The sequence below is a fragment of the Protomyctophum bolini genome (assembly GCF_963924005.1).
Source record: "Protomyctophum bolini genome assembly, chromosome: 9".
NCBI classification, from domain to species: domain Eukaryota; kingdom Metazoa; phylum Chordata; class Actinopteri; order Myctophiformes; family Myctophidae; genus Protomyctophum; species Protomyctophum bolini.
The window spans coordinates 29,548,947-29,691,951 of NC_137870.1; the positions used below are offsets into that span (position 1 = coordinate 29,548,947).

The 143,005-nt window shown below is 41.5% G+C and overlaps 10 protein-coding genes across 18 annotated transcripts in view; 7 read left to right on the forward strand and 3 right to left on the reverse strand.

The window, feature by feature from the left end:
* The first annotated feature begins 8,488 nt into the window (after positions 1-8,488).
* LOC308321978 (ATP-binding cassette sub-family G member 4-like) lies at positions 8,489-34,867 on the forward strand. 3 transcript variants are annotated; one of them, XM_080773134.1, is made up of 16 exons: positions 8,489-8,665; positions 9,104-9,154; positions 14,309-14,521; positions 18,404-18,521; positions 22,718-22,850; positions 24,479-24,529; positions 24,824-24,969; positions 25,345-25,468; positions 25,739-25,853; positions 26,587-26,729; positions 28,362-28,460; positions 28,902-29,070; positions 30,190-30,290; positions 30,459-30,617; positions 31,413-31,531; positions 32,106-34,867. In XM_080773134.1, exons 3-16 carry the CDS (start codon positions 14,314-14,316, stop codon positions 32,335-32,337), a joined length of 1,917 nt encoding a protein of 638 aa, XP_080629260.1. In that variant the 5' UTR covers positions 8,489-8,665; positions 9,104-9,154; positions 14,309-14,313; the 3' UTR covers positions 32,338-34,867. The 3 variants fall into 3 exon arrangements, with proteins under 3 accessions (XP_080629260.1, XP_080629259.1, XP_080629261.1); XM_080773133.1 differs by having other exon boundaries at positions 9,108-9,154; XM_080773135.1 differs by lacking the exon at positions 9,104-9,154.
* A 590-nt stretch (positions 34,868-35,457) lies between these two features.
* On the reverse strand, positions 35,458-39,607 carry LOC308321003 (arsenite methyltransferase). 2 transcript variants are annotated; one of them, XM_080771769.1, is made up of 10 exons: positions 39,494-39,607; positions 38,990-39,123; positions 38,410-38,560; positions 38,181-38,317; positions 37,995-38,064; positions 37,035-37,116; positions 36,765-36,896; positions 36,540-36,682; positions 36,292-36,417; positions 35,458-35,818 (listed from the first exon to the last, which is right to left on the reverse strand). In XM_080771769.1, the coding sequence occupies exons 1-10, from the start codon at positions 39,521-39,523 to the stop codon at positions 35,741-35,743; spliced, it is 1,083 nt and encodes a 360-aa protein (XP_080627895.1). In that variant the 5' UTR covers positions 39,524-39,607; the 3' UTR covers positions 35,458-35,740. The 2 variants fall into 2 exon arrangements, with proteins under 2 accessions (XP_080627895.1, XP_080627896.1); XM_080771770.1 differs by lacking the exons at positions 36,540-36,682; positions 36,765-36,896; positions 37,035-37,116.
* A 150-nt stretch (positions 39,608-39,757) lies between these two features.
* On the forward strand, positions 39,758-63,518 carry prpf8 (pre-mRNA processing factor 8). Its single transcript, XM_080772295.1, has 43 exons — positions 39,758-39,905; positions 40,576-40,699; positions 40,943-41,111; positions 41,245-41,409; positions 41,594-41,812; positions 41,932-42,144; positions 43,349-43,474; positions 43,817-43,922; positions 44,392-44,582; positions 45,454-45,573; positions 46,098-46,287; positions 46,583-46,702; positions 47,025-47,159; positions 47,298-47,427; positions 47,563-47,759; positions 47,859-48,065; positions 48,359-48,522; positions 48,645-48,771; positions 49,160-49,352; positions 49,752-49,939; positions 50,180-50,418; positions 50,581-50,727; positions 51,423-51,633; positions 51,816-51,932; positions 52,063-52,310; positions 52,802-52,981; positions 54,009-54,144; positions 54,481-54,650; positions 55,290-55,419; positions 55,598-55,744; positions 55,973-56,133; positions 56,352-56,543; positions 56,933-57,170; positions 57,531-57,659; positions 58,181-58,294; positions 58,413-58,586; positions 58,848-59,041; positions 59,228-59,467; positions 59,781-59,922; positions 60,260-60,400; positions 61,260-61,399; positions 62,461-62,663; positions 62,859-63,518. Exons 2-43 carry the CDS (start codon positions 40,588-40,590, stop codon positions 63,011-63,013), a joined length of 7,020 nt encoding a protein of 2,339 aa, XP_080628421.1. The 5' UTR covers positions 39,758-39,905; positions 40,576-40,587; the 3' UTR covers positions 63,014-63,518.
* A 2,252-nt stretch (positions 63,519-65,770) lies between these two features.
* Positions 65,771-78,727, forward strand: rilp (Rab interacting lysosomal protein). 4 transcript variants are annotated; one of them, XM_080773046.1, is made up of 9 exons: positions 65,771-66,530; positions 67,584-67,731; positions 70,494-70,615; positions 72,003-72,188; positions 72,532-72,683; positions 72,842-72,964; positions 75,038-75,124; positions 75,509-75,562; positions 77,034-78,727. In XM_080773046.1, the coding sequence occupies exons 1-8, from the start codon at positions 66,168-66,170 to the stop codon at positions 75,555-75,557; spliced, it is 1,230 nt and encodes a 409-aa protein (XP_080629172.1). In that variant the 5' UTR covers positions 65,771-66,167; the 3' UTR covers positions 75,558-75,562; positions 77,034-78,727. The 4 variants fall into 4 exon arrangements, with proteins under 4 accessions (XP_080629172.1, XP_080629169.1, XP_080629170.1 ...); XM_080773043.1 differs by lacking the exon at positions 75,509-75,562; XM_080773044.1 differs by lacking the exon at positions 75,509-75,562 and having other exon boundaries at positions 67,602-67,731.
* Positions 78,728-78,789: 62 nt separating this feature from the next.
* scarf1 (scavenger receptor class F, member 1) lies at positions 78,790-87,231 on the forward strand. Its single transcript, XM_080773042.1, has 11 exons — positions 78,790-79,771; positions 80,102-80,163; positions 80,496-80,597; positions 81,256-81,796; positions 82,109-82,321; positions 82,724-82,852; positions 83,771-83,877; positions 84,059-84,170; positions 84,360-84,478; positions 85,289-85,426; positions 85,676-87,231. The coding sequence occupies exons 1-11, from the start codon at positions 79,674-79,676 to the stop codon at positions 86,821-86,823; spliced, it is 2,769 nt and encodes a 922-aa protein (XP_080629168.1). The 5' UTR covers positions 78,790-79,673; the 3' UTR covers positions 86,824-87,231.
* A 2,216-nt stretch (positions 87,232-89,447) lies between these two features.
* Positions 89,448-93,597, reverse strand: vtna (vitronectin a; the record flags this gene model as incomplete). Its single annotated transcript, XM_080772905.1, has 8 exons — positions 89,448-89,566; positions 89,733-90,407; positions 90,888-91,040; positions 91,289-91,445; positions 91,712-91,851; positions 92,010-92,834; positions 93,058-93,177; positions 93,540-93,597. The coding sequence occupies 8 exons, from the start codon at positions 93,595-93,597 to the stop codon at positions 89,448-89,450; spliced, it is 2,247 nt and encodes a 748-aa protein (XP_080629031.1).
* Positions 93,598-94,511: 914 nt separating this feature from the next.
* sarm1 (sterile alpha and TIR motif containing 1) lies at positions 94,512-105,142 on the forward strand. Its single transcript, XM_080772627.1, has 8 exons — positions 94,512-95,626; positions 97,286-97,904; positions 99,488-99,700; positions 99,811-99,902; positions 100,014-100,340; positions 102,617-102,806; positions 103,434-103,555; positions 103,887-105,142. The coding sequence occupies exons 1-8, from the start codon at positions 95,160-95,162 to the stop codon at positions 103,993-103,995; spliced, it is 2,139 nt and encodes a 712-aa protein (XP_080628753.1). The 5' UTR covers positions 94,512-95,159; the 3' UTR covers positions 103,996-105,142.
* Positions 105,143-105,277: 135 nt separating this feature from the next.
* On the reverse strand, positions 105,278-116,535 carry slc46a1 (solute carrier family 46 member 1). 3 transcript variants are annotated; one of them, XR_013964638.1, is made up of 7 exons: positions 116,047-116,535; positions 114,405-114,796; positions 113,779-114,257; positions 111,874-111,957; positions 107,777-107,933; positions 107,164-107,286; positions 105,278-107,085 (listed from the first exon to the last, which is right to left on the reverse strand). XR_013964638.1 is itself a non-coding variant. In XM_080772628.1 (6 exons), exons 1-6 carry the CDS (start codon positions 116,380-116,382, stop codon positions 107,229-107,231), a joined length of 1,506 nt encoding a protein of 501 aa, XP_080628754.1. In that variant the 5' UTR covers positions 116,383-116,535; the 3' UTR covers positions 105,278-107,228. The 3 variants fall into 3 exon arrangements, 2 of the variants coding, with proteins under 2 accessions (XP_080628754.1, XP_080628755.1); XM_080772628.1 differs by having other exon boundaries at positions 105,278-107,286; XM_080772629.1 differs by lacking the exon at positions 111,874-111,957 and having other exon boundaries at positions 105,278-107,286.
* A 2,481-nt stretch (positions 116,536-119,016) lies between these two features.
* On the forward strand, positions 119,017-131,210 carry LOC308321086 (Na(+)/citrate cotransporter-like). The gene is made up of 13 exons (XM_080771876.1): positions 119,017-119,225; positions 121,110-121,238; positions 121,986-122,122; positions 122,257-122,483; positions 123,067-123,129; positions 123,818-123,986; positions 125,269-125,391; positions 125,528-125,737; positions 126,087-126,181; positions 127,243-127,349; positions 128,486-128,647; positions 129,917-130,054; positions 130,413-131,210. The coding sequence occupies exons 1-13, from the start codon at positions 119,124-119,126 to the stop codon at positions 130,539-130,541; spliced, it is 1,791 nt and encodes a 596-aa protein (XP_080628002.1). The 5' UTR covers positions 119,017-119,123; the 3' UTR covers positions 130,542-131,210.
* Positions 131,211-136,472: 5,262 nt separating this feature from the next.
* foxn1 (forkhead box N1) overlaps positions 136,473-143,005 on the forward strand; it is a 16,707-nt gene continuing 10,174 nt past the window's right edge. The window contains exons 1-5 of the mRNA XM_080772247.1: positions 136,473-136,559; positions 139,936-140,079; positions 141,342-141,656; positions 142,185-142,277; positions 142,940-143,005. The exon at positions 142,940-143,005 is cut by the window's right edge and continues 53 nt beyond it. Of these exons, the coding sequence (XP_080628373.1) occupies positions 141,363-141,656; positions 142,185-142,277; positions 142,940-143,005 (453 nt within the window). The 5' untranslated portion in view covers positions 136,473-136,559; positions 139,936-140,079; positions 141,342-141,362. The remainder of the gene's footprint in view (positions 136,560-139,935; positions 140,080-141,341; positions 141,657-142,184; positions 142,278-142,939) is intronic.

Sequence of the window (143,005 nt, forward strand, 5' to 3'; positions counted from 1 at the left end):
CGAACCCGTGGTGCACTGCCGAGCTTATCTCACTGAAGGGGACTCGAACCCGTGGTGCACTGCCAAGCTTATCTAACTGAATGGAGGTAGGTCTCCTTGAACCCGTGGTGCACTGCTGAGCTTATCTCACTGAAGGGAGGTAGGTCTCTGTCAATTGCCTTGCCCAAGGTTGGTTAATGAGATGAGATGTGTTAATGAGATGTGTTAATAATAATGGATCCTCATTTGGGTTTTTTGGTTTGTAAATCACTTTTTTCTCCAGGGATAATTTTTGGCTAGACTTTGAAAATGCTTTAAAATGTATTTAAAAAAAGACAAAACAAACTATTTGGATAAATTGGATTATTTTAAGCAAGCGACTCACACACAACATAGAAGATCCAGACCCAGGCCTGAGCTTTTTTTTTTAGAATAGAGTGATCTGATAATCTGAAGATCTGAAAGTGAGGACAGATTCTGACCAAGACCAGCTACTGCAGTACCTGTCTGATTGGTCTCTTCTTCTAATCTCTCTCTCTCTCTCTCTCTCTCTCTCTCTCTCTCTCTCTCTCTCTCTCTCTCTCTCTCTCTCTCTATCTATCTATCTATCTATCTATCTATCTATCTCTATCTATCTCTCTCTCTCTCTCTCTCTCTCTCTCTCTCTCTCTCTCTCTCTCTCTCTCTCTCTCTCTCTCTCTCTCTATCTATCTATCTCTTCCACCTGCTCGTGACCTTAACTCCAGCCTGTTGAACCTTGACCCAGACAATTAGAACCCACTAGCAACCTCTTGACCTCTGGAGAGTGAGATGGGTGACTGTTATTGTGTGTGTGTGTGTGTGTGTGTGTGTGTGTGTGTGTGTGTGTGCGTGTGTGTGCGTGTGTGTGTGTGTGTGTGTGTGTGTGTGTGTGTGTGTGTGTGTGTGTGTGTGTGTGTGTGTGATGAATCATGGATTCTCTGATGCAGACGAAATCTGGTGTTAACCATGAGATTCAGTTAACTAAATACAACAAAAAAAAACGATATATATAACTATACAGTATATATAACTATATATATAGAGAGAGAGAGAGAGAGAGAGAGAGAGAGAGAGAGAGAGAGAGAGAGAGAGAGAGAGAGAGATATATAGATATAGATATAGATATAGATATAGATATAGATATATATATATATAGATAATATTTGGAAGAAAGTATGATGCATACTAAACAACAATAATAATATATTATAATGAAAAACAATGTCATTCATCTGCCCCATAGAGCCTTAGATCCATTGTTTGGATCTGGCTCTATAGGAAAACAGAAAACTTAAATCAAATGAACAGCTGCAGTACCAATCCTGCCCCCTGGTGGCTGTATGTGGGACAGACAGAGGCATGTTGGCTCTGCTAAGTCTCTGAGCCTTCGGCCAAAAAGGGTCCTTGTTCCCCGGCAACCTGAGGCCCCTGAGAGGGGCAGGAGAAGGGAGCATGTTTGGCTGTCAGCTTCGACCGACCGGAGCTGTACTGACAGGACATTCAGACTAGTAATAATCAGTGTTAAAGAAAAAGAACAAGAAGAGGAAAAAAGGTACTGTGTGTGATGGGTGTTCATGAGTGTCATGATACTGTGCGTGCTAACTTCCTGACCATGACAGAGAAGGCTGTTTATCTATACTCCCCCCCCCCCCCCCCCCCCACACGCACACACATGCACGCGCGCACACACACACACACACACACACACACACACACACACACACACACACACACACACACACACACACACACGCACACGCACTCACACACACGCCATCCATCCCCATCTGCTGCCCCCCACCAGCCACTAACCACCCCCACCCAGGAGGCATCCTGTTTGCCTGAGCCGCTCAGTATTGGATCTGTAGCTGCATGGCACTGTTAGCTGATAAGAGCTGCATGTGGTCCATGCTGGAACAACTGGCCCCTGTCCTGAGGATGGACAGAGGGAAGAGACACATGGACGCAGGGAGGGAGGGACATTTCAAGCACAACTCAATACAAAACTGTTAACTGTGGACGACACCATAAAGCATTACACTTGTTTACAATAGGGCCCACCATGTTCAATTCATCATAACATTTAGAGACGTAAAAAATATACACTTCTATATAGCCAAAAACAGGAAATCATCATAGAGGAGGTAAAATGGGGGGGGGGGGAAACCATATACAGTGAGGGGGAAAAGGGGCGGGTGGGGGATTCAGATTTGACGGGGCCAGTTTTGAATTGCAGCCGTCCGTAGGTGACCTTTTAGAGCAGTTTTGAAGGAGTCAAGGGATTCGCATGTCTGTTGGTAAGGCGTTCCACATTTTTGTGGCACAGGAGCGAAAGGAATTTAGTTCCTTGTTTGTGCCGAATCTGGGTTGCACATGGTTTGTTGAACTCCCTCTGGTGTTGTGGGTGTGGACTTCATTGACAGTAAGGAACTAGTATTTGGGCGTATCTTGGTGGTGTATCGAATCTTGTGGACCACCAGACCCATTGCAAGATGCTGTACTCTGTCGTCAACCCTAAGCCTTCCAGCCTGTCAAGGTGGGCAGGGGTGAAGTGGGTTCTGAGGGGTGAGGCCCAGTAGTAGTGATGGACTGACTGCTGGTGGGAGAAGTAGACAGAGGATGAAACGTGGAGTCATGTAGTGTTACTATGGTACGGTGTGTGTAGACCACCACCAGACTGACATTAAACAGCATCAAAGTATTGTAAACATTGATGCCCTGTTCAAACCATATGTAGTTTGTTATTAGATATATACTCTAAGTGCGGATCGGTCAGTGCTAATACAGGTTCAAGCCCCAAAAGAATATGTTTGATATGTTCGTGAGGTTGGATTCTCAAAGTTGAAGGTCTTTAGTGTTTCTAACAGTGAATACTGAGTTATTAGTAGCCTGTACCAACATACTGCACTATTGTTGTTGCTTCCTCTAGCCTTGTCTTGTAAAGCGTCTGCAGGGTACTCAGAAAACGCCTAAATAAATTTGAGATTATTATGATTATGATTATTATTACTTGATTTAAAGCCATGCTGTCTGCTAGTGTCCACAAGAGAAACTCACCCTTCAATATTTGAAACACATAGGCCCTCTAGTGGCTGTAAATGGGATATACGTGTGTAAACTACAGTATAATAGCTGATCAGAATGGTTGAGTGTTTAAAATCCCTAAAGCCATACATCAAAAATGCAACAACAACAACAACAACAACAATATGCTCAATTTGTATAACAAATACAAAACGCTTTTCAGCAGAAAATGTGTGCTTCTGAATGCACCACGGTCATGTCTCATCATGTTTTTATTTCTTCTCGCTTAGACTACTGCAATTCACAATACTCGGGGCTCAGCAAAAAAGTTATCTCACGTCTTCAACTTGTACAAAACTCCGCAACTAGACTACTAACAAGGTCTCGGAGGCAGGACCACATTACGCCAATTCTGGCTGCTCTCCACTGGCTGTCAGTGACTTTTAGAGCTGATTTTAAAATTGTATTGATTACTTTTAAAGCCCTGCGAGGCCTGGCTCCCAGTTATATCTCAGATATGAAACCATACAGGCCAGCACGCACCCTTAGATCCTCAGGTCTGGCCCTCTTGGAAGTTCCCTCGACTCGCCTATAGTCACTATGGGCACCCAGACTCTGGAATGACCTACCTCTGGCTTTAAGGCTAGCTAACTCAGAGTCAACTTTCAAGTCACATCTGAAAACATATTTGTGCACTAATGACTTTCCTTAGATTTATCTTGTTGCTCATTTTCTCATGTTCATGTATGTATATGTTTTGGTTCTATTATTGTCTTATTCTGTCTATTTCATGCATTTCATTTGATTGTTGTTGGTTATCCCTTGACACTGTAAAGCACTTTGTAAACATTGTTTTTGAAAAGCGCTTTATAAATAAAGTTTATTACCAGTAAGACGCGCAAACGCGGGAAGTGAACGCAGCTGAGACCCTGCAGATCATGTCTGTCTGTCTGTCTGTCTGTCTGTGTGTCTGTCCCGCTGTTACTGTATGGCCCCTTTTGTGCCCATATATGGAGCTGAGTGGACCTGGCCCCTTTTGTGCCCATATATGGAGCTGAGTGATTGCTGATGCAACACACTCCATATTTGGATAGTGGGACAGACACACACACAGACAGACAGACAGACAGACAGACAGACATGATCTGCTAGGTCTCATTGCGAATGCAGTGAGCACTTACTATGAGACCTAGCAGATCATGTCTGTGTGTCTGTCTGTGTGTCTGTCCCGCTATCCAAATATGGAGTGTGTTGCATCAGCAATCACTCAGCTCCATATATGGGCACAAAAGGGGCCAGGTCCACTCAGCTCCATATATGGGCACAAAAGGGGCCAGGTCCACATATACAGTAACAGCGGGACAGACACACAGACAGACAGACAGACATGATCTGCAGGGTCTCAGCTGCGTTCGCTTCCCGCGTTTGCGCGTCTTACTGGTAGTAAGTGCTCACTGCGTTCGCAATCAAACACCTATGTCTGGTTTAATACTAATAACTACCAGTAAGACGCGCAAACGCGGGAAGCGAACGCAACTGTCTGTCCCGCTTTTGTGCCCATATATGGAGCTGAGTGATTTGTTTGTGATTACAGTTTACAAGCAGTTTGACTTCTGAGCAGTTCTAGTTGTTTCTAAAACCATGTACTTTTTAACTGTACAGCAAATGTTGTGACTCGTTTTCTTAATATCTCAGGACCATTGACAGTCCGTGGCGTGTAGATTAGAATAGATGATATTGACCTGCATAGGCTGTTCTCTAGGTAAGATCAATCAATCAGTGAAAGATTATTTACATTGCACATCTAATATTAAAATGTGGTGCAATACAAATGCAATACAATATCCACTTAGATGAAAAGTGGATACTGATACAATATTGAAACAAAATCAAACAAAAAGACTAAAAATTATTAAACTGAACAGGGAATAAACAATGGGAGAAGGACTGAAATACAGTGTTTACATTTTGTTTAATTAAGAACATTTGAAAATTGGAAATAAAATGCTTCATTAATAGAATTATAGCAATGGTATTTACTTGTCCTGATAACTCTATGCACTGTGCTAAAATGACCTATAATAACCTCAGTGGATGTTCTATTATTACCTCATCCACCCAGTGTTTGTTATAAATGAATGTGCCCAAGGATACAGTCACTCTCTTAATTGGTTTTAGTTTGTACTGTATGTAATATCAATCAGAGGAGGGCAGGATGCAAATCCTACAGTATATCCAAAGTGGTGGGGCACTGGGGCACAATTTGACAAAGTTCTTATTAGTTAGACATTAGGTCTCATAGTAAGTGCTCACTGAATTCGCAATAATAATGTAAAGATTTGTGAGGTAACCGTGGACAGACAGACAGACCCCATGGAATCCTCACCGTGAATAGACCTCTGTGTTTTCATAGACACAACTTCTTGTTAGTTCTTAGGTCAGCAGCCATGTTGGAGGTGTGGCTGTTATCAGCTCTTGAAACAACAACATAACATTCAGAGCCATTGTAGCATATACAGGTAGGTGTGGAGCCTGAGGGGTGATGCATAGCTTTGAATCTTATTTGTGATGGGTATTATTATCCCGCCTTCTCTATCCTCTCTTTCCTGTCTAAAACAATATGCCATTCTTACACTAACTATTGAAATGGTCATATGAACACCAATGTCTGATTTCCAAGTTCAGGGAATGGTCTTAATGTGTTTTAGTGTCATCATTGGACATCTCCGTCTCTTCATGGCTCCCAGTGGAATGCCTCTCAGCCGCCTCTGTGCTGTGAGTCCTATTGGGGGTGTTCTCTAGTCTAGGCCCCTAGGCTATTAATCACCAGAAGATCAATAGGGTAAGGACTACATCTGAAAATGACACAAGGAATTACAACAAAAGACTGCCCAGCAGCAACTAAAAACATGAATTAGCCTACTTTGTAAGAAATCCTGAGGCATACATACTTTCAGTGAGAATGCCAGGAATCAACAGCAGATCAGCTGGAGGGAGAGCAGAGTCAGAGAGCAGCACTGTGTGGTTTGGTTCCAATATGCGTACCGCCTACTACCTACTAATATAGAGGTATACCTCTTTGTGCTCATGCGTTTACATCAGATTTGTAATGGCAATGCTTACATACTGTAAAAGTGCTGACTGTATTTACATTTAAGCAACTACATTTTAACAACAGAACAATGTCTTCTGTGTGGTTGCAATATTAGCATCAGTTGAAATGTCCTTTCTATATGGTTATACAGAGAGGGAATGCAAATATACTTGACACATTTTAGCACATTATCTAATCAGTTGGCCCTATATCAAGGTAACTCAATGACACTGCAGGTGGTCAATATTTATGAGCCAGGCAGACTCTTTAATCTTCTAAATGAAGATTTTTGAAAAATGAACAGTGACAAATACTTGCATTGTAATCTAGCCTACAGTTTCATGGTGCCCTCAGATAAAGCCCTACGAATAAAAGGTATGCTGCTACAAACTTATTGCATATTGGTATATATTACATCATATTGGTAATCTAGTATGTTTCTTAGAGTTGCTCAACGTAATGTGAAGATTTGTCTTTGGATCCTTTAGTTTGCACCTCTGCTTCCTTTGAAACAAACAGCCAGTGTGTATCTTCTCTTTTGTCTTGTTGTCTTGTGACTCTTGCCACAAGGGGTCTCTCTACTCCTTCCTAAACTCATTGATGAATCAGTATGCAACAGTAGAATTGACTTGATCTCTGCTTCCACATTATCACTTCTACCCCATTACATGTTCCATGTTGTCATCAGTCGCAACAACTAACAATAAGTTAATAACAAATCTTGAACATATGGAATACTCTTGGGGTGCCCACTGGCCAAGTGGTCCAGGCGCATGCCACATATAGGCTTTATCTTTCACATAGACTTACAACACTACTGGTGGTCCCATTCTGGATCACACACATAGGCCTACACACTCTCTCTCTCTCTCTCTCTCTCTCTCTCTCTCTATTCTATTTACTTTGTTGTACACCGAATAGCATATTTGCCGATCTACAAGCTCACAACTTTTTGAGCAGTGCCTCCGCTCCATTACGCAGCTATGTGTGTGTGTATGTATGTATGTCCCTGTGTCTAGCTGTCCCCATGTGTATGTCCGAGCACAGAAAGCTATGACTGAGAAAGGAGAGAGGCCGCCCAGCTCGATACCATCAACATTTCTATTTTTCCAACGTTTTGGCAACAATTAAGTTGCCTAATTCAGGGAATGAGCACAGAAAGCTGCAACACGACAACTCTGTCATTTCTCGACCGTTTCTGACACGGGAAGGTTCGCCGGAATCGAGCCGGCCCCCTGGGCACGTTCCTGGGGGTCTGGATGTTTCCGGGACCCCCACACGGTAACCCTGTCATTTTTCCTGGGCGGATTGGACAATTGAGTACTATAGACAAATAACAGTTTAAGTCCAAATTTTATTCTGACCCCTCCACGAAAAGGCCTAGACCCCTTATCCATCATTTATACATTATGGATAATTAGTGTGGACTTAAACTGTTATTCTGAGTACTCACATTTTTGAATTGTTTTGTCTTGATTAGAGGACAGGTGGTCAGTCTGGTGTATGACATAGTTCCAGTTCCAGTGGTCACTCTGGTGTATGACATAGTTCCAGGACAGATAATGGAAGTAGGACTGATCTTGTGGGAGAGGTCATCTAATTCACCACTTCTTTTCAGTTGCCCTAAAGATGTATTCGCACTGAAGATTTCAGAGAGATAACCAAGGATCTAGCTGCCACAGGCCTGCCGGCTTGGTGGTGTGACACAGGGCAGGCTGCCATAGATACATCAGCAAGACTTTCTACAAATACAGCTTTGTTAAATTGTTCCACTAAAGACTCACTGGACAAGGTGTGTCCTTTGAATTCCTCTTCTGTGACGTCACGTGTGTGTGTGTGTGTGTGTGTGTGTGTGTGTGTGTGTGTGTGTGTGTGTGTGTGTGTGTGTGTGTGTGTGTGTGTGTGTGTGCGTGCGTGCGTGCGCGTGCGTGTGTGTGTTGTATTTTCGCGACATCTTCCAGTCTGAACGTGTCGGGTCTGTCTGCACAGCTGATTGTGTCTCAGAGAAATGCGGATCATGTCGACTTGTTCTGGCTTGTTGTTGCCGTCACCGTGTTTGTCGCATCCCCCCAAAAGTTTGAGAGGAATGCACCAGATCCAGGTGGCCTAGGCTATAGGCCACCTGACAAACAGTTTACTTTACACTGTTAATTATACAAAAGTGTGTTACAGGTTAAAACAAAGGCTGCGGCAAATGTCACTCAGGTAGGTTTAAGCCTATAAAATGCGCGACAGGATTGAGTCTCAAAAGCACAGGTAGGCCTATACTATAAGATTCGAAAAAGTGAGGGGCGTTAACATCTTTTCACAAAAAAGCCCTGCCACCTCTGGAGTCACATCACACAGAATATGGTGGTAGGCAATAACAGCTAGCAAGATAAGCAGCCGCCTGTTACGCCCTGTCCGATGCGATGCTACTCAGTGGATGCTGTGCAGTTTTCAAGACAAGGACCTGCCTGGTGCGTGTTGCACTTTACATGTCAGGATAACGTTTCGACTGTTGCCTCCGAGGGACCACGCAACTTATTGGAGAGCTACAAATCAAATGTAAGATCACGACATTAATATTAATTATCTTCTGGGAGGAGGTGGTGGCACCCGGAAAGTTAAATAGCCTCTTGGGTTTTTCTTCACCAAAATATAGAGCTGTTTATAGGCTCTGTAGCTATTTCTGTATAGGACTGCTAGCTAAAACTATATTTCTGACTGTCAATGGAAGCAATGAATTATACAGTCTACATATATTTATGTATTGCGTGACTGTGCATTGTGTGCAAGCTACTGCCATTCCTTGTGACTGTCCAATTTAGTCCATAGGGATTGAACTGGAGTTTATTATTTAATATTAAAACAAAATACAAAGCTGATTTGATTTTTGATGAAAGTTAGGCTATAGATGGGCTAGATAATTTGTTTATTAAATGTAAATCTGAATCTGACAATTTCAAAACACTATGAATTAATTATAATGGCTGTGTTCTTAAGACAGGACAAGAGACCAAATACATTCCATACTGACAGCAAGTTCAGTTTTGGGTAAGTTTTCTTCAACTTTTTCCCTTCAAAACTATAGCCTTGCCTGCTAATTTTAATCAGGCTATTGTGATTATTGATTTCAGTCAATTTTATGACAGTCAACTTATGCATTCTCTAAAGTAGAGTGAATGTTGTGACATGGTGAAATAAATCTGTAAACAGATTCACTGTTGTTTTCTGAAGCATGGGCCGCTCCAGGAAAGCCATAGGATATTGGTAAAGAGACGAATGGACACTTTACTGGGAACTAAAACTGGGCCCATTCATCGTTTTACATGTTAGAACCCATTTCTAATCACTCTTGAACAATTAGGTTCATTGTTAGCATTCAGTGTACAACATTTATATTTTGACTACAATGGTTTCTAAAACACAAGACTCGTCAGAAATACACAGACAGACAGACAGACAGATGACAGAACTTGCACAATTGCTCTGGCTCTGCTCAAAATACTTCTTGTGAAAAATAACTTATGCTTGATGACGTAATACATTTTATTAATACTTTTGCAAACGTAATGCTTAGTTCTCTTGTATTTGTTCACTTCTATTCTTTCATGTGGCTCATTAAAGTATTGTGAAATTCACCCTCTGCCTGGTAATAGCAGTGCTGTAGGTCTAAGGTTGTGTGTGCGCTTTGAGGTTTTTTTTTCCTCCTCTGCTTCAGTACAGTAAGTATTAGGTCTTATTGTTACATGTCATTGGAGACTAGCGTGTTAACCTACTTTGTTGGGGTTTGATCTGGTGGGAATGTAATTTACAGAGCAGATCCCGAGTTATGTAAAGTTTAAGAAGTCAGGCCTTGCTGTCTGAGCAGCGTGACTGAAACATTGAGTCAGGACCCAAAAGTGAGTCTAAACTCTCAAGATGCCCTGATGGTTACAGACAAAACGGTGTTTATGTGCTATTTAACCACTTAAACGCCCTGGTAACTGGAGTCCCTCAGGGCTCAATATGAGTGTATTTTCTGTTTTGGGTTGAAAACGACATGTTTCATGCTTGTTGATCTGCTATTTTCTGTGAAAGCCTTTCCCACAATAAGGATCAATGAGGTTCAATTTTGTCTGCTAATTTTTTGTGCCATCACTTCCAATGTCACTTGTTTATCCTGTATCCTATGAGTTCTCTCTCCTGATTGGATAAAATGGAATTCCTTTCTGTTTTTTAATGAGCGGGAGAGATGGCAACACCCCTGTTACTGAACAAACACTATAGAATATAGAGGTATTTAACACTTATTTTAACTAAAGAAAACCACGTACTGCGCACCTTTAAAGGACAACTTTCGTTTTTTTCAAACAAGGTTCATGTTTTAGGTTGTTATTAGAGAAACTAAAAGATGAGTGTTCATTTTATTTCATTTGCTGCTTTCTTTCGTTTTAGGGATTTTAGCTGTTTTTGACAGGGGGGCGGGGACATTCGAGCATGGGGCTAAATATGTATTTCTTTACTAAATGTTATAGCGATTTATTTTTTAATTATTTACTATAGTCCTACTAGACCCCAATAAATTACATCTGGCAACAAAAGATCATAGGATCTACTGAATGTGAAGGTAGCCTACTGGGGGGAAGCCACACTTGGCTGTATTTTGCGTGTCTTAAGTACCAGGTCTTATTCCCTAACTTGAGTAAACTAAAGACCTGGAGGCGTGATCAATGCTCTTTGGCCACTCAGAATAGCCAAATGGCATTGACCACGCCTCCAGGTCTTTAGTTTACTCAAGTTAGGGAATAAGACCTGGTACTTAAGACACACAAAATACAGCCCACTGTGTCATAGGCTCAATATGCCAGTTTGACACATTCAGTAGATCCCATGATCTTTTGTGGCCAAATGTAATTTCTTGGGGTCTAGTAGGACTATAGTAAAGAATAAAAAAGGAAATCGCTATAACATTTTGTAAAGAAATACATATTTAGCCCCATGCTCGAATGCCCCCGCCCCCCTGTCAAAAACAGCTAAAATCCCTAAAAAGAAAGAAAGCAGCAAATGAAAAGAAAATTACACTCACCGTTTACTTTCTCTAATAACAACCTAAAACATGAACCGTGGTTGAAAAAAACTAAAGTTGTCCTTTAAGCGACGGTCCCCTTCCTGAAGATATTAACACCTTCCACACAAATAATGTATCTATCTCTGATCTACAATCCCTGTTCTTTGGTTTGTTTTGTGAACGGCTTCACTTGTGCCTACAATCGGCTATTTAGTTTGGCCTCAGGCCATAGATAGATCTGTGCAGAGGAACATGGTTAATCATGTTTTGCAGCGCTTGGATTTAAATGTAGGCTACTTATTTGAATCGAGTCTGCAATGCAGATAACTTTGTTTAAACTGCATCATTCTCAGGTGGAGGACTGGGTATTATCGTGTGTATTCAGTTGTGATGATCACATGATGCTTGTGAGCATATATGATGCTTGTGGTTTGGCGTTTGAGTGAGGACAATTTCAAAGTGCTCAACAATTTATTTTTCAGAAAGAGAATAGAAGAGGCGGGGGGGGGGGGGGGGTTAGGAAGAGAAAAATTATATACACATTTGAGTGATCATTATAATCATGACGATCAGTCAATAAGGTTCACATTAACAGTCTAGACAAAAGTGCCTGGTTTGTGATGTTATCACTATGCAGCTGTTTGACTAACGATGAGGATGGCTTTGTGTGTGTTTGTACTTTTTCACTCTCCAAATCTCCCAGTGGTATTGGAGTTTACATATCATTTCGAGTTGAGAGTTCCTTGTTTGACTAACTCATTGTTAGGGACTTTAATTATCACAATGTCTCCACCAGGCCGAAGGCATGGGGAGAGAGTATGTTTTGCACTCCGTCCGTGTGTGTGCGTGTGTCCGTCCTTCCTTCCTTCCGTCCGTCCGTCCGTTACCAGCTAATCTCTGGCACCGTTGGCCCCATCCATGCCAAACTTTGCACACACACGCCGATTTAGGCAAAACACATTTCTGTAGATTACTCGTACATTTTATCCATACATCACACAATTCGGTATACACTATCGATAGTCATGTGATCAACACGAATCTGCACCATTTCCCATCTTCCATCCTGATTGGCTAAGATTGGCTTCCAAAGCTCACATGATTGGTCCGTTTCGAACAAAATGCCACAAATCACAAACACAGTGTGCAATTTCTGTGAAATTATGCACACACATTTCCACTAGGCCGAGGATGACATGCCACTAATATTTTTCCACATCAGCCTCACGGTGGCGCTATAACAGGCCAATTCCTGTTTTTAGCTATAACTGCATCATCTTTATACAACTTATGCCACCATGAGGCCGATTTCTGGAAAACACATTGTTTATGTTAGTCGCACAGATTTCATCCAAATCTCACGCAAATCGGTACACATGATCTCTGTAGTCATGTGATCAAGACGAGTGTTGGATTTCTCAGATTCTACACTGATTGGCTAAGATTGCCTTCCAAAGTTTTCAGGAGTGGCCCATTTTGTACATGTCTTGCTCATCCAGAATTCTATCCTCAGAGATGCTATGAGTGATCTGGTTCTGCATTTCCTCAACAAAATGAAGAAAATTGTTGCAAAAAGAAGTTGCACCACTCAGTTCACACGGGTGTGATTTTTTTAAATGTTCAAATATACATCATGTGAAATATATGATATTCTCATGTATTCTATGTGAATGCTGAGGCAGTGAGCTGTGTTCAGTGAGGTGTATCCCAGTTCGATAGCAGGGTACATGCTTTGAGTACAGTAGGCTACTCTCGCAGTGTCTACAAAGCCTTGATGAAAGAGATTTCTGTAATATTGTGAATGTAATTTGAGGCTGGATATTTGCTAGAATGATATTTAATTTAAACCATTGACAACTGGCATAAAAAGGTTTCATCCACAGGTCTGCAGTGAAGTTGGATTACCTTTGATAACCCCTATTTGCCGTTTCAATCCTGCTGCCTGACTTGATGCTAATTGACTAATCCTACTGTACTTGTGGCATGAAATTCTTGGAATCAGATGTTACTGTAAGACGCGTATTACTAATAAGTAATCTGAAGTGGTATGATGCCAGGTCAGTGAGTTCTCTCTGTCCTGCGTGAGAGAGAGAGTGCTTCTCAGCCTCTTGTCCCGATGACTCTTTCTTAGAATACATAACATGTTCAGACCTTTCTCTCTGACTTCTTCCCCGTCCCCTGGCCATAGAGGAATGTGCCTTGGTGTGATGTGGAGCTGTGATACAGAGAACAAGTGAAGAGCAATCTATTCCCATACATTGTCTCAGCTTGGTGCTTGGTAGCGGACCTGGGACTGCAGCTTGGCCCCTCCTGGTCCATTAGATCAAGGCTGGAAAATAAAGTTGACTTTAATCCCTCCGGGGGAGATTAAAACCGCATGAGTAATTAAATGAGCCTTCTGTCTCCAAAAGGGCAAATTACTGTACCACCTATACAGACTTGGGAACCTTGGTTTTTTGTGTGGTCGTCTGTCTCTGAAAAACAAAGTAGATCAGACATATCTCCATTTCAGGCCTTATAACAAGCCAATAATCACCTCACGATCACAGGATAGAATAGATCACATAGTTTTGCTGCTTAGTGTCCTGCCAGGACAATGGGAGTAGATTCTGTCTGATGTGGCCCAATAAAAAAGATTTCCCAGGAAGCATTAATACAAGTTCTCATCAAAGTCACATATCACCTCTTTCACTGCTAGACTTCTCAACTTAATTGTTGGACCTCCCAGACCTCGTTTATTCCATGTGTGGTTTATGACAGCTTTGACTGGAGTGGTCATACTGTGCATGACACTGTGACAGACGCACACACGTATGCATGCACGAACCCCCAACCACAGCCCCCATTATACTGTATATCTGCACTATAAAACACTAACTGGAGCCTCCCTTTTCTATCCCTTAAACATTAGCATTTTACATTTGACCTGCATGGCATGGTGATTATGCCCTCAGGTACCCAGGGCCTAAATGAGTCTGCTAGTATCTGTCTTTCTGTTCTAAGGAGTGAAATATGCAAATGTGCTAGGCCAATAAAATGATTCTAAAGTTCCACAGAGACTACATTAACAAATTAAGTTACAGATCAGCGTGCCTTTTTTTTTAGCAGACAGATATACAATGATGTGACCATACCATGCATTCATTCCCTCCTAACAGTTGGCATGGCTGATCAGACGCCTGATGCAGAGTCTGTGGTTATCCCCATGGAGGAGTCTCTTCTGTCTAACGGGGGAGGTCATTTAAAGAAGGTGGAGAACCACATCACAGACGCTCAGCGTTTCTCCCACCTTCCCAAGCGCTCAGCCGTGGACCTGGAGTTCACCGATCTCTCCTATACCATCAGAGAGGGACCTTGCTGGAAGAAGAAAGGTAACCCATAGTTATGCGCACATGCACGCTGATATTGTGAATTGTATTGAAGTGCTTTGTGGAAATATTGGTGTTTGGAGGTTGAATGTTGAGAATGTCACTCTATGGTTGTTTGTGTATAAAAGGTGATATGGGACCAGTACCAAGCAGCTTATTAAACATCACATGACACTTTATGTAATCTAAAAAACTCTTCATCTCAAGGCAGCAGACCAAACAGGAGCATTTGAACTGAATGAGAGAAAAAAGGAAAGGAAAAGGATGAGGAATAAAATACAGCCCAAACGTATTATAGGTGAACTGCTCAATGAATAGGTCTGTGCCTATCCCCTGCACGTAATACTGTACCTTGAAATATGGACACTTTATAATCCAGTGGTGCACTTTTCAGTATCTTTATACTGTCATCATATTGTAGTACAGGACAAGTCTGCATCAATTTGCAACATACGCCTACTGTGTATTAGGTGGACTAGAGCGGTGCCCGTTGGGCACTGGCCTACTTGGAACAATGCAAGTTGGAAATGGATACCCCACCCAGATATTATGTCTGTGTCCCTTTTCTGCCCATATATGGAGTTCTTTGTTAGGCATGTCCAAATATGGAGTCTATGCAGATGTCAGAACAACATTTTGATGTCAGAACAGGCCAGCTCCATATATGGAGATCTAGGGTGATCAGGTGTGGTTGGCTAATTTGGGCTGTGTATCTGACGGACTCGACACCGCGCACTGCACTCCCTGTGGTGGTGTGGAACGCGTGTGCCAAATTTGAAGTTACGTGGATTACAGATGTACGTATACGTACTGTAGTGTACACGTATATAAATCACCTAGTGATTTGGGGGTAATGTACCATACCTGCCCTCCAGGGGTTCGAATCCATCTGGCTTTGTTGAGCGTCTATATATGAAAATCACTGGCCCCTTTTGTGCCCATATATGGAGCTGGGGTACCTGGCCCCTTTTGTGCCCATATATGGAGCTGAGTGATTGCTGATGCAACACACTCCATATTTGGATAGCGGGACAGACACACGGACAGACAGACAGACACACACACAGACATGATCTGCTAGGTCTCATAGTAAGTGCTCACTGCGTTCGCAAAAACAATAGAGCACTGAAGTCTGACATCACTGCCTCTGTGTCTCTCTGGGTACAGAGTAACTGCTTCTATTGAAATTCCCCATAGAGAACATAACCAAGGACTGAATAATTACAAAAGCAATTGTTACCATGCATATGTCCGATTTTCCAGCTGAAGTGGTCATCTTTTATGCACAATATAATCATTGCCAGTTCCTTAAACTGTTCCAAGTCAAACAGGCGTTAGGATGGTCCTAAGAAGAGATAACACCCTGCATAATGTAGTGTTGTTCTTTCCTTGACTATCTGCTGCTTTCATCAGTACAGGGAGCTGATGGGAGGAACACTTTGTACTTTCACAAACTCAGCAATTGTACAAGAAGCAGGGCCTTATTGGTCAATGGTCTTGCATTTAAAACAAAGAAAACGTTGTATTGAAACAGTAACTTCTGATTAACTCTGTAACGATCTCGCATTTTTATAGGTAATGATGTACTCGCCAAGCTCTTATAAAGTAGATCATGAAAATAATGAACTGTTTCATTTAATTGAAGGAGCACTTCAATTCTCAGATGGGGGTCTGGTACAATTTCTTGCAGTGCAGCATAAGACAGTTTAGTTCATCAATACGTAATGTTGGTGAATGGGTGATCCGGAGAATATCATTAGATTTACCATATAAGCATTGATTCACAGATGACATTGGTCACAGATTTAATGCAAGGGCCAATAAAAAAATAGGACTCACAAAATTGGAGTTGAATTGGATCTGATCTGATTTGATTTTCTTAGATGTCATACAAGAAAAACACATGTTCATCAGAGAAACATCAAGGATGCAAACACATTTCCATTGTGGTCCTTGATCTGAGACAAACAATACATTACATCAAAATACAGACAGTACAGCAATAAATAAAACACTCTAAGCTACACTACTTACAGCATAAATAAAAACATTTTCTAAAAGTCATGCTTAGTCCTTTTAAATGGAGATGGCTGCTGATGCTCTTTATCATTGGGAGTAGAATAATGCAGTGTTGAATTCATTGACAATCTTGGATGGCTGAGTGGTCCGCATACAAGAACGAATTAACAAAACAACAGCAGGGCTAAGACAATAGCTTGCGGGACGCCACAAGACACAGGCAGAGCCTTTGAGAGATGGCCTGCATGGCTTGAAAGTCTGTGATTTGTTCCCTATCCGAAATATATGTGATTAACCGTGTACAGTGTCAAAAGCTTCAGAGATCAATTAGAATCATTCCATGCCGGCTTCAACTTCACATCTGCTAAAATCTATTAAGGTTAAAAGGTAGTCACTGGTGTACCCATAAAGTTGTTTGTGGATTACCTTGGAAGTGACACTGAGTATGGAGATGGGTTTGTAGTTTCCGGGGTCAGACAGTCTATGGGTCAGACCTATTTCCCTTCTTAAAAAAGGGATTGTCTTAGCATGTTTCATGTCCGAAGGGACAGTTCCTTGGTCTAATCATAGTTCTAATGTCTAATCTAATGAACACTGTATCATACAAACCGTCCTGCGTCCTGATCTGAACTGCTCTTCGTCTGTAAGCCTGTGAAAACGAACCGTTTTAGATATTATGTCCAATCAGGTCATTCTTCACTTGAGATCTTTGGCCTTTATGCTGTTTGCCAAAAGCTTGTCAAGTAATTAAGCTTCTGGTTATTTGGATTTGGGTTTAAATAGAACCCGTGATTGCTGCGTGGGGAGGAGTAATCTTGACAGACATGCATGGTTCTCTTCCTTCCGAACTTTGGTTGTCTGTGTTGCAACTCTCTCTGCACTTTGTTGCATTCTCTGTTTCTTTCAAGAAGGAAGTGAATTGGATTGTTGATGATGATGATGATGAACAGTGTGAGATGTGCATGGTGAGAGAGTTACATCATGCCTGTCAGTTTTCACAGTGTTACACCAGCACACTTTAAAGTCATCTTCTTACTGAGCGTAACAGCAAACAAAGTGCACAGGGCAAGTCAGAGCCTGGTGTGCATGATGCTTGTCAACAGCTCAGCTGTGGCCTTGTGGTTAGTGTCTGCGATGGGAAGTCAGGGTTTAATTTAATAATTCATTTAATATAGTCCACACTCACTTTCTCACTTTATATTTGCATAAACATGAGACATTTTGTAATAATTTTATGGATGGTATATGTGGTTTTGTGCTTTAAATACTGGTATAGAATATTGTCAAATCCATCATAGGCAAATTAGTTCATTGATGGTGTCATTGGTGCCAGCTAGGTCACTGCTCAGCTGACTCAGCACAGCATGTACAGTATACCGCCTTGTTGGGTGGAAACCTCAAGACTGTCACTTTTCAGATTAAAATTCAAAAGTAGCAGATCTACAACCTCGAAATGCGTTACTTCGTGCCACGTTTTGAGCTTGTGGATCTGCAATTTTTGATACTTTCCTGTTACACTTGGTCATTAATTTACAAAAGAAGTTAGAAATGCTGCCCGCAACCCGACAGAAATGATATTTTGCTATTTTCATTGTCTGAGGAAGAGCTACTTTTGCTTGAAACGTCACATACTATGGTGGAGAATACATTTTAAACTTTTGGAGTACAGTATGTACTCTAATCTGTTACTCTATTTACTTTACCACTTGCCCTGCTGGTTGACTAGAGTTCATGATCTTGCACTGTAAGTCTGGAGAGCATGTGCTAAATGCCAAAATATAAGTGTGAATTGTTTCGACAATGATGCATAGCTCCTGCTGTGTCTCACTTTTGGAGTTTAAAATGATATTATGATTATGATTTCAGGTTACAAAGCCTTGCTGAAGTGTCTTTCTGGAAAGTTCTGCAACAGGGAGCTTGTTGGAATCATGGGCCCTTCTGGGGCAGGGAAGTCCACCTTGATGAACATACTGGCTGGGTACAGGTAAGAGCTAAGATCTCTGCTGGTTCACCATGATGAAGTCTTGTTGTTCCGGCCAGACACAGGGCAACGTGTCTTGTAACTTGGCTTTCAAATTCATGTCATGTAATAGTTTGTAAACCATGATGATGTCAACTGGTTATGGACGTTTTCATCAATATTTTATTTTTGTTTAAAGAAATACACACACACGCACGCACGCATGCACACACGCACACACACACACACACACACACACACACACACACACACACACACACACACACACACACACCAGTCAAGTAGCGTATCGAGTGTCCTGCTGCGTGGCCAGCCAGCAGCAGTAAACCCTGATCGTCCCATAGCTTGCGGGGTGTAACCATGGTGACCGATTCTCCGGGGTTGACATAAAAACGCTAATAAGCAGCTTACATTGTGGGAAAGTGAAAAATATAATACCTCAGTGTCTGCACATGGTATGATGTAATGGGCATGTACAACTTCAGATCAATATACCTGAACCCAGAGGAGAAAAGGCGTTCAGACAGAAGGAGGGACAGACAGACAGAGGTTGATTGGTTTATTGCGACCGAAGGTCGCAGTAAACTGGAATCGTGCATTTCCCGTCAGTGTGTGTGTTGGTTGGTTGGTTGTTCGGGGTGAGAGAGCACGTGACATCATGTGACATCATCAGGGATGGAGCATGTGACATCACGTGACATCATCAGGGATGGAGCATGTGACATCATCAGGGATGAAGCACGTGACATCAAGTGACATCATCAGGGATGGAGTTCCATATGTCATCAATATTAAGCCCATATATGGAGATCCCTGATGTCATCAATATTGGCCAGGAACTCCACATCTGACCTCAAACTTCAAACCCTTAGATCTCCAGATATGGAGCTGACCTGTTCTGACCATAATGTTGATCCTTCATTTGACAGGCCTGACCCAAAGTTATTAGTGCAGCCGTGCCCGGCAGCCAGTAAAAACTAGAGTTATTAAAACACAATTGGTGCCGGAAGTGCATCAAAATAGAAGCTCCGGGGGTGCCAGAGTTGTCTGATCGCCTTTTACTCTGAAAGCCATGAACCGGAAACACTTTCTTAAAAAAGTTGACTTGACAAAGTGACCTCACAATCCCCGATCATCTTAATATATTTATATACGCTCCAAAAAGCGTTCATATTTTGCGGGAGAGACGGATGAGGAGCAGAAATGAAGCGCCAGCATATCGATCTATTCAACACCACGGAGAGCGCCCTGGATGAGGAGATACGAGTCATTCTGTCCGCCGCGCTAACATGGGAGTCAATGACAAGCTAATAGTTGCACAGAGCGTTAGCATACGGCAAGCGAAAAGCGAAATGCCAAAAAAAAATAGGAAAAAATCTGAATATTCTTATCTCGCCCCGTGTCGTTAGGACGTCGCTAGGACGTCCACAGACGTCGATGGCACCTCTCGGTTCGAATCCCTATGACGTTTCTAGGCGTCCTATGTACAGAAAGTGTTAACAGGTCAGAAAATTAAGATCTGATTCAAAAGCGCCAGCGCTCGCCCAGCAGTCTGCTGTCACCCAGGCGGATGCGTGCCCTCAGGCGTCTTACTGGTAGAAGGATTAGTCCAGTTCATAGGCCTAATGGCTGCACATGGAGTTGAAGAGCCTAATTGCTGTTGGGACAAAAGTGTTCTTAAAGCGTTTGATCTTGCAGGGCATCGAACGGAACAGATCCTTGCGACTGCTTTTCCGGCCTGCCAGGATGTTGTGGAGAGAATGACTCACATTGTTCATTATGGCTATTCACACTTCACAGTGCAGATAAGTAAGGTTTATTCATAGCTTAGATTTCTATGCCACATGACACAGAACAATGTATACAGTATACTGTACATCGTATACATTACATTAGCCACGGTAGCCCAACCCGCCGCCACGCCAACAACTACACGACCCGACCCGGCCACCCGGCCCGGCCCGGCTTACCGGCCAGCTTTTCAACAGAGAGAAAGAGAGAATATACTCTAACAATATAATATACTTCTGTGTAACATTTCAGGCATAATGTTCTGTGGCCCATTATTACTCACGCCACGGTCTTCCCAGAAGCATTGCAGGTCTAAAATCCAATTTCATGTTCAATGCCAACTCTTGCCAAGCCATAGTGTAGTAGGCTTTAGTCAATGGTAGGATTTAGGTTGCTAACAGTCTTACCGACATCCACTCTGATCAACCATTAAGCATAGTCAGCTGTCTGGTGTCACTATAATAGTATCTATCTAGCCTCCTCAATGACAGCAATTTGAGAGAGAGAGAGAGATGAGAGCGAACGGAACCAATATTCAGCACCATACACATGTTTTTTTTTAGCTCAGGATAGACAATTCATATTTTTCCTGTACTTTATAATTGTGTAGGCTAAATTAGAGAACAATAAACGATCACGTAGGTAGACTCAGTGAGTGTCATACTGCAACTATAAAGGGACATTAAAATATTAAGTTGACATGCAGCTGGGATATCGTTACAGGCATCTTACAGAAGTATAGAACACCAGAACATCAGATCTCACACACACACACACACACACACACACACACACACACACACACACACACACACACACACAGAAAATATTGGACAGACATACCCATGCTGAAACAGACCAGTGCAAGGTGTATGTTAGAAAACCTGAATTGGATTAGGGTTGTTAGGTGTGGTTGTGATTAAGGTTAGGGTTACACTGAGCCTAGTGTTGTGTAACAAGATGATCAGAGATCTCCGCCTACCGAAAGGTCTGGGCACATAGTTCTAGCCCCTGTTAGGTCCTTGCTAGCCTCGATACCCAGGCTTTCATTTCGTCTTCGCGAAAAATGAAAAGGTCCTTGCAGACTGGACGCGTTTTCGGTGAAACGGTGGAAAACGCAGCTAAAACTTGAGTGTGTGTGTGTGTGTGTGTGTGTGTGAGTCGAGTGTTCGCACATGATTGAGTGCGCACATGAGTGAGTGTATGCATGCATGCATACATGTGTGTTTACTGTAGTATGTGACCATACGCAGCCTTTTGTATTGTTATCCCTCCCTGCCAACTAATGCCGGAAGGCCGAAGGTGAAGGATGTCTGTCTATTTGTCCGTCCGTCCATCTGTCTGTCTATTCGTCCGACATCCGTCCGTCTGTCTGTAAACAGCTAATCTCACGGACTAATCAGCCTGAAACTTTGCACACAGACTCCCAGAAGTCAAATTGGCCCGAGATAGCGCCACCATCTCACATTGTTGCCTACCACTCCTACAGATTTTGTCCAAACCTCACACAAATCGGTGCACATCACTGTTGTCATGTGAACAAGACGTATCAGATAGCTCATATTCCATTCTGAATAGCAACAATTGGCTTCCAAGGTTGTTCCAAGGCTCCAAGGTTGCGGGAATGGCCGGTTTGCACAAAATGATACAAATCATGAATGCAGCATCTGATTGCCTTGAAACCTTTCACGCACACTCCCACTTTGGCTAGGCCAAGGAAGAACTGCCACCCTACATTTTTTTAATCAGCCTTGTGGTGCTGCTATATTGTTATTATTATCAAATTCTATTTTATCTAAATTCTTCCCCAACAATCTTATGTCTAAATCTGTGTGAAACTTTAAAATATAACAGCTGCTCTGCCTGTATCCCTAGAACAAGAATAGTAATCAAATGTAACAAAATATGTCTCATGCTCACTAATCCCCATTTGAACACCTGAGCGCAAGGTGAAAAAAACAACTCTCCCTTTGTTTGTAGGGGAGCATGCAGCCTTGAGATGGAGGGGTCACTCAGGGCTATATACTAGTGTCTTCTGTTTTTTCCCAGAATATGGATGCTGGCGTAAGTGGTTATGGGTCCTAGTTTGGGGGATGATCACGCTATATTTAATGTGTGTGTGTGTGTGTGTGTGTGTGTGTGTGTGTGTGTGTGTGTGTGTGTGTGTGTGTGTGTGTGTGTGTGTGTGTGTGTGTGTGTGTGTGTGTGTGTGTGTGTGTGTGTGTGTGTGTGTGTGTGTGTGTGTGTGTGTGTGTGTGTGTGTGTGTGTGTGTGTGTGTGTGTGTGTGTGTGTGTGTGTGTGTGTGTGTGTGTGTGTGTGTGTGTGTGTGTGTGTGTGTGTGTGTGTGTGTGTGTGTGTGTGTGTGTGTGTGTGTGTGTGTGTGTGTGTGTGTGTGTGTTCTCTACAGGGAAACAGGAATGAAGGGCCAAGTCCTTGTGAACGGGAAGCCCAGAGACCTTAGGACCTTCAGGAAGATGTCTTGTTACATCATGCAGGAGGACATGCTGCTACCACACTTCACTGCACGGGAGGCCATGATGGTGAGCTCAAGCTTTCATCCATGTCGTCCACATACATGGCCTGAACCCCAGGTTAACCAGGATTGCCCCTATTTCATGCTGTGTGTCTCAAACCCCCACAAATATCTCTTAACGACTTAAATCAATGGTTTTCAACCTTTTCCATATCAAGGTTCCCTATTTATTTGGCAATTGAGCCACGGACCACCAATTGATGAGATTTAGCCAAATCATTGTATAAGAATTTGTACACAATTCCATGCTGTATTGATGTCTCAATTAGGAGAGATAACAGGCAAACATTGATCAAAATAACAATTCTTCTTCATTCTCTAATTGTAAATAGTAATTGTTCATGTAAATTAAATAATGCAGATGTTTAGCAATAATGTAACTCTTGAGAGCGTAAATCTATAATGGTCCATTTGCTTACCAACTCTCCATCATTTAGCTGGGACCTTGTTTTGAGTGTTTACATAGATGTTTACCATGTTCTGTTCCATTGAAAGGTGCAGTCAGTACTAGGTTAAAGTTCAATGTAAACTTCCTGTAGAGTTAGGCATGTAGATTTAGGAATTTTCTCTGGAAGAAGGAAGGAGGAAGAAGTCACGACTGGATCCGCGGATCCGGATCTTCAAATACTAAAATCTACCTACATTTTACTTTGAAACTACTCCATGTTTTTGTGGTGTATTCTTATTATATATTGACAGAATCAACTTGTCTGTCTGTTTATGTGCTAAAAGGATTGGATTATTCCTTTCTAATCAACGGCGCGATGAAGCGTTCTATGTTGTTATACAACATTGTTTCGAGGAAGCAATCTGATTGGTTGAAACAGCCTTCTAGGCGTGCTTCAAACAAGCATGACACACCTAATCAAAAAAAATAATTCAGCTGCTCTGTTCTCCCAGAGCGCAGCAGACTGGGTTGCTATAGGCTAGCGAGTTTCTTGGGACATTTGTGGTTGTTGTGGCTACATCTGTCATAAAAAATATATGATTAGCGATTATCTTAGTTTTAAGAGTAACTGTGTATAATTGCAATATTACACTCGGGGGGGGGGTGCTTTAATGTCACTAATGCACTTCTGCGCTGCCTTTCGGAACAGCAGGCGAGTTCCTGCAGCATCGCAGGTGTCCATTAATGATGTTAAGCCATCCCTTCTCGTGTAATATTGCTTAATTAATTGGACTAGTTACATCTTGACTTCCAGGGCAGGCGGAAGTGACCTGTCTTGTAACCACAGTGCAGATTTGTTTGGCACTGGCGCCACGTTCTGGCTCATAGGGGAAGCACACATTGTATTAAGGGTCCCAGACAGTTTGGGTTTTTGAAAATATGGTCACCCTACCTCCACATCACAGTCAGTGAAGTTCAGTTGATATAATGTAGGTTCAACTGAAGCACAACCCATTAATAAGCCATAGTTTTGTGCTGCAAACATAGACAATCTATAAGCACACAGCTATAGCCTATGCCAAGCTCTAACCTCATATGACCTTATGTGAAGTATTGAAGTTGAGCAATTGCTTGCTTCAGGATAGAAGCCATTATTTGGGGAAGACTGACACCTAGTGGTTGCAGGAGTTTCTGAAAACACTTTCATACACAAGATTGTAATATGATACCATTTTTCATTGCTGCAGGTTTCAGCCAACTTGAAGCTCAATGAAACGATGGAAGTGAAGAAAAAACTGGTGAGCTTTAAGACATTTACTGTACGTTTGTATATTTCTTTGAAAGCACAGCAATAATACCTGCTCTGCAGTCAATGGATGATGCTAAATGTCTTTAACTTTTGCTATTGCTTTTCAAGATTTTAGCAATCAGTATTTCAAAGCCTCAACAGGAAGACAATGGTACCATATTATCATCTGCCTTAGTGAGGACCAATTATATGAAGATTGGTTGAAAATTGGCGAAGTCGTCCTTTAAGATGTACGTTCCTTTGCAAAAAATAAAAAAACCAAACAAATGTGTTTTCCTTGTAGGTGGATGAGATTCTGACTGCTCTGGGGCTCCTGGATTGTGCTCATACCCGCACCGGATCCCTGTCAGGAGGACAGTGTAAACGGCTGGCCATCGCTCTGGAACTGGTTAACAACCCTCCAGTCATGTTCTTTGACGAGCCCACCAGGTGAGCCTCATGTTACTGAGATTAATAAATATATATAAATTGCAGTGATGGAAAAAAGAAAGTTTGTTACAACACTACTGTTGGCTGTGGGGTGTGCCATTGCTCGGGAAAGGGTGGCTGTCCTTTAATCTTACTTGTTGGGCATTGAATTTAAGTCATTTATATATTTTCCACACAAAAGGCTTATTTATTTCATTCACATGAGGTGTTTTTAACATAGTCTCGTGACTTGTACACATATATGACTGTCAAACAAACAATGCTCAGGTAGATGTCCGGTCATTAGGCTAAACAAGAAAATATCTGTCTGTCTGTCTGTCTGTCTGTCTGTCTGTCCGTCCGTCCGTATGTCTGCCCATCCGTCCGTCCGTCCAGTGGTCTGGATAGCGCATCATCTTGTCAAGTGGTCTCTCTCATGCGATCTCTGGCTCTGGGAGGAAGAACGATCATCTGCACCATCCACCAACCCAGTGCCAGGCTGTTTGAGATGTTTAACAAGGTACACACCTCAATGCTGCTGTAAATTCAGTCAATGTGCCATGTAAAAGTCTGTAACCATTGCCAATCTAACCAAAAGGCTGAGCTACAGTATACTCAAAAAGCAAAATGCTATGTTTGGTGCATGACACTGGTGTGCAACTAAGCATAATTCAGAATGGAAGTGCATGCATGCATTTACAGTATAGTAAATATGGTTTATTTAGTCAGACAGACAGACAATAAAGTTTCTCTTCACTTTGATTTGACTTTGACTTCACTCTTTCCACAGCTGTACATCCTGAGCCAGGGTCAGTGCATCTACAAAGGCTCAGTGCCATACCTCATCCCCTACCTGAAGACCCTGGGTCTGCACTGTCCTACATACCACAACCCAGCAGACTTCAGTATGTCAATACAAATCTATCTTTTCTCTAGACTTTTCAAATCAACTGCATTAAAACACAATGACAAACTTTGACAATCATTATAGGCAGCCTAAGATTTTAATATTATGCTGAAATGGTGTAGAGATAAAACATGGGGTTGGGTATTCCCAACAAAAACAGTTGCTAGTGTTCAGGGGGGGAATGTCTATATGGGATTGGGTCCTTGTTGCTGCACTAGTGTAACCTGACTTTGCCAGCTGGGGGCGGTATTGGGTAGAAAGCTTCTTGGATCTGGCAGCGTCAGGTTAGCACTAGTGACAACTGCTGGTTGATTGGGGTGCATGTTCAGCTGGGAGAGGATCTGACTGATAGAATGAATCTCAACACACAATGTTTTGCCATTGAAAGTTCTGTGAGGGGACTAAATTGGGGAAGATTAAGGGCTGGAAAATGTACAGTAGTAGGAGAAAGGCAATACAAATCTAAAAACTATGATATGGTAATAGTATTCACTATAGACTATACATTAATGTAATGCAAGGTAAATGGGCTAAAACGTGCACAAATAGTAGGGGTTTAAACTAAAGAAGATACACTGGATATTGTTCATTATTAGCCCCTGAGCTTCAGGTAACCGACTCATATCGTTTTACACTGCACTACATTACAACAAAAAGAGTGTTGAGGAGGGCTGACAACAAAAAAGTGTTCTCACACACTTCTCATATCTGTGGTGTATCCATCTCTTCAGTCATCGAGGTGGCATCAGGAGAGTATGGCGACATGAACCCAGTGCTGTTTGAGGCGGTCCAGGGAGGAATGTGTGGCTTGGATGAGAAGAAGAAGCTCTGCGAGCAGAAAGACGATTCAGTCTGTGTGATAAGCAGCCCGAAGGTGGGTCCTCATCAATACACTCATCAACAATTTACAATTTACAATTTAGGCATTTAGCAGACGCTCTTAATCCAGAGCGACTTACATTAAGCAAGAACAAAAGCATGGGAATACATCACATAAAGACATTTATCATGAAACATGCGTAGCTAAGAAAGTAACAGTGGATTATCTATAATGAAACTATACATATAAGCTATACATCTATACTACTATGCTACACATATGTACTATGACGTGCTATGACTACTAGAATTGCTATCTAAGGGGGTGGGGTAAGTGCTATGGGCCATGATGGAGTCTGAAAAGGTGGGTTTTCAGACTACGGCGGAAGATTGGGAGTGATGCTGCAGTTCTGACTGCAATGGGAAGTGCATTCCACAGTTTTGGAGCCAGGAGGGAGAAGAGTTTGGGACGTGTGGAGCGTTGTCCCGGCGTTTTTAGTGAGGGTACTTCCAGCTTCCCTGCGTTGGCTGATCTGAGTGAGCGGGAGGGTTTGTAGGGTTCGATCATACTTGCAAGATATGGGGGAGCCATACCTTTGGTTGCTTTGAATGCCAGCATCAGGGTTTTGTATTCTGTGCGGGCAGCGACCGGGAGCCAGTGGAGGGAGCGGAGCAGGGGGGAGACATGTGAGAATTTTGGCTGGTTGAAGACCAAGCGAGCTGCAGCATTTTGGATCAGCTGGAGAGGCTTAAGTGCACATGCTGGTAGGCCAGTAAGGAGGGAGTTACAATAGTCAAGTTTTGACAAGACTGTTGTCTGGATTAGGAGCTGGGCTGATTCCTGGGTACAATACACACCGTGGATATGTACCGTGGATATGTACAGGTGACGTGTGTACAAACACCTGTGGTATCTAACGTTACAATAATTGGATGTGTGTGGATATATGTTTATTTAGACAGGACTATGCATATTAATGAACAAAAATAAATAAATGCAATGTAAATAAACCAAATTTAGCAAAATAAATCTCATCCACAGTCCCCACATAAAAACATAAAACAAAACAAAACAAGCAAACAGTACCTTACATTAGGAAACAAAGCATTAAAAACATACATACATACACGAAAGTACAAAGGTGTAAAGTGCATCTATATAATTTTGGCAGTGTTTTTTAAGAGTGATGTGGATTTATAGCTAAAGTAACTGTGCATAAGGTGCAGTATTGCTTTCAAATAATACAGGATTCAAGTAATATGTAGGACAATACAGGGTTTGGTTGTCGAGTAACCATTTTTTTAGATTGTACTTAAAGGATGGAAATGACGGACAATCTCTTATTGTCAGAGGTAGGTAATTCCAGATTGAACAGCCCTGAACTGAAACTATGTTTTTACCAAAAGCGGTTTGCCGGTACGGCACTTCGCAGTCCCCTCTAGCGGTTGCCCTAGTGCTGATCAGGCTTCCTTGTTATGAATTCACTTAGGGGAGGCGGTCTAATTATTTCTTTGATCATACTTTATCTTTAGCTACTACAGTATAACTTGCTTGTCTGCCAAACCACCAGAGTTCCCCTCAGGGAGCAATACAGTTTTGTGTTGTCATGTCGTGTCGTATCATATCTTTAATTTATCTCTTCTAATCTCTGACTGACATTAATTTAACCTCTTTCCATTTCTCCAGGACGCCGGCCATGTAGAGAGACATACATTTGCCACAAGCACCGGGACACAGTTCTGTATCCTCTTCAAGAGAACACTCATAACAATATGCCGAGATCAGGTGTGACTAAATCACTTGGACAATTGTGGGATTAATAATAATCACTTCATAAAACAAGCTTTAATGCCAAGCATGTAAAACAGAACAGAGCCAAACTAAAATGGTTTGCTCAGTCGAGCATAAATCTCCACCAGGAGGCATGCCCTAATAATAATAGTAGATCGTATGCGCATGCATAAAGTGAATGGAAAATCGAGTGGCAAAGTGAGTTTAATGTCGTTTCACGTTGTTTAAAGCAATCAGATTTATCTGTTTGGATGTATGGGCTGTCAAGGCCAGAAAGTATTTTTTTGACACTCAGTAGGCAAAAAATAGACAAATTGGTCTTAACCCGTACACTACACATGCATGAATTTTACGTTAACCCCCGTCCCATCCTGTCCTGGAATACTGGTAACTTTAACTCATGAGTAATCTTGTCTTTTTCCTTTACATTCTCAGGTATTGACACATCTCAGACTAATGTCACACATCTCCATAGGTGTGTTGATAGGACTGCTTTACCTGAACATCGGCAATGATGCCAGCAAGGTCTTCAACAACACTGGCTTTCTTTTCTTCTCATCTCTCTTCATCATGTTTGGAGCGCTCATGCCAACTGTGCTGACTTGTGAGTCTTTTCAACCCAGACAATACAATAATCCTTCTAATATTAGAACACCTTCTACATTTGATGTTAACCCAATACCTGCTTTGGTATATTAGATTTTCTTTAGGCATGTTTGACTAATTGACTGACTGACTGACTGACTGACTGACTGACTGACTGACTGACTGACTGACTGACTGACTGACATTTTTCAGGAAATTAAAAATATAGATTTTTCAGGCAATCAAAGAAAACCTTTTATTTTTCAAGCAAATCAATACTGCCTCATAAAAGTTGGTATTGTGAGTGTGACTTTATATATTGTCAAATATATAAAGAGAGCGGGATAGGGTTGAGTTAGCTGCTCTATAAAATAGTTTGAGGCCTTGAGGGTCCATTGGAGTTATCTGGTTTTGTCAGAAGCACCTTTTAATACTTTTCATTGGTTCAATATTTTTTTAACCAACACACAGACATAAAGGGTGTTCAATAACATTGATTTAAGAAGAAACTAAAACATAGCTGGTTTCTGCCGGACAGCGACGTTATAATTTGTGCCTGCATGGCCTATTGCGTTTCTCACTGGCTGTGCCCCATATGTTTCATCTGTTTGACTGTTCCTCTATGCCTATGGTGTAATGTCTTGCACGCTGTACTCCACCATGGCTTGCCTGGCTAACTGTGGCCAAAGATCTGCGTCTTCTGTTTCTGTCATGCAAGAAGTTCCTTTTTGCATCTATTTTTCTGCACTTTGCATGATTTATCATAACTGAGCTCAGCTAGTCTGTTTGACTGTGTATGCTTGACATGAAAACATCAATAACTAATTAACTATCAACTATGTCATACATTTGGCCATAACTGCAATTATGTTTTTTGAAAGTTAAATATTTTAAAAAGTATAAAAAGTGGTGGGGTGGGGGAGTGGAGGTACTAAGTTAGACTACTGGCACTCTTTCAGAGTAAGGCAGTAAATTGTTATATTGATGACTGTAGTAGAGTGCTATTCTTACAGACTAATGAGACTATCGAAGATAAGGGAGTCTGACAGACAAGTGCACGGCAGTATACATTAAACAAACCACTTGCAATGTATTGATGTATCTTGGAAACCATATTCCATGTCCGATCCACCCTTAGTTCCTCTGGAGATGTCTGTGTTCCTGAGAGAACATCTCAACTACTGGTACAGCCTGAAGGCTTACTACCTGGCCAAGACCATGGCTGATATTCCATTCCAGGTCAGTACTGAGAACAACAGAACATATATTTACAGTGTTATACTTTGTCGCAAACCCATTCATTCATATGTGTGTAAGTTTAGGTCTCAGGGAGACGCCAAATGTATCTTTTGGGCATTGAACTGAAAACGTTTGTATAATATAGTAAAGGAGCGTTGTGTTTTCCAGGTGATCTGTCCCATCATGTACTGCAGCATAGTGTACTGGATGAGTGAGCAGCCTCCTGAAGCTAATCGCTTCTTGCTATTCGTAGCTCTCTCCACCTGCACTGCCCTCGTAGCCCAGTCCCTGGGGCTGCTGGTTGGGGCAGCCGCCACCTCACTACAGGTACTGCACTGTGCTCCATGTGACTAGCAGCCTGGTCTGTTCACTTCAACATTCAATACATGTACTACTTGATATTGTCATATTTTCTCTTGACATCCTTAATTACGAAGTTAAACAGTGTAACGCAAGTTAAAATGGAATGATAGAGGATTTGGATTAATTATTCTTCCTTACGCGATTGAATGTGACAATAAGCAAGTTTTTGATATCACATTTTTATATTAAAACATAGTAGTGATTGTTTTTTCCCCCCTTTCCATCTTGTAAACTCCCCTTTTTAAATGATTGTGCTCCCATAAAATAGAAATGTTGCCAATAGAGCGCAGCAGTCCCGCCCCCTCTCAGAAAAGCGAGTGGCCCAGGAAATGAAACCCCAATGCATTCTTTCATCGGCACTTCGAATATAATTTATTTAAAGACGGTTACGCCGCGGACAAAGCCAATTCGGATCATGACAAATCATGACAATGAACACAATGTTTTGGGACGATCAAATAATTTATAAGACGAAAAACAAAACAAATAGTGTTGTCTCCTGCCTTTATTTTCTTCTTTCTAATGATTTGATCGTCCCAAAACATTGTGTTCATTGTCATGATTTGTCATGATCCGAATTGGCTTTGTCCGCGGCGTAACCGTCTTTAAATAAATTATATTCGAAGTGCCGATGAAAGAATGCATTGGGGTTTCATTTCCTGGGCCACTCGCTTTTCTGAGAGGGGGCGGGACTGCTGCGCTCTATTGCTAGTTAGTATAAAGAACGGATAACATCAGATATGTTGTGTCTGCTCACAGGTGGCGACCTTTGTGGGTCCCGTCACTGCTATCCCAGTTCTTCTCTTCTCTGGATTCTTTGTCAACTTTGACACCATCCCCGGTTACCTGCAATGGATCTCCTATGTGTCCTATGTCAGGTTAGTTTCTCTCCTTGTCTGACCTCCTTGTCTCTCAGAAGTGAGACAACATTACTAATAGGATCTGTGCATATTGGTACAGGTTTGCAGAAGGTGGCATACAAGTTTCCAAATTCTATCCTTTCTTTTGATTGGTGCATTTATTGTGTCTTTTCTGTGATTTTTTTTTTTTTTTTACAATATTTTTTATCCCACGATTTTGTAACCCATTTTTCACCCCTGTGTCAATCATCTACTGTGATCCTGGGCTCTACACACCCTCCGCCAAACTGGGGAGAGCAACAGACTTAACTCATGCTTCCTTCATGCTTGAGTGTCCAAGTTGCTCCTTTACACCTGACAGGGGGGAGTTTCCCTGGTTGGACGTAGCGCGTGGAATGAACACGTTATTCCAACCAGTTCCTTTCCCCTCCATCAGGCGCCCCGGCCGGCCAGGGGGAGGCAGTTTAGAGACCAGGATTACTGCATGTTTTTGTGAGGGTACCTACCCTAGGGGACACGGGGAGAACATGCAAACTCCACACAGAATCTGTGAATCTAAAAGAAACTCTTGTCTATTGTCTATTGTATTCAGGTATAGCTTTGAAGGAGTGATCCTGTCCATATATGGGATGAACCGCACTGAGTTGGACTGTCCGGAGCCGGGCACGGTGTGCAGGTTCCAACAGCCTGTGGAGGTTCTTCAGCTTCTGGATGTAGAGGATGGCGTAATCTACATGGATTTTATTGTTCTGGGCATCTTCTTTGTCATTCTGCGTCTGGCTACCTACCTCGTCCTCCGCTACAAGATCAAGGCTGAAAGATAGGTTAAAACACAAGGCTCTCCCTCACTTCATTCATTGGGACTCTTTTCTGTGCACAGAAAACAAGCTCTTTTCATGTTCAAGTTCATCCTGTTTGTTCAGTGTCATACTACTATGCAGTGGTGCTAAAGGAATCTAGCAACAATCTGACCTGCTCCACAGCCAAGGACCATGGACCATGGAATCTATCTGGTTTAGCTGTATAACCAGATTCAGGTAATAGTTTGATTACTAACTTCATATCCCCCAGTTACACAGGTTTACATGGATGTATGTCACTGTAATGATAGATGGGTGATTTTGAGACTTGGATATCAAGTGAAAAGTGCTGAAATGTTCTCCCAATTTTTTTGATATTCTTTGTCAAGAATGTTGATGTAAAAGGGTTCAGTAGGAGGAATAGGAATTAGATGACTGCAAAATTTTTAGAGGCAGAGCTTTGGCTGACTTGCTACTGTCTGACAGACTGTGCCTGATTAAACTATGCATACTATCAGCCAATCTGAGCTTTAATTAAAACCTATGGGAAACTGACAGCAGTTACACCACGAAGTAGATTGGCGTTCTAAATCTGTTGAGAACCAGAGGGGGGGGTTTTCAAATAGCATTTGTCTCTACACTGTTATCAGATTGAACGAACATGTCCTTAAATTTGACCTCAAAACTGTCATTGCACTGACTGGACCTTTACAAATATGGTGTACATGGCGTAATGAATCCAAAGATGACGTAGATATCTAGGAGTTAACAGAGTTATGCTTTTAACTGAATCAAGTTGTAAACATGATTACAGATTAGATTATTGGTGGGCATGTAAATGTATCTTGCTGTGCAGCCATCTTATGAACACCGTTTCTTACCTCAGACAACTAGACTTCATTACTAACAGTTGTGGCAACTTGTGGGCCGACAGGCTTCAGGTAGGCCATAGTTTATCCAGTGGTTCCCAACCTTTTCAGGATCAGGGCCCACTTGAATAGCTCAAAGGCGTTTACCTTGCGGCCCACCATTCTGACTTCCAAATATGACTCATGGAGGCATGCATGTTTATTCCATAGACAGAGCATCTGTCTCTTTACACTTCCACTGGCTTCAATTGAAACCCACTTATCTATTTCCGTGATCATTATTGAGGACATGATGCTGTTTTGGTAGAGAAGGTATACTGTGCTTGAGAGAATGATGAGAGAATGACTACTGATAATCACAGAGGCATTATATTGTATATACGTATAACTTTGAAAGCCTTTTTTTTATGTTTACCGTATGTTTATATTTATAAAGTAAGCTTTTCCCTGGTTGGTGATTACCTTCAGATGGGTATGTTTTCTACTTCTATGATCAAATTGTAATGCTTACCCACATTTTTACTTAGTTGAAATACTGTCTTGATAATGTTTTATACAGCCTACTTCCTGTATTATTTTATTTATGGTACTGAATGCATATTAGCACATTTAATGTCAGATTGATTACTTTTGTGTCACAGAACAGAGAATATACATAACAGACTGCATAGCATAGGAACCACAGCCAACTGTTATGTCACTAGTCCAACTGTGCCTTCACGCTGAAACAATCAAAAGAGCTGATGTTATTTTGAATTGCTGGACACCTCATACATCTGGACTGCATCTACGTTCCCCACAAATTATTGTCTTTTGTGTTCATTGCACATCAGATCAGAACATATACTGGGACCAACATGCAAATGTTGTTTACCAGCCTAGAGACAGACTGTACGTGGGAAGTGGATGGAATATGGAATGAAGTTATGAGGCTGCATTCACTTTCAACCATTGTATTTCTAGATGGTTTTATGGAGTTTTTTTGTATTTTTTCTGCATCTTTGTAGTAGACACTGCCAGAACGAGCCTGATATTAATTACATGGCTAGTTATAGACTTGCTTTTCACGACCATATTGTCTTTAGTTACAAATATTTCTTAGTCACTCAATCATACCCAAAGATAACCAAAGCCCTGTGGTAGACTTTTTACAGACATGTAGCCATGGCAGAATGACCAAAGAACCGTAAATAATATGGAATATTATGGAAATAATATTCTGTAATTTTTTTCATTCCAATCTTAGTTTTAACGGAGTCAGCTAAATTTATTTTAACTGAGTCACAAAAAAGATTTACCCTAACTTCACTCTGACATTGTCTCTCCGGATAAGGGTGCTTCTAGCCAAAGCTAAAATACCAGAAGTAAAAGAATAAAAGAAAAATGCCTGGGGAAACACATCAGCACCATGGACAGTGCTAGTAAACTGATGGATGTTCCAATCAGTATATTAACTCAATATTTAGTTTTATTTTTTGTATTGAATCTTCATGACTGTATCATCCTATACTGTATCACCCAGATAGTTAGTTTCTGATATTTATTTTTGATTTATTGTAGAATACATACCACTACTGCTGGAACTGCCCTATGAAAGAAAATAAATATCAGAATGGAACCTGATGCTTGCCTCTCCTCCTCCTGCGTATTCATTACTCACGTCAGTGCATTCCAGTAGTCCTGAAACATGCATGTTTCTGCTATTCTTAGAAAGACATTACAATTCTTTTTAATTTGTTTTAATCCAATCCTTTAATGACTACCAGTTACCTAAACAATGTGGAAAAACCCCACACCAGAGCTATTGAGTGAGTTACGATACTCCTATAGTAGTCTTCCGTAAACTATTGCCAAAAACAATGTATTTGGAATTTGTTTTGGTGCTCAGAGATAACAAGAAGACTGCGGAATTAACCTCATAATTGGTGTTAATGAATCATGCAAGACTCAATAGGTCTGACTGCCATTATCCATGAACCCCAGCGTCATTATTCTGGGCATGTCAAAATAGGGAAACATTGTGTCTTTTTATTGCAATTTTCAATAATATTATAAATCTCGAGAGAACTCAGGGCAGACAAATAATGAAAAGACTATGTTGTTTGAGCAAAACATGCCCCTCCCAGACAAAAGAAAAAACATTTTCTCCCCTTCAAGTCTTTTAGGGGGGTCCCCAGATTATAATTTTTTTGCAACTGATTGGTTGGAAAAGCTTTGGCCATGTCTCGCGACCCCTGCCAACCCCCCCCCCCCCCCCCTCAATACAAACTGACTGCAAAAATAAATAATAGAGAACATATTTCATAAATTAATACTGAAACCAGATATAATCAAGTTCATGCATGTACTATGTAAACTCTTTATTTCAATTTTTTCCAGAAATTCTGTTTTTTCTTTTTAATATAATTTGGCGACCCCCCCAGGGGTCGTCTCAACCCCCAACCGTACATCTACATTTCTCAATAGAAGAAGTTGTGTTGGTTAGTTATTGTATGAACATTGTGATTAGACAGTCACATGTTACATGTGTGGCCACGGTTCTGGTTTCAGAGATCTCTTCATTTTCTTATTTTGGAGCATTGCTTCACTGCGGTGCCCAGCTTGTCGGACAAAAGAAATGGGCTCAGGTGACAGTACTAAAGAGAAAGCAAAATGATATCCTTATATGTCATTCAATATATAAAAAGAATGTTGTATGTTATCGTATGATAACTTTATGTGCTATGGACTTCTGTCTGAAATAAAGATTATATATATATTCAGTCACACAAATCTTTAAAAAATATATACAAATAAAAACATATTTAAATATTCTGTTACAAAACCAATTGTCCAAATATTATTATTGTTATTATTATTATTATTTAATTAAGCATCCATCCATTGTTTTCATTGTTCTAGATTTCCTGATTAGTATGTTTGTTACATTACGTTATGTACACTTCAAGGTCTAGTGAGTCTAGTAGACCCCAGTAAGGATAACCGTTACTGTGGTAATAAGAAATAGGGATAAAAAAAGGTACTTGTTAGATATTCAAATTCGAAATTGCCCCAGAATGAGTCTGGCTGCGCGAGGTTATGTCTTGTTCTGTTGTTCAGAGCAATTTACCTGTCGCTGTGGTTTTGAGGAGCTTGCCTCTGGCTCATCAGACATCTGGATTTTGAAATCAGAAGAGAAACGAGAGGTCTGGAGAACAGATGCCATCTCCCCGTCAACTTCCACAGCTACATCTTTCTGCAAGGCACAACAGATACATGATTACATACCGGTAAGTATCTCTTTTATGTGAAGCTCGTTATGAGATTGTAGATTTGTTATTTTCAGGGCACACCACTGGAGTACAAATTAAGCATTACCTTAAAAGAGTGGGATGAATCAAATTCAAACTCCTCTGGGAAAGCTGTTATGGTCCCTTTATAGGTTACCATTGCCTTTGCCATGACAGCATTTTTAGGCAACTTAAACATCCTGTAAGTGCCAGATGCATATTTGATATCACCTGTTGAGGTAATAAGGCTGATGAATTTCAAAATGGAAGATTGATCACTAGAAGTAATCGAATGTAAAATGTGACTTTTTACCTGCTTTTTCCTTGAGCTCACTGTTATGGACCACAATGTGAATGGCAGAAACAAGGTAGGGAGTGCTGAAGCCCACCATTTGGGCCAATGAAATGAAGTCTTGCCAAAACAGAGAGCCACCCATTCCTTCACCTATCCAACAGACACCAATTAGCACCCCCCAAAAAAAATCACTATTGATGCTTTTGCACAAAACTCTAAACATCAACAAAGCACAAATAACTCTGTTTCAATACTATATTGGTATTCAATTGCATCAATATAATTTACCCCACAGAATTGGATCTTGCTTGAAGTGATCAGGAAGCATTTTGCTGGCATACATGTCACTGTAGTACATTTCTCCTCCCTCCTGAATTATAAATGTGTGCAGCAGAAGGAAAGTGATAGTTTAAGGAATTTAAGAAATTGCTCCAATATGACACATATAGATGTAGCATTGTTCCATCAAGAAAAAAATCATATTTTTGGATCAGAGGATGGCTGCTGTGTGGGGGGGTAATACCTGTACTATGACATATGCAGAGATTAAAATAGGGTGCATTTTGCATCCCAAAACGCAGTTTAGAGTTAAGGGGCGCAATAAAACGACCTCTGCATCCATGGGATGCACTACTCACTGTACTATAATTCTAGTTTATTTTGCTAGCTTTAGTTATAATAATAATTTCTTCATCTGATTTCTACATGAATATAACCACATTATAACCATATAAAATGAAATGAGAGTTAAACACTGCAATTTGTCAACGTCAACGTCGTTGGAAATGTCCCTGGAACTCATCTAAAAGACCATCCCTGCATCCTGGGACTCACTACATTGAAAACCTATTTACATCGCTGCATATGGTTCATCATTATAGGCAGATGAAAGTGAAATGACTTTTGGGGTTGCTCTATAAAAGGCCCCTCAACATGCCATTCCAAGTTGGGGTTGACAGACAGGATGTGTGCATGATTCTTTTTTGCATGAAATAATCCCCTCCCACTAATTTTGCAAGCCAATTACAGGTAAATAGTAACTGTATATGAATATGAAAAAGCTGTTTGACACAGTATCACATGGTGACTCCCCAGATCATGTGTACCTAATATGGTGGTGGGAAAAAACATATACAGACATATACAGTATGTGCATATTTGTGCGACTGTATGCCACCACAGACACCACCTGGCGCCGCCCCAAATTCAACTTTATATAGTAGTAGAGAAATTGTACAAGATTCTAACCTTTAGTACTCTGTGAGCTTCCTGTAGCACTGTATTTTTGTCAGGACACAAACAGATCACACAGTTGGATCTGAAAAGAAAACACAGATTTGGAATGGAACCAATCTGTCGTGCGATGACTGGTCATACGCTTCAGAGTAGCATCATATTAAACATGCATTTACCTTCTTAAGATAATAGACTTACACAACAATATCCATTGAGTCATTCTGGATGCCAGCCTCACCAAGCTTCTCCATATAACCTTGGATGAAGGAGGTGTTGGGCTTGTCATAACCAAACGTCTCTCTGTGGTACTCAATATATTTCTGAGATGCGAGGATCTAAAAAGAGACAGTCACCCCAATGTGAGGTGTAGAAAGGAATGTCCATTTGTGTACAGTATGTTCGTGTGTATGAATGAGCACATCATTACCAATTCCTCAGTCATATCAATCCCTGTGACATGCCCCCTCTGTCCAACCAGTTTGCTGAGAGCATAACAGTCTCTTCCTGAACCACTTCCCAGGTCCAGAATTCTGCAGCCCTCAAGCTTCTCTGGAACCGGAAGGCCACAGCCAAAGAATCTGCAAAGTACAACAGAAAAGCATCATACAAGTTGCAGCAAAAGGGTGATGAGGCGCACAGTGTAAAACCCTAGTATTTGTTGCTTAGCACTATAGCAGTATTGAGACTAAAATGTGCATGCTTTCAGCCTATCACAAATGCACGTCACAACAATGAACTTATCTAGACATCTAGCCAGATTGATCATTGAGCCCAATTAGCCCATGTGTAATGCCAGTGGACATATCATCCACTATGAGAAAATGGCAACTGTGTGGCACTGTTGTTAGGCTCAAGGGGATATGAAAAGTATAAAACTCTTAAAAGATGTGTATGTATGTCAAGGATCATTATTCCAAATCACATTCACATTCCAAATGTTCAATACAAATGCAATAAATAATAATGTGACATCTTGAAAGTCTTTAATAAAATCCAAGTCCTCCTACCTTTTAACTACTTCTGGGTGAACCAGGTTCAATGCATTCAGAGCATCTTTGGATGTCAGTCTGGCAGACAAACTGCAGGAAGCAGCACTTGTTTGCAGATCACAGGATGACTCCAGGCGGGAGCCATAGTATTTCTAGATGCACACACCAATTAAATACACACACAGACACACATAAATAAATAATAATAATACAACTGAATTATATATGGAAAAGGGATATCCTAAGATTTAGACTGTCATAGATGTATTTATCGATTCTGACATTTTCAATCTGTCAGAATCGATACATCGACGAGTCTAAATCTTGGGCTAGTAAAATGCTTGAGGCCCTGTCTCGTCTGCGTGACTGTGGTCAGTCCTAGGGTCAGTCAGGCAACAAAAACAAAGTAGCGTAATTGCCGTAATATGGCAGCCGCATAATGTCCCAATATAGATTACATTTTTACAACAATTATAATATATCAATTTAAATTATGAAATGCAAAACAAAACAAAACAATACCTTCACATTTTCATGCACTTCACCTTGCATTCTGTCACGACGGGTGCATAAAAAACAGATAAAGTTTGATCAAAGTCTAACTTTGAACTTTGAACTAAGATTTTCCGGTCTCTCTCTTCATCCGGGGAATTTGTCCTAGTACGTTTGCGTCGGGTCAGAGCCATTTGCGTATACTTCAGGCTTCAGCGTATCCGCTCTTTGTTTTCGTGGTAACGTAGACGTAAACGGCGTACTCGTTGTCTGTGGTTTCCACTGTGCGCTCCAGCACGCGTGCTGGTCGTTAGCTGTGCGTACTGCTGTTCAAGGAACGCACTGTTCCTCAAAGCGGGGAAAAGACAACTCTACTTTGTTCAAATAAATGACCAAGGACCGAGGCTACCGACGACATTAAGTAATTGCCGTGGAGGAGGAGGTAACTGGTTGCATTTAGGAGCTCTTATAACAGTCCCTACGTGGAGTTTATTTGTGCGTTTTTGTTCATGCTAACGTTAGCTTAGCAACTCCATTCAGACTCGGCCTGGCTGCTTAGAGCAACCACAGGCTAGCTAGATTAATTTAACCAAAACACAGTGTGTATAACGTGGACGAGAGGACGATATATGATGGACTAATTGTCCATGTGTGCAATATTAATGGACTTGGTGCTTTAGATTAACGTGTAGTGTCTTTTAAATTAGTTGTACGATAATGATCAGTCTTCTTTGTTGATGTGTGCACTGCACGCTTGTGAGTTGTGACTGACCAACTAGTATACATTGTTCATTCATCTCTTTGATTGATTTATTAACAGTTTGCAGAATTACAGTACATTTCAAGTACAACTCAATACAAAAACTGTTAACAGTGAGTGTACGACACCATAAAGCATTACACTTGTTTACAATAGGGCCCACCATTTTCAATTCATCAAAACATTTAGAGACGTACGAATATACACAACTAAGCTAATTAGGCTATATGGTGATAACACTGAGAGCATTTGGTTTTCATTGCATTAACATACATGATATTGACACTGGCACATCATTTACACAATTTTTATTGCAAATGCTGTGTTTGTGTTTTGCTCTGTTGCTTTTTAGTCGTGAGGCGCCATGGCATCTACCTTTCCCTATAATAGAGGGGTCCCTGGGGGGATGCCCCCAGGCATACCTCTTTCAGTACAGGCCCCAGATTACATGTCCGAAGAAAAGCTGCAAGAGAAAGGTATGTATGAGTTTTAGCCGCAAATATAGTTAGTTTAATAAAAATCCACTGTCAAGATGTTATGAGCTACTTTCTGTCAAGAAATTTCATGCAAGTCATTATCTTTCTAAGTGTTGGAGTTTGGAAGCGCTTGTTTCAATAATGATGATATGTGTATGAAAACGGTTTGCCGTTTTAACAGCAAATTTTGTAGCTTTAAATCGTACTATTTGACATGTCTGTCTATTGTTAATTGCTCTTTAGCAAGGAAATGGCAGCAGTTGCAGGCAAAGCGCTACTCTGAAAAGAGAAAGTTTGGCTTTGTGGATGCCCAGAAGGAGGACATGCCTCCAGAACATGTCCGGAAGATCATTAGGGACCATGGAGACATGACTAACAGGAAGTTTCGGCATGACAAGAGGGTCTACCTTGGGTGAGCATGAATGTCTTGCATCTGAGTGTGTCAAAACTAAAAGTATTCATGTTCCTTTTAAGATCAATGTGGTGTTGTTTTGTATGTCTTGGCTGTAAAGCTGCCCAAAATCAGTAAAAACTATTTTTTTCAGTGCGTTGAAGTACATGCCTCATGCGGTGCTGAAGCTGCTGGAGAACATGCCTATGCCCTGGGAGCAGATCCGAGATGTGCCTGTGCTCTACCACATTACAGGAGCCATCTCCTTTGTCAATGAAATCCCTTGGGTCATAGAGCCTGTCTACATTGCCCAGTGGGGGTAAGGCCGCCAGTTATAATAGTAATATCTTTGTGTAATTAGGCTTTTGCCTGTGATGGTTGAATTGTACAAAAAGTTATGAGAGAGGAGAAAAGGCTTCAAATATCTCTAGGAAAACATGACCGTCATACGTTTAAAACAAAGATTTCCATTGCTCTTTCTAATGTGCTTTTCCCTATCCCAGTGCCATGTGGATCATGATGCGTCGTGAAAAACGTGACCGCCGGCACTTCAAACGAATGCGCTTTCCCCCGTTCGACGATGAGGAGCCGCCACTCGACTACGCTGATAACATCCTGGATGTGGAGCCATTGGAGGCCATCCAGATGGAACTAGACAATGAGGAAGATATTTCGGTGTCTGAATGGTTCTATGAGCACCAGCCACTCAAAGACGCCACCAAGTAAATCCTGCTTTTACACTCTAGGAGCTAACTTATACATTGTTGCATGATTCAATTAAAAACCCCTGCAATGTGACAAAGTATAAATTTTTGTAACTTGTTCCAATCTCGCTCCTAAGGTATGTGAATGGCACCACCTACCGTCGCTGGCAGTTCACCCTACCTATGATGTCCACGTTGTACCGCCTGGCCAACCAGCTACTGACTGACCTGGTGGACTACAACTACTTCTACTTATTTGACCTCAAGGCCTTCTTCACCTCCAAGGCCCTCAACATGGCCATTCCCGGGGGACCAAAGTTTGAGCCCCTTGTCAGAGACGTCAACCTCCAGTAAGGAACATCTACCAGTAATGGAAGATGGCTTCATTATTAATGACCATAGCTGCAGCCATAGTATATCGTAGATAAATTGAGACTTTCTTTTAGACTTTGCATTGGTATTATAGTTTGTTCAAGTATATCAAATCCCTGAGCCAAGCTTAGGCTTGGCTCAGGGAAGAGGACGCCCCTGCCATGCATAGTCTTCCATGGCACTGTTGGAGGTGCAACAAAGAAAGCAGGAAGACCATCCTTCTGTATGAAATAATCATTGTTATCAGACATACTTGAATCATGCTAGTCATTGTTGGCCAAGCATCATTGCGCTATATGTTTGAATTGAATTGAATTAATCTTTTCTCAGGGGACTATTTTCTGCTAGATTTCTCAAATCATCACTAAAACAAATTAAAATGCAACACGCTACAAAACCGGCATGGTCCTTTTAGAAGATCTCTACTATGTTACATGCGCTGTCTGTCTGTTGCGTTGTATTACTATAAACAATTTTGAGGGCTTTTTTGTTTAATCTGATTCTGAATCGATTGTTCAATCAATAGTGTGGAAGTTGTTCTGACAACTTCCCAGTAGATTTTGTGTCTCGAGAGCTCGTCCTCAAAAGTTATGGGAAAATGTGGATGATGCATTTTATGCATGCTCATGTTTTTCTTGAGCCAATGAATAAGCACCTGGAACACAGAACATATTGAACAGGGTATACCCTATATTTTGTTCATGCAAATATATTTTAACAATCCTAAACCTTTTTTATTAGCAGTGTACGCCGTTTGTCCTCTTCTTACATTTGCAATTATATTTTTTCATTTATATGTAAACGGCATGTTATTAGTTCATTGAGCTTTCTACTTTGACCCTCTGATTAATCCCATCTCTCACAGACACTCTGTCAAAGTAAGCCTAGCTATATTGTGCAGCTGAATTTACTGTCCTCCTACAAAGGCGCATTTGCATTGGTCAGTTTGCCTATGCGTAAGAACTGGAGGAATATTATAATGAATGGTCTTTTTTTGTTGCGCCTATGCCTACGGCACAGTTTGCCTGTGAACATTCAGACATATTTTATTATCATTAATATACTTCCGTTTGGTGGTTGTGGGTGGAGCATACATTTGCAATTGTATATTTAATCTATCTGTTAACACCATGTTAGTAGTTACACTAAGTTCATTGACATCTTTTTTTAACCTTTCCACAGGGACGAAGATTGGAATGAGTTCAATGACATCAACAAGATCATCATCAGACAGCCTATTAGGACGGAGTACAAGATTGCCTTCCCGTACCTTTACAACAACCTGCCCCACCATGTCCACCTTACCTGGTCAGAGAAACTCCATTAGACTTTGTTGAATGAATGATTGTCCTGAATATGCACTATTTTGCTGGACCTATTTGTTTCTTGAGGCAGAATTAGTTTTTGATTATGATATTTTGAAGGTATCTGCACAAGTTGTTGTGAATGGGAAATGATACCTTGGTGTGAAGCCTCAATCTCAAGGCATGCTGTTGTAAAATGTGTTTTTGTGTATATGTAATGCTATTGCCAACCATTTAGTCTATAATAAACCATTACAGCCACACTGTTGCACCTCAAGGTTGGGATAAAACAACTGTATGCGAAATACCTGCAACTATTAACTGTAAGAAATGTGTGCCTCTGCAGGTACCATACACCCAACGTGGTGTTTATCAAGACGGAGGATCCAGATCTGCCAGCTTTCTACTTTGACCCTCTGATTAATCCCATCTCTCACAGACACTCTGTCAAAGTAAGCCTGCCTATATTGTGCATCTGAATTTACTGTCCTCCTACAAAGGCGCATTTGCATTGGTCAGTTTGCCTATGCGTAAGAACTGGAGGAATATTAAAATGAATGGTCTTTTTTGTTGCGCCTACAGCATTTGCAGTTGGCCTGTGAACATTCAGACATATTTAATCATTAATATACTTCTGTTAGTTGGTGGTTGTGGGAGGAGGACATAGCTATAACCTTTGGGGCGGCAGTGGCTCCCCCAGAGTTAGTGTCGAAGTGTCCTTGAGCAAGACTCTGAACCCCTAATTGCTCCCGATGTGCAGGTTGGCGCCTTGCATGGTTTCCCCCAGCATTGGTGTGTGAATGTAATGCACAATCTCTGTACAGTGCCTTGGATAATAAATGCACCATTTACCATTTTTGTTTGAACTAGAACCCATATCACCTCACCATAACCTTGCAAACTCCTGTTCCAACCACTCAGAGTCAGGAGCCCTTGCCTGAAGATGATGAGGAGTTTGAATTGCCAGAGTATGTGGAGCCCTTCCTCAAGGAGACTCCGCTCTACACAGACCATACTGCCAATGGCATCGCCCTGCTCTGGGCCCCACGTCCCTTCAACCTACGCTCTGGACGGACCAGGCGTGCCATTGACATCCCTCTCATCAAGAACTGGTGAGCATGTTGAACCAGATGTGATGCACAATCAAATGGTGCTTAACACATTGAGTACGCCAACGTGCATCAAAATAAAGGCCTGTATAGTGCCAGAGTAGTCTGATCGCTTTTACTCTGAAAGCCATGAACCGGAAATACCTTCTTAAAAAAATTGACTTGACAAAGTGAGCTCATAATCCCCGATCATCTTAATATATTTATATAAACTCCAAAAAGCGTTCATATTTTGCGGGAGAGACGGATGAGGAGCAGAAATGCAGCGCCAGCATATCGATCCATTCATCACCACGGAGAGCGCCCTGGATCAGGAGATACGAGTCATTCTTTCCGCCGCGCTAACATGGGAGTCAATGACAAGCTAATATTTGCACAGAGCGTTAGCATACGGCAAGCGAAAAGCGAAATGCCAAAAAAAAAATAGGAATAATTCTGAATATTATTATCTCGCCCCGCGTCGTTTGGACGTCGCTAGGACGTCCACAGACGTCCTATGTACCACTCGTTTCTGATCCTTATGACGTTTCCAGACGTGTTTTGTACAGAATGTGTTAAAACACAACCAGAAACATCTAGCAACAAAAACAAATGGTTAAACATGCTTAGTAATACCTTTTTTTTTTAAATGTTTTCTTTGTGACTTTTGCCTTTATTTTATATTTATTTATAGAGGTATAGACAGTAGGCTGACCGGAAATGGGGAGAGAGATAAGGGGGGGGGGTGACATACAGTAAAGGCCGTCGGGATCAGGAGTCGAACCCGCGGCACACTGCCAGACTGGACTACAAGGTGCCTGGACCGCAGCTAAGCCACGGCCTAGGCAGTAATTCCTATTTTTTAAATAAAAATGAACTGAATTTTACTTAACAGGTACCGTGAGCATTGTCCAGCTGGCCAGCCTGTGAAGGTGCGTGTGTCTTACCAGAAGTTGCTCAAGTACTACGTGCTCAATGCCCTGAAACATAGACCACCCAAAGCACAGAAGAAACGGTGAGTGTTTTATAGCATTTATATGTTAACAGCATTTTATTAGTTCATTGAGCTTTCTACTTTGACCCTCTGATTAATCCCATCTCTCACAGACACTCTGTCAAAGTAAGCCTGCCTATATTGTGCATCTGAATTTACTGTCCTCCTACAAAGGCGCATTTGCATTGGTCAGTTTGCCTATGCGTAAGAACTGGAGGAATATTATAATGAATGGTCTTTTTTGTTGTGCCTACGGCACTTGCAGTTGGCCTGTGAACATTCAGACATATTTTATTATCATTGATATACTTCTGTTAGTTAGTGGTATAAAATAAAAGATGCAAGACTGGCTCAGATGACATTTCTCATATTTTATTGAGAAGCACCATTGTTTCATAGGTGAAGTATTTATAAAGAGTGCTATTAACACAAAATTTGAGCGTCTTTGTTCCCAAACGGCATAATAATTTACTATCAACAGCTAAAGGTTGGACAGGGAGGCATTAAGAAGTATTATACTCTTTTTCTTCTTGATTTGTTTCCAGGTATCTTTTCCGTTCCTTCAAGGCCACCAAGTTCTTCCAGTCCACAAAGCTGGACTGGGTGGAAGTGGGTCTGCAGGTGTGCCGACAGGGCTACAACATGCTGAATCTGCTCATCCACAGAAAGAATCTCAACTACCTGCATCTCGACTACAACTTTAACCTGAAGCCAGTCAAGACGCTCACCACTAAGGTACATCTGCCATGGCAGTCTAGCCACACATTATAACGGAGGGCATTGCAGTAGTTAAATTCAAGTGACCGCTGATGATTGAGTTGAATGTAAAATTCCAGTGATGCCTTGACAGCTAATTGGCAATATACCTATGTTGCTCTGAATCTGACCTATTGTTTTGCATTACTTATCTGACAGACACTATGCACAAATACATCAAAGTGTTTTTTTATTGACATCGTTTAGCCTTTAGAGAATGATGTTCACGATATCATCTGCTTGAAAATGTTTTGTCTGTGTTCCTGGCCTCTAGGAGCGTAAGAAGTCCAGATTCGGTAATGCTTTCCACTTGTGCAGAGAGGTGCTACGTCTCAGCAAGCTGGTGGTTGACAGCCACGTGCAGTACAGACTGGGAAATGTTGACGCATTCCAGGTAGGAACTAGATCCTTATTATACAGTAGGACCAATCATCCTGTAGTGGACAGTGGACACCCACGCCTGCAAAGGACACTTGGCGTCTTATTTCTGCTGTTACAATCATGCAGCATTACAATCTGTGAATGAGTCTTATGCCAGCGTTTGTATTAAATTCAACGGTTCACTGCCAGTGTTAACTCGTTATATTACGTGCACTCTCCAATGGCGGTTAAATACCTCCAATAATGAATCATCAGAATGGCAAAATGTAACTGTTACGGTAGCCATGGTCATACACATTCTTTTAAATAACTTTGCCCATATCTGTATATTGTAGTTGTCTGATGGGCTGCAGTACATCTTTGCCCATGTGGGCCAGCTGACCGGCATGTACCGCTACAAGTACAAGCTGATGAGACAAATCCGCATGTGCAAAGACCTCAAGCACCTCATCTACTACCGCTTCAACACCGTGAGTACATTGACAGAATAGATGTTATAACATTTATAACTTCATAACAGCGAAGTTATAGAAAGGACACATTTTCCACCATTGAGAACATCTCATTATACTTAACACTAATTTAAGTGTGTATGTATTTTTGACTAGGGTCCTGTGGGTAAAGGTCCAGGCTGTGGCTTTTGGGCCCCTGGCTGGAGGGTGTGGCTGTTCTTCATGCGAGGCATCACTCCGCTGTTGGAAAGGTGGCTGGGCAATCTGCTGGCCAGGCAGTTTGAAGGTCTGCATACCACCATCCCTGCTATTCCCCCAGTGCTTTTGCACAATTCACAAATAGTTGAAATATAATTTCAGAGCCTTGCCAATGTAACCGATTTCTAACAACGATTTCTTCCGATATCTTTAACACTGACAGGGCGTCATTCAAAGGGTGTGGCCAAAACTGTGACCAAGCAGCGTGTGGAGTCCCACTTTGATCTGGAGCTGCGTGCGGCCGTGATGCACGACATCCTGGACATGATGCCTGAAGGCATCAAGCAGAACAAGGCCAGAACCATCCTGCAGCACCTGAGCGAGTCTTGGAGATGCTGGAAAGCAAACATCCCCTGGAAGGTCAGCCTTGTAGAACTCACTAAGCTTACAGTTTGATTTTATTTGCACTTAAAGAGCAGAGTCAGTGATGTACCTTCTTAATGGGATTTTCTATTGAAGGTGCCCGGCTTGCCCACCCCAATTGAGAACATGATTCTGCGCTACGTGAAGGCCAAGGCTGACTGGTGGACCAACACAGCCCACTACAACCGTGAACGAATCCGCCGTGGGGCCACTGTGGACAAGACCGTGTGCAAAAAGAACCTCGGGAGACTGACCCGTCTCTACCTAAAGGCAGAGCAGGAGAGACAGCACAACTACCTGAAGGTATTGCTATTGTCCACTAGAGGGCAGCTCCAATCCCCGCAATAACGGACAGGTGTTGCATGAAGATCGAATCTTAATTTATCCTCTGCACGTAATAGTATGTCTATTAATAAAATAGGCTTAGAAGGCCCAAGTAATGGCCTGCATCTAAATATTTGTATATTAATTCATTAACATTAATTATAAGCAGTGAAAATTGGTATCATTAAGTCCCAGATCCCAACTCTTCAGATCGGTGACCTATACTTTCTTTCTTTAAAAAAAACAAACATGTGATCTGTCTTTGTCAATAGGATGGTCCCTACATCACAGCTGAGGAGGCTGTTGCCATCTACACCACCACCGTGCACTGGCTGGAGAGCCGTCGCTTCTCACCCATCCCCTTTCCCCCACTCTCATACAAACATGACACCAAACTGCTCATCCTGGCCCTGGAGAGGCTCAAGGAGGCTTACAGGTAACAGCATTCAGTGCTACATTCATTCAAGATGAGAATGTGTCTGTTTTATCTGCTAACATCAAATAATTCCACATTGGGTGAAATTTCATTGTTTATTTCCTTGATTTTCTTTTGGTCAGTGTGAAGTCACGTCTGAACCAGTCTCAGAGAGAGGAGCTGGGTCTGATAGAGCAGGCCTACGACAACCCCCACGAGGCCCTGTCTAGGATCAAACGTCACCTGCTCACCCAGAGAGCTTTCAAAGAGGTCAGCAACACCCTAAAACACATCTTATTGACCCAAAGCCTATATGTTGTTTCACCTTTCAATGCTTTCAATGCTGCTAAATCATCACTTTAGATGTTGCTGCATATAGCAACATTTCTTTTTTATTGTTAATGTTGTTCAGAAAACTTAGGTTAGGCTTTGGACCTGACCTCAGGTCTAAATGGGTAAACTAAATTAACTGTCTTGGTTATAAAAGCATAGAAGTTGGGGGAAATGAATAGCAGTACATTAGTGACACTTCCTTTGCAACTAATTATCCTACCTCCTCCTACATTCAGTTCCAAGTAGGAACCAAATTTAGCTAACCAACCCTTTCTTTACACTGCCATCCATCTCAGTCGGTGTGCCCTATTCCTATTGTCTCCAGGTGGGTATTGAGTTCATGGACCTCTACAGCCACCTGGTCCCAGTGTACGACGTGGAGCCCCTGGAGAAAATTACAGACGCCTACCTCGACCAATACCTGTGGTACGAGGCGGACAAGAGGCGACTCTTTCCTCCCTGGATCAAACCTGCTGACACGGAGCCTCCACCACTGCTGGTCTATAAGTGGTGTCAAGGTGAGGCATCTGTCTGCGCTTCTCTTTCTTTTTTTTTTCAAAACTATATTTATTGCATTTTTCTTTTTTTGACAAACAGACAATACAACAAAACAATACATAATACATTTCTGCGCTTCTCATGAAGTCAGAGCTATAAATGAAGGTTACTGTCCTCCTACAAAGGCGCATTTGCATTGGTCAGCTTGCCTATGCGTAAGAACTGGAGGAATATTAAAATTAATGTAGGTTGTGCCTACAGCATTTGCAGGTGGCCTGTGAACATTCAGACATATTTTATGGGTATTTGTCTTGTCATCTGTGGTTTTGGGTGGAGGGCAGTGACAGTGAGATCAATAACTGATGAGCGAGTAACAAGTAGTAAAGTGAGTATTACCCAAATGACATTATATTTTCCAGGCATCAACAACTTGCAGGATGTGTGGGAGACGATGGAGGGCGAGTGTAACGTGATGTTGGAGTCCCGCTATGAGAAGATGTACGAGAAGATTGATCTGACGCTGCTTAACAGACTGCTGCGTCTCATTGTGGACCACAACATTGCTGACTACATGACTGCCAAGAACAACGTGGTCATCAATTACAAGGTCGGACAAAGCCATATATATTAAAGATGTGTTTTCAGTTTTCACTAGCATTAAGTTAGTTGGAACAAAAAGCATTTGCACGATAAAGAAATGTTGTATTGATTTGTTTAGCATTAGACCAAAAGTGATGGTTATTGATTTGAACTTCATCAACAAAACGGTATATAAACTCAAATTACAAATGAAGACGTTGCTTACTGTTTTTATAAATATATTGTTCTCTCTCTCCTCCACATCCAGGACATGAACCACACCAACTCCTATGGCATCATCCGAGGCCTTCAGTTTGCCTCGTTCATTGTACAGTACTATGGCCTGGTGATGGACCTGCTGGTGCTGGGCCTACACCGTGCCAGTGAGATGGCTGGCCCCCCTCAGATGCCCAATGACTTCCTCAGCTTCCAGGACACGGTGACGGAGAGCGCTCATCCCATTCGTTTATACTGCCGATACATCGACCGCATCCACATCTTCTTCAGGTGCTGAGTCACAAATAACATACAAATAAGTGTATCTTGCGGCCTGTTGACAAATTTGTCTCGCTTACAGTCTGTAGTTCTGCTTTATGACTAAAGAATGGATTTTAAAGAAAAATGTATATAATGTTCAAATGGTAAATGATGTGTTTTGTGTGTGTGCAGGTTCTCAGCTGATGAGGCCAGGGACTTGATTCAGAGGTACCTCACAGAGCACCCTGATCCCAACAATGAGAACATTGTGGGCTACAACAACAAGAAGTGCTGGCCACGTGACGCTCGCATGAGATTGATGAAGCACGATGTCAACCTGTGAGTTATGCCTCTGGATATTATCCGCTATATCTTTTTAATTTAGGCCATTTTAGCTTTATTTGTTGATGGAGAATGTAAAGAGTAGATAGACAGGAAACCAATGATAGAGCGAAGGCAGACATGAGATTCAAATTGAGGTTCTTGTAACTCTCAAGGAGCATATTGTCGCTGTAGGACCGAAGCCATGCAACTCTATATTTAAACTTTCTGTATGCCCTACTTTGATGTAAAGGTCCAGAGCCACGGTAGCAACTGTAGATCTGCTATTTTTGAAAGCATTTTTAAAAGGAAAGTGGTTAGGTCTGTCTGTGGCTTTTATAAATATTTAACCAGTGAAAAGAGCCTGTGACAAAAAACTACATTGGATGCTTTAGAATACATGGTTCTTGTTAAGACCCTGAGACGGATTTCAATTTCCTGAAAAGTAAGCTTTGGACATGCAAGGTTTCTGCCCAACAGCGACCATAATTAGAGTCTGCACTGACTGACTGCACCACCAGGCACTCCTCGACATGTTCAAACTCTTCTGCGTTACTGTTATACAGTACTTTTGTAATTACTGATCAAATGTGACTTTGACAGTCGAGCATGCTTTCCCATTCAAACACTGGTTTATTGGTCTGTTCTGTTGATCAGTCATAACTCATCAATGTGGAATAATAGTTGTCTGTTTTGCCTTCCATCCATCTCAGTGGTCGTGCTGTGTTCTGGGACATCAAGAATCGTCTACCCCGCTCAGTGACTACAATCCAGTGGGAGAACAGCTTTGTGTCGGTCTACAGCAAGGACAACCCCAACCTGCTCTTCAACATGTGTGGCTTCGAGTGCCGCATCCTTCCCAAGTGCCGCACCAGCTATGAAGAGTTTACCCACAAGGACGGCGTGTGGAACCTGCAAAATGAGGCAAGGATGCACTGAAGAAACCCAATTGGGTCAAAAAGATTGTGTTTCCACTTTCCAGACTAGTGGTGTTGTATAGCATTTCTGGCACAGTTGCACACACTTCCTTTTTTACTTAATGCAAAGAATGGATGTACTGGTTGTACAAGTCCTCATTCTGTTTTTGTTTTTTTCCTTCTGTATAGGTAACCAAAGAACGGACAGCTCAGTGTTTCCTGCGTGTGGATGATGAATCCATGCAGCGCTTCCACAACAGAGTGCGGCAGATCCTCATGGCTTCAGGATCCACTACATTTACAAAGGTCAGCTAGGAGCCTTTTGTGGACAAAACATAAGTCTTAAATAACCCTGCCACAATGGTGAAAATAATTTAATAACTGAAGTAATTTAGATAAATAACCAGTCGGCATAATGTCTAATCATGTTCTCCAGATTGTGAACAAGTGGAACACAGCACTGATTGGCCTGATGACATACTTCCGTGAGGCGGTGGTCAACACACAGGAGCTCCTAGATCTGCTGGTCAAGTGTGAGAACAAGATCCAGACTCGTATCAAGATTGGCCTCAACTCTAAAATGCCCAGTAGATTCCCCCCTGTGGTGTTTTACACCCCCAAAGAGCTGGGCGGTCTGGGCATGTTGTCCATGGGTCACGTGCTCATCCCCCAGTCTGACTTACGGTAAGACAAGAGTTGGAGATGGTGGTAGTCTTGTGCTTTACCCACAAGTGTGATACTAGGCTTTTCAGTTTCTATTGGCTGTTAATCGAATCTCAGACTTATGTTAATTTTAAGAGCTTTGAAAATTGGCCTTTAAACCAAGATGTTATGGAATAGTAAGCATACATATAAATAATTTAACCATTCAGTGTGTGTCATGTGGTTGAATGACAATACTACAGCTTTTGCACATATTGTTCAAGTATTGTCTTTACTACTATCTACTGTTTAGTATTTGTATTATAAAAGAGTAAGGTACACATACAAAAGTATTGTCAGTACTTTGTTTTCACTACATTTTAGAGATACGTGCTTAAATTATAATCTGCCACACGGTGGTGTGTGTGCACAATGTGTTGTGAACTGTAGAGTGTAGATGGGCGATTTCTGTTGTACAATCGAGTATAAATCAGGATGTCGTTATGAAATTCATTATCTTTCCTTCCTACCAGGTGGTCCAAACAGACGGATGTGGGCATCACTCACTTCCGTTCGGGTATGAGCCACGAGGAGGACCAGCTGATCCCTAACCTGTATCGTTACATTCAACCCTGGGAGAGTGAGTTCATTGACTCCCAGAGGGTGTGGGCAGAGTACGCCCTCAAGAGGCAGGAGGCCATTGCCCAGAACAGGTAATTCTTCAAACATCCAGTGGATTCCGTGTAAATCAGTGATTCCCAACCTTTTTTTAATCCCAAAATCACTTCTAAATCTAAGAGCCACACACAATCTACTCTTAACTTTTTCTCTTCTTTCTACGTTTATAATCTAAGCTAAAGGTGCTGTCTACGTACATGTTCTTAGACGACCCACATACTCCATATATGAAAGTGGCGACCGGCAATTTACCTTTTAGCATTGCTCCGGTTACTATGGAGAGCCTCCGTCCCAGCTATGGGATTTTTAAATCCAGCTCCAGCTTTCAACGCACTGTATCTCTAAAGCTTCGAGCACTGTCCATGGGGTGAGCCGCCACGCATCCCGACGATCGTCGATCGTCATTTGAGTTTGTATCGCATCGCTGAGCACATGTAACTGTTTGTAATGATAGCTAAGTTGTATGAGTTACGGCTAACGATGACTGTGCTCACAACAACAGCCCCCACCTCACTGAATAACCAGGAAATGAAACCAGGAGCGTAGAGTGAGAGCGGACGCGTTGGCATACGTTAAGTGTGCTTATGCTACCAGTACCACCTAGCACCAGTAATAAAGTTAAGGCGATTTTGACTTTACCACCCCCAAACGCACACTGACAACAGAATGCAGTCACACACACCCCTATTGTTAGTGTGATGCTGTGCTTGCATCTAGGAGTGCTGAGAAGTATGGGCTGTAGTTTCAGATATTTATTATTCATGATTTCTATTTGTGAAAAGGCCATCTCCGATGGTTATGTAGAAAAAAGTAGTCATCCGCTCTCAGTGTCAGCCGAGGCTGCTTATCTCTGTTTTTGAGCCACCAAAGACTTTGTCCAAATTTGCAGTTCATAACACTTTGCTTGGTGATGATTTATTTCCATGTCAGGTTCAAACAATGCCTACTGTACTTTTTTTTCTTTCTTCTTTTCTACCTTCCCTCATTTCTAATTCCCTTTGTCACTCAACCAGAACAGTTGATACTATAAAGTGTAATATCAGCGTGTCTTTTGTATCCCAGGCGTCTGACCCTGGAGGACTTGGAGGACTCATGGGACAGAGGGATCCCTCGTATCAACACTCTGTTCCAGAAGGACAGACACACACTGGCCTACGACAAGGGCTGGAGAGTCCGGACTGACTTCAAACAGTACCAGGTAAACACAGGCAGCGATTAGATGGTTGTTTAGTGAAATAGTTCTTTAATTTAACTTAAATGTTTAATTTTAAAAACAGACAGTCCTTCAGTGATGCTATGCAATTTCTACTTTTTAGTTCAATAACGATTGGGGTCAGTCAGCCCACCGAAATGTCATTAATTATTTTAGCAATCGTCATATTTTCAATATGTTGTGCCTCGTTCACTTATGTTCTGCTGCATTTACGTTCCATTTATCTGGGTTGAAGAACTCTCTCCAGCCATCTGCTGGCATGCCCTGTCACTTGTTTTTGTTTTATTATTGCAATGTATTAACGTGTGATTATTTGTACAGGTCCTGAAGCAAAATCCATTCTGGTGGACCCACCAAAGACACGACGGCAAGCTGTGGAACTTGAACAATTATCGTACAGACATGATCCAGGCCCTGGGTGGTGTGGAGGGCATCCTTGAACACACACTTTTCAAAGGCACTTACTTCCCAACCTGGGAGGGTCTTTTCTGGTGAGATGGCCTTTTTAACTGATCATGAGTAATTAAGTGATATAAAATGAAAAAAATAATAATAGTGACTGGTAGTGTAAATGTTCCAAATACAATACATAATATATAAAAAAGTTATATAAATGTGATAAACAAGAAAAACAGTTGACTGTTTTTAAACTGTGACAAATGTGAACAGACAAACAAAGACAACAGTACAGACACTCTTGCTCTCAAACTTTCCCAACATTAACTCAAACTTTTTGAGATAAGATGGGGAAATGTTTGAGGTTTTATTAGGGATTTTGCTGTATAATAACAAACTGGTTGGGCAGTATATCACATAATAAAATATGAAGGACATATTCTAATGAACAATTCTAAAATCTGTATTTAATTTCTTTCAAAAAGTCAAGGCAAAATATCTGTTGACCTCTGTAATTGAGAAGTCATATGAAGATATGGTTAAATAACACCTTTAAATTCAGGATAACACAGAGGCACACTGTCACATTAGATCATTGAAGAGAATTAAGACGTTTTTTAGAAAACATTACAGTATCACTTTTATCGACATTTCCCCCACAAATGTACAGATCAGTTTTGTATTGCTTGAACCAGAGTTACTGTAACCTCATCCTCTGACGCCCTGTTCTCCAGGGAGAAGGCCAGTGGATTTGAGGAATCCATGAAGTGGAAGAAGCTGACCAATGCCCAGAGGTCTGGTCTGAATCAGATCCCCAACCGTCGATTCACACTCTGGTGGTCTCCCACCATCAACAGAGCCAATGTAAGTACAGATATCACCCTACAAAGCTGATATCACCCTACAAGGCTGTCCGACTTCACAAATGGACGTGGAGTGACGGGAGCTTTATATGCAACCAGTAACACTAGTTGTGGGGTGGGGTGGAGCAGGGGGTCAAAAATGTCAGAAATGAAAATAACAGCTTAATTTCTCTTCCTAGGTGTACGTAGGCTTCCAGGTGCAGCTTGACCTGACGGGGATCTTCATGCACGGCAAGATCCCCACGCTGAAGATCTCCCTCATTCAGATCTTCAGGGCTCACTTGTGGCAGAAGATCCATGAGAGCATTGTTATGGATCTCTGTCAGGTATGCAGGTTTTCACCGACTACTATAGAGGTTTATCAGATAAGCCGGTTCCCACTATTGTACTGTCTTAAGTAGTAAAAAAAACCCAATTCATAATCCATTTGAAAGGGGCTAGTTTTAATTAGTAAAACATTGTACTTGCTTGGACAAGCAAGTACACATTATTTAAAGTATTTGAACTGTACCCATTCAGCTACATTATTAAAACCACTGTTATTGCGTGTTCAGGTCTTTGACCAAGAGTTGGATGCCCTGGAGATTGAGACGGTACAGAAGGAAACGATCCACCCCAGGAAGTCCTACAAGATGAACTCTTCCTGTGCTGACATCCTCCTCTTCGCTTCCTACAAGTGGAACGTCTCTCGGCCTTCACTGCTCGCCGATTCCAAGTATGTCTTCGGGAGATAATGTTACGTTTGACATTATAGATCAGTTAAAGAAGTGTCATTTGAAAGTGTCGTCTTGAGCCCTGGTCATGAATATGTTTGACATTGGTGTTTTTACACCAGGTGTTGGCACTGTAAAGTTTTGGTAGTAATTTTGAAAGCATTATATAATCTCTCCCACAATATTTGTGCTTATTTCAAACATAATGCTCTGCCTACAGGGACGTGATGGACAGCACCACCACACAGAAGTACTGGATTGACATCCAGCTGCGCTGGGGCGACTACGACTCGCACGACATCGAGCGTTATGCTCGGGCTAAGTTCCTGGACTACACCACAGACAACATGAGTATCTACCCTTCCCCCACTGGGGTGCTCATTGCCATCGACCTGGCTTACAACTTGCACAGGTTAGTGACGCTGCTCACATGGTTATGTAATCATAATCCCACTATTATTATTTCTTGTCTGACTGTTGTACTGTTGAGTTAATAACTGCCAATCTGATGCAAATTGGTTTCTTATTGTTGTGAATCTACCTTGCTATCACAAGTTTTTCTTGCTATGAGAACAGCATGTTAATTAACCTACGTATTAACACATCAGCATGTCAGAGTTCACACTTGCTGCTTTTTATTACATGAGTATGAACATCTGTCACACCATAGCTCAACTGTGAGAAGGTTTATTCCCTTAAAGTTTCACAAAATTCCCTTCTCTAGTTACTTTTCTGACAAATGACAGACACAAAACATAGCCAAAATGGATTATTGACGGTCTCTAATCTCTCCCTATTAAGTGCCTATGGTAATTGGTTTCCTGGAGGCAAGCCGCTGATCCAGCAGGCCATGGCCAAAATCATGAAGGCCAACCCTGCCCTGTACGTGCTAAGGGAACGCATCCGCAAGGGTCTCCAGCTGTACTCCTCAGAGCCCACTGAGCCCTACCTGTCCTCGCAGAACTATGGCGAGCTGTTCTCCAACCAGATCATCTGGTTCGTAGATGACACCAATGTCTACCGAGTCACCATCCACAAGGTGAGAAAACGCTTTCTAAATTCTGAAAATGTGTGTGTACCGTAATACAGTTTTTCTGGAATGCAGCCGTGGGAATGTTTGTTTATTAAACAAACTATAAGGCTGGCACAGCCACTAAAAACTAGGTGCTGGATTGAGGAGGTCAGAATCCCTAAAGAATAAAGTCTGCACACTGGGCTAAGCTCCAAAGCTTAAAAATGTAATGGTTCCTATACACCATCACTGGATGTGAGCATGTGATGTTTCGATGCTTCATCAGAATGTTTTATTTATTTACTACTTTATGAAGACAGTTTTAATGGTGGTTGATATGCTAAATAGTTTTGTTTAGTCATGCATTTTCTATCTCTCTCTTCTCAGACCTTTGAGGGTAACTTGACCACCAAGCCCATCAACGGTGCCATCTTCATCTTCAACCCCAGGACAGGCCAGCTCTTCCTCAAGATCATCCACACCTCTGTATGGGCTGGGCAGAAACGTCTGGGACAGGTACGTCATAGCCAGGGTGGATTATTGTCTTGCTTTAACGATATTACACTTATACTTATCAATTTGATTATCTCAATACCAAATATTATATTTGGCCAAACAATAAGCTTGTACAGTGAAACTTATTTTTTTGTTAGCTTTATATAAACAGTATATTCTTGATATTATTATTTTGTTTCAACAATGTTGAACATTTGCAGTATAACATCAGGAAAGGTTAGATATTGTTCCACAAAACAAATCTTTAAATACTTAATGGAAAAACATTACATAGCCTTATTTTTTTGCGTGGCATTAACAACTTCAGATATAACATCATTAGTGATTGTTTAGGAGGAACATAAAAAGTCTTACCCCCACAAAAACGGTTAACTAGAAGACAATTTCAGAATGAATAATGTATTGGTGAATAAAAGGTCATTCAGTCTGAATCAGGCTAGTTGTGGGGTTGTTTTGGCTGTAACCAACACCGTCATCCCTGACTCAGCTGAAGTACTTGAACTCCCTCTATGTCTCTGTAGCTGGCCAAATGGAAGACAGCTGAAGAGGTGGCTGCTCTGATTCGATCCCTCCCTGTGGAAGAGCAGCCCAAGCAGATCATTGTGACCAGGAAGGGCATGCTTGACCCACTTGAGGTGAGACTTGGACAAGTTGGACATGTTCTGTCCTGATTAGCAGCTCTGTATGCATTCATTATAGTCCAATCTGCATTAATTGATTGCATGTCTAATGCATTGTATGTTACCTCTCTAGGTCCACTTGCTGGATTTCCCCAACATTGTGATCAAAGGTTCAGAGCTGCAGCTGCCTTTCCAGGCCTGTCTGAAAGTGGAGAAGTTTGGAGACTTGATCCTGAAGGCTACTGAGCCCCAGATGGTACTCTTCAACCTCTACGATGACTGGCTCAAGACCATCTCCTCATACACCGTGAGTCACACTCACACTGCCCAGTGCCCATGCTAGATTAAGATTCATGTGGAGTTAAATGGGCTTCTGGTTATTGTGTATTTAAGTGACACAATGTAGATGTATATTCTGTTGACGGTACAAGAAGCAATTCAGAGCCAAAACAAATATAACCTCTTTTTTCTAACCCCAAGTCATAAATCCTCCCCAAACCTCGATTTTCAATTATTTATTTTCATCTTGTGTAATTAGTGTGTCTGCTGTGTTCTCCTTCGTGTGTAGGCCTTCTCCCGTCTCATCCTAATTCTGAGAGCCCTCCATGTCAACAACGATCGAGCCAAGGTGATCCTGAAGCCTGATAAAACCACCATCACCGAGCCCCACCACATCTGGCCCACGCTCACTGACGAGGAGTGGATCAAGGTGGAGGTGCAGCTCAAAGACCTGATCCTGGCTGACTACGGCAAGAAGAACAAGTGAGTAGTAGACCCACTGTAGGTTGAAGGTTTAGCGGAGCATGTGTATTTTAACTGCCTCTGACTGCCATGTCTGTCAGTGATAACTTGGACCATTTTAGAACTTGCACCAATTTAGGATTGATGGTCAAAGCACTAGCTCAAAGTTGAAACATATGCTTATACGTCACTCTCCTCTCTCTCCAGTGTGAATGTGGCCTCGCTCACCCAGTCGGAGATCCGTGACATCATCCTGGGTATGGAGATCTCTGCTCCGTCACAGCAGCGCCAGCAGATTGCTGAGATTGAGAAGCAGACAAAGGAGCAGTCACAGCTGACCGCCACACAGACGCGCACTGTCAACAAACACGGGGATGAGATCATCACCTCAACAACCTCCAACTATGAGACGCAGACCTTCTCCTCCAAGACCGAATGGAGGGTCAGGTATGCCACAGTAATTAGTTGAGCCATGAAGCAGTTGCAAAACTACTGTGATGAGGCCGTCTGTGTATCATGTGTGTGTAATGTATACTGGAATAATGGGGGGGTTCGAGCTTAAGTTAAGGCTGGTCTGGTGCGTCTCAAGAGCAGGACTTCTAAGGCATGAAGGAAGAAGGCACTGGAGCAAACTCCATTGAAGCCTTTATTTTATGAACCGGGTCCAAGCAGATAATCGTGATGTCGACAGATCTTTGTAAAATTCTATTTTACATGATCTGTTTCTGTCTAACTCAAGTGATTCTTGCGCCTCCCACAGAGCAATCTCAGCTGCCAATCTCCACCTGAGGACGAATCACATCTATGTGTCATCTGATGACATCAAGGAGACAGGATACACATACATTCTGCCCAAGAATGTCCTCAAGAAGTTCATCTGCATCTCAGATCTGCGAGCACAGGTGTTTATCTGAAATTATTTTATTGCATTGAAATGATCGTTATATTGAAATTATTACTACGTAATTATGTACTTTGCTCTGTCTTTGTATTCTACTACTGGTAGACAACTGCAGACTTTTCACATTTTTACAGAATCTTGTATGGAGTTGTATGGCTTTGTGCTCAGATGTTCCATGCATGGTTGCATAGACCACAATTGTGTCATATCGCCCTGTGGATACTGCACAGACCATGCATGCAGCATGAATCATGGCTCTTGATGCTAACAGTTGGTGACAGTTGTGAATGTGAAACCAATATGCTTGTATCGATGAGTGTGATCTTTTGTCCTTCCAGATTGCAGGCTACCTGTATGGCACAAGCCCACCAGACAACCCCCAGGTGAAGGAGATCCGCTGTATCGTCATGGTGCCCCAGTGGGGGACCCATCAGACTGTGCACCTGCCCAACCAGCTGCCTGGACATGAGTACCTAAAAGTAAGACTGAACGTATATATTTCCACATCACTTAAACATTTTTTATTTATAGTCCAGGCCTCCTCGTATGGGGCGTCTGTATCTTGGGCTCCATTACAGGGGAGGCAAGCTTCTGCGGACATTTGGTAGGCCAATCAGAGACGCTTTGTTTTCTCATGCCAATAAAGCTTTTTTGAATTGATAAGTCCCGGAAATGCCCTGCTGTGATTGGCCAGTAGTCATTTTGAGTGGCAGCGTGCATTTTCTGCACGTCCGTCTTCCCTGCGATGCAGGGCGCTCCAATGAACGGTGAATGAGGTATCTAGGTTATTAAGGGGTCTTACTGACCGTTGAGAGTTGAAAGCCTCCTATAACATATCAATGTTTTTGTTACACAATGTTGATGATGAAATTGTCTCTTCATTGTCAATGGGAATTTAATGTTTGTGTAGGACAAAGTTTGTGCACACACACTAAAAGCTGGACATAGGAGGGGCTAGCCTATAAACGACTATAGTGTTTAATGTTTGTGTTTGAACACAAACATTATATGCCATTGACAATGAATGGATAATTTATATCATGTGTGTCTGAGCAAATCGGCATATGTATGATCATGTCTGTCTGTCTGTCTGTGTGTCTGTGTGTCTGTCCCGCTGTTACGTCACCATGACTCAGCCATAACCATATAAGGAGTCCCCAAAGCAGCTATACGTCCAAAACCCAAATATGTACGAGCTGCGTTCGCTTCCCGCGTTTGCGCGTCTTACTTGTATCTATGTTTGAACTGGCTAGGGCAGTGTATCAAGCAACACTTGACAGATCAGGAAACACTGTTCACCCTGCAATGCCTCACGTTTCCCATCGTCCCCATTACCAGGAAATGGAGCCCCTTGGCTGGATCCACACTCAGCCCAACGAGTCCCCTCAGCTGTCACCACAGGACGTCACTTCACATGCCAAGATCATGGCTGACAACCCTGCCTGGGATGGAGAGAAGACCATCATCATTACCTGCAGGTAAGACCCCTTTGACCTCATCTGACCTCTTAAACTTGATATTCTTCACTTGCCTGCAAGAGAGGCTATTTTTATTTGCAGCAACTGGTGTTGGATTGATTGAAATATGTATTAACAGTTTGCAGAATTAGAGTAGGCTACATTTCAAGCACAAACTAAATACAAAGACTTAACTGTGAGTGGACGACCCAATTAAGCATTACACTGGTTTACAAGATGGTCCCCTGCATGTTCAATTCATCAAAAGTAATAAATCGATTACGAGTGTCCTCGATTAAATGACGCTTTATTTACGGCAAGAGGAGAAGAAATAATAAAGAGTTCATTCATGTTACGGTCGGGTGGTGTTTTTTTTCCGTGTTTTCACATCTGAGTTTCAATCTGAAGAGAAGCAAAATGCCTTTCGTTTACAATTTCTGGATTATATATATTTTTATTTGAGAGGTAATGCCTGTGTCAGGCAGTTTTATTTTATGTTGCCTTTTTACGGTCGGATGTTTTATTGTAAGCCTAATTATTTGTGCGTCACTGCTTTCATGAAGGCTGCTACAATTGGGCGAAAGCAATCGCATCGTGCATCGCACCCCCCCCCCCCCCCCACCCCCGTTGCGTTTCGAAGCGTCGACGATCGAAACAAATTTATTTCGAAGCGTCGATCATCAAAAGCGTGATCGAAGGTCAGCCCTAATTTCTACTGGTATGAAATGAAAGCACTCACTCTGGGCATTATCATAGTCTCTAAATGGCTATATTTACAATACATTACCACCCATATTGACAGAACATCTCTATTTAGGCTGTTCTCCCATGATGCATTTTGTGGGGGCTGGTCTGACCGCCATTACATCAGCTTAATATTTTATACAGTGAACAAGGACAATGTTACAGCTACTGAGGTAGTGGCTAAAAAACAGGAGATAGGGGTTCAAGATTTCACATTCAATCAATTGTCCTCCAGGAACTTTTCAGCACAGCTTTGATTACATTTCCTAGACACACAGAACACTCTGTATTAATGTCTGCTAAAGGAGCTAGCTTTAATGTGAACGCTGTTTTTTCAGCTTCACCCCCGGGTCCTGCACACTGACCGCCTACAAGCTGACACCCAGTGGTTATGAGTGGGGTCGGCAGAACACAGACAAGGGAAATAACCCGAAGGGCTACCTACCGTCCCATTACGAGAGGGTGCAGATGCTGCTCTCTGATCGCTTCCTGGGTTTCTTCATGGTTCCTGGCCAGGTCTCCTGGAACTACAACTTCATGGGTCAGTACAGTACCCACAGTTTCTGCTTACAGATGAATGAATTATGTTATGGTTTATAGCATAAATAAATTTTGTTTTTTACAGCATTGAGTCATGAGTAGACGTCAATTCACATGTTTCAGAATGTAACCAAAGTCAACAGCATATCATGTTGATTGCCCATTGCATTCCTAATATCTTTCCAACTGCCTACAGGTGTGCGCCATGACCCCAACATGAAGTATGACCTCCAGTTGTCCAACCCCAAGGAGTTCTACCATGAAGTTCACCGGCCATCACACTTCCTGAACTTTGCCTCACTGCAGGAGGGTGAAATCTACAACGCAGACCGTGAGGATATGTATGGCTGAGTCTTTTTTTTAAGAAAGGTCTATGTGAGTCATGTAGAGCCAGCCCAGTTCAGGCATTGTAATATTTCTACTGAGCAGATGTAAGTGCTACAGATATTGATGTTTGAAATTTGTATGTGAACACTTCAGGATCACCTTTTAAGATTGTTAAAATGCAGATGTTTTCTACTTTTTTTTTGTTTACCCCATGATTCCCCAGTCCATCCCTTAACTATTTGTCCATTAAGGTTTCTGCATGAAAACACATTCTGCAATTTATTTCTGTAGCTTCTGATGCATCACAGCTTACACGTATGTAGTGACTGAGTAGTCAAAGTATACAGTTGTTATCTGTAATGTTTGATTATTGAATTTATTTTCAAAAGATGAAATTCTGTTACCCCTTTAGGAATGAAAGTACAAGTCAAAATCCTTTTGTCATTCCAGCAGTCATCCCCACTTATTCTATTGTACTGTATCAAGAAACATTGTAGTTTGAGTTTGAATAAAGATCTTTTATAAATAACTTGTTTTGTGGTTATATTTGTTCTAGGCCACTTAAATAGCACTGCACAATGTTTTGACCCTGCCAAATCATGGATATAATCCGGAAAGCTGACAGTTAACGTAAGTATTGCTTGAATTTTATATATTTGTTCCTTTGAGAAACCTGCAAACGAGAAAAACAAGGCGAGGAGTGCCCGGTTTCGGGGGGTGGGGTACCATGGCGTGCCGAACGGGAAAGGATGAGGCCGGGGCAAGCGCGTGGGTGGCCCCAGTCTTCTTTTTTTTTTAAAAGAAGGCGAACCAGTGTCAGGCCGACCGGGGCCCGTAGACGGCTGGCAATTGCCACCCTGGCCCCTGACGACACGTTTAGTGTGCATGTTGGACCCTCTGACAGACTGTGTGGGGGGAAAACACTTCCATGGTTCATATGCATAGGTTATTTTATACCTGGAAGCAGCCCTGTAAAACCACAGTATGTTGTCCACTGAGCAGTATAGAGCGTCGCAGTCCCACACCCTTTCATGACGACGAGAGACCTGGAAAATAATTATTTTCAAAAAGTAGTTATTTAAAGACGTTTATGCCGCGGACAAATGCAACTCGAGTTGTGACAAATCATGACAAACAATGTTTTGGGCCGATCAAATAATTTGTTACAAAGTGTCTTTTTTTTTCTTGTGTGAAAAAAGTGTTGTCATGAAATGGGGTGGGACTGCGACGCTCTACACTGTCTACAGGGAGCATATCGATTAAATGTGGGTCAGTTCAAGAGCCTGGTCTGGTGGTGCTGCTAGTGGGGCTTTTAAACTATTATTATTGTTTATAGAAATTGTAGTCCTCAAGTTGTCTAAAGTCTTCATTGTCATAGTATTCGGTGCCATTTGTTTGCCCAGGTCATATAATACAGCATGTGTGTGTAAAATTAACAAAAACACTAATTCCAAAAAGCCTATCTTACTACTTTTCTACCATAGAAAAAACATATTTGTACCTCGAGTATAAAATAATCCCTTTGATTTTTCAGTAGAGGTATGTTAAAATGCCATGTCCCCCATCATGTTTATTCAGCTTCAGTTACAAATATAATCAAATTCAAAACAAATCTAAATTTTGATTTCTTGTTATAGTATAGTTATAATGCTTCTAACCACATATTAATTGTGATAAATGTATATTTTTAATGCTTTAAAATCTTGAAATTATTTTTGTCCCTTACTTTATACTGTCCCCCCTGTTAGGCTGATTCAAATCCACCTATAAATGTCCCCCGACTATTTCTTTAGCCACATGATTTCAGAAAGTAGCACATTTTTTATAGGAGACCAGAAGTATCACTGTTTGCGTTTTTTCTCAATGTTTTAGGTTGTGTATGGTGTATGTGGTAAAGCATTTAACATGTCCCCCCTGTACACTTAAATATAGAGGTAACTGATACATTTATATAATTCTGAAAATATGGTTGATAGTTGATACTATATATTAAAATCTTACTCTGTTCACAATGTGCTACCATATTCTTCATTACATGAGAAGTAATGGCCATCTTTAGCATAAAATGTCCCCCCTGTTATGTCTAAAATGTGTCTGCCCTGTTGGTGTTAAATGTATGTAAAATATGGAATAATGAATTAAGCTGGCCCTCTTTCAGAAAAACATTAATCCTGTAAAAACTATTTTGTTTTGAAAAGGTTACTAGGCTGAAATGGCACCAATAGTAGGAATGACCCAATTATGCTAGAGAATGGCAATGTAATCCCCTTTGTCAGCACTGCAGCAGCTTTGTGGACCTTATTGTTTTGGAGTTGAACTTAAATAACCTAACAGTGATTCAATGAATTTGAATACACAGGACCCCAATGGAAACAAGCCATAATGCTTGAGTTATACATGTATAGCCTTGTAATGTATTAAACTGTACTCTTCTGTACCTTTTGCAAACTGTTAATAACCTAATCAATCAAGCTGAGTCGGAGAGGAGCATCTGCTATGCTCTCAAATTTAGAGCATAGCAGCACTCCTCCTGTCATTTATGAGCAAGCCTATTTTATTCTATCCATCGGTGAAACACCCATTCTCTGAATGTTCGGCTGATTGATTTGCGTTGTCTTTAGAGGAAATGTAATTTGTATGCTCTCTCATGCATTACGATTAGAGTATGGTCGACCTGGCTGGCATGCGTTAACATGTAGTAGTACTCTTATTACATTGGTCAGAAAAGTAGGAGGAGTAGGCCTAGGAGGGACCAACATAGCAGGGCTGAGTGAGGCAACAGTTCTGTCTGCTACAGTGCAACTGCATTGCCTTGTACTCGATGTTCTTTTTATTATTGTGAGCTCTATATTTTTTATGGCTGCACAAAAAACAATACGGATGTGGAGAAAATGTCAGGTTCTAACGTTTTGCTGAGCGGGTGTAGCGGTTTTGTGGACCTTATTGCATTTTGGACAACAACTTACTGACTGCACATGGTGATCTCAGTTGTGTTTTTAATTCAAGTTCGTGTGTTGTAGGCTATTCATCACGAATCAGAATGTTGTCCGCTGTCATTTGAGACGCCTGCTTTTTAGATAACCTCGACGCGGTTGTGTAAATGTAGTCTCGGTTTCGACTTTCGAATGATAATAAAGTGCACTTGTCTGCCCTGCTGCTGAGCTGACTGGGCGCAGAAATGGAGATAACATGCGAGGCGAGCGACAGCACGCCTTTAATACCACAAGCGAAAAAGACAGACGGCTGCTTTGAAAGGTCGTTCTCGGCGCTGACCGTGGACGACGTCTACGACATAGCCAAGCTGGTCGGCTCCGAGGTGGAACGGCTCATCGACAGCTACGGCAACGAGAGCGCCGCGGGACTGGTGCCCAAGATCGTCAAGGTCCTGGAGCTGCTGGAGAGCTTCGCCTCCAGGAACCATGCCCACAAGCTGAGGGAAGAGGAGCTGCTCAAGACCTTCGAGACGCTGCAGCTGCAGCAGCAGAAGAAACAACGCACCGGGAAGGACGCGGAGGCCAACGACAAGACGCATGAAATACGGGTGAGGAAAGAAAGACATCCCGTTTATATTTACTAGTACGGTGTCGCTGGCCGAAAACATAGCCGATATGATAGGGTTCTGAGCTTGCCTTGCAGATCTGCAAACTTTCGCTTATGACGCATGGAAGCCTTTAATCCCCTCCCGTCTGGGTCTGCCGTTGGAATGAAAAACCTACAAATTGTACAACAACAAGCGTACGTGCTTGTTGCTTGACCCCAGTCAAGTCAAGTGCACTCTTATTATTTGTGTTTATGCAGCAAATGTCACTTTGACTGTGACATTGATTGATTGCTACCCAGGCCAAGTACTGAACAGGTCACCGCCAATGTACTGAAGGAAGACATGGCAGTGTATCCCAAGCCATGCATAAAGCTGTGCATGCCTATTCCCACTATAGGCTGAGGAAGAAATGCCACTTGACAGGTTGCGTCTCTCTCACACACACACACACACACACACACACACATTTCTATGTATATTGAGGTTCCTCAATATCATGATGCACCTGCTGATCAGTGCCATGCTTCTGCTATGCCTACAGTGCTACTGCTACAGACTACTGTTTTAGAGCAGAGGAAGTGGTGTGTGTGTGTGTGTGTGTGTGTGTGTGTGTGTGCGTGCGCGCGCGGGGGGATATTACTTCCTTTCACTCCTTTCACCGCTCACATGATGGTACTTTCAATCTGATTAAAGGCAGTGCAGCTGAGTGAGTCTCATCCCTCAATACACTGTAGCAGAGCTCTGTTCATTATTCTTCTGTTATTGTCTCCACCAGGCCAAAGGCATGGGGAGAAGTGTGTGTGTGTGTGTGTGTGTGTGTGTGTGTGTGTGTGTGTGTGAGAGAGAGAGCGTGTCCGTCGGGTCAGTCTGTCGTTACCAGCTAATCTCCGGCACCGTTAACCCGGTCGCTGCCAAATTTTGCGAAATACACGTATGTGTGTCTCAAACTCTCAAAGAATTGGGAGGTGTATGTATGCTTTGGGTTAAATTATCCCAGGTGTAAATTCAGGTACAGATATTGATATAGGGTATATCAATGCTTTCCACTGACAGTCAAGCTCCTTCCCTCAGCAGCAGGAGGCACAGCAGAAGGAGGAGCAGCTGAAGGGGAGGTGTGAAGACCTGCAGGCTCAGGTGCAGCAGCTCCGGGATGAGAGACAGGAGCTTCAGAGTAGGCTAAGGGGTAGCCATGCCCAGGAGGGTAGGTACCTGTTTATCACTCCCTCCATGAGTCGTTTCTGTTTTACTGATGATTTTATTGAGCTCTCACTCTCAATAGACCAACTTCTTCAAACCAACAGTCATAGTGAACCAGTCAAAACACAGAAAAATAAACAACGATCAGAAAAACCATAAACATGCATTGTTAACACTTGAAACACATGAGAAAACAAAAGCAAATACACTTGGAAATTACCGTACCTCACTGGCAGCATGCAGTGAAGGGAATGCTTGCAGTAGTACGTAGTACTAGGAGCCCAAAGAACAAAATAAACTAACAAAAACAAATCGCATGAATTAAACTCACTAATTACGATAATTACCTTTCCACAAATAAATATGTGTGGAAAACAAAATAAAAATGACAGAAATATAATTCTGGCAGCCAAACAGTTTATTAACCCTTTATATAGCTGATGCAAAAATCTAAAATGACAAATGCTTGCTTATGGCAAACATTGTGTTTTTTCTTTATGTTTTTGAGACCATCGCACCTGCAGTTAACCTGGAGCAAAGGTCAAACAGTTTCCCTGTATGCCTACTTTAGTGCTTAATGGTTTAAACATGTAGGAAGCGAACGGTGATGTTCAATTTATACTTTATATTTATAACTTTGCAGCTCCACAAAAACGACACATTTTCAACTGAAGAAAATGTATCTTCCCTTAGCCCTACAATTTTGAGGTTTAACAACATAAACCATTATACAGCCTTGGGAAATCCATGTTTAATGTTTTGACACAGGGACAGTGAGTGAGTCTGTTATATTAAGCCGGCAATGCTGCTTTAATGACTAATTTATTAGTAAATATGGTCAGCAATCACTTTCACTCCATCAATATTGTTTTATAATGGTGATGATGAACTGATTTAATTTAGTGAGCACATTATAACTACCAGACATTTGAGAACTGGAGTTATGATGACTTAACCTAAAGTTAACTTTAGTTAACTTAACCTAAAGTTCCCAAATACCTCCATCCTGCTACAGTTTCCAGTTCTGTTACAGGAGAAATAACCAGTGAATTAGATTAATTCCTTATAAATAATAGTCACTAACTCACTAACACTTAGCACTAAACAGAAACCATTCCAAAGTAATGTGAGCCACGAGAATGGAGTCGTTCTGCTGACTCATACAGTACTTGTTAGTGTGGTAACACTAAACAGCCAAATGCTGACATAATATACTGTGATTAATTTGTGAAGTGAGTGTCTTGCAATCCACAAGTGCATTTCAAATGTATTTCTGATGTTGACTAGATATATTTGGACAAGGTCTATCTATTTAGCTACATTATTTGTGCTCTGACATTTGTGACTTTCCTGCAATGGGAGTATTACCTTTCGTGTGGAAAGAGTTGTTCAGGTGCTACAGTTTCCAATAGCTGCACATTGACCCTGTTCTACAGTATGTTGGACAGTCAATGCTGTAGCTTCCATCACTACAACAATTTACTTGATTGTTAAGTAAATTAGTTAGACGTTTAGTCATGTGGTAGTTAATTGCCTCCACCAGGCCGAAGGCATGGGGAGAGAGTATGTTTTGCACTCCGTCCGTCCGTCTGTGTGTGTGTGTGTGTGTGTGTGTGTGTCCATCCGTCCGTTACCAGCTAATCTCCGGCACCGTTAAGCCGGTCGATGCCAAACTTTGCACACACACTTCCTAGATACCAACATGAACCTCTGCCCCAAATTTTCCAGAACGGCCTGTTATAGTGCCACCATGAGGCCGACTTTTGTAAAACACATTTTTACATTACTCCTCCAGATTTTGTGCAAAAATCCCACAAATCGTTACACAGTATCTCTATAGTCATCTGCTCAAGATTAATCTGTCCAGTATTTCATATTCCATCCTAATTGGCTAACATTGGCTTTCAAAGTTTGCAGGATTGGCCCGTTTTAAACAAAAAAGCCTCAAATCAATTTTTGGAACAAAATTCCTCAAAGGCGTAAGAACAAATGGCACCCTTTTCGCCTCGCCTCGCCTCGCATGTTAATTGGCCTATTATAGCGCCACTAGGAGGCCACAACCTGACCTGGCCTGGTGGAGACCGGTAAAGAGTCATCTACTGCATTTTGCTGTGAGGGCCTTAGTTTGGAGAACATCTTATTTTAAATTGACTCAGCAGTTGGAGAGGAGTCAACAGACACCATTCCCATAGACTCACTCAGATGCTATAAAAGTAATTTAATATTACTTATCCTTCCCAAGTCTTTACATTGTTAGATGATAAGGGTAATTTACAATCTAGCTCAGACTGGCTCGTCAGGAAATGTTTTGATAGATGTAATGATGATTTATTTTAAAGCTGCAGTGTTCATTAAATTAAGTTTTGTATGTTATGTTAAGGGGGTGTGTTATAACAAAGCAAATGTATCAAAAATATTGATTTATATCATAACATTTTCTTGCCTATGATAAAACATTGCAGATTGGCTATCAGTGTGTCAGTTAAGTTATTCAACATTCTAATAATCATAACAGCTGTGCTCTAAACAAAAATAAACCACATTACATTAAAACATTGAATTTGTTTCATCGGTGCAGCACATTGGTGCAAGTGGAGTCCCGCAACCCTCAGGGTTGGGTTCCTTAAGTTTAGAGGGTTGCAAATGGACCCTTAGAGGTCTGTAATTCTGAGAGTGTACAAATGGAACCATTTGTACACTCTCAAAGTTACGGATGTCCTTGACATTTTAACGTTTGAGAACCATATCCATGTGTTTGTGTGTCAGATCGCGTGCAACGACAGGAGAGAGAGGTTATGCTGAAGCTTAAGGAAGTAGTGGACAAGCAGCGGGACGAGCTGAGGGCCAAAGTACAGGAGATCTCCACGGTCTCCAAAGAGGTGGAAGCGGTAAGGAGAGACACAGAATGCACATAGTGTACAGTTGTACACACACACACACATGCTCTGGTCCATAGCCTTAAAGACGTGAAGTCGTTATATGGACCAGAGCTAACACACACACATGCTCTGGTCCATAGCCTTAAAGACGTGAAGTCGTTATATGGACTAGAGCTAACACACACGCATGCATATCATTGCTGTCGGGTGGAAACCTTGTCCAAAACTATTACTTTTGAAGAAAAATAACTGTTCAAATGGATCCATTTTAGCTATTTTTAGCTGCACGCTCTTGTTAATACTGTTCTTTACAGAATAATATGTATACATATACCGTATATATTCTTTGTGGTACAGTATTTTAAAAACCCGCAGACACACATAAATAAAAATAAAATCTAAAATAGTAGAAATAGAATCTATAATATAACAACATAGCGCATTCGAGATTATTGTATCAATGAAAGGACACCTGCACAAACACATTTATGCACAACACAGTTATGTTATCAAGGTGGGTGACCTATTTTTCTGCCTTGTTGACTGATACTTCACTCCTTTTATTACTGTCACGTTCATATGCATTCCTGCACCAATTCACATTTCTTCATTATTCCACCTTGTATGTCCAAAAGTGTACTAATCTGTAAGTGGAAAACAGTAACTATTATTCATTTACTAGCTTTTGTTAATATAATAGTCACATAGTGCCATTTTGTGCATTGTCCACTAGTTGAGCAGCAATTCATAGACTGGGAAATTCCCTACTTGTTGTCCTGTGCTATGACATAAAGGATAAAATGTTTACTGTGCTGACTGTTGACATAATCAATATAGATGCATAACTGGATGAGCCACACTTTGGAATTGGGATGAGTCTAGGCAGTGACTCCCTAAAACACAGGTTCTGTGTGTGCATGCATACATGTGTGTGCGTGCGTGTGTGTGTGTGTGTGTGTGTGTGTGTGTGTGTGTGTGTGTGTGTGTGTGTGTGTGAGACTGCGCTTTCGGCGGTGCGTGTGTAGACATGTTCTGTCGTGTAATGATAAACAGTAACTACTGGGTGTGGGTTTGTTTATGTTTTACTCTTTTCTTCTGGGATCATTCATGTGACTCAGACTGTTGTGAAATCAGTGAATGTTAGACTGGATAAACCACACAGTTTATCCAGCATCTCTGTCTGCTCAAATGGACGCCTAGGAGATTTCCTTCTATAGCCTGAAGTGAATGTTAGCTTTTGTTTTAAAGAATTTCTGTCATCTCGGTCCTGCATTCCACCCCTCCCCCGCTGTTTAAGTCTAAATCCTATGTACTGAGTCCTTTCACATCAATTTGCGAGCTAATTCATCATATGTTTTTTTTGTTTGTTTGTTTGTTTTTGTTTTTGTGTCCCCAGCTCCAGGAGCAACTGGAACGTTTCATGAAGATGAACGGAGAGTTACGACACAGGCAGAATGTCCTGCAAGCCCAGTTGACGAGCGCTGCAGAGAAGAAGGCTGACATGGAGGCTGACCTCAAACAGAAAGAGAAGGAGATAGAACGCCTCAAAACGAAGCGAGGCAACGCTAACCCTAGTAGCCCAGTAAGGACGCCAGTCTGTCTGTCTCTGTCTCTCTCTCTGCAGGGTATACAGTATATATACTCTATATATTATACTACCGTATGTGGGTATGTGTGTGCTTTTTTTTTCTTTACACAAATCAGATTTCAGCAAAGTACCGGTAAATGTTTCACTGCTAGCTTGATTCTATATTCAAATGTACAGCAAATGTCTGGTAATACTGAATAAATTGGAGCTTTCCTTGTCCTATATCCTACATTTTATTCTTGTGCATTTCTCTTTCACTTCTAAGCTGTGGAGGCTAGGGATTTGGACTCAACCTTGCATCAAACACAGACTGACCATTTTTTCCATCTCTCAACAGTCCAGTCCACGTCGGACGTCTATGGAACAGACTGCAGGTGATCCCGACCCACCCTGTTTCACCAAGAAGGAGGTACGCGACATACTACACGAGAGGAATGAGCTCAGAACCAACCTGTTCCTGGTCCAAGAGGAGCTGAACTACTACCAGAGGTGCGGTGGGGTGTTATATACATTTAAACTATTGTGGTGCCACATATAACTGGGTGTAATGGTTGTTACAATGGCATAGAATTAATGTCGCGTTTTTCATTCATAATATTGATCACATCAGTGATCTGACTTATTTTATATGTGTGTGTTGTCCGCAGGGAGATCCTAAATGATGAAAGGTGTCCTGGGTTCCTGCTAGATGCTATCCGCTCCACGATCAGGAAACAGAGGACGGTTATCAAGGCCAAGATGCTGGGAATTCATGTGGATGAATGCAGCAGGTTTGACTCTTACTCTGACTCTTGTCTTACGTTTTATTATTATTTTCTCTCTCTTTCTCTTCCCAAAACAACAGCAGCAATAACAATTAAGCCGATAAGAGTTATCGGCAGCACAAGTGAGGGTTTGCATGCAAGTTTGCCACACAGCAGCAGTATCACTGTGTGCTGCAGTAACTGACTAAAAAAATATGTCATAGCACTTTAGTTACAGAGTCGGTTATGACTATGCTCTTTAATTTACAGAGATCCAACAATTCACCCATGACTCATGAGCAACATTGAACTGAACCTGGCTTTAGGGGGGCAGAGATAGATAGAGAGAGAGAGAGAGAGAGAGAGAGAGGGGGGTAAGGGAAGAGAGAAACACAACAATGCACAGCAACAACTATGACTATAATAACAGTGTGCAGTTATACTCCATGGAAACCTTCCGTCTGCTGCTGGGGGGTCCATAATCATGATCCATGGATGCCTGTGAGGCAAGAAAACACAAAAAGAAATGGGGAAAGGAGCTTGGTGAGGCATGGAAAATCTTCCGGCAGTCTATAGCAAGCTATAGCAGCATACAGTAACTAAAGGATAGTCCAAGGTAAGCCTGAGGCAGCCTTAACTGGTATATAAGCTTTTTTTTTTTAAGTTAATGTTTTAAGACATCTTTTAAACAGAGAGGCTGTCCTGGACCAACACTGAGAGATGGTTCCAGAGAAAGGTGCCTGATTATTGAAGGCTCTGCCTCCCATTCTACGTTTGGAGATTTTAGGAACCACAAGTAAAATTGTATTCGAAATGGAAAATAAACAACAAAATCAGCCTATAGGACTTCATGGCCTTGTAAGGGCGTTGTAGGTGATGATAAGGACTTTAAATTCTATTCTGGATTTGAAAGGGTGCCAGAACAGAGAATCTAATATGAGAGAAATATGATTGTTCTTGTACTAAGCAAACGTGTCTTAGAGACTTGTTGCTTGATAATAAGAGATTGTAACAATACAGCTTTGAGGTAGCAAATATGTGGACTAGTCTATCAGCATGTTTTTGAGACAGGAAGTGCCAGATGTTTGCAATGGTATGTAGTACTGTATGTGAAAAAAGGCAGTCTATGAAATTAGTTTCATGTGGGAGTTCTTGTGGGACATAAGATTCCTGAGATAATGCCCAGATTCAGTGATGCTGGAGTCCACAGTAATATCATCCAGAGTAGCAACATCGCAACACCGATAACAAGATAACACCGATAAATACGCCTACTGATTGGCAAAAAACTGCTTTCTGGCCTTGACAGCCTATACATCCAAACAGAAAGTCCTATCTGATTGCATTAAACAAAGTTAAACTCAGTTTGCCACTCGATTTGCCACTCACTTTATGCATGCGCATTCCCTCTATTGGACCCCTGGGGGACACTAGTCAACAAAGTACAAGTGGTTAAGAATGCACGTTTATTGCAGGCGGTATAACTGACAGTCAGTCACCCCTGCAGTACACGTGCAGACTCAATGACTGTGTCAGTGTCTTATTTTAGGTTGTCTATTGGATTTGGAATGCTTCAGGTAAACAGGTTTTTACTTATAACCTTTATAACCTTTACTGTTCAATGTTCAGCTCATAAAACCATTGCACATTGTTAGTGGGATATTGCTGACACACCCACATGACATCAGGAACATGACATCCACGGTAACAATTTTGGCTTATAATCAGCTTACTGCGCTGAGTAGTTCCCTGTTGAGCGCACCGCCCAAAAACTAGAGACCCGTCTATGACACTTGCTCCTTCACATTGAATTTAGATGTCCGATCATCTGGCAAAGTGAGACTAGTGCATAATTGCACATGTACTAGTTAACATACCCTACCTTACAGATTAGTTAAAATAAAAATGTATTCATTAAAATATGTCCTGGATGTTAGGACCCAGCTAAACAAACGCGTGCACACACACACACACACACGCACATGCACATGCACACACATTCATACATACACACACACACACACACACACACACACACACACACACACACAGTCACACACACACATTTGTCATATGGTTTTCATTTGTCTCCACCGCCAGTGATGAGGAAGAGAAGGGTCCCTTGTTTGAGCAGACAGAAGAGGACAGCACCGATGGGAGACCAGCCGAATCTCGAATCAGAAATCTGTGAGTACAAGTTTCAGCCTAAAGATCCATACAGATGTCTAAAAGACTGTATATAATACCCTTCAAAATACACCCTTCCCATGTACAGTATATTAATTACACACAAAAATGTTGTATTCTTTTTGTTTTTTATTTATTTATTATATATAAAAGTACCCCCTTGATTTTGCTGCATATCAACACCTTTATCCTCATAGAAAAGGCAAGGATCTATGAATATGCAAATTGGCAACAAAATAATTACCCGTAATTCCAAGACAGCAGCTTATCTTCTTTCCGAACATGTTAGTACCTTCAGCTTCCTGTATATGCTGAAGTTAAAGGTGCCATGTTACCACATATTGGACTATATAATAGGTTTGAACTATCACACATGTGACTCAGATTTCAGGGAAGTACACTGAAGCTCTCCCTCTCCAGGGGAAGACTATGAAAAAGGTGACTAACTTTAGTTGTATTTCATTGGTGTAACTTCAACACTATCCCTTCTAGTACTAATTTTGGGTCCCCTCTTGCTGGTCGCTGGTTATTTAGCTAAACGACTAACCCAGTGTTGTTGAACAACATATATTGGTGCTAACAATAGAGTATCCAGTTATTATTACAGCTTTTTCTCCCAATTTAGTCATGCCAATTAATTCCTGGACCTCCCACTGCTTGCTACTGCTGTTGCACCCTTTTGGCTAACCTGCCAGTGAAGAGCCCCCACTGGGAGGACTTGGAGCATCCATCCTACTCCCCTTGCTTCCCTCCCCTGAACACGGCCATTTGTTTCATAATACTGTGTACTGTAGATGCTCTGCAAGCCAGATGCACTGCAGTGGATTCAAACCCCTAGACTGCAGTGGTGGGCAGGTACTTCTTTACCCCTGCGCCACCTGACTGCCCTGAAATAAAAGTTGAATGATTGATAGCGTATTGACTTGAGGGAAACCCCCATTGATTCAGCACCAAGGACATGGCTTGCCGTCACTAGCTAAGTACTAAAGCAATACTCCAGCTAAACGCTTTTGAAGGAGCAGAGAGCGAGGAGAGAGGAGGCTCCCCAAGCTGCTTGGAGTGGGTATCAGTGGCCCCTTTTCCACCAGGGCTGAACCGTTGAGTTCGGTTATTTTTCCCGCCTAATATTGAATCAGCTCAGAGTGTTTCCACTGAAAATGAATTGGTTCAGAGCCCTTAAAGTTGGTTTGAAACTGGAACCAAAAAATGGCCACCGGTTCCGTGAAACGGTGAAAGCACCAAGGTTCCAAAAATGTAAAACGGAACCAGTTGTAGAACCAAAGTTCTTTTGGTGAAAAAGGGGCCAGTGAGGATACATAAAGTATAGCCTATTGTCGCTGTTTTACTTTCTTTCTCCTGTGACATATAAATTCTCCTCCACATGACAGCCCAACGGGATCCGGAGTGATTCTGCGTTCCAGCTGTGTGACACATCATAAGTAATCACTTCAAAATGAAGTGGACAGAGCGTGAAGTATTCTCGTTCGTTAAAGTTAACTCAATTGATTCCTCCATCCTCCCCTCTCTCCATTATTCCATTACTCAATTCACTCAAGAGGTTGCACTGAAGTTGACTTTTGTGCACAAGATATGTCTTGAAATTAATGAGATGGCTTTGTCATTCACATCATTGCCCATAGGCCATAAGACTTACAATTCACATTTGTCAGATATCATCAAGATAAGAGCCCAACATCAGGGACAGTTGTTAAATAACAACAATGACCACCACCACAAACACAGTGTCCTCGCAGAGATCATCTGCAAGGTCCCCTGTTTCAGTTAAGAGATTGACACCACCTCAGTTCTAAGATCTGGGATATCTTCTATCCTTCTAACCTATGTTTAGCTCTAGCCCTCTGCAGTAGATTTTGACCTCAGGCGTGTTTTATCTCCCTTGTTCCAATAGCTTTGGTTTCCTGACGGGTTCAGGCAGCGCCCGGAGCCCCAACCACATGAGCACTTCTGTCTCCACATGGGAGATCATTGGAGATTCTGAGGTCAACGGGGTGAGCTGAGTTGAACCCACGGCTGTAAGCCTTCTCTGTGAATTCCTCATGTACTGCTGCACTGTGCCCCTACATTGCCTTCTGCTTTTCTGAAAAGAAAAGCCTGCCCTTTACATGTGCTTGTAACCTTTTCCTTATCCTTTATGTTGACAATGAAGTTATTATATGGTTTTAAAATATAATATAATATTAAGACTTGTAAAGGTTGTCAAGCAAGTGGGCTCTTTTGGAATTTAAGGAAAGTGACATTGCTTGTCATGAAACCATTTCCTTTTTCTTCTTTGCTTTTATTACTATCATACTTTCTATCACATCCCGTATAGTTTGTTTCACTGGTGTTACTGTATTGCTCATTGATGTGATTATGTACAGCACTGGCATACATAGTGTTGCACAGCTGCTGCATTCACATGGAATCAGGCAAGCGGCAGACTGCACCCAGACATAATTTTAATGGACGGGAGCAGGACGGTAAACGGAACAGGACGACCCGGCAGCCAGAACTGGCCACGGTAACGGCAGACAGCAGTTCATCAATGTTAAAATATGTAATCTTTTTACCGTGCCGTCCAGCGTCCAGCAGGTTTTGCCGTTTGATGTCTACCGCTGCCTTATTCCATGTGAATGCAGCATTTTTAAGAGAGAGAAACTTTTGTCATTGATCTTATATATCCACAAATTATTCTCAGTGAGACTGTGTATACTGTATAGACACTAGACAGAAAAAATGTATAAACCAAAGATTTTACCATGATGTATTATGAAATGAAACTTGTATTGGAACCAATCAGTACTACACTTTTGTACCACAAGGGGGCATTGGTTCATTGAGAATACTATTAACCTACATTATATTTTAACTTGAACTAATCGCCTAAATTAGGGTATATTTGTGTCCTTCCCCAACCCATGTGTGGTTATAATATGTCATGACTAATGGCATTTAGCACTTTTATTATCTTAAGTAAGATGCAGCTTGCCATTGATTCCCAGTCTATTCTGTAACTGTGAATACATACACTGTATTCCCCCATCCTGAATGTAATCACTCCTAAAAGGATTTCTGCGATAGCATATCACAATAAGGATTGTGTTCAATTGTGTACATGACGTGTGGCATTTACTGGGACATCAGCCTGTGCTTCACTTCTAGAGGAAGTGTCTGTGTTTCCTTTGGGGGAAATGAGCGATGGTGAGTAGGCTTTCTTCTGCCCCTATAACCATATGTAATTTTTAAGTTATTGCCAGACACACACACCACAGTAGCTGTGTCTTATTGGCCCATTTCTATTTTGTTGTACGACCATGTCATGAGCCAAATATTGTCAGAAATGAACATGGTTGTACGACAATGTATCAATTAGATTGTAATGCTCTCCTCCGCTTGCACACCATAGTCGTACACAAGTAGTGAAAGAAGGTTTCCAGGCATATGGTTGTTGCAGGAGAAAATGTTTGATCCTCGTCACATATTTTCATATTTTCCTACACATTAAATGTGTATACAATGTATTTTTGTACACATGTTTATTTTTTTGTTATGAAAAGGTTATTTGGCAACTAAACCTGAATAAAGATCTTATTTAAAATGCAATCATGAATTGTATTAACTGTGTGTGTGTGTGTGTGTGTGTGTGTGTGTGTGTATGTGTGTGGGTGGGTGGAATAAATACCAGCACTCACATTATCCGTTAGGATTCTTGTTTTATTTCAGGCCACCCGGCCGAAACGTCCGTCTGTTGTGTCTCGGCCCTTTTAGGATCTCTTATGTATTGAATATGAAAACCCCAGCAGCAGATCAAGTACGGATGTTTCGTCCCTCGGCCTTACTGACCCTGATACTGGTCTGGTCTGGTCAGTATCAGCATCATGGTCAATATCATGTCAGTATAATTTTACCTGATACTGACCATCATGTAACTCTGTACATACTATGTATGTTTGATGACTCATTGGAGATGCACTATGACTTAATTCCAAGCAACTCCCCTCTGAGGCACTGAAGTATTCTGGGAAAAGGTGACTACTGTGCACGTGTGTTTGTGTGCATGTGTATGTCTGTATATGCTTGCCTGTATACCGTGTACTGTAGATTGTGTGTGTGTGTGTGTGTGTGTGTGTGTGTGCGTGCGTGCGTGCGTGCGCGCGCGTGCATGCGTGCGTGTGTCCATCTTTAAAAAGCTGTGGGTCAGCTTCAATAGGTGGAAGTGGCTTTGACTTCCCCAGGAAATGGGAAGAGGAAATCCATGGGGGCTTGGACCTCTCATAGAGCCACAAGGCACACACCCGAAAAAGAGAGAGAGAGACAGAGAATGAACGAAAGGGAAAGGGTGGAGGTTTTGAAAGAACGATAGACTGACTTCCATTTCCTTTTTGGAGTTGGAGGTAAACGGACATTGAAGAAAAAGAAGAGAAAATAAGGACTTAGAGAATAGAAGAGAGGAGGACGAGATGTGTGGAGAACACAGCTGGACTTACTGACAAGAGACCAGAGCGGGGCCTTTAGTCGTTGGTTTTAGTATTAGGACGTCTTTAGAGACATGGGGCTCCTGGGAGCTGTGATTGTTTTGCTCTGCTGCTCTCTGGCCTCCACACAGACACTAGACATCGACGGGAGAAACGTCTGCCAGAATCTCAGGTATGGCTCTAGCATCTAGCAAGTATTATGCTTATGCCTTATGTCTGTCCTTTTGCCTTATTATGTATGTTAAGTAATGCTTATATCAGATCTAAAATTATTGATTGATTGATTCAACACGTACAAGACACTCGTAACCGCTGAACTTAATCACAGAAAGACAAACCTGATTGCAATTGAAAGTTTGTTTTAAGCCATTTCTCTTCCTTGCATAACATTTCTTAAACTATGCAATGATGTAAACTGACATTGAAGTATGGCACTTGGTAGCTAAACTATCATGCACACCTCTATGGTGCCTCTGTTCACTGCACTGCACATGTATTGCAGGGACCCATCTACCTTGGTATGTTGCACTGGATGGAAGCAGGAAGGAACAGAGTGCACAATACGTGAGTTTTGAACAAACAGGTTATATTTAATATGTTTTTTCTACTTCTAAGGTGATGCTTCAGTTTCACTGCTGTGTGTGTGTGTGTGTGTGTGTGTGTGTGTGTGTGTGTGTGTGTGTGTGTGTGTGTGTGTGTGTGTGTGTGCGTGCGTGCGTCGGATGTTAGGCTCTTAGCTTGCTTATGATCCTTGATGACTATTTCTATGTATTTGATATATTACCATGTGTTGTTCTTGCTTACTGTAAATCGCTCTAGATTAAGTGCGTCTGCTAAATGCCTAATTTGTGTTTGTGTGTGTGTGTGTTTGTGTGTGTGTGTGTGTGTGTGTTTAGCTGTGTGTGAGGGTAAGCAAGCCTGCCAGAAAGATGAGCTCTGTGTGTATCCTGGTGTCTGTCGCTGCCCACCTGGCTTCTATGGAGCCCACTGCAAAACACGTGAGTCGCAATGAAACCAATAAAACACTACACCACTGTTTAGTTAGCTTCATGGTCATTCAAATATACCATTGATCAATCAAATTAATATTCATACGGACTTGTTATAAATAATATAACTACATGTAAACTTGAAAATAAGTCTTGCCTTGCCATTATTGTAAATACGAATTTGTTCTTAAAGCAATCACAATCCAGGACATATTTTAATGAATAATTGTTTTTTTTAATCTGTAAAGTAGGGTATGTTAATACAATGTAACTAGCACATCTGTGCTAATTTCACTGTAGAGGCTAGAACTGTCTGGGTGGAAACAATAGAGCATATGCGTGTGACATCATCATCATACCCGGAAGTTATGCAGGAACGCCTACTGAGTGGCAACAAACTACTCTCTGGCCTTATCAGCCCATACATCCAAACAGACTAGTCCTATCTGATTGCATTAAACAACGTTAAACTTGCTTTTACACTGATTTTGCCACTAACTTTATGCATGCGCTATTCTGAAATGTCAAAACAAACCAATGCAAAGACAATGTTGCAATGACATCTCGCCGTTGGGTGAGTGAGACAATGGAAGTTCAATAAAAGTAATGTAATGTGTTGCTAGATGTTCTGCTCAGGCATCCATTCTGTTTTGCCTGTTTCTGCCAGGCTGCCCTCCTGATTTCTGGGCACCGGACTGCCGCGAAGTGTGCCAGTGTCACCCACATGGCCGCTGCCACCCTGTAACTGGTGAATGCACCTGCAACGCCAACCGATGGGGTTCAGTCTGCCAATACACCTGCAAGTGCACCCGCCACGGGCGCTGCCACCCAGTCCACGGAAACTGCACATGTGACGAGGGCTGGTGGAGTCCGATGTGTGCCAAGCCCTGCCAGTGCTTTAACGGGGGTGCGTTGAGTGCCACCTGTGACCAGCTGACTGGCGGGTGTCAATGCCACATTGGACACTGGGGGCAAAAGTGCAGCCTGAGTTGTAACTGCTACATGTCCCAGTGCAACCAGCGGACTGGAATGTGCGACTGCCAGGAAGGCTGGTGGGGGCCCACCTGTGACAGACGTTGCAACTGTGACCTAACACACAGCCGCTGTGACCCACTTAATGGACAGTGTATATGTCTGCCAGGGTACAAAGGTCTGTTTTGCAATCAGCCCTGTGAAGATGGCAAGTATGACAGTGGGTGTAAGATGAGGTAAGTCTGCATTTATGTCACAGGGAACACACACACACACACACACACACACACACACACACACACACACACACACACACACACACACACACACACACACACACACACACACACACACAAACTGTCTCAATGGAAGAGTACGGAGGTCACCTCCAACAACTGCAGATGTTAAATTGTATTAACATACTCTAAATACTGATTAGTCAAAATAGAATTGTATTTGTTAAAATAAGCCACTGTTTGTAGCTTTACATGATTCTGTTTGCTATTATTGTGGCTAACCTTTAATTTCTGTCTTTATTTTGTCCATAGTTGTGGTTACTGTAAAGAACCATGCTCTCCCGTTGATGGTTTGTGTGCTGACTGTGAGCCAGGGTGGCATGGCCCACGGTGTGACCGTCCTTGCCCCATTGATCACTATGGAGAGGGCTGTTTGAAAAAGTGTCCTAATTGCAAGCATGGTGATACTTGTGACCCTAGAACAGGAGATTGTTGGAAGTGTAACCCTGGATGGGCTGGACCAAGGTGTGTCTGTGTGTGGGCGTGTGCATTTGTGTTCTGTATATCTATGCTATACCTTTTGTCCTATCCTATGTGACTGCAGCTAAGGTCAATCTTAAGTTTCTTAACTATCCCATATCCCATGTGACAGTATTGTTTACTGTCAATCTGTGTGGAAATGCTCTGCAGCAATGTAGAGATTGTCAGTTCCCCGCCCAAACATCTCTCACGAAGAACGTTTTCTCTAAAAAGCATTGAAATGTAATTAGTGGTTGTTAGCACATTACAGTACTAAGAGATCATATAAGTGTATCTCTATCACTATATCTAACCATATCCTCCGGCTCCTATCTTAAGTAAGATTGGGATGTCCTACACAGTAATAGCTAAATTGTTTTATGTTGGATTATTGTTTCTTCCTCCCAGGTGTGAGGAGATCTGCTCTGATAGGACATATGGAGACGCCTGCCACTTCCTCTGTGGCCCATGTTTCCATGGTAACTGCCATCATGTGACAGGAAGATGTGTCTGTCAGCCTGGCTTTCAGGGAGAGAGGTGAGAGGGCTGAGAAAGCAACAGACAAGCTGAGCCGACTAAATGGATTGTTCCTAAAGCAATATTTTACTTTGGTTGGATTTTTTTTTGTCTGTATTGGCTGCTCAGGCAACTCATACTTATGGACACATTCAATTTAGCCTTTTACTTTGATACAAGAACAATAGATTGTTATTACTGTTTAATGTTATATGTGCATGCTTGTACATGTTACCTGTTTCAAATTATAATGACAGCATATTCCCACGCAGAGGCTTAATGTGCAGACTGTCTGATCCTGGATTGGACATGCAAAAATGGCAAAACAGTCTGCCAAAGTGAATTACTGCTTCAGGGCTAGGCATGCCCAACAATGTTCCAAACTAATTTAACGTTTTAATTTTAAAGTTGGCACTTCTTCCTCTGAGTAATTCTTGGAACAATTATTTGAAAATTGGGCGAGGAGTGAACATTTCTTCTCTTCTTTTCAAGAGATGTTATGCGAGTTAATTCTCCTGCTGTAAAACCTCTATTGGCTATATTGAATTTTCCAGATCAATATATTTTAATGAACAGAATAATAAAAATCTATTTAGATATACTATATAAATATAGTAATGTTTACATTGTATCCTCCAACAATCTCCATTTGAGTTGTGTAATGAAGACCGTTTAGGCCGATATATAACTGAGATACAGTATATCAAACATCAACAATTAAATATTGTTATCACTTTTAAGTCATATTGACCATCACCAAGTCCACACAATATACATTAGAATTAAAGATACCTCAGCTTTAACTTTAACCTCAGTTCAGCAAGTATGATGTTAATATTAACTAGCCTGCTCAACATTTTCAACCACAAACCAAGAGTTGGTTGCAGCTTCCCACAGGTTTACTGTTATGTAATCAAGTGTCCCTCTGTTTTGTATTAGTTGTAACAGCAGCTGCCCCGCCTCCCAGTATGGCCTCAACTGCTCCTCAGCATGTGATTGTGGAGAAGGTGTCAGCTGTGACCCAGCTACTGGTGCTTGCCTCAACAGTATGTGTCTGTCTGTCCATCTATCCATCCACATCTGTGTGTTTTCGTTGGTACAGTTGGTGTTAATCAGGTGTTAATGATGCTGTGTGTGTGTGTGTGTGTGTGTGTGTGTGTGTGTGTGTGTGTGTGTGTGTGTGTGTGTGTGTGTGTGTGTGTGTGTGTGTGTGTATTTATATGTCAGGTGGCCATGGGGCTATCCTAGCAGGTGTGCTTGTGCCAGTATTTCTGCTGCTGCTGGCTGTACTCTGCTGTTGTCTGTGTTGTGGAGGAGGTCCTACGGATGGAAAAGACAGGTCTGTACTACTCCCTCATCTAGTATACAAATGTTTACATTGAGTTCCAAAATGAGAAATAAATATCAGAATATGATATATAATGAATCAGTCTGAGAAAGTGAATTGTACTTCAATGTCCTGTCTTCTTCATGTATTTACGATAATGAAATGTACCTTTTATAACCACACCTGTCCATGGTCTCCTAGGGTGGATGATGTTGGCACATCAGTTGGGATGAAACATCATGTCTATAATGTTCTGGCTAATATCAGTGCCTCTCTCCCCTGTGCCTCTGCCTGGTCTTCTGGCTTGCCACGGGTCACAGGTGAGTCTGATGTCTCTTCAGAAAGGTACAAACTTGGTCCCTACTCCAAAACCTTTGTTTAAATCACATACACAAGAGCTGCCCTGCCCTCTACTGGTGGCCATTCACTTAACTCAACAAGACTGTAGTCAAGAGTTGGGCTGGAAGTTGGAAGTACTTATTTTGTTTAATTTGCCATGAACAGTGTTATTGTAAAGTACTGCTCAATTAAATAGGCCTAATGGAAAGAAAAGGAAGAAGAAAATAATATACATGGCCTGTGAATAAAGAGGTTTCAAATTCTATTACTTTATAACTTTATATCTTTATGTAGTCGATTTAAAGGAGCATTCAGTGAATTGGAAACCCTCCGGTCCCCCCCCGGTAACAAGATGTGCACGTATACACGCACTACAGTGGCCAACAGCACGCACACCAAGGCCCGCTCCTGTTCAATCATGATTGGCGGAAGGCCAAAGCCAAAAAAACCTACATTTTTGTTTACCCCAGGGGTTAACTGGGGACAGGGAGGAACTCTGGTCAGCACACTCTATAGTAAGGAGGATTATCGCAAAAAACAAAACAAAAGTGATATTTGAATTAAGTGAAATCACTGAATATACCTTTAATACAATGACTTGTGCCTTTTTAGCATACTGGTCAAAGTAAGCTGAAAATGGTTGTACTTCCGATCTAATGTAATACAAAAATAAATCACAAACATTAGTGATTACGCACACACTCACGCAGATTCCACTTTAAACCAAGGCCTTGCTTGATCAGCAACATTTTTGTCACTGCATCTCTGGTTTCCATCTTTTCACCCCACAGTTTCACACCATGACCCAGAGCTGACCTTCAACCACAGTTTCATTGAGCCCCCATCCTGTGGCTGGTTGACTGAGGCCTCCTCTTTTGAAAGTGACGAAGAGGAGGGAGAGGCGCTTTACTGTGTACCCCCAAGGGAGGGTAAGGATAGAGAAAAACTAAAGTTTACTCTTTATTCTCACTGTAATGTTACTCCTTTGATGCTGATGCTCTGTCTGTGTAAGCTCTGTTTAAAACATTGTGAAAATAGATCTACAAGCTCACAAGACGTTATGTCACATTACAAGCTTGCTATTTTCACAGTTAAAACAAAATGTTTGCCTATAATGACATGCCCAAAGTAGACGAAGGGTGGTTAAACTCTCATCTCCCTTTTTTGCCATTGGACAGACATCCCAGCAGTGGCCGGTGGTGAATTCCAAGAGATGAGCTCCAAATGCAACATGTTCATGGACCCTTCAGGCTTCAGCAGTGAAGACATGTCTCTGCCATTCGCCATCCCACGCACCTCCAGTATCGCCAAGTCTAAGCGGCCCTCTGTCTCCTTTGCTGAGGGCACCCGTTTCAAAGAGCGTTGTGGCTCAGCCCAGGACCTGGGTGCTCCACCTGGGCCGCCACGTACCAAGCCCAAGTCCCCATGGGGTGTTCTCATGATCTCTGCCCTGCAAGCTCAAGGAAGTGCTGCGCGATCTACGGACGATGGTGGGGTTGAAGGTGTGGTGAGTGAAGAAGAGGATGTTGATGGCAAAGGTGGGGACAACCAAGAGTTGAGTGAGGCAGCAGACGATGATGCAAACAGGTACTCAGCCATCCCATGCCGTGCCACTCCACAAGCCCCAGGGGCTGCTGGGAGAAGACGCACCATGTCCAACACTGCTGCGCGTAAAGGTGCCCCGGTGCCACCATCCTCCCTTGAGGGTGGTCACTCTGCGGAGCCAGAAACTGATAAGATCACCACAGTGTATGTGACAGTGGGTAAGGCGGGTAGGCCCATATCTAAGGTGGAGGCTACCTCTGAGGGTCCTGTGCAGGCTATGCTACGCCGGCTAGGCAGCCTCCAGAGACGGAATGATCAGGAGACAACTTGCAGGCCCAAGGCAAAGGTGGCTGAAGGAATCACAAAGCCACCCAGGAGGAGTCTTGGGTCCCGGGCTAGTGTCTGGGAAGAAGGGGTGCCTTCGGGCGAGGTTATCATGCGAAAGCCTAGTAGGAAGAACCAATCTTCCGCCAATGTGAATGGCACAGTGGGTGATAATGACTCTCCAACATCAGAAGATGGCATTCCAAAGAGACCACTATCATCCATTTTGAAGAGTGTGTCAGAGGTGACTTTAGCTGACACAGGGTCACAGGTGACAGTTGGAGCGGTTGGATTAGAAAGTGATGCTTCTGAGATTGAACAAAATGAAAGCAGGCACTTAACTGTGAAACCAGGAACGGATGGTGAAAGCCTCAGTGAGGTTATCGCTAATGAAGGCATCATGGCTAGCATGAATAATGAGCCCAGCTATGAGAATGTCATGATCAAACACTTATAAGTTATACATTTACGTACTGTATCACATTGATGTTATTTAAACAGAGGGCATCGTTTAAACGCAGCTTCACCCATTTGCTTCAACATTGTTCTCCTGGGGCAGAAGATTGTTCTCCAGTGTTGTATCTTCACAAAGCAGTCTGAAACAAGGTTTTTATAAAGGTGAAAGCTAGGGAACGTTGAAACTTAATTTGTACAGGCATGTTTGTAGCCTACTTGTATTTCACTATAATCATTCATAGTGTGAACGATTAATTTAAAGATTTAAGTTTGAAATATTATTGTAATAAATGCTTAATAATAAACTTGAACAATGATGGTTCAAGAGTAGTACAACAACCATTTTACAAAGATTCACCAGTCACCACTACAACTGCAGAGCTATTAATGGGATTTCTGACACTATTATCCTGGGCAGATTTGAATTTATAGTGTTCCAATTGCAATTCTGTCCACTCACTTCTTTGTGTAATTTAATTTGTATCCTGTAGTTGTCTCTCCTGATTGGATAATAGGTATCCCAACCTGAATATGCCTTTTATGTTTACTAAAGAGCTGGAGACAGACAGGGAGAACAAACATTTTATATAGCAATGCTTGCTATCAGAATACAGAGCTATTAAACATGTAAAAACCAAACAACGCTTTGTAGTAGTTGGCCTTCAATTAAGACACTGTCATCAGTCACAGGGAGGGTAGAGTAGTCCTTGTAGTTAAAAGAATCTCAATGCCAAGACCATCTTTATTTAACTGTAATCTAAAAGGAAAACACTACAATAGTACTTCAGAAAGTTATTCCCTCCTTTTTTAATTCCTGTAGTTCTTTACTTACACCTTTGGGCATAGGGCTGCAAACATGAGCTCTCTGGGCATCCTGGTCCTGCTTCTCCCGCTGTCCCCTATATTATGTCCAGGCCTCTTCACATCTGCATCCAGGTCACACCGCCAGGTGTTTTATTGCCTGTACTGTCATATAATTGATGGGCTCAAGTCCAGGCCTCTCACCAATGATGTGGTACTAGCGCAATATATCATATTCATTGCTGCAACCATTTGACTCATGTCATGCTCATACCAATATAACATGGGAGCAAAATAGTTGCCATTTGAATATGGTTAAGTTGGTCATGGTGTAGTCATTTGGCAAATAAGATTTACAATACACATTTAAAATTCTAACTTCAACTAGTTCTTAATTCAGTTTTACACTTTGTAAAGTCTAGGACTGTAGTAAGTCTAACCTTAAGCAGGCTCTGTACCAGAAAGATGAATGAAGATGTCTTTGAACAGATCTGTGACTAGCTTTGGCTAACCCTGAACCTCAACTGTTTATTTGCATATTGTCCCAAAGTAGGTTAGGTTCCCAACCACTGGTACTAGTACCACTAGTGGTACTAGTACCACTAGTGGTACTAGTACCACTAGTGGTACTTGAGCCCCCCTCTGGTGGTACACAGAGGAGACGCCAAAAAAAGACAAATGTGGAATTACATATTTTTATTAACGTAGTTCTTCTGACCAAGCAATTGAAAGGTTGAAATAAGCATGACATCACACCTAGCCGTTAATAGAAGATTTGAGGACGGATTAATCACGTTAGAAATATCAACAGTTGTGCTGATTAGTGATCTAGACAGAGTTTCGTCAGAGCAGCAGCGTTATTGGCTTAAGAATGGAACAAAAAGAGCAGGTATACGCTCCTGTATTTTAACACCAGTTATAATGGTGGTACTTGGAGAGCCAAATATTTTCTGAGGTGGTACTTCAGTATAAAAAGGTTGGGAACCAATGGAAGGATGACTTAACCACTTTTCAACCTGTTTTCATATAATTGGTCGCCACTAACGTTCTTGATATAATAGGGCATCTTCTTTTTCTCTACTCGGGCTGTGGGCAGTTCAGAAACCCGTCTTCCAGTCACCTCATCGATGGGGAATCCAGATTCCAACTCAATAGAAACGGCAGGCTTTCTATTCCTGAAAAGTTAATATTCTATAATGCAAGCCATCATTCTGGTGATAACAAAAATTGAAATATATATATTTTACATCTTAATTAAAAAAAAAAAAGTGACTAACAAACGACGGGTTTCTGTGCTATTTTAACATCAGCGAGGACCAAATATATGAAGACACGTTGAAAAGTGGTGAAGTCGTCCTTTAACTGATACTACTAAATACAGAAAAGACCAACAAAGTCATTGAGTAACAAAAGTCAACCAGTTGAACTTTGACCATGAGGTCCAGACAGTGCTGTGGTGTACAGGAGTGGTGGAGCTTTATTGATCTCCAATAAGAGCCATGTTGTTGAATACTTGTCAGACAGGGAAACACACAACAACAATGTCAGGGAAGCACACAATATCTTCACAAGAGACAGCATATTTTGTGTCTTTATTAATTCTGTGTATGTACAGTATGATTCATAGGTTTAATGAAATCCAACAAAAAAATCTGTTGGGTTATAAAAGCAGTAATGCCACATGATAATTCTGTTTATACTACAGTATACAACTTATCACTATAAATAATGTTCAGTCGCAAAATCTACAGCTGATCTAAGTAACAATAACCCCTGGTGTAAAATACTTATCTCAATTCATTGGTAAACACTGAGTGATGTAAACTATTTCTCTGCCCCAATAGGGTCCGAACAGCCGAGCCAGTACTTGGCAATGGATCTGGGGTATGGAGGACTGCCAGGATCCACTCTCTTGGTCTGTAGGTCCACTCTGTAATACTTATCTGGAAAACATAGATGAGTTTGATATTTATTTCTTCTCTTTGACCAGTTTTGTTGAAACATATTCACAGCTATTCCTTATGTTTAAAAGCAAATTCAGAAAGTGTGTGTAATGTATCAAGGAACTGTACATCAACAGGATTAAATTGCCTATTCCATTAGCATTACCTCCTTTGAAGAAGTACACACTCTGCAGAGGCAAATTCCTCTGTTCCCTGTTGTTCACATAGGGGTTATATCTAGAGTCGTAGTTGCCATCATTTCTGCGATTGCTATCGCGATTGCTATCCCGTCTGTCCTGATCCCGGTCCTGATCCCATCGTCCATCCCAGTCCCTTCCCAGTCTCCCCTCCATTTCCATGCTCCTCTCCGCCAGCCTCAGCCCCATGTCCATCCCTCTATCAGCATAGCCCTGTCCCATGTTCATCCCTCTATCAGCATAGCCCTGTCCCATGTTCATCCCTCTATCAGCATAGCCCTGTCCCATGTTCATCCCTCTATCAGCATAGCCCTGGCCCATGTTCATCCCTCTATCAGCATAGCCCTGGCCCATGTTCATCCCTCGCTCTGCCAGGGTCTCCCAGAAAGGTGAGCGGTTTTGCCGGCGACGACCCCACTGTTGCCCGTATTGCTGGTCCCATTGCTGTCCATACTGTTGATACTGGGTCCTCTGTTGGCCATATTGTTGATTCCTTTGTGGGTCATATCGGTGGTCATCACGGCCTGCAGGGATTGAGGGACCCGGGGCAACATAGATTCTGCCAGCCAGAACAGCATTTATGGGTGACTTAATGCCCTTCCAGTCCTTGTTAATGAAATGATGATGACTTTTATGCCGGGGCACTAAGGAAGAGGGTATAGAAATAAAAAATGTATACTGTTTCAAGCTGTAATAATAATAACACTGATGTGAACACAAGATGGTATGGGCAAGGGGGCTCTTAATTGCTTTTATTCCTCACACATCTTTACCTTTACTAGATTAAAAGGACAATTACGGGTCAGCGCTGTAATCGGAATCTGACCCGATCTGATGTAATCAGGGTAGATCATCCGGGTGCCTAAACTATCCTAAAATCTTGTATCCTGTAATGTTCCAAACTTTGTGAACTTCCTGTTTGCAACTGTTAATCTAGCAAACTGTTTCTCTGATCTTCTGTGATCTTTATATCCAAGAAACTAAAGAAAGCATTATTAAACATTATTATTATTACAATAGAATGTTAAATTGGTCTATAGGTGTTCAGTTGACAAAATCTCTTCTGCCTGCAACTTCCAAAATGCTCACAATATTTAGATCACTCACACAACAGGACAACTTACGGTCAGAGAAGAGCTCTTGGAACATCTGCTCGTAGTTGTTAAAGTACACATCCATATAACGACTAAAGAGTGTGGAGGGAGACCTCTCGGACATAGCTATGCACTCCTCATGTGATGGTTGATGCGTGAACTCATACAGGTAATACTGGTCCGCTGGTGGAGAAGACATGACACATTCTATAATATGCAGTTAATATTAACTTGTCTTAAACACTTAGTTTTACCATACTTCTACTATACTGAGTAAAACAGACCCGAGTTGACAATGAACTCTTTTTCAGCTCTATGCCAAATCTCTCTGCTGAAAATAGCCAAACTACAATCACATTGCAGCTGAATTTGCTTGGGCTAACATGGTTAATTAATGTCAAATATTAATAGCTTAATATACTTGCTGGTACATTTGAAAAAGTAGACCTTCTCTCTGGCATGGTGACCAGGGGCAGGGAGGGCAAAGGCACCATCCAAATGGTCTGGAATCTTGTCAAAGCCCACGTTGATATCTCTTGGGTAGTCATCATCCAGCACACCATCATCAAACCTCCAGTACCGGTCTCCCTGTGGGATTGTTTTTATTTTTAAGATATTTTTTGGGCTTTGGCCTTTAGTGATAGTAGGGATAGTAGACTGACAGAAAATGGGGAGAGAGATATGGGGAGTGACATGCAGCAAAAGTCATCAGGATTGGAAATCGAACCAGGCGGCATTAGCAGCCTAGGTGTAGGCAGTTCTGATTTGCTTTTAGCATTACAATTCTCTTAATTGTCACAGCAGAGATAAACCCAACTCCTAAATTTACAGAAAATACTTTTCTTCATTCCCACCTTGAAGATGTAGGTCTTTCCTTGGCAGTTCATGCGGGTGAAGGCTGCATCAATGGGTCCACTGATGCCCCAGACATCCTTAATGCGCTTTGGATAACCAGGTAGCACCCTCTTCTGATCCAATTCAAAGAAGTAGTCCCCTAGGTCAGGACATATTTTTTTTGTTTTCCAGTTAACTTTTGTCTAAAGTCTCATGTCCGTTCAGTCAATATTATGTTCTGCTCAACACCAATGGAAACTAGAGAACAATATTATTATTATTATTATTATTATTCATTTATTTTTTTGTCATGCTTACCTCTGAAGGCATAGACGGAGCCATTTTTCACCTGTGTAAAGGAGTCAAAAGGCCTACCACTACAGACTTTAGCATCTGGGTCAAGGGTGGTACTAGTTGTGGTCACTATCTCTGTGGTTGCTGTTGTTACTGGGGCTGTGGTTACAACTTTCTGTGTGGTCAGAGCTAGTGTGGTGGTAGCTAGTGTGGTTGTAGCTTGTGTGGTAGGAGCTTGTGTGGTGGGAGCTTGTGTGGTGGGAGCTTGTATGATGGGATCTTGTGTGATGGGATCTTGTGTGATGGGAGCTTGTGTGATGGGAGCTTGTATAATGGGATCTTGTGTGATGGGATCTTGTATAATGGGATCTTGTGTGATGGGATCTTGTATAATGGGATCTTGTGTGATGGGATCTTGTATAATGGGATCTTGTGTGGTGGGATCTTGTGTGATGGGATCTTGTGTGATGGGAGCTTGTATAATGGGATCTTGTGTGATGGGATCTTGTGTGGTGGGAGCTTGTGTGGTGGGATCTTGTGTGATGGGATCTTGTGTGATGGGATCTTGTGTGATGGGATCTTGTGTGGTGGGAGCCCTCTGTGTCTTTGTAATCGGGACCCTCTGAGTTACAGGGTCCAGTGCCCCTGGTGTTACTGCGTTTGGGGTCTTGGGGCGTGTGGGTTGGGGGCGGCGTGTGGGTTGAGGGCGGTGTGCAGGTTGGGGGCGGTGTGTGGGTTGGGGGCGGCGTGTGGGTTGGGCCCGATGGCGACTAGACTCAACTTGAGGTGTGGGAGTGCTGGTGAACGAGTCATCATCATCCTCAGCGATGATAAATGTGTCCCCACGGTCTGAGAGACAACAAATTGTTATATTAGTGATCATAATCTAATCACACCAAACCAATCTATCCAATCCATTATATTCACTGGGTAGTGACTTTGATATTTACCGAATCCATTATCTTTACTGGGTACTACTAGTGACAATATCTATATCCAATGCATTATCTTTACTGGGTTTACAATAAGCATGTTAATGGATTATCTACACATTAGTAAAGACGCTTCTTACTATTCATGCGACAAACAGTTGCAAAGTCGAAGCAACAGCTAGTGTAATATTTACACATAGAGTCACACTGGCAGCTCTTCTGAGAATCAAATCCATTCTCACAGCGACCCATACAGGACTCTGGAGATTAACAGACACAGTGGAGAGAATTGATAAACCAACGTGTGGCACTGCAAGCAAAGTTACTCTGCCTATACATTACATTGTTTATTATATTTATACTTCAGACAAAGCGCATATACAGTACACATGGTATTAGCACATGTACAAGTCTTACAAAAAAAATTGTTTTCCCTTGTCAATACACTGACCAATATACCGTATCTGCACCCATTGAAATCGGGAGGTGAAAATGGTACATTCTTACAAACTAGTTAGGCCTCGACTTTCCCAATATTGCTGCCTTGACTTGACCAAAGTGCACAAATAAATAGTTTTTTTTAACTTATTACAATTATAAATATATAAATATTCAGACTTACCCTCAGCAGCAAAGGCCGTAGCCAGAAGAGCTAACAGCAGCATCGGCCTCAGTCTCATGCTTTCTCTGTGAATGAAGTCCCGTAAGTAGACGAGTAATGCTGGGCCTTGTGCTACCAATCAGTGGAAATAAGTGTCATTCACCCTCTTGTTTACCCAAACCTTGTTTGCACTCCAGTTTCTCCTCAAGTAGAGGAGTGCACAATGTATGGAGGAGGGGTGGGGTGGTTGGGTTGATAGAAATAGAAAACATACTAGACAAACAGAGGAGGACATCCACCCTCCTTAAAAAAAGAAAGAAAAACAAAATAGAAGAAAAGGAAAAAAAGCATTAGGCTACATTTTGAAAGGCTGTGTTGTCAGGTCAACATGTATTGGAGAAGCAGCTGCATTATCGAATATATTTGCATAGCAAGTACAGTAACACATTCAGTGAATTGCAGGTAATAATGTGCAACTATATTTGATCCTTTATATACCTTTGTTTTTTATGTTTAAATGTTGTATCATTATTACATAGCATATGTGACATATTGCTTTATTTAAAAATCTATTACGTTTTACGCTTAGTATGACAGAAGTATGACAGACAGACAGTAGGCCTATGTCACGTGTTCAGGAGCAGTGAATGCAAAACAATAAGGTCAAAGAGCATCCTTGAACCTACAAGTGTGTTTCAAGTCAGGACCAGTCAGGTAGTACAGTAGGTCTGGTCGTGTAATTCGAATTGACATTAATTTGAATGATTCTCTGCTGTTCTACTGCTACTCCACAAGGGGGTAGAGCCGCCTTACCAGCAGTCTCTTGTGTAACAGTGGTGCTGGGGATGTTTTTCTATCTGAGCTGTAAGAGGAGAGGTTTCTCTGTCTGGACTGGAGGCAGAGAGGGCGTTTCGAACATCGATGATGATGCTGCAAGAAGATGCTGACAGGGTGAGCTGAGCCAGGAGCTATTTTGTCGAGAAATAAAAGAAAATTAAAAGAAATCATAACTAACGAACCGTAGAGCCGAATCTATGCGGAACTGTTTCTCTAGCAGAGTGACCATGGGATAAACAAGTCTTTGTCTGGATAACCTCAATTTCTGCAAGCGATTGACAGACAACAATTGGACTGCATTGTTGTCTATTTTTTCCGCTCCTTAGCTAAATACAATAATCTGCTGTGTAATAGTTCTGGGACGGGTTCTGACAGCCTTGTACCAAGATCCACACATTCTCAACGAGAGGACTCGAATATTTAGTAGTTCTGAGCTGTTGTGTGAATCATTGTGTTGAATTGATGAAAGAGGAAGTGTCAACTCAAGCTTAACGCCTTGATTTGCTATCATATAGCTCACCTGCTCACGACACGTGTAAGTCGTAGTCTTTATTTTATAGGTAATCTTATTTGTATTTCCATAGATACATTAGGAGAAATTACGCAGTTTTGTTTGTGAAAGCCGTCACTTTTAATTACTTCAGACTAGGCCGAGGATACTTGACGCACAACAGAGGAGTAGTCATTTTGTTTACAGTAAGATACAATCTACACTCCCCAGGGCACCACGGAAGCTAGCCTGTCTCAGATCTCATATTTGATCGATGTGGACCCGCTTCAAGCCCTCTCCTCTTTAGGCAGTAGATGCTCTTTTCTCTAACCGTGTTGTTGTGGAGCCTTTATCGACATCTGTCCACGATGTTCAGCTCAGAAAGACTCACGGTGCCCGAGTATGTCAGCCGGCTCCAGACTCGCAGGAGCGGCTCTGCCGCGGAGCCCCCCAAATCCGTGTCGCCGGGAATCCATGCCGACGTGCAGGTCGTTTTGGACAGCTCGCTCCCTGCCCTCCGCTCCTCCATCAAGACACTGCAGTCAGCCAAAGACACGTCGGATTTAGATGAGACCCGCAGGGCCATCGCGGAGATATTTCAGCTGGTGGAGGAGGCCTGGGTTTTACCCGCTGTTGGCCGCCAGGTTGCCGAAGAGATCTGCATTAGAATCCGGCTGGATGGAGGTCTGGAGCTTCTCCTTCAGCTTTTGCAGACACCTGCTGTGGAGATCACTTACGAATCGGCAAAACTTCTGGAACAGATATTGGTTTCAGAGAACAGGTATGTAGGTCTAAGGCCTCTCTATTACCGCATAAGTAGGCCTAACGAGGCCGAGGGTGCTATCAAAATAGCTGTCAATATTGACATGGATAGGCACTAGCTCTGGTCCATACTAGCCCAAATTTTTTGATTCTCGTAGAGGTTTTTTTCGATTCTGACGAATCTCTCTACGAGAGTCAAAACGCTAGCTCCGCCCCTAATGTCGGATAAGCAAACTGATGCCTTTAAATCACTCTTACCTTGTACAAATGCAAAATCTAAGCTGCTTTTCATGTTGCCCCACTTGTTTGTGTGCTCTGCGGAAGCATATTAAACTCTGTCAATGCTTATTTTTCAATAAAAAAGGTATTTTAGCCATCTTGCTTTTCTCTCCATTGTAAATGCGCAAGAGAACCCTGGCCGCTAGGGTCGCGGGCAATATTCTGTGCGCCGTTTACCGCATTTACAATTCTGTTGCGCCGTTTACCGTATTTACAATGGAGAGAAAAGCAAGATGGCTGCGGGTGAAAGAAATACTCAGAAACAGAGTTGACTATAAAACGATTTTATTGAAAAATAAGCATTGACAGAGTTTAATATGCTTCCGCAGAGCACACAAACAAGTGGGGCAACATGAAAAGCAGCTTAGATTTTGCATTTGTACAAGGTAAGAGTGATTTAAAGGCATCAGTTTGCTTATCCGACATTAGGGGCGGAGCTAGCGTTTTGACTCTCGTAGAGAGATTCGTCAGAATCGAAAAAAACCTCTACGAGAATCAAAAAATTTGGGCTAGGTCCATACCATAGCTCTAATGCCATTGCATCTAAATGCAACGGCATTAGAGCTATGTAGTTGGACTAGAGCTAGGTAGGCACTTAGGCACCATAGGCTACGCTATACTTAGGTCAGGGCCCCTCACTCAGGGGTAGGCCTTACCCATGGTGCCAACATTGGCACAGGGGAGGGTAATCACTGGCACACTGGAATTAGTGTGTTATAAGTCCCTCACATCTGTATCCAAATTAGACCCTGTACATAAATCTGCGTTCATTCACACTGAGTGACAGAGCTCTGAATTAATTACCATGTCAATGTGAATGTCCTGATGTAAATATTTCAAAAGAAGAAAAAATCACACTCAAACATGAAGTGAGGGGCGCTCACATACATCACATTCTGTGTTCAGCCAATCAAATCATCACTATGGGGTTGGGGTACACATAGACACACAAAGCTGGGCATAGGAGGGCTCTCAAAAAGGTTATTTTATTTATGGACAATCAGAATCTGTTGGAAATATTATATTTTGATGTATCATAATTACATTTAATATTGATAAGCCACACTGAAGAAACAAAAAAATGTCAAAGACCCCTGCTAGGCCCGAGTCTTTCCAGTGAGCCAATGTGCACAATAATACTAACAGCACAACTCTGACCTGAATGGAATGGATTTGGAACCCAAGTTAGTATAAAGGTACTACAAACGTAGGCTTACCACCTACTATATGTGAAAAATATCACCTATTACACCTCTATTCAAAAGCTTGTATTTGGTCATGATTTCCTTTATACTGTATGTAGAGCCGCTGAATCACAAATATTCAGTGGCTCTACATTTATAAGGAAATGATCATTAGCTGTGCTTCCTTACAATGCTTGCTGTACTTGTTCCACCAGAGATTACGTGGCGCGCATGGGGCTAGGGGTCATCCTCAACCTAACCCGAGAGCAGGAAGATGCCCAGCTGGCACGCAGTGTCTCAGGGATCCTGGAGCATATGTTCAAACACACAGAAGAAACATCAGCACAGCTCATCGCCAATGGCGCCATGGATGCTCTTCTTTTCTGGTGCCGAGGTACAGACCCCACAGTGCTGCGCCACTGTGCGGTGGCCCTAGCCAACTGTGCCATGTACGGAGGCCATCGCTGCCAGCGGCTGATGATCGAGAAACAAGCTCCTGAATGGCTTTTCCCGCTGGCTTTCTCTAAAGAGGACGAACTCATTCGCTTCTATGCCTGCCTAGCTGTAGCTCTGTTAGCTGCCAACCGAGAAATTGAGAAGGAGGTGGTCAAATCTGGGACTTTGGAGTTGGTGGAGCCATTTATTGCATCCTTAGACCCAGATGAGTTTGCTCGGAGCTTGCTGGACAGTGCTGACAGCATGCAGGGGAGAACAGCAGCTGACCTGCAGCACCTCCTGCCATTGCTGGATGGAACAAGACTAGAGGGGAAGTGCATAGCTGCTTTTTACCTCTGTGTTGAGGCAAGCATCAAGTCCCGTCAACGTAACACCAAGGTACTGCCAGTTTCACACTTCATCACTTATTTTATTTAACCACGTAAAAGTCTCTTTTTCAAGAGTGACCTGTATAAATCAAATCACCCTTTACATTTAGAACAATAAAGAAATAAAACAACAAAACTAGAACTGTCACACTCTACAGCCGAGTGAACACAATAAAATACTGTACATTGTCATGGATAAAAAACATTTCAAGGCCTGGGCTACACGTATATCTTTTTCAAAACGTTTTTTTTTTTTGTGCCTTTCAGCCACACGCAAACGGCATTTTCGGACACTCAAACGGAGGTTTTGGGAAATGGATAAATAAGTGAAGATTTTCCAAAATATCCGGATCAGTGGATCTGTGTAGTCATGCGAAACAGAGCTTTTGAGAACCGATGAATCGCCGCTCATTCTCGCATATCCTTTTTACTATAATTAGGTGAGAAATGGAGCTTGCGCCTGGAAACTACACAGATTGTTCATGTTTTTATATCACTGTTAACAACTTTAAAACTCATCATTGTTGCATCAACTGCAACTGCATCATGTCACCAGCGAGCAAAGGCTCTGCTCTCTACTAGTCCAGTCCGCGGTGGCCACCAGATTATTTCATTTGTATTGGTGCCGAGTGCAAAGCATGAATAATAGGTTAATTGCGGACCGCTACAGAGAAACTGTGGATATTACTAATACTAACCTACCAATAAAGAGTAAAGGTCAAATGCCATTGTGCAGGACACAGGGCTTAAAGTTCCCAGTCCTGTGGATGGATTTCAGTCCTGAGGATTTCATAGGGGTTATTTAATGAGATCAGTGCAGATTTGCAAAAAGTAATTTTCAGTCTTGGGTTTCTTTTTTGGCTTTAAGCCCTGAGGACACCAACAAGTCTATGCGTGTGCATGTGCGTAAAGTTCGTCTGACAGCTACACCAGCGCACGCCACATGGATGTGAGAATCATGTATTTCCTCGCCTATTGTCATTGTGACATCCCCTACAACGTGTTAATTGCGATGAAACATGACGGTCATATTGTTTCAGGGCCATGATAAGACATTATAATGTTTTGTCAAAGGACAGACTGTAGACATCAGGAATTGCATTTTGGCCAGGCAAGATGTGTCGTATACAGTTTACACACATAGCGTGACATTCTGACAGACAATGTAAGAAACATGTTCCATTTCCACTCACTTTAGGTGATATTTAAATTGCAGTACTTATTATTCCTTCATTAAAAAATATGATAGGCCTATGTATTTGGCACCTCAAGTGTAAATATAAAATCAAAATAGCCTACAAATGAAACCTGCTACTGCAGTGATTCTCTCCTGTGTTCAATGCGTTTCTGCTAACCCTTTGTCATGTGACATGTCATGCAACATTTTTTTAAACGGAGGAAATAATATCCGTTTAGAAAAATACCCGTACTCATATAGCCTAGGCCTAAGATGCAGGTACAACAGGTTTTTTAAAATAATTAATTCAGTGAAAATTCACTGAAATAAGACTATAAGAGTATAAGCCTTTATCGTGTCTTTTCAAAGTCACCTTGAGTAGAAATGTGCCAATTTGTATTTGTCTTCCTGTCAAGATATTTCAAGAAATCGGAGCGGTGCAGAGCCTAAAGAGGATTGTCATGTACAGCAGTAATGGTACAACCTGTTCCCTTGCCAAACGGGCACTGAGCATGATGGGCGAGGAAGTGCCAAGACGTATCTTGTCATCTGTGCCCAACTGGAAAAGTGGCGAGGTGAAGACTTGGCTGCAGCAGATAGGCTTCAGTGCCTTTGGTGAACGTTTTCAGGTAGTTGGGTTTATTCATTTTCATTAGTGATCTATCTACTGTATCTCTTTGCTTGTCATATATATGCTACGATATATTCATACTATGTTTTATCTGCATTATAATGGTAGGAGCTGCAGGTCGATGGAGACCTCCTCCTGAACATCACTGATGAGGATCTGCAAACTGACCTAGGCATGACTGCAGGCCTCACACGCAAGAGGTTTGATTGATTGAATACTTTATTAGACAGAAATACAAACAAGGCATTTTCGCAGGAATCTTTGAAAAAGAAAGTTAAGCCTGCTGACTTTTTTCCCCCCTGGTTCTCCAGATTTCTAAGAGACTTGCGTGTGTTAAAGACCTACGCCAACTATTCCACGTGTGACCCAAACAACATGGCTGACTGGTTAGCTGATGTGGACCCCCGTTTCCGCCAGTATACCTATGGTCTCGTTCTGTCAGGAGTGGATCGCAATAACGTGCAGAGCGTGACTGACCACCAGCTCCAGTGTGACTGCCACGTCGAAAACGGTGTCCACCGAGCAAAGATCCTGGCAGCTAATTGCAGGCCCTCCAAGCCCTGCCTCACGGATGCCCACCCTCCAGGCCCCGATGTGTTCATCAGCTACCGTCGGACCACAGGCTCCCAGCTGGCCAGGTTAGAACTAAAGCAGGATAATTGCCTTATCGTTCATCCCATGGTTTTAATAGTACTGCAACTATATCCTTAGCGATTATTAGATTACTTTTACGAGATCGAGAAGCGCAGGTTCTTTGATCATTTTACAAATAGGCTACATCAATGAATTGATGCAAAAATAGCAATTAGTCTGATTAACCACCTAAAGTTAAGTTAAAGGTAGGTTAAGTGATATTCTTTAAACAAAATTTACTTATTTTTTTGGCACTATATTCTGATAGTATAAATTGCTATAGACTGTTTGTTCAATAACAGGGGTCCCCCGCACATGTCCACTCCAGACTCCATCTCGAGTCTTTAATAAACACAAAATGTATTTTCAACCAATCAGGAAAGAGTACCCATTTATCAGCTTCAAATTTATATTGTTCAGTTAAAATGTCTGCACTTTTCATTGCGTCACCACTTCCAATTTAACTTGTTTATGATTGGATACAATTTGTATCCTGACCTGAAAATGCATTTTCGGTTTATTAAAGAGCTGAAGAGACAGGGAGATGCCTATGGAACCCACACTCTATAGCAATTTAGTAGTATTCTGAATTACTCAAATGCTGTTGGAATTGCTCGTTTCAAAACCTTTTTTCCTGCAAAACCAAACACGAAACAGCTGTAGATGGAAAATAAGTATATATTCAGTTACTACAACCTTTTTATGGATAGAAAATGTATACTTAAATAAGCTGCTAAACTGAATGAGCCACCGTCTGCTCGCTTCCACTGCCTGCCTACTCTGTCTGACTGAAGGCTCATACATAGTCTGGATTTTCGGTGGTTAGGTGACCACCGAACTACAACATGACGTCACAAGCCGCGGTGAAGAGCAAACCACCGCCACCGCCCCAGCCCTTCTCTCTGTTTTTACTCACCACCGCTCAACGTTATTTCAGAGAATCCAGACTCTGTATGAGCCTTGAGGGGTGTCTCTCACCGCGAAGCACTGCACTGTAGCTTCCTCTGCCAGAAATAACAAACACGAATAATCTTTCAGGACCTTCTAGCTGTGAGGCGACAGCACTACCGACTGCGCCACCGTGCCCCTGAACTAATAATCTTAATGAAACAGCACAAACTAACTTCTTCACAAGTACAATGTTGGTGCAATTTAATAGGAGATTCGATAAGAAATCTATATTATATATACACAAGTAAAAAGAAAATGTTGCAATGTGTCCTGGTTTTAAAGCGGATATCGCTACGTAACTGTTGCTATTGTGGGGCAGAGGAGGGGTCTGTGTCTGTCTCATCCCTCCACAGTAGCACTCCCCTCCCCATCTCCTATCACCCAGACTCCCACCGTTTCAATCACCAGACTTCACACTGGTGAGAACCGGCAAGGGGGACTGTGTGGAACTGAAGAGGCCAGAGGGGGAGGGATTATACAAATTAGGGCAATACATTATTACATAACGCCGGGTACCACCAAATCAGACTCATTTCCATAAAAGCCCCAATATGATGAGAAAGCCTGATTGTTCAAAATTGGGTATTTGTGGGGATAGAGTAAAGAAAAACACCAAATAAATGGGAAAAGTTGAAATTTGTGGTGTAGGACCTTTAATTTATTAGGAGTTAGGAAATTATGACCGATCTCCGATTATTTGCAGGCTCATATTTGCCGATACCGACTCTGACCTATTCCGATACTATAGAGGACCACAATGGAAACAAGCTTAGTCTGTTTTCACAACTGAATGACTACTGAATGAGACGAGTACACAAATTAAATGTAGAAAAATAAAAGTAAATTTTGATTTAAGATTACTTAAGATTTTACATCATAATGATTTGTCTTTTGTTGTTAGACTAGACATACTAGACACTTTTGTATTTATATTGAACTCATTTATGATTCTTTACATTTTTCCTTTAAAAATGTAAGCTGGTGAAAACTGATTAAATAATCTGTATTATTTTGAGACTAATCCGATACCAATATGGCATTTTTATGGCCGATATGGCCTATTCCGATTATGCTACCAATTCATTGTGCATCCCTAATTTTAACAAAGGAATATCACTTACCCTACCTTAAGTGATAAGCAGACATGGCCATTCTATTTACCGCATGGAACTAGCTAACCAGGTTACCCGTACTATAATTGTATTACTATACATTGCATAAAGGCATCCAACGAATATGAAAGTTCACCAAATGACAAATGCTTTCCGTATGTTTGCCTGTCTGTATTAAGGCACTTTTTTGTTTATTTTATTCCCATTCCTCTCCTAAGCCTTTTGAAAGTGCACCTCCAGGTGCGTGGATTCAGTGTCTTCATAGATGTGGAGAAGCTGGAGTCTGGAAAATTTGAAGACAAACTGATTCAGAGTGTACAGCGAGCACGGAACTTCATCCTTGTCCTGTCTGCCAACGCACTTGACAAGTGCATGGGTGACACTGCCATGAAGGACTGGGTACACAAGGTCAGTACACTACAGTCAGTCTGGAGATGTCTCAGATTAACTTCACAGGCCTTCGTGTCACGATGCGAGTCAGGAGATGTAGGACCCAAATGCAGGACCAGAGGCAGAGGAGAGTTAGAACAGTTTATTGACCACAAGGAGTAAATATAACTGGAAGCTCAAGGGGAAAAAACAACTAGGAAATCACAAGGAGAATACCCACTGGGAAAACAGGAGATATTAAACATGGAATCTTGAGTCAAGAACAAATACTGGTTTCATATTCATAGGAAACAGATAACTATGAAACTACAGATACCTATTTTCACCGAACCGGTTCTGGTTCTCCCGGCAAATGTTTAACCAAGTGTTTTGAGTTTGACATAAAATGAATAGTTTCTGATACAGTAGGTGCTGTTCTGGTCGAGGCTGTTTGGTTAGATCTTTGGTGAGTTTGCTAGATAGCTCCATGGGTCCAAGAATCCTGAATGGAACCAGTGGTAGAACCAAAGTCATTTTGGTCAACAACAAAAAAAGGCCAGAGGGATTTGTCCAGTTTTATAGAGGTATGCTGATCATATCTCGTCCTATATGAGGTCACATTCTGGGTTTATATTTTTGTCTGACTGAAAGCTTTAAATATTTCAGGAGATTGTCACAGCCTTGGGTGGAAAGAAGAACATTGTTCCCGTCACAGATAATTTCGCATGGCCAGACCCCATGTCGTTGCCAGAGGACATGAGGTCTATCCTCAACTTCAATGGCATTAAGTGAGTTCCTGAAATATATCAAATATCTGTTTATAAACAAATAATATATATTTTTCACGATTGTTTAGTTTGGGATTGCATATCACCAATGCCGGCTACTTTTATAGCATCACAGTACTGACAATGTATGGACACAATATTGACAATGTCTTGTACTTCTTAGAGGATTAAAAATAAGAAAGTAATTTTGATAGCCTGTTTAGACGGATGCTAGCCTAGTGCTATCGTAGTTCCTTTGTAGCATTCAATTGTTTTCTTTGCAGTCTGTTGAATACTTTGCATCTGACAACAGAGCATCGGTTTGTCCCTGTGCCTCTTTGTCTTACCTTAGGTGGTCCCATGAGTATCAGGAGGCCACCATTGAGAAGATCCTACGCTTTCTGAAAGGCCAAGACCGACTGGACGCCAAAGATGGCTCAAAAGGACAAACGCAGATATAGTATTACCTCAGCTCCCTATTAACTGCCAACAATGCCAAATAAACAGGGCCTACAGTATGCTTAATTGGTCAATGCCTTTTTCTCTGCTCCAATGCATGTGAAAAACAAATCCAAGTAATATTTTGATGCTACATACAACAATTCTCCCCCCAAGACCTAATACAGTATAGGCTAGACAATATCTGCAATGGTAAAATTATAACTATATATGTAATGTTTTAAACATACTAACCCTCATACTCATGTGCTATCAGGTATAAGCCTATTTCTGTTTCTCAGGAAATTTAAAATTATATATCAGCCTGCAAAACAATGAATAGTTTTTGATGCGTCATATGTTCTATGTTTAGAAATCTATCATTTCTATTTGCCTTATATTATCTTACAGGACCAAATTAAGTTTGGGATTAATGTAATACTGTATGATATTAGATCTCTGTTTTACACTAATAGCATTACCATGTTTATGGTGGTTTCTAGTTTTTGGTTCATGTTAAAAATTACAATCAGTACGTATGTACATTGATTTGGCATGGTTTGATGTACTGGTGGGCTCTAATGCGTGCCAATTGTACAAGATGGTATAACCTATATTCATCATAGCCCTTCTAAGTTACAAAGCACCTCAGGCAATGCAAAATATACTGTACCTGTGCAGTATCAAACACTGCTTGCTTGTGAAGCATATTTTGTTTCATGTTTGAAAGGATTGATCAATATTGACATTAAGAATTCACACCTGTAAGGAGCCCTCTTGGTCTATGATTCCATGTATCTTTCTTTATTTTAGAAGGCCTTGTCATGCACTGTCACAACATGTTGTACTACATGTTTAGGGTAAACCGCTAAACAATGTGACTTGTGGTTTTCACATGTTGACTAATTACTTGGCTGCTTGACAATAAAGAAATAAGAAAACCTGTTCTCATCCCCCTAACTATAACTGAATGGAGTTGTTTGATAAAAGAAAAAACCAGCAATGTTTCTCCTGTGCACACAATGTGTAACTATGAAAATCGTGCATTTCCCGTCAGTCAGTTGTTTCGTTGGTTGGTCACCCCAACCCCACCTCGTGACATCATCACGGATGGAGATCCCTGATGTATGAGATCCCCGATGTCTTCAATATTAAGCCCTCATCAAACCCTGTACACTCAAGACACGCTCCATATATGAATACATACAGAATTCATTCCATATGTTGATCTGACCCCCCATGTCACCCAGGCGGATGCTTCTCGCTTCTTACTGGTGTAATTACTGTGAATACAATATACCGTAGTAAAAGAAAAAACACATTCTGTTTTATTGTTGAGATAAATATGTGATTAACAGGACTGTCAATTGTTAGAAGTAATCAAGACATTTATGGTTCAATAAAAGTCACGTTTTCTGAAACAGTAAATAAATTCTTCACTTATTCTTTCTAATGAAATTGCAAATACAGCATGTGCTCACTTTCATGTACTACCATTTCATTTGATCAAGCCTTAATACCTGCCTTGCCTAATAATTAAATATATAAAGAGGTATGCCAAAGCATATCTCTTTAGATTAAGATTTTAGTTTTTTACACATTTTATTAGTGTGACAGGAGCACATATTCTGTTCCCTTTTCTAATCAATAAATATGTTGTATAGAAATAAGAAAAAATACAGAAACTGGTATTTTAATTGAACGATGTACTGTGTTAACTTGAATTGCAGAATGGCTGCAACATTTATTGCCTTTTACTCCGACCACCAATAAGACTTGACATTGGGAACTGTAACTCATGAATATTTAATGTAATAGCGTGATAGCTATTGTAGCAATTAATATCACCTCAATATAATAACAATTATGTTAACTATAAAAAAACAAGACAATAAAATGGCATCCAACTAACTTAGTGGAGCATTATTAATTTCTCTTAAATTAGACCAATGAGGCACATTGTTCATGTGGATGAATAAATAATTAATGTATTTATATTCTACTCAACCTGTGATCATCATCACGTTTTTTTAGAGGTTTCTTCCTGTGCAACTTTGGCTTGACCTCTGCCTGCTGTTAGTGTTGACCGTGTGCTCTGGGGCTATCCAGTTTTGTGTTCCTATGCACAAGAGGACACATAATTGGCATTCAGGGAAAACCATGTGGTTTCATGGAGGGGACAGTGGTGTAACTCAGTAATCCCTGACCGCAGATAAAAGCTGTCATGGCTGGCATATTGCTGAGCATTAGTAATGGTCGAGCCTGCACACGTTTGGCAAAGGCTGATCGATGACAGTGTGATAATACTTCTTTGGTGTTGAGTTTCATGTTTCCTGAGTATGATTATTTCTGCTTGACTTTCATCAAAGATTTAGTATTACTGGGACTTTTATGATCTGAAATGATAGTGATAATTATGTGCAAATTTATTTCTGTTTTAAATACTTTAGTTTGAATCTAATACTGGAAGTATTAACAATTATTATTACAATTATTAGCTGTACAGAAGATTGCACAATGCAAGATACCGTTAATGAATCATTAATCATTAATCATTAATAGATAGCTATGATTTTAGATAGCAATTGGGTACATCAGCAAACACCTTTTCCCCCTCAGTAATGGTTCCTTTGTTCTTACACCTTTTGGTTTGAGTGGTGTGAGTAAACTTCTGCTGGTCTGGCTAATAACTATATCATCTCTAACCCATCATTCTACAGTACTGACAGAGAATTTCCATCTTACGTTACTACTGTGTTTGCTACATAGCACTCACTGAGTGCTTTACCATTCTTTTCATATAATAATATTGTTGATCATTCTTTTTTATGTTTTCTGTTGGTTCTCTTCTCTTATGGGAAACCGAAAAGTCAGGGTCCAATGAACAGATAACGATGCATTCTCGCAGACTCCCACTCAACTCTCTCACCATTGTCTGCCTGTCTCTCCCTTTCCTCATTAGTACCTCTCTCTCTCTCTCTCTCTCTCTCTCTCTCAATATACTTGTGTCCTGCTGCATGATGCTTGAAGATCCTGCCATGAACACATCTGTCAAATAATATCCACATATACGTGTAAAGACCACTTGAGACAGTTCTTTGGCATTACTATTCCTCAACCGTTACAGTGTCAAATTATCCACATCAGTACCCAAGTGAAAGGTTTGTCCCTGGGTCAGAGATACACAAGACTAATCCCTTTGATTAGGTGCTTAATGCTAAACCATCAGCCACTGTAAGGCTATGGCACTTGGGTGTCAGGACTCCGTAGAATCATCTCTGTGGTCTCTCCTCTGGTCTTGAAACTCCAAGGTCCTAGACAGATAACACATTTCAATTTAGGCATTTAGCAGACGCTAAATGACTTACTGTACAAACATGCAAGAATGGAGTAAATGGCATGAACCCTAGTTAACAAACAACAGGGTAAGCAGTCAAACATGTAAAATAGTAACATAGTACAAATAGTACAGTTCTTAAAGATATTTAGCCATTTATTGTACTCAACTACTTTTGGAAAGGCAAGAATAACAGTAGTCTACTACTGTAGGTAGCTCTTATGGCACAATCAGGATGATATTCTGTTTATGTTTGCTTTGAACATATTTCCACTTCATATTGAAATTTTCGAGACAGCATTCTTATAAAGAAAAGTGAGCAGATCATTACTGCATTGGAGCGGGACTGAGATATTTAGTCAGGATGCCACATTAGCCCTCAAAGCTGGCCATACTAAATAGTAAATAGTCTTCAAAAGAACAACTTTTGTTCTTCAATAACCATACTTCTACTTGGAAAAACTTACCCAATGACTCCAGCAGGGATAACAAGGAGGATGGCAGCAAAAAGGAATGTGAATCCCTTCATGAAGTGCAGTGTGGCTGGGTAGAGAGAGTTGAAGAGGCCACTGGCTACCAGAGCACACAGGCCCTCCACACAGGCTACTGAGGCAAACAGGGCACCTGGAACACACATCAACATACAATTATATAACTGTATATCAATGTTGCATTTTACTTTCTCTATCACCTAGACCTAGTGCAAGAATGCAACCGTACAAGTTGGTGGAAAAGTTTGAAAAACAAATTTACTTCCATCAAAAGGCACGTACAAATTATTTAAACAGAATAAATACTGACCAACAAAAGTTATTTTGACAACACAATGAAACTAGAAAAAGTGCCCCCTCTGGGCACAGGTCTCCACCAGGATATGATTGTAACAGTATATTCATAATTCTTAGTAATGTTATAAAGATGAATGCATGTTGTGTTTTCAATAAATGGCTGGCCTGGCATACATTACAATACATGACAGATCTGGCGTGATTACATGACTATAAAGATCACTTGTGTGATATTTTGATAATGAAATGCCCCACCTTCCTAATTAATAGATCTATTTATAGCAGCACTATGTTTGTATGTTTGCTTACTTGTTTAACAAAGCAATAACAACCATCCATAAATGTATAAACACAGGGGGGGTCTCTGCTAGGGTCTTGACTGTACAGTATTACTTTGTATAGGAGAGACAGAGTTTAATTGCCAGTCAAAGCAAAGACTGGCATGTCCTTGCCGGACATGCTTGCAGAGACTCTTGGGTTGGCTGCCATGTTATTTGTGTCCAAAGTGGCCACTGTGTTGCATTAATGCCACAGTGAAAGATCAGTTTTTTCCTATATACAGGTTTAATGTTTGTGTTTAGTTCAATGTTTGTTTTAAAGACGCCATTGACAATGAAGGGAAAATATACGTCATCTTGTCCCTAACACAAACATTAAATGCCACTAACAATAAAGATAATTTAATGTTTGTTTTACATCGTCATTACATCATCTAATCATTGATTAAAGTAACATTTATAGCTGCTCCAAGCTATACCGAATTCCCTCCTCGATATTGTGAGATGATAAGAGCACCCCTCACTTCACACGGGTATGATTTTCCAGCTTCACTTCCCACAGAAGTGCAATTAAGGGGTTGACACAGGATTCGAACACAGGACCTTCTGCTCGCCAGGCAGCCTCTCTACCCATTCAGCTGCCTCTCATATCTCCCCTGAGTTATAGGCAACTGCTTTGGATAAGTGGTTAAGATGTTGGCCTTCCGTGCGGGGGTCCTGGGTTCGATTACCGGGTGTTACACTAACATACAAAACAACTCTTGAACAGCTCTCAAAGCATGTGATTCTGTGTTCAAGACTTTCAAGATTCTTTCAACTTTACTAACTGAAGGCTAACATACAAAAAATCGCTTCAACAGTACAGCAGTTGTTACTGAGTGATGGTGTAGTAGGGGCTGATGATCAGACAGACTCTCAGCACAGAGAGTTCATGTTCAAATCCCAGTCTCCCTAAAGTATAATGCTAGAGTTATTCAGCTTTATTAACTGAAGGCTATTCTAGCAGTGGCTCACAGCCTCAACCTCAAAACTCTAATATCTCCCCTGAGTCATAGGCAATTTGACTTGTCAAGGCTCGAATAAAAAAAGAAAAACTCAAAAGCACTGAAATAACCCTGTCTACCTAACATTTTACCATGAAAATGTCCAATTTAACATACTCTTACCACCTCTCAGTGTGCTCTTTTCCAACTGGCCTGGAAGCCAGACATAAAAGAGGGACTTTCCAACCAAGTTTTGGGCCACCAATCAGGGCCCAGTATGCAAATACACAGCCTATGGCTGGGGGCGGGACTTTGAGCACTCACAATCATTATTGAAACATGACGCCCCTGCTGGGTGTTACACTAACATACAAAACAACTCTTGAACAGCACTCAAAGCATCTGATGAACATGATTCTATGTTCAACTCTCGATTCTTTCAACTTTACTAACTGAAGGCTAACATAACATACAAAAGATCGCTTCAACAGTACTGTGGCGATTAGCGTCGCCACGCATGCACGCCATGCACGCACGCCCATTTGTGCCGTCAGTTCACTCCAGACTGATACTTTCTTTTTATGCCCTGACGTCACGCACCTGGCTAGCGACAGGAGGAAGCAGTGTTGCCAACTTAGCGGATTTGTCGTCATATTTAGCTTCTTTCCAGACCCCCCTAGCGACTGAATTAGTGAAAAGCTTCTGGCGAGAAATGTAGCTTTTTTCCCCTGGTGAATTGGGGACAAATCGTGTTGACAGGCGCCAGATATGCGCCAGAGATAAAATCTTTTTTTTTTTTTCTCAGCCTCAAATCCGCGAAATTGGCAAAACTAAAAGTGGTCGGCGCGTCTGGTCTGGCTCACAGCAGGCTCAGTGGCTTCCTCGGCTCGGTTATGTGCACACTGCACAGACTGTCTACCAGTGCTTCCTCCTTTCTTGCTCTGCCTAGGCGAGTGCGCTCCGGTGCGGTATTTCCGAACGCGCCCCTCGAGCTCGACAGAGCAAGAAAGGAGGAAGCACTGGCAGCTTTTAGTCTGCTAGTAAAAATAAAATACACACTCGGATGCATAAAGTATTAACCTTCTAATTCCTGTATGGATCGGAACAAAATAGCGTTCTAAACATTAGTTGAATTGAGGTATGTTTTTTTTAAATATTACAATGAGTTTAAACGATGTGTTATCAAATGAAGAGATGATACAAACTAAGTGCACTAAGGGGCGCCTAAAAGTCGCTAGGGACGCAAAAAAGTCGCTAGGGGCGGGCTAGCTACTTTTCGAGGAGCCACTAGCTACTTCCGTTACTGGAGAGTTGGCAACACTGGGAGGAAGTGCTGTCAGCTGTGACAGCAGCGGGGGCGGCTGGAGGTGTTTGTTGGACTCGCGGTTACGTTTTGTTTGGTTGTAACCAAGTTTATCATTCGTTGTGTGCACGGAACGTTAGCTTTTGGACGACATAATGGAGAGGATATCACACTGAGAGGACTCCCCGGGGATCGTTTGGATCGTAAGGAGGACACCTTGGAACAGTGGGGATTTAACCACCACACTTGTACTGTACGGCCGTGAGTGAGTAACTAACGTGGATACACAACAGAACAGCCGAGGGGTAGGCTACAAACTAACGGATACCGTGCGGGGTACGAGACACATAACTGTCGGGTTTTGCGTTTGTGCAAGGGCTGGATATAAGATGGAACTGTGAATGGTAACGGATTACTGAACTGAACTGTGGTGAACCTATGTGCTTTGAACGTTTCAATATACAGTATACAACTTATTAACTGCAATCTACCGTGTCTGTGTTTATTGTGTTACAACAAGTGACTCTACAGGGTGTGCAGTGTGGTGCGGAGGACCACATTAAGCTGCACAGCCTTATGCAACGGTTTACCCTCTTAACTAACATTTTGTCAGGATACCACTGCCTGGCTGGCACCCCAGATACATGATCTATAACAAACCGTTACAGAACGAAGAGGCAGTTGTTACTGAGTGATGGTGTAGTATGGGGTTGATCAGCACAGAGAGTTCATGTTCAAATCCCACTCTTCCTGAAGTTTAATGCTAGAGTTATTGAGCTTAATTTAGGTGATTGGGCAGCGGGAATCAGAACATAAAATAGTAAAATATTAGATAAAGTGCCCATCGGCACAGGTCTCCACCAGGGCAGGTCAGGTTGTGGCCTCATGGTGGCGCTATAACAGGCCGTTGAGGAATATTTGGGGCAGAGTTTCGTGTTGGCATCCAGGGAGTGTGTGTGCAAAGTTTGGCATGGATCGGGCCAACGGTGCCGGAGATTAGCTGATAACGGACAGGCGGAAGGACACACACACACACACACACACGGACAAAACAGTGCAAAACATACTCTCCCCCCATGCCTTCGGCCTGGTGGAGACAGATATTAAATGCTACTGTGCTATAGCATGCCAACTAATGTACAGTATGTAACCAATGTAGTGTGATGTATAGGTGAAGTACAGTAGGTGAGCTCCTTTTGACCAGTGACTGACCTTGTTCTGATGGGCCCACCAGCTTGGATAACTTGGACCTGATGACAGGAGTGGAGGCCATGGAGAGAAAATACAGTCCATAGCCTGGGGAGAGCCAAATCAGTTTCTTATTTTCATGTGGACATAATTATGGTATTGCTTCAACCTGAGGTTAACGCCACTTCTCTCAATGCCACAAATTGTATTGCAACCATTGGTTCTTCAAAATCATAAAAGTAATGTAGCATATTAGTACCCTTCGATTATCAGAGTTTAACTTGTGCAATTGTGTCTGATCATGGATAATGTTGCAATGTAAAAGTCTTGTGACTAATGTCAGTTGTCAAATTAAAGGAGAAGTCCACACCAAAACACGTGTACCCTGAATCAGCCTAAAGTCCTGTCCCAACATGCAGTACATGTTGGCCTTGAATTGTTTCATACAGTAGATGCCCCCTGTTCTCCATTTTCACCACCCCTCCCACAGTAAAATGCAGCTAAAATGGTAGAAAGCTTTCTAATGCTATTTTAGTAGCATGAATTCACACGTGCACTGTTTGTCACCCTCAAGCTGCCGTTCATACAGAACCCAGAGCCGGGCCTTCATTTTCAGGCCCGTTGAGAACTCTATACTGGGTACTGTATGAACGGCAGCTGTGTGACAAACGGTCTGAGGGCGAGGTGACGGTCGCATGCACGCATCCGCCTGGGTGACGGCAGACGGTAGACTGTTGGGCGAGCGCTGGCGCTTTGGCATGGGGGTTCAGATACAGAACATATGGAATGAATTCTGTACTGGCCATATTTGGAGCGTGTCTTGAGTGTACAGGATTTGATGAGGTCAGATCAACGTATGGAATGTCAGAACAGGAAGGACGGGTGGAAAGGATCAACATTATGGAATGTCGGAACAGGTCAGCTCCATATATGGAGATATAAGGGTTTGAGGTCAGATGTAGAGTTGCTGGCCGGCTCCATATATATATATATATATATATATATATATATAATATGCAGATGTAGGTGATGGACCAGGGTTAGATGTGTATGCATATACAAGTCCCTCACTCCTATTTGTGAAGGTGGCGTAGTCATTTCATAATCTACAAAAATAACAATTATTCTACATTCTCTAATTGTGTAGACTTCTTGTAAATTATTAAGTAATGCAGATGTTTAACTCTTGAGAGTGTATTAATGAAACCAAATGGATCCATGTCCTTTAGCCTTCCTGTCAGTGATGTGTCCAAATCTGAAAATGCTCAAACTCGTGCACAACCAGATGGTGAGGGGATAGAGGCACAGATTAAAGAGGCCAGAGAGGATCATTATTGTCCAGCCAATGCATCCCCAGTCTGTCTGCTCAAATATGAATTAATTTAATACAGAATCCTCTTCTCTTTTCACTTTCCATTTAGTCTGCCATCTCCATGTGCTGGCTATAACGGCTTCTTCTCATGGCAATCAGGTCAGGCGTAGCAATACGTACTAGCAAAGTTGATTTCTGTAGCTGTGTGTCTGAGTCCCCTTTATGCCATTCATGAAGATCCCTGAAGTCAACATACTGAATGTCATAGACAGGCCTACAAGATGATAATGGGTACTGCACACCGGCATCGTACTGAATGGGCATCTATCTGCCTTTCTTTTCTCTCAAAGACAATATTTGCAGGCTCACAGCACATTGCATCACGGTTAAGTGGTTAAACAGCATGAGCTGTTGTATAAAGAATACCCTCTCAAACCTGTAGCATTTAGTTTAAATGACTCTGTATTAGTGTTGTTGGAAAACTGGTGAACCTTTGTTTAACCAGGCAAATCAACTAACTAAACAAAATGGTACACTGCAAAGTGTGTGAACACAGTTTTGGACACAACAACACAACGGTTGAAGTAGTTAACTGAACTCCCATACGTTTCTCTCACCTGTGAACATGAGCTGGGTGGTGTCAGCCGCAGAGATGACCAGCAGCCCAGCCACGTTGGAGACCAGACCCGCCAGGGCCACCCAGGCGTCCTTCAAGCAGCGCTGCATGATCTTCAGTCCCAACAGACTACTCACGTAGGCCAGGTGCTGAGCCGCTGAGCCGTAGCCTATGAGCCCTGGACCCCAGCACAGTGGTGCGCTCAGTTCATACAACACGTACAGCTCCCGGCTGCCAAAGTGAACCGTCACCACCACAAAGAAGCACAGTGTGTAAAGCCATAGCTTTCTCCTCCGAAATGTTCCATCGCCCTCACTGGTGGCACCCGCTGTGGAGTAGAGGCTGTAGATGGCACGGTGGTGGCGAGTGGTAAGGAGCCGGGCACTGGGGTCTCTGACGACGGACTCGGGCACAAACAGATACGCATAAAGAGCTGCAGCCAGGTAGGTGGCCAGCGACAGCCAGAATGGATTGATGTATCTAAATCAAGACATACAAATATAGAATAAACATAAATAATGGAAACAACAAATTGTGGTCTGTTTATGTTTCGGGTGAAGTGAGCATTATGTGACCGGAAATTCCAGAGATATACAGCAAACGTAATCATTAATGACCATTTAATACCCCTGTGCACGGCGCCACTGCCCTCCAATGATGCTAGCCAGCATGCCTGCGATGCCCAGGCAAGCCTCCAGCACTGCCACCCTGAAGGTACGGGACACTCTGTCACTGGTACCAGCCACATATGCAAAGCAGCCAGCCAGGATGCTGTTGAAGTCTCCTAAAAGGCTGCTGAGCAGTCTGCCCAAGAGGAAGTAGACCACCGGCAGCTTCAGGTACATGACCACGAGGTAGACCCCTGTTTGAAGGGCGAGGCCCAGGTTGGGGATGATGAGTATGGGCCGGCGACCCGCCTGGTCACTCCAGGAACCCAGCAGAGTCACCACCACCAACCCCACAGCAAAGCCCCCCAGGTTGATGTAAAGGGTCCAGTGTGCTGTGCAGGTTTCCACCTCCTGGGGATACATTGACATTCCTTTCTTCATTTAACTCTGTTTAACCTTGATTACAGTACTAAGAATTTAACTAGTCATCTGTAAATGAAAATAGGTGATTTTGACAATAAAACATTTCGTGGCCATGTGGCTGGAATCCCTGTTTCTATTCCTGCACCATGCACTGATGCACACATTGTGAGAGCTCCGCCACCTAAAGCGTTTGACTTGCGGTCTGAACATTTAAAGATAAAGACAGGTGACAAATAATACTGTATATTGCAAGTTTTATGATTATTTTAGTGTCGTTGCATGAAAGGCATGCTACTCCTCACAGTTTTCCCTGCACATACAGTACACATTAGGCCAAATCGAGTCGACCAATTTCATCGAATGTGTGTATGGCAAAATGTGTCTGTTTCTATACAATAGCTCTAAATCAGAAACGGAAAGAGTTAATACAACACAAGGCTCAAACAAGTCAAGACAGTCAACCCCTACTGTCCAAAAGAAAATTACACTGATCGACCTCATGGTGGTGCTGTAACTCCACTTTCTTGGAGTTTGAAGAGGTACGAATTTGGTAAATGTGGTTATTTCAGATTGAGCAACATAAGACCCACATCTTTTTTCTTTTCCTCTTTTTTTTAAACCAGGCTTTATGTTTGGAGCAACATAGCCCCACGATCACTCACAATTAACTATTGGGGTACAAAAAATAATTCTATTTTGTGTTCCGGATATAATCCTTGCAGGATCACCACTGGTTTAAGTGAGGATGGTTTAATTAATCAAATAAATATATACAATAAAATAAAACTTGTGAGGTGTGAGTGACCTTAGGTTGTGACTTGTGACCATATATCTATGGTTGTGAGATTGTCAACATTACGTTTATTTTGAAGAAAACACTCAAAACAGTCGGAAGTCAAATGAAGGTTCCGGTCAATGGTTTCGATCCACGCTCACTAAATTCTATATCATGATCAGATGAGCTGGCCTAGTAAATAGACTAGACTCGTAGACGTATTTATCGATTCTGACAGACAAAATACGTCTACGAGAGTCTAATTTGTTTTCACTGGCTAGCCTCTCTGACGGAGTCGGACTAGTACTAGTGCATATCTTTGTCCAAACTATTACGCCCAGAAATTGTTACATTTCATTTCAAGTAGCCTGCCTAGAACTTCAGTAAAAGTACAGTAGCCCTAGACAGGCTTGGCGACGAGTACGGGATCCGATTCCTAACTTTAAATCGTCAAACGACGTACCTTTTGCAATGGGTCGGGGTCTGCTGAGGAATTAGCGCAGCCCCCACTCTTGGTTCCATTGTAACCCAGGTCTTCACTGATGCGCTCCCACAGATACTGTGTGAACAGGGGACCCTGCAGAGCCATAGAGAACATGGACAGAAACAATACTGGCTCTACTGAAACCGAAAGAGGACACGAGAACGGTGGTCGTCTGAAGCGACTGCTCGTCGTGTCAGCCTCTTCTCTATGCCCAAACGTATTGTTTGTGTTATTTGACGGTATTTCTTCGTCTGTCACTGTAGTAGAGGAAAGTGAATCCTCGGGAAGGATTGCCGTGGTGTCCAGGTATTCCATTGTCTTCTTTGTCAAGCTCAAATATTAACTACCGTTATACAGTGCATTGAGTGCAACATATACACACTAACAGTAACAGACACTTAACTCTTACGACTACTTGCTTCTTGTCTTATGTAAACCATTGTCTAGCAGGCGGTGCAGACCGGACGATTTTTGTTGACACTTTTGCATAGTTGCCTGCGTGCGCAATGGTGTCCCCCATCTGGACAAAGGTATGGACTGCATATTAACATTTATGATAACTCTTTGTATAATTAAAAATGTTAACTTTTCAGGAGTACAAAGATGGAGATTTGTCTTCTAGTCTACCGTTTAGCTGAATATTTGTTCATATGATAGGCCCACTGTATACTAGGATGAATGAACATTGCATATTTATTTGGGTATTGTGGTAACCCCAATTTAAATTCAGTCAATTGATTTTAAATGCCATTTAAATGCTTATTCTTTTATTATTTTTTGTATAATCAATTAAAACAATTAAAGCTGTCATTGCTATGTAGGAGTTGGATCCAGTAATCCCCCTGTAATTGCTGTACAATAACACTGAAACAAGCAGCTACTTCATAACTTACAGACATCTTAGCAGTACAACACTATTGACAATACATCCAAACAGAAAAGTCCTATCTGACCAGTGACCACTCTAATTAGAGCTTACTGTACACCACTCTACACTGCCCACTTGTAGCATATAAATCACGCTTACTCAAAATGTCTAGAGAAGATGGTTCAGTGCGAGTGAAAAGATTTGTGGCTACAAGAGTCAATACTTTTCATGCTGTTCTTTGGAACTTAATGCATAGATTCATGTGTTGCTTGGATGCATCATTGTATAACCAAGTAACCATGTGAAGAGCGGCACTATATACTCTGATTTAGCCGTAGGGCTTAAAAGCCTGTATTTAACTGTCACAAATGCCTGTCTAGTGTCTAACATGTTCATGTTCAACTATTTACTTGAGGACAATTGCAAAGCAATTCAAGGTTGCATAATTATTAATATTATTTGAAACATTTCCAGATTGGTCGTGCAAGTTGTACTTTTCAATGCACGCACACACTCACTCACATAAAGATGTATAGGCCTAACTAACTAGATATGTTTATAATCAATCAATAAGTAACTAACTTAATAACTTATCTGAAGAGACTAAATTATAGATATGCAAAACATTTTCAGACATCATCATCACCTTGTGTTTTGGACAGGAGTGTGTGCACTTTGGACTGAGATAAAAACAGTAGTTCAGAAAGTAGCCTACTAAAACAATTTCCTATTATTTGTGTTATGATACATTATCTACTTTGTTAATAGATGACAAGTTGAAAATCACTGTAGGCCGATTTCATAAAATGTCGCCCACTGAAAGATTCTGTAAGAATCTGAAAATATAATTTTCATCAATCACATTAATCAGGTGTTTAATCTTATCTCATGGAACTTCAAATTGACTGCTGCCCAGCTAGTAAACCTCATATCCACACCTTGTCAGGAAGACATAGACAATAAACAGTTGATAGTTCAGTAATGCGTGAATGACCAGAACATGTTCATTAATGAATTAGTTTATTTTTTCCACCAGGATCAATCATAATGCAAAAGGAAAGTTTGACATTTTTGCCTGCCATAGGATGTTAATGGTAGGGTCACAAGAAACCCCTATAAAAATATTTGCCCACTACTGACAGCCGGTCAGCAAGTGGATTCATCAATGTATATAGAGGGTATGCACATGCATAAAGTGAATGGGAAATCGAGTGGCAAAGTGACTTGGCAAAGTGCATTAAACGGATTTTCTGTCAAGGCCAGAAAAGTAGTTTTTTGGCACTCGGTAGGCGTTCCTGCATAACTTCCGGTTATAATGATGATGTCACGCGCATACCCTCTATAGACAATAGGCCAATAAAAAATACTATACCAAATTTCCAGCTTTAAACAAAAGAAGCCTGTCGGCTGCCGGACTATCTCCTTTAATTTAATCTTCTCCAAATCATTCAAACAAACTGTACAACATTTTACTCATTTGGAAGCTGAGTCCTGCTGATAAACTTTGACATTGTCTATATAATGATTGTTATTAAATTCTACAGACACGTGGAGCTGATCAAGATAAGGCTGGGAAACCTCTTGTATCCTCAGGTGAATATGACTGGGACTTGAGGTTCAGCAGGATTGTGCGTGTGTGCGTGCGTGTATATACAGTATGCAGTATATATAGTGTAAGTATACAGTAACTCTACATATATAGGACTAATTTACATATTGAAAATTGTGAGATAGATATATAGATTAGAATATATTAGAATATTTTTTGAAACACTAAAGATTGTCTAGAAGCTTTTTTAATACTTAATGACTTTAAAGCGTGACTACTATGTACGATTTTACAAACTAATTGAAATTCATAATTATTTGTTTCCATCCGGAGATGATAATTAAATCCTTGTTGCTGCCCCTATCTTCTGACTGACTGCATAACACACCCTGTGCATGTAGACCTCTCACTCTAAAGTTAATGTTTAAGTGTGTCTCTGGCTGATACTCTGGGTATATATACTGGGACTTTATCAACGGCTCACTCTTACAAATGGTGCAGTGGTGACACCAATTATCTCGTAAAAGGAATCCCCGTTTTTCAGTGTAATCTCTCTGTCTGTCTCTGTCTCTCTTTTCCCTTCTATCTCTCTGTCTGTCTCTCTTTCTCTCTCTCCTGGTCACTTTCCACGTCTCAATCATGGCTAACTGCCTTAAATCGCTATTGAGCTACAGGAATTACTTGATGATTATACTGACACCACTAGTTGTTCTGCCTCTGCCACTGCTGATTCCTGGAACGGTAAGTGTATACAGTAAGTGTGTATATGTGTGTGTGGGGGTCTGTGCTGTGCGCGCGCATGTGCGAGTGTACACACACACACACACACACACACACACACACACACACACACACACACACACACACATACGCACGCACGTGCGCGCGCACACACACACACACACACACACACACACACACACACACACACACACACAGTACAGTAGTATGAATGTCTTTAGACAGCAGTCTAAAAGCATCCACAGAGCAGAATACTGTCTTCTTTTAATTTATGGAACCAAAAGTACATTTGGGTACATTGCTGCCAATGTGACATGCTGCTGCAAAAAGAAAACCTTTTTGTGTACACGGTTCAGTTTTATGTCTTTTTTCAGCATAATCAAGAAAAGGTTTTATCAAAATTAAAATGTAGCATAACACTACTATTTTATATTTGTATATATTTGTGTATCCCAAAGGTCAAATTAGGCTTTGTGATTTTGGGGGATAAACCTCAAGATAATATTTACAATTAGTGTAATTAATTCACTAATGCCAATATCTAATTCGGCTAACCAGTTGAAACACTTTTAAACCCAATATTGGCCAATTTCTGCACTGCACTTTGACTTTCATGCAAATTAACTCCAGGGGAAGGGCCCGGCAAGCCTATGGCTTCTCCCTAGCCCTTTTTCTGATATTGGACAGGACATAAGCAACGGACACTCAAAAGAAGTAGGAAAAAAAAAAAGTATGAACTGTATGTCCACCATTCCGAAAATAAAACTGAACCTGAACTCTGTAGGGCAGCGTATAGTGGAGTTTGTCCAAAACCGGGAGGCATGCTGAAGTCAGAAATTAAACCCTTTTGGTCAATTATTATAAAATGGTTTGATATCAATAAAAACGTCCAAGGCACCCTGTGGTTTTGATTCTAAAGACGTGTATACAAGTCATTAGCATAATTAGTGTTAATACGACACTGCAGTTGTTGAAGGTAGTCTCCCTTTAAAATAAATAAAATGTCAATGACAGTCATGTCAAGGACCTCCAAAATGATATGTATTTGACCACGAACCCCCATCTCAAAATATTTTGTTCCATGGACGTGTTATGCTTTATAACTGTGTGTGATCCTATGTATACAAAGAGCTGTCAAGAGAGAGACAGAGGGGGTAGGCTGGGGTTTATGCTTGCACTGGAAACAAATGATATCAAACCAGTAACCTAGTTACATGAGACCACAACAAAATGAAAGGGATCACCTTAAACATACCAATGGGCTCAAAGAAAACTTTTCAAGTCAAAGAACATCAGTCTAGTATTACTGTAGCTATTCTTCTTGGGCACTACTACAGTGTTATGCAACCCTTTGTTGCATAACACCAAAATACTATAAACTATATTATCAGTCTTTTGTTCACCTTTGATCATGTTAACAATGGCAACAATGTTAAATCTCGTTTGAAGAAAAATAACTGCCCAATGATGATTTCACTGGTGGGTTTCTGAATTGTCCTCGAGACACAGACTAAGTAGAAAAAATTGTACAATTTTACGAAGATAATGTTGAAAATGGTCATCCTTTAATATCATGATTCATATTAATGTATATATAACTGAGCACTATCATTTTTGAATACTTTGCTCTTGTCCAGATAATAATAGCCTGTCCCTTTCATTATATATTATAAGGTACACATATAGTGTATAAATATGCTAAACAAACATAGTTACATATAGGCTTTATTTGATTTCCACACAGCAATGGAACAAAATGGCACAGAGGCAGCCTCTAACATATCACCTGCTCAAGTGTTCCATGAATATTCATATGCAATAATAATTTGTGTTAACTTCAGTTAAATTAATATTGAGGATTTGTTCTTTATTTGTGCATGACAGGAAGCCAAGTGTGGCTTTGTGATCATTGTGATGGCACTGTACTGGTGTACAGAGTGTATCCCCCTGGCTGTGACAGCCCTGCTGCCTGTCATCCTCTTCCCCATGATGGGAATCATGGAGTCAAGCGTGGTACAATATTTACACCATCACTCATTCCTTCAGTCCATTTTAAACAAAACCATCACCAAACCGTTGTTTAGTCATTTCTTGGAATCAGATTGTTTAGAGAGTGGGTTATCAATAGCATGCATATTATATTGAACAGACTGTTATTGTAGACTCTGTCTACAATGTGTAGACAGAGTCAGTGTCCCTGTGTCCCTATTCTAGCTTTTTCTAGTTTTATAGGCAAACATTGACAACCAATCAGTAGACATAGAACAACATTTAGTGAAAATTGGCAAACATTCTGCAAAGATAGATGGTCTACTTAGCTCATCAAGTCACAAACACAATCCTTTATTTTCACTAATTGAAGTACAGTCCAACTAATTATTTATTATTATTATTATTTTGTAATACATTTTTATTAAATTTTTAGAGAGGAAAAAGGACAGGTAGGCATACAGAAAATACAAGTAAAACTTAATTCAAATTCTTTGCCAACTAGGTGGCTTGCATCCTTGCCTCGTTTTTTAAAATCCTATCCCCGCACCCCTGCACCAACCACCATTGACAAAGAAAAAAAGGATGATAATAATAATACTAATATGATAACGATAACGGCAAGAATTAAATACAACATAGATGTATGTAACTAGATCTTTTTTAAATTATCAACAAATTATAAATGCAAAATATTTGAATTTAATTTTAATTTGTAATGGGTTCCTTTATCACAACAGTGTCAAATACTGTGTGTGTTCCACTGTCCAGGTGTGCATCCAGTATCTGAAAGACTCCAACATGCTGTTCATTGGTGGGTTACTGGTGGCTATTGCTGTGGAGCAGTGGAACTTACACAAGAGGATTGCACTGCGAGTTCTACTGCTTGTAGGAGTGAAGCCAGCACGGTAGGACGACCGCTTTTTGGACATAACTTTCTCACAAGAAGCAATGGGCAGTTAGTTGGGCACATTTACATTGAACATGACATTCCTCTGTCCTTTTCCCATATTCCCCATCCATTCCTCTTCTTCCTCTCCAGTCTGATGATAGGTTTCATGAGCACCACAGCCTTCCTGTCCATGTGGATCAGTAACACGGCCTCCACGGCCATGATGGTGCCCATCGCCCAAGCTGTGCTCCAGCAGCTCTCTGACACAGAAGCCAAGGCTGACAGGAGGGAGAATAGGGTCGCTAAGGAAGGTCAGGACAACCAGGCCTTCGAGATGGCTGATACCAAGGAGCCCAAAGGGAACACTATCCAAATTGGTGTGTGTGCACGTGTGTCCTTATTCACTTTGATTAGCTGAAGGCAAACAAGTCTAAAAGCCTAGAAGTACGGCTAATGATCCCTAGAAGCACACCACGTAACTTAAGTTGTTTGAACCGATTGCAGGGCTTTCCCGAGGGGCCCCAGGTCGGCTATAGGGGCGCTGTGTAGCCAAAAAACTCACACAACCTTGAACATTTTACGTGTGCTCTCTTTGATAATAAAGTCCAACATCTTAACCCGTGACTAGACCAAAGGGATATCCCTCTGGACCAGGGGAGATATTAGACTTTTGAGGCCATCAGGCAGAGGCTCTGAGCCACTCTGCTACATTTGGACGGCTCAAACAAAGTATATTTCCCCAGTGGACACCTGTCGATTGAACATTTACAATTTACAATTTAGGCATTTAGCAGACGCTCTTAATCCAGAGCGATTTACATTAAGCAAGAACAAAAAGCATGGGAATATATCACATTTACATCTACATTTATGGGGTTTTAAGTGGTTAGAAGTTTATAAGACTAATCTTGGTTTGTGCTGCTTCCTTTTTCATTAAGTAATCATTTCTTTCATATGCAGAAAATGGGAACGTCATCAAAGACGCAAAGGATATCACGACCATGGAAAATTATGATACTGATGGTACGTTTAATCCTTGTTTGGAGTTACCACCACATTTTGGTATGACAATGACAGTCCAAAGCAACTCTTTTGCTGTATCACTTTCCATGTTCACGGGTTATATCCCATTATAAAGTTTAAAGATAGACCAGTAGATTCCTGGAGATGGATACTCTGTCAATCATTCATCTTTCAGCAAATCAGTAAAATATTCATAGGGAGGAACTCAGATAAGTTGAAGATGAATGAACTATTAATGAGCGACCTTGGGTCATGTCCTTAACAGTATTAACAGGGAACCTGGAAACTGATATCGGCATTGTACACACAGTAAAACAAGGGAGGTTGGTAGACATGTTTTAGAATTTCCATTATGCGTGTTCATGTTAGATTATAGACCAGTAGATAATGTGCCGCACATTATTCCAATAAATACAACTAAAGTATATAAAAAGTTACAAATAATGTTTTAATTTACTAAATCTGTATTTTGTGCGCACTCATTTACCAATACAAATAAATTAGATACCCTAAAAAAGATTCCCCAGCCTGTAGGAATACATATCACCCTCCTCCGGGTTCCCTCCTCCAAACGTGGGCCAATTGTGTCCGTAAAACAAAAGTTTGTAAACCACTGAATTGATCATGGAAATAAATAGATAGTTAGTCAGAACTTGTGTTTTCCTGACCGTTGGTTCTGTCCCTCCAGAGGTTGAGGAGAGCCCAGAGCAGGAGCAGAGGAGATTAAAAAGAGAGGAGAAGTATGTGAACCTGTCTAAAGGCATGAGCCTGTGTGTGTGTTACTCTGCTAGCATCGGAGGAACAGCCACCCTCACTGGAACCACGCCCAACGTCATTCTGAAGGGCCAGATTGATGAGTATGACATATTCAATCACACAACACAATCATGCACATACACACACACACACACACACGCACACGCGCACCAGCCTTGTCACCAGAGAAAGCGTTGTCCCTTTATGTAAAAAAAATAAAAAAGGTGAGGTTTTCCAAGCCCAAAACGTCAATGTTTGTAGATTATTAGACTAATAATATTAGTCTACAATCTACAAACATTGACGTTATCTTTTAACAAAGATTAGATCTTATTAACTCATAATTATTCTTCAGGGTTACTATTCTGATGACGTCCCTGCCTTGAAACATTCAATGTTTGCAGAAACGTACAACGCTAACAATTCTTCTCTGGTGAATGGGTTGCTCCCGCATGCACGGTCCTGAATTACTCTTGAGTATAAAAATGGATCTGGGAACATTTTTATCCACAGACTCAGAGTTAAACTAGCACTGATGTGTCTTATACTGTGTGATATTGTATTTTCTACTTATTATGTGCCACAGTCTTGCATGTTGTATGGCCGAAAACAAGCACAACACTCAATCACCTGAATCCTGAATACAAGTGTGCATATAATATTTTATCTTGGCGTTCGGCTCTCTTACATTTTTCCCCCTGCTCGGCACAATTAAACACCATCATTAAACATTAAGAGCAGGGCGATAGATATACAATAACAACCCCCCATGGGGAATAGAAATAGCAGAGCCCACCGGTGGTGCTGGGGTGGCTGTGGGAGCAAACATCACATAACAACAACCAGGAGCCATATGCAGAAGGAAGGCAGGAAGAAAGCATGCAGTCTATAGGTGAGCTCAAAGGAGCATTCAGTGATTTGGAAAAACCCACGATCCGCCCGGGTAACAACATGTGCACAGGCTCAGCACACTCTATAGTAGGGAGGATTATCCAAAAAGAAAAAAGAAAGATATTTGAATTAAGTGAAATCACTGAATATACCTTTTAAATACCCCGGCCTAATTGGACTTGCAAACACTGTACCACCCACATAGTAATGCAGCATATTAACCCCTCGAGTACATGTATGTGCCCTTGAGCATAGCATGAAGCCACTCGAGTATATCTGACTGAACTAACTCCACAAGCTACGTATCATTTCACTGTTTATTTTTCTATTTTTCTACAAATCATATTAAACGGGGATCTATAATGCAAATCTAACTTTGAACTTAAAACACTGCTGTAGGTAGGTAAGACAAAATATTTATAGATACATTAGCAGTGAAACATACTGAAATGTTTGAACTTCACTGCAATATTGTTTTCTCTTTCTCCTCAGACTCTTTCCGGGTAATGGAGACATAATCAACTTTGCTAGCTGGTTTGGCTTTGCCTTCCCCAACATGGTCCTAATGCTGGTCTTCACGTGGTTGTGGCTGCAGTTCTTTTACTTGGGCTTCAAGTATGTGTCTTTGACTCAAGCCATTTTGTCGAATTGTACATTCATAACATCAAATCACCTTGTCTTGAACATAATGGGCAAGAGGAATTGTGCATATTTGTGAGTGATGTGGCATGTTGAATTCCTATTTTCCCAGCTTGAAAAAGTCCTTTGGATGTGGTGCAGCCAAAGAGGGTGACAAAGAGGCCTACCAGGTAATGAAAAATGAGTACAAAAAACTGGGCAGCATAAGCTTCGCTGAGGGCTGTGTGCTGACCAACTTCATCTTGCTGGTTCTTCTATGGTTTACCAGGGAGCCGGGCTTCATGCCTGGTTGGGCCACCGTACTTTTCAATCAAGAAAAACCGTGAGTATCATGAGTGAGTTAGTGAATTGAATACATAGTAGCTATTGTTTACCTACATTTTCTACATTGACCCCTCACCCCCACCAGTTTTCAATAAAATTCAGTGTTTAATTGACCTGCACTTTAACCACAATTATTGTTTTATTGAGTTGTTTTCATTCCATATCAAAGGAACATAATACTGGACATGCTTTGGAGGCCTGCCAGCCATTGTATTTTGGACTTTTCATCCAATGTCTATATATTTATTTATTTGATTCCATCAAGACTGGACTCAATATTTTGAGATGATACCAGCCAGGTGTGCTCCTGTTGGATAATCATACCCTCCTTTTTAATCTATTAATAGATTTGTCACTGATGGTACAGTGGCCATATTGATGTCAACACTGTTCTTCGTCATCCCATCCCACCTGCCTAGATGTGGTGGTTCATCTGAAGATGGTAGGACAGCAGAAAAGTATTTTCTGTTCAAACCTACAGATTCCTATGCAATATCATGTTTGTGGTTGTCTTGGGAGAATGTCATAAAAAGTACATTGGCATGTTGCAAGAGAGAGATTTGTGCGGCAGTGCAAACAGTCCTTTGCTTTGGACTCTGCACGTGCTTGTCCAGCACAAACACATTCAGAAGCATATTCTTTTGTTAAATGTATTTTGGTAGCATAGTTTGTGGTTATATAGTGTCTTGAATCTACTGTATAAACACAGGATCTGAGCAGTGTGAGCACAGGCTTTATTGTCTATAAAACAGATAGATTGTGCCACATGGCAGTAAAACATGATTGTCTATTTTGCTGACTCGTTGCACTGTAGTAAACACTGTAACAGCTCCTTCCAGAGCCTCATAATCTGAGGCACAGAAGAGGGACTTGTAGCCTGATAGCCCCAAGGTCAAGTCTGTTCAGCAGTACTCGCTGTTCTGTCGCTTTAGACAAATTATTTTAAAATCAATACTCTTTCCCTCCCTCTTGGTAACTCAAGTTGAGCATAGCCTTCTGGTTGTGATGATAAGCAACGAGGTTAGAGCTATTCCTCAAAAAAGTGGCAAAGCAGGATGTTTTGTACACAGAAGGGTGCCACAATGATTAAAGACACTTAGGTTCAAAATGTATAAGGTAGACCTTAAGGTGCCATGGTATGCTGATGTTCATTTGTCTTCTTTGAACAGAGATCTTTCTGTTTTGATGACGTCAGATCAACATATGGAATTAATTCTGGCCATGGATTGTGTCTTGAGTTTATGAATAGATCTATTGCAAACACCACACACCAAGGAGCATAGCTCTGCCTTCTGTAGCATGAAATGTCAGTCAACTAATAATATTTTTTAATTATCCTTATCTGAAGGACTAGCCTTAATCTTTCCTTTCATCTTTATGGAACATCTTTATTGTCTCAGTGTCCTATCTACAGTTAATAAAAGCGAGTTCTCTGTGATCATCTTAATCAATAGATTGATACAAACTGGAAGCTGTAAAAACGTTGTTTCCTTATTCCAACAGGAAAGGCCCCCCCAGCCCTGCTGAACTGGGATATAGTCCATGAGAAGATGCCCTGGAACATCATTCTGCTTTTGGGAGGGGGCTTTGCTTTGGCCAAAGGAAGTGAGGTACTAAAGTAGTTTAGAACTTTAGAAAAGAGAGAGGCAGGTTTATTTCTTAATTTTGAGGGGCGCTAGCCCCTCCTATATTCAGCTATAATGTAGTCATATGTAGCCAACACAAACATTAAATTCCCATTGACAATGAATGGAGAATTTACGTCAGTGTCTGAGCAAATCGACATGTTAGGTCATGATTAGCCCTGGTCCAGGGCGTCAGCGAGTCTCTCACTGACGCGCTGCCGGACACCCATCCACTGCTCTGTAGCTGACTGCTTACCCGAGGCGGGGTTGGCGAAAGGGCCTTTCTTGCATGTTCTCCCCATGTCCCCTAGGGTAGGTACCCTCACAAAAAACATGCAGTAATCCTGGTCTCTAAACTACCTCCCCCTGGCCAGCCGGGGCGCCTGATGGAGGGGAAAGGAACTGGTCAGAATAACGTTTTCCTTCCACGCCGGGGATATTCCCCCCTGTCAGGTGAAAAGAAGAAACTTGGACACCTCATGCATAAAGCATGAGGTTAGTCCGCTGCCCCCCCAGGTTGGCAGAGGAAGTGTAGCGCCCAGGATTACATTAGATAATATTGACACTGGGTGAAAAAAATGGGTTGCAAAATCATGGGATAAAAATTATATATATACAACTGCTTCGCGTTCCACCCATCTGTCTGTGTCCCTTTTATGCACATATTTGGAGATTTCTTTATCTGTCTCTCTGTGTCCTTTATTCCTATATGGAGTTCTGTGTCATGCATGCCCAAGTATGAAGTGTTGTGATGACAGAACAGGCCAGCTCCATATATGGAGATATAGGGGTGATGTACAGTATCCCTATCCCTTTTATGCCCATATATGGAGTTCTTTGTCAGGCATGCACAAATATGGGGTCTACGCAGATGTCAGAACATATTTGTGATGTCAGAACAGGCCAGCTCCATATATGGAGACTGGGCAGAGGCCCTGACCAGAGCCCGGGCAGAGGCTTTTTGTGGTGTTTCTGGACAACCGTGGGTCCGAACGACACCGGGCACTGCACTCCCTGTGGTGGTGTGGAACGTGTGTGTCAAATTTGTGTCAAAGTGTAAAATGAATGAATAATCATTATTTTGCCTTTGTCTTTTTTTTGCACACATTCTGTGGATGCAGACTTCTGGACTGTCTGTCTGGCTGGGGGAAAGCCTGGAACCACTGTCGAGTATCCCTCCCTTTGCTATCTCCATCCTACTGTGTTTGTTGGTGGCCATGTTCACTGAATGTTCTAGCAACACTGCCACCACAACACTCTTTCTGCCTATACTGGCCTCCATGGTGAGAAGATGAAACGTAGCAAGACACACACACACACACACACACACACACACACACACACACACACACATTGTGTCAGTAACTTGAATTACTGTAACGTAGGCAGCATAGGCTATACAATGATGCAATCGCAACTCTCAGCGCTGCTAGTGCACACACTGGGAAGTGGGAACGATTACAAACAAACAACACAGGTCAATGTGACATGACAGGTCATAGTAGCCTACAGGAAATCTATGGAAAATACAGGATCAACCTCAAACTAATTGCAAAAAACCCAAACTCAAAAACGTTGCCTGGAATTGTCTGAGGGGAGACATCCCATATATATGCTTACTTGCGCAAGCAGAGCGAGCAAGTAATAATTTCGCTTGGTCTCTTCAAAGTGACAGCCAGTTTTTTTTTCAACCACATTACGTCATCACATACATATACACACCATGTACTCTGGTCCCAGCTCTCAACGATGACGTAATGTGGTATCTGGTCCCAGCAAACCAGGCACAGACTTGCATACATAAAAACGGTTGAAAAAAACTTGGCTGTCACTTTTTGGAACCAAGTAACCACAGTATACTGCTAATCAAATTACAACTACATACTCTGTATGTAGTTGTAATGTGATTTGTAATTTGTAAATCTGTGCCTGGTCTGCTGGGACCAGGCTACACAGATGACCATATCTCTTACGTCATCACTGAGAGCTAGTCATACATATACACACCATGTACTCTGGTCCCAGCTCTCAGCGATGACGTAATGTGGTATCTGGTGGGACCAGATTACACAGATGACCATTTCTCTTACGTCATCACTGAGAGCTAGTCATACATATACACACCATGTACTCTGGTCCCAGCTCTCAACGATGACGTAATTTGGTATCTGGTCCCAGCAAACCAGGCACAGACTTGCATATACATAAAAACGGTAGAGGCACATATACATAGAGGCAGAAACTGGCAGTTCTAGTTCAGGATAAATTGAAGATACAAAATCAGCTGAATCAAAATTCATGGGCTACTTCATGAAGGCTTTGAAGATACATATATGCAATAGTCCCCAGCTTGTAGTTCCCAGAGTTAAATAACTGTCTTTGCTTTCAACACACTGAAAAAAGTTATGAATTAGCCTATTAGTGGTGAATAGAAACTTGAGGTGGCTACTAGAGAGGCATGCATATCTACTGTAACTGTACTGTATATAACACAGAACAATTGTGCATTTGTTTCAAGCATCGACTGTATATTAATATGATATGACTTTTAGGCCACTGCCATCAAGTTACATCCGCTGTATGTCATGCTGCCCTGCACCATCTGTGCTTCATTGGCCTTCATGCTGCCAGTGGCCACTCCACCTAATGCCATTGCCTTCTCCTATGGAAACCTCAAAGTCATGGACATGGTAAGACACTTCACGGTAACACTTGCTCTGCATTCCATGCCTATATGTATGTATTATACAACAAGCATCTAGTCAAGTCTAAAAGTAGAGTGCGTAAGTGAAACTGAAATTAACAATAAAAGATAACCTACACACTTGCAAGTGGCAGGTTATCTTTTATTGTTGAAGCATACTTATAATGAAACAAAAATATAATAATTAATCTTTATTCTTATTATTTTAAATAATGTTCTGGATACCACGAAACATTAGCCTGGGTAACTATCTGGGTAACTATCTTAGAATAGTTACCCAGGCTAACGAAACATGAGCTTATGCAAAAAAATCCAAACGAATGGAAACATTGTGTTGATTCCAGGCCAAGGCTGGGTTCATTCTGAACTTTCTCGGAGTCATAACCATCAACATTGCCATCAACACTTGGGGTGACGCCATGTTCCAGCTCAGCACCTTCCCTGACTGGGCCAATACTACCATCACGCCTTGAAGACATGTTACATGAATGATGAAGACCAAGAATGTGAGGAAGGGTGCCCATACTATCGGAGTAAAATTAACATTGATGATTTTACTGTGATGGTTGACGGCTGTCCTGATGATATACTCTACTACTACCACTACTTCGATGCCAACCATTATGTGGGTCAAACTCGAGAACATGAAAAGAAGGGACATGCACATCCAAACCCATGGGTTGGGCACATCCAAACCCATGGGTTGGGCACATCCAAACCCATGGGTTGGGCACATCCAAACCCATGGGTTGGGCAGGTGCAGAGTGGAAAATGTAAAATGAAAAACAAAAAGAAACGATTGATCACTGTGGGTGATCAAAATACCAACCTTGAGTACAATCTTGGGACATTAAGGGCACTTCCAGGTAACCAGTGGGACTTTAATAGTTCCTTTAGTATTTTTTGATGAATGTGAATTTAAAGTTAATTTAGAGCAAACATCTTTTGGACATTGATCCAAGCAGTTCACAACTTTATCCTTGGGTAGCCAAAGATGGTTGACACAAAAGCGGTGAATGCTTTGATAATAAATGAAGATTAGAATCTCTGATATAAATTTTTTTTTAAACAGATTATGTGAAATGATATGTAAAAAGCAAATGTTTATTTAAGGTGAAATTATGTTAAGGTTACAGTGTTTACGTAATGGACAGTAACCTTATGAAATAAATGCTGTAAATACATTTTTCTGACATATGGCGGGGGGAGGGGTGGGGGGTGTAAAAATGTATAAAAATGTCAACACTTTAATGTTACCTTCCACAGTAGAAAGCGGTTTATTTCTACATTGATTAGATTTACACTGTTAACAACAACTGCTTTTAGTTGTCCTCAATTTTGAATGAAAATAAATACAGTTTAGGCATTTTATGTGTTTTAATTCTCCTCTCTACTTACTTCCAGTAAGTAGACCAGCTTGGAAAGCGGCTGGTCTATGACTAGGTATGAAACTTGCGACACCGCAACTTGCGCGAGAACGACGTACACCCTAGTCTCACACCGCAACTTGCGAGAGAACGACACCCTAGTCTCACTGGTGAGTGCACGGGTTGCCAAGTCCGCTTATTTTAGCCAAGCTTGGCTTGTTTTTTCCCTCTCAGTTGCTTGGCAGGTTGGCTAGTTGCTCAGCAGTTGCTGATGTCTGGAGGTTTGAGTGTCTCAGACCGAAAACAAATTAGAGGGCACATTGCCGCGGACCACCGCATCGACTTCCGCGGGGACCCCCCTTATATTAAACACACATAGATACGGCAGCTGCTGGTTATTAATTCATAATGTATGAATTCTTTTTTGATCTACACCAAGCACAATGTGCTACGGTGCATTGTGAGCTTGTAGATTGGCTATTTTTGAATGAGACATTTCCTCCCAGAAGTGCTTAAGCATTAACAGATTGTTAAAAATGCACAATGGAAGGAAAGGTCAAACAAACCATTTTACAGGCATCTTTAGGGCATATTTAATGATGCCCTCGTGACTTGCAGAACATTACTAATGCACCTAAACCTATTGTTATTTAGTTAGCTAATCTAAGCCACTTCTGTAGTATCGCTTGAAATCGGGCATCAAATGTACTTGAACACTCCATCGTCCTGTATTGATCACAATTCTGTTGTCATAACTGGAAATGATTCCAAAGATAATATTTTACATATTATTATTGTGCCTTCACAATTGTGAACAGAATTGTACTTTGACTTGCTAAATGCAAATAGACAGCTGCAGTTTAATAGTATGTAATATAAGGACAGAGTAATTGCTTAATTTATATAACTTCACTTAGAGCCAAAACGTGAATTTATTCAGTGATAAATACTGGTGCCTCTGGGAAAGCGAATGTTTTCCTTTGAGGCTTTCAAAAGACACCCATAAATCATCGTTTCTGAGGACACGAGATCTGGAATTAGATATATTTTTTCTCTGAATTTTTTGAACGTGTTGAGTGCCTGTGTTATTATATGCCACCAAGGTTTACTGTAAATCAATAATTATTTTTGTGGTTCCGTATTAAACAGAATGCAGTAATGTATTGTTCCATTTTTTCATACAGACAACTGCAATTTATCGATGCTGTATCATAGCTCTAATCCGTTGAATTGAACTCAGTCATAACTGCAGTACGGTACCTGTGTTTAATGTGCAGGAAGGAATATGGAATATGGAGTAGGAATTGCAGCGGGTTGTGAAGTAGATGAGGAAAATTATTTGAACTGGTTCACCATGTTATCCTGGGAGGCCTCGACTGCCTCACCCAGTCTTTAATCTGACGTTCCTGTACCTGTCTGGCAGTAGACTACACATCTGTACCAGCCTGGCATATTGATCTCTACCGTTTGTGAACCTTGAGTAGCATGCACCCACAGTACAAATTGAGAGCCAGGGAAATTGAGGCATGTCTCTACAGGCATAGAAGGTTTGCTGTCTTCGACACCGGTAAGTGAACACCATGTCATTCAAAGTGGATAGAACTTTGGTTTACCTTTCTAGATAGGTTTGTCACTGGCAGACAAACATAGTACGGACACTGTGCCAATAATCTCAGTGGCACAATTACCAGTAAGAAATAAATTGTGTTTGGCATATCCCGGTGTATTATACAAAGTAGATGATGACACGTGTTGTTCTTTCATGTCTTGAGCAATGATTTCTATTATTGTTCTCCACCCTTGAAGTTGAGCCAAGACAGAAATTATATGGTCTCTAAAGCCTGATTTACAGTAGTAGGCTACACTTCATCTTGGACAAATGACTTTAATTTAGAGCAGGTGAACAAATTGTGAGAAATTAATGCACAAACAAATTGGCCTGTTAGTGGCGCTAGCTGAAAGGTACATTTCAAAAGGTTTCTATGGAAATCGAAATGGATTGATTTGATGGTGGCTCTACATCCACGATTCCCAACCTGCACCCCCCATTGGTGGGCCGTGAGGATATTGCAAGTGCGCCCCCAAATACATTTATTTTATTTTGTATTTATTTAATTGTATTGATAATATAACATTAGTGTGAAACAAATTCATGGTATTCTTTCTTTGAAACTGAAAATGTTTTCACTGTGATGCCTATGATATGAATAGAAACTTAAATTATACTACTCTGCCAGTACACTTGTTCCATTGATCCAAGCCGGAACACGATTGATTGATCAGTAAAATAACATGCTCTGAAAATGCAAGATGCCCACCCATTTGTCCTCTTAACATATGGCAGCCATTTGGTAGTGGTAAGAAACAAACGCTTTCAAGATATTCATGTGAGCCCTGATCCAGAAAAGGTTAAGGTCATGAGGTCATCAAAATCAATAGAATACTTCCTGTTTGGAGCATGAATGTATAAAGCAATCTGACTACTAGTAGACAGACTAAACTAGACTAGACGACTCATTGAACAATGTTTTATTGTTCTCCTCTTCTTTGAAAAGATTGTAGTTACTGAAGAAAGTTTAGTACTCGTCTAAGTTCTTAGACAAAGCCCAAAAAGAATCCCAACTGACTTAGAGCATTGAAGCAGCCCATGGTTCTTCATAATGATAGTTTAGTTTGACCCTTAAACAGAAATATATACGAAAGTGCTGTCAGTGCATATAGTAATGATTTACCATTGGAGAATAATACATTTGAAAACAATTGCTGACTGTATAAAAGTGTATTTAATACTATAGGCTGTTTAGTACAATAAAACATGATATTGCAACTGAGAACAGCTCAGCGCCATAGCACTTATTACCCAGAGGACAATGTGACTTTCATTTCCCACGTAACACCCTCTTCGAGAGCTGTGGCAGATAGAGCCTCCAGCTGTAAACTCACTCTGCAGAGGCCTTGCACTGTAACATAAGAGTTTATTCAATCTGTAATTCATCCCCCATCCATCTATCTATCATTCTGCCTCACCCTCTCACTGAGGACAAGGTTTGTTAAAGGTATAGCTAAGACAGGGTGCTGCTGTGTTCCTGGTTCATCTGGAGGATAGGATAGGAATCTACCTGTATTAACATACCTCTACTCCCTCTCCCACTAACCCCCCCCCCCCCCCCCCCCCCTCTCTCTCTCGCTCTCACTTTGTGTAGATAACGTTTTTCCTTGTGTTTTTGTCACCATAAAAGTCTCAGAGAGAACCTCACCTGTTCATGGAAGGGGTTGAACAGGTCTTCCAAGGAAAGAGTCCTGAAAACTGCTCTTCCTATCAACCAATACCCCAAAGAGTATCTTGATGTAGTAGGAGCTGCTTTTTGATACGGGCCCTCCTGAATCTGCTTTGGCTTCCTGTCCTCATTCGATCGACCCACAGAATTAACCTCACCATTTGGCTGTACAGGTAGGTTCAGTGGGACATGATTGCTTTGTCGGATCCTAAGCTATGATTGGTTACTTTTTAGGTCTTTTGATTGCTGCTGCTTAAATTATAATATACCGGTGACCCCCCCCCATCTTTACTTCTTTGTGTGCGTGCATGTCCGTGATTGCATTCATACGTGCCTGTGTGTCTGTATTCATGCACTTCATGGCTGACCCAAACATACTTGCATCTCAGTCTCCGTAGAGTTTGTGTGTGCACATGGCTGTGTGAATGAACAATATGTAGAACCTCGCCATGGGCAAATGCTCTGAAATCAGGGCAGACTGCCCACTCTCTGCCAGTCGATGTGAGCAGTGGTGTATCTTATGTCGCATTTAGACAAGTAACCATTCAGTCAGGCAAAGAAAGACTGATGGAAGGAGGGAGGTGTGTGTGTGTGTGTGTGTGTGTGTGTGTGTGTGTGTGTGTGTGTGTGTGTGTGTGTGTGTGTGTGTGTGTGTGTGTGTGTGTGTGTGTGTGTGTGTGTGTGTGTGTGTGTGTGTGTGTGTGGGTGGGTGTGTGTGTGTGTGTGTGTGTGTGTGGGTGGGTGCGCTCGTGCATGCATGTGCGTGCGTGCGTGCGTTGGGGGGGGGGGGGGGGGGGGGGGTTAGTCCTCCCAGCTGCCAGTGTCTCTAGCGGTAGGCCTTTCGAAACCTGTTGTGGCAGGTTTTTCTCTCTGTATATCTTATTGCTGTGCTGGCCTGGACACATGCCAAACACACACACAGTCACACACAGTCACACAGTCACACACACACACACACACACACACACACACACACACACACGCACACGCAGAATGATATTCTATGCTGCCAAAATCTGAAACCAGCCCATCAACCACTTCCATACACATTTAGACAGTCAATCTAATGGACCTGTTGCACTGTCAAGGGGGTGCTGGAGAGGTGCAAATCCACATGGCCAAGAGGGGAAAGGGAGCCAGCTCATAGGACTGACTGGCTTGGAGGACTGACCCCATCACAATAGCAGAGGTGAGCCCGGCTCATCTCTGACTTCATGTGGATGAGTGAGTTGCTTAAAGCTTTCTAATGTTTGTTTGGATGACAGTGATTTGTGTTGTTGTCTTTGTGTGGTCGCATGGCATGCAATGTCAGAGCATACCTATTTACATGCACCTCGACAGTGGGTGCAGGGCCAATATGGCAATCATGGAAGGCGGTAGCTAGGGCCTGCACAACATTCTTTAGGCAGAGGAATTACTTTATTAAAGACACCGTTTCGATCTCATGGGATCTTCATCAGGTCAGTATGTTATACTGGTCATACTGACTGAAACGTCTTTAATAAAGTAATTCCTTTGCCTAAAAAATGGTTTGCGGGCCCTACCTCCTTCCACGCATGGCAGCAATGCTCACATTGATTTCTGTTGGATTTACACTTTATTCACTAGTCTAAAACCCTCTATTTCTTGTTTTAACATTCTTGTTTTCATTTCTTTTTTTTAAAAACATTTAAAAAAAAGAAATGAAAATGTGGCTTATAATGTGGATTTTATATTTTTTATGGAGGGACAGACAGTAGGCTGACAGGAAATGGGGAGAGAGATAGGGGGGAAGACATTCAGTAAAGGCCGTCGGGATCGGGAGTCTAACCCTGCAGCACACTGCCAGGCTGGATTACCAGCCAAGGTGCCTGGATAGACCATTGAGCCATGGTTTTAATTTCTAACTGTACATTGACCAATTCTTTCCGTCTGCACCAAATTTCTTCGCCAAAAATTGTCCCCTCCAGGCTCCAGAACACCCCACTTACTGGGGTTCAAGTGGTTACTCATTGCTACTTAAAAACAACAACTTACCGTAGATACAATTTTGTATTAATTGACAGAGACAGAGTTGTACTTGTAACACTGTTGCGGATTTGATTGGCCCTTATTTGAACTTTGAGCACTGGCTTGCTTCTTCAGAGAGCCATTACACATCAAGATAACCGTAACGCATGTTGTCAGTGCATTCTTAACCTTGATCTCTGACAGCCATAACCACAGCTAGATTATCCATAGTAGAATAAAGAGAAGAAAAATAGGCAAATAGCGACGAAAACTAATAATTCAACTAACTAGACATCAATAGAATATGCTAAAGTTAATTACAAAAGAAAAGAAAAGTTAAACCATCCAAGAATTTGGACGTTTTAGTCTGGTCTTCATCAACTGCAAATTATAACAATTTCTAGATCTGTAAAAATAATATGTTAAACTGTCATGACACTGTTAAAAAGAAAAAAACTCATTCAATAAACTATGACACAATTAATGTCGTGTTATAGTACGTACTGTATAATGCTGTGACTGTAAACATAAGTTGGAAGATTAGGTTACTCATTGTCATAATATTATTTTGACACAAGGTTGAGGTTAAAATGACTTTCCCTGTCTTTTCCATGATTACCTTAACATAATAGAACTATTCATCTGAACAACTCTCAACTGTGTCAAAAATAGATTTCATACGTGTGAAATATAATATGCAAAGCCGAATTAATCTGCAGCAGTAAGCACAATATTAAACACTTTGTATACAGTACATATGTTTTTTGATCGAAGTACGTCATGGTGTTAGCTATAGGCCTATACTGTTAAACCTGTTAACCAACCTGTTAACAAACAATGATTGCCTTTAATTTATATACCTTATGATGCCAGTGGGAGTTGTATATCTGAATGAGGGCCAGACATATTTTGTGTGGGAGGATAAAAGGTGCCACAATTCCCAGGGCAGGATTACAGCACAAACATAAAATACACTACTGTAACAGTTTGTCAGGATTCTACACCACACATTCTATTGAGCTATTTTTTATTGATGTGTACATTATTCACATTATATAATCATTCATATATTATTCACCTATTTCTAGAGACTTTCACAAATTAATATTAAATTGATTCCCTCTACAAAAGTTTATACCCACGGTGTTCTGAACTTCGTGTAAACTATTTCAGCAAGTCCTCCCATTTGGCACAGAGTGAGGTGATGAGTTGCAGGCTGTTTAATGACACAAATCATTGCAAAGAAGGAAAACCTATTTTCACAAATCAGTCACTGTTAATTTCGCTTATATGTCATTAATTTACATTATTAATGACATAATTAAAGCTAATTAAAGCTGCACTACAGTATGCAACTTCTATTCTACCCCAGCTGTGCAAGTCCTTACATTTGTACCACTGCCTGCTTGCTCAGTGGAGATACTGTTAGGTCAAAATTCATGTCAAACCAGAAACAGGCTTGTGTCAAATGTTGTGTCAAACCAGATACAGAATCTAAATGTCTCAATTGAAGAGCAGGGAGACTAAGTACAACCACCCCAATTGTATAAGTTATATTGCTAATTAGGTGTGACTGTATAAGCTCTTTCTCTGAGACAACTGAGACAACCACAGAAACATAGAGAGATCCAGTAGGTTAGTATGTATACGCAGCAGCATCCTGGTCAACGTACTGTATAGTGTTTAAGTGGTTAAAAATAGTCTAAAACTGCGTTCATCTTTACACTCTTCGAGTTGGATTTTGTGCTGTACTGCGACTATAGTCTGCCCTCTTTAGCTCATCTGAGAGAATAATATGAACAGAGAAGTTGTCAAGCTTAAATTATCTCTGTTTACCTGTGGTGGACGGTAAAATGTACATTTATTTGAGTACTGTACATTTGTATTTTTGGATACTAATTTGATAGAGCAACTTTCACTTGTTGAGTAATGTTTGAGTTGAGTCTTTGTCCACCACAGATTTTAGTGAAAGTACTGTGTTTCCCTTCTGAAGGTGTTGGTGTGTCTTTCAGCAGAGAGGATTTGTTACTGCACTGGAGCAAAGGCTATCTCTCAACTTTCACCTTGACACTTAAGTTTCCTTTGATCTGGGCAGAACGTTTCACAGTTGATATTTGTCTTTTTCTCGCTTGCTCTGACACAGCACGCACGGACACGCACATGTGCACGCACACGTGCACGCACACACGCAATATGATAACATTTTCCATCCTTCTCAGCATTACTTGGCTTCGAATGACTTAACGGCCATGGTTTGCCATGGTTTTAATGAGCTTGGTTTGTTGGGTTTGGGTGAGGGTTACTTTTTACTGAAACCTGGGCCACGTGCCACTCACCTCCCCTCAGCTTAGATAACAGCTCTCTGCAAAGTGAGAAAGATGGGACCCCTTGTCCACGTGAAGTTACCGGGGTCAACCGTCGCTCTTCAAACACATGTGGCCCTGAAAGTGAACTCACCTGCTCCCACACATGCACTCACACCATAGGAAGGGATAGGATATCATACTGACACAAAGTAGAATAATGACTCAATGAGAGGATCTGAAACCATCAGTGAAGTGGAGTGATCTGTCAAAACCATTAAGGTTCATTAAACCATCTCATGCGCTGGTGATCAACAAGTGGATGAGAGGAGAAATCCAGTGACGTCTCTATATAACTCTATCTCTATGGACAAAACATATTGGAGTGACTTCCTGCCTATATACTTCTCTAAAGTAGGGCTGGACGACATGGATAAAATCAAATAGCATTTTTGTCCAAAGACCTCAATATCATTATTGTGACAATAATATTGTATTATGACTATAATGTTGTTGTTGTTGTTGTTATATTATTCATTATTTGTGAACATTTTGAAAGTATAAAATAGGGCTGGGAAACGCTTTGATATAACATTTTAAATACAATAGGAATTTGGTGGGATGGGATTTTTAAAATTATCATACCAGAGGCTTAAAAAAGTGTAAATATGCAATTTCACAAAGAAATTACGTATTTATTTAGTGTAAGAAAGAACCTTGTTTGAGACTCCTACGTGACAAAAACACATCACTTCCAGAACCTTACTCAAATAAGAGTATAAAACTGGAATGAAAAGTGACACCAGTTTTTTTTAATGCTTGTTTGATTGATTTGTTTGTTTTATGCTAGTTTGAGTTGCTAAAGTGGAAATAATAATTATGCATATTCCTGTTCATCCCATCTCAATTTCAACTTTCAACTCTTCACAGGTGCAGAATTTGGTGCAGAATATCAAACTCTCTGACATCAACATTTCGTCCCAAAGGCAAGTTTCAAACAACGACCCTTCAGGCCAACCTTATAACACCTGTAAGCCCCTTCACACCTCCTGCCAGCAGGTGGCGCAGTCACAGGTACTTGAATTTCTTTTAGTTGAACCCATTTATTTGTAACATAATAGAACTGGATGTAATAACTGCCTGCCTTACCTTGCTAGATAAACGGATCAGTTAAGTCAATTTCACAGCCAAGATGGCCTAAGGACAAAATGTTTTAACATGTCATTTAACACTATTCTATTAACACTATGGACTACTGCCATGGCGTTCATTTATGATGATATCTAAATCTGAGGCCATGCCTTTTTATACAGATATGAATAACATTTATGACTATTCCCTTTATCTTCCTTATAATTTGGCCAATCAAAACATGAGTAGAATTTACAAATATATCTTTACAGTTACACTAACCTCCATCTATTGTTTGGTTGGTTCAAATGTGCAACCCATAGGCCTATATTGCTATTTTAATGGAATTAGGTGCATGGAAGTATATTTCTATCTATCTTTGAAAGAATCACACCCATGTGAAGTGAGGTGCGCTAATATATTAAAGTCTAACTCATGTTGATTAGGTGATATAATGGTGATGTAAAACAAACAGTGCAACGGTGCTGACCGGTCTAGTGTAGAAACGACTGCTTCGCGATGTATGTCCCTTTTATGCCCATATATGGAGTTATTTGTCAGGCATGCCCAAATATGGGGTCTACGCAGATGTCAGATCATATTTGTGATGTCAGAACAGACCAGCTCCATATGCATTGCTGTCCGGAGGAAACCTCATAACTCAATTTTTGATGTTTTTGATTTTATTCCATACATCAGTGCCATTGAACACCCTTTATGTCTGTGTGTCTCTTAACTCATTGGACCCTCAAACTGTCTGCTAAAACAGCTAACTCCACCACCTCTCTCCTTCTCATGCAAGTAATTGACAATATCTAAAGTCAACTTTGATGAGGCAGTATTGCAACGTTTAAAAAATATAAGGTTTTACTAATTTCCTTAAAGACGTATATTTTTCATTTCCTGAAAAATGAACATTTTGGAGTTATGAGGTTTCCTCCGGACAGCAGAGATATGGAGCCTGGTCAGGGGCCATGTCCAGAGTCCTGGCAGAGGCCTTTTGTGGCGGTTCTGGACAACTGTGGGTCCGACCGACTCGACACCAAGCACTGCACTCCCTGTGGTGCAAATACCCCCCCAAATATGCCCCCCCCAGTTATAAAATGCTCTCTGTGCCAATGGCAACCCCCATGCCTGCAAATGTTTAATTATTATTATTTGTCATGTTACAGATTAAGAAGGTCAGAAATGTTTCCTTTGCCCAGTCAGAAAGTGCCTCCTTCAAGATGAAGTCTGCAGCCCTAGACAGGCGACACAGCACGGATGCAGTCATGAGTTCAGACCTGGACTCTGTGCCAGGACAGGGGCCCACTGAGTCTGACCGCTTCCATCCCTACCGTCGACAGTTCAGTGATGGAGCCATGACAACTGGAGGCTGTCTGCCAAATTGCCCAACTCCCTGCTCTTATCTCCAGCAGGAGGCTATCCATGACACCTGCTCTGTTACACACAAGTCAAGCAACAAGGAGCCGACATGCTGGGACCAATGCAATGGCAGCTTTCAAACTTCCAAACTTATGGTACAATAATTGCAATCAAGTAAATTTTGCTAGTGGTCTAGCAAGCCTCACACCATACTTGATATTACTGTGGACCATTTCCAAAGCATATTGTGCAGATTGATTTCAAAAGTCTAGTTGAAAATAATCCATGGGTATTAAATTGGTTTAAGAACAACAATTCACATCCTTAATTGGCTTACAATTTTAACATTGCAATGATTAGCAAACATTGACTGTCAGGTAACATTTCAATAACAAATGCTTAGTCTAGAAATAAAGCAATTCATGGGAAGATGGTCTATATTAAATTGTCTTGGGCACACACACAGCTTTTATGAATTTATTATAGATATGTGGCCAGAGTTGTGAATAGATGACATGTTTTTATGGTGGTATGATTCTTTTAAGCCCACAGTTTTTAGGTGTTTAATTGCGAACGCAGTTTGCGCGTCTTACACTTTGAGAGATATGGGGGTCCTTGAAATGAAACATTTGAGAACCACTGCTACACCATTAAGAATAACTTATAATTGGCATGACTTCCAGCTGAGCTTTCCTGAACTACCAGCTGTGCCAGTGGAGCCTGCCTGCTTCCTGACAGAAAGCAAAACCTTGTACTCAGTGGGTGCTCTTCAGCAGGTACGTGGCCATAGGAAAGGAGCGGCTACACAGTGAATTATAACTCAAGTGATTTAGAGTTAAATTAACAATTCAAAAAAGAAGGAATTTAGACAGCATATAGTATGAATGGGATGACAGAATAGATACATACAGTATTTGCCTGCTGAAAGACTGTGGCAAAGCTATTGTAAATGTATTTATGACTAATTCAAACAAACAAATGCAATGAAGCATACAAGCTTCAAGTGGTGTGGCTAAACAGTATGGTGTCGTTATGTTGCATGATGCTCACAAGCTCCCACAAGTTGTTGAAAATGAAGCTTAAATCAAAATACAGCAGTGGTCTACTGTATGTGTGCATATTTACAGTATTTAAAATAAATACAAAAGAAGGGAAAACGTGATGAAGTGTGGTTTTGATATACAGGATGTTTTTGTTATCCTGATGTCATCAGCATAGATTAGATCTTGAACCACTTTCAACCTGGCTTATCTATTTTGGGCTTATCATTATAGACGAATAATGTCAAAAACTGTCAATAAACTGTCAATATACTGTATATATTTCCCCTTTAATCTCAGGAATGTTCGAAAATAGCAGATCTACACGTGTGCAATCAATTGCATTGTGTTCCCTATAGGGCTTAATGTGTGTATGCGTGCGTGTGTTTTCTCACCAGTTCTCACCGAGTGTGTTCTCTTCAAATGGTCAGTCAAGCAACTCTCAATACTCTCTTCAGCTGTCA

Excerpts from the sequence above, each read along its gene's own strand:
- LOC308321978 (XM_080773133.1), top strand. The coding sequence starts at position 8,544 with ATGCTGTGCAGTTTTCAAGACAAGGACCTGCCTGGTGCGTGTTGCACT. Across the intron at positions 8,666-9,107 it reads TGGAGAGCTACAAATCAAAT|GACAAGAGACCAAATACATT; the intron begins GTAAGATCACGA and ends TTCTTAAGACAG. Across the intron at positions 9,155-14,308 it reads GACAGCAAGTTCAGTTTTGG|TTGGCATGGCTGATCAGACG; the intron begins GTAAGTTTTCTT and ends CCCTCCTAACAG.
- LOC308321003 (XM_080771769.1), bottom strand. The coding sequence starts at position 39,523 with ATGCAAGGTGAAGTGCATGAAAATGTGAAG. Across the intron at positions 39,124-39,493 it reads AAGTGCATGAAAATGTGAAG|AAATACTATGGCTCCCGCCT; the intron begins GTATTGTTTTGT and ends GTGTGCATCTAG. Across the intron at positions 35,819-36,291 it reads CCTCAAAACCACAGCGACAG|TACTGTCACCTGAGCCCATT; the intron begins GTAAATTGCTCT and ends CTTTCTCTTTAG.
- prpf8 (XM_080772295.1), top strand. The coding sequence starts at position 40,588 with ATGGCATCTACCTTTCCCTATAATAGAGGGGTCCCTGGGGGGATGCCC. Across the intron at positions 50,419-50,580 it reads CGCATCCACATCTTCTTCAG|GTTCTCAGCTGATGAGGCCA; the intron begins GTGCTGAGTCAC and ends GTGTGTGTGCAG. Across the intron at positions 51,634-51,815 it reads TGTGGAACCTGCAAAATGAG|GTAACCAAAGAACGGACAGC; the intron begins GCAAGGATGCAC and ends CCTTCTGTATAG.
- rilp (XM_080773043.1), top strand. The coding sequence starts at position 66,168 with ATGGAGATAACATGCGAGGCGAGCGACAGCACGCCTTTAATACCACAA. Across the intron at positions 67,732-70,493 it reads GGGTAGCCATGCCCAGGAGG|ATCGCGTGCAACGACAGGAG; the intron begins GTAGGTACCTGT and ends TTTGTGTGTCAG. Across the intron at positions 72,189-72,531 it reads ACGCTAACCCTAGTAGCCCA|TCCAGTCCACGTCGGACGTC; the intron begins GTAAGGACGCCA and ends ATCTCTCAACAG.
- scarf1 (XM_080773042.1), top strand. The coding sequence starts at position 79,674 with ATGGGGCTCCTGGGAGCTGTGATTGTTTTGCTCTGCTGCTCTCTGGCC. Across the intron at positions 81,797-82,108 it reads GACAGTGGGTGTAAGATGAG|TTGTGGTTACTGTAAAGAAC; the intron begins GTAAGTCTGCAT and ends TTTTGTCCATAG. Across the intron at positions 84,171-84,359 it reads CCTACGGATGGAAAAGACAG|GGTGGATGATGTTGGCACAT; the intron begins GTCTGTACTACT and ends ATGGTCTCCTAG.
- sarm1 (XM_080772627.1), top strand. The coding sequence starts at position 95,160 with ATGCTCTTTTCTCTAACCGTGTTGTTGTGGAGCCTTTATCGACATCTG. Across the intron at positions 99,701-99,810 it reads CCTTTGGTGAACGTTTTCAG|GAGCTGCAGGTCGATGGAGA; the intron begins GTAGTTGGGTTT and ends TTATAATGGTAG. Across the intron at positions 103,556-103,886 it reads CTCAACTTCAATGGCATTAA|GTGGTCCCATGAGTATCAGG; the intron begins GTGAGTTCCTGA and ends GTCTTACCTTAG.
- slc46a1 (XM_080772628.1), bottom strand. The coding sequence starts at position 116,382 with ATGGAATACCTGGACACCACGGCAATCCTTCCCGAGGATTCACTTTCC. Across the intron at positions 114,258-114,404 it reads CAGTGGCGCCGTGCACAGGG|ATACATCAATCCATTCTGGC; the intron begins GTATTAAATGGT and ends GTCTTGATTTAG. Across the intron at positions 111,958-113,778 it reads CACCCAGCTCATGTTCACAG|GCTATGGACTGTATTTTCTC; the intron begins GTGAGAGAAACG and ends GGCTCTCCCCAG.
- LOC308321086 (XM_080771876.1), top strand. The coding sequence starts at position 119,124 with ATGGCTAACTGCCTTAAATCGCTATTGAGCTACAGGAATTACTTGATG. Across the intron at positions 123,987-125,268 it reads CTGAAGGGCCAGATTGATGA|ACTCTTTCCGGGTAATGGAG; the intron begins GTATGACATATT and ends CTTTCTCCTCAG. Across the intron at positions 125,392-125,527 it reads TTCTTTTACTTGGGCTTCAA|CTTGAAAAAGTCCTTTGGAT; the intron begins GTATGTGTCTTT and ends CTATTTTCCCAG.